This window comes from Vicia villosa, linkage group LG7, assembly GCF_029867415.1.
Source record: "Vicia villosa cultivar HV-30 ecotype Madison, WI linkage group LG7, Vvil1.0, whole genome shotgun sequence".
NCBI lineage: Eukaryota > Viridiplantae > Streptophyta > Magnoliopsida > Fabales > Fabaceae > Vicia > Vicia villosa.
In genome coordinates, this window is record NC_081186.1 from 118,873,459 (window position 1) to 119,008,816 (window position 135,358).

Here is a 135,358-nt window from a genome sequence, read left to right on the forward strand (position 1 = left end):
TGGAAGGAAGAGAAGGTATCAATCCTGGGGTAACAGTTATAGGTGCAGAAGCTCCATCAGCTTATCATGTAGCACCAAGGACTGAAGCTCCAAACCAGGTTCATAACCCTGAAGCAGTAACAGCAGTGGTCGCGCTAGGTGCTGCTGCTGCTGATGCTTCTGCTGTCGTTGTCTCACCGGTGAGTGTAGGTTTGGATGGATCAGTTAAGAAGAAGAGGGGTAGACCAAGGAAGTACGGGCCAGATGGGTCTGTCAACATGGCGTTGTCACCATTGCCTATCTCATCTTCGGCTCCCCCTACTACTAATGACTTCTCGTCCGTCAAGCGAGGGAAACCGCAGGGGATGGAGTACAAGAGGGCAAAAAAAGTTGTCATGGATCATCTTGGTAATTGTTAAATTTAATTTTCTTGTTGATAACTATTACTACTTGTTTATCATGTGACTTTCAGTTATTTTACTAAGCTTTAAATTTATAGATTGTTTATTGAGATTGAATGTATCTGTCAAACTGTGTGATAGATATTGTTGCTTTCTTTCTGAGTTTCAACTCAGTTCATTGATATAGATTGTTGGTACTTCTGTAGGTGAGATGAATGGACACGCTGACGGTACAAACTTTATGCCGCATTTCATCACTGTCAATGCTGGCGAGGTATGTTTGCAGGGTCTTAACTTCATCTAGCTCATATTAGTGTGCTTAGAATCGATCTCTTAATTATAGATATTGTTGCTACTTGAAAGTTCATATTATTTAAGGCTTTTTCTGCTATTACTTTATAAGATAGTGAATAATGTTGTTATATTGCTATATACTCTTTGGTTGTTACAGGACATTACGAATAAGGTGATATCGTTTTCGCAACAAGGGCCGCGGGCAATATGCGTCTTGTCGGCTAATGGTGTGATTTCTAATGTTACACTCCGTCACCCAGATTCTTCTGGTGGTACTTTGACTTACGAGGTACGGCAGTAAACCATTGCATTGACTAACATTTTATTTTTATATTCTATGCCTGATGCCTAAGTTCATTTGAAGCCTTTGTATGAAATTGATTATCGTATATATTTTTGTTGTTTTTATAGAAATATTATTGAGAAATTAATTTGTATCTAGTAAAATATATGCTGAACTTACATAGGATAAATTGTGGCTTCTTGAATGTGGAAATAGTCAGAAAACTGAGATTCCAAAGTTATGTTTTTAATTTCTTTTTTAAAGGGAAAATCAGCCTTGTGTGTATTTATATTTTATTCTTGATTTGCACTTCCGAACCACGAAAGATTCTTTTTTGTCTTAAAATGATAAACGCTCAGAATATTTCTTTCTTTGTTTAGGAAAATTTTGTTTGATTGTTGACATGCATGCTTCATTTGAAGTGACAGACACTAAAGCCTGCTTTTGTGGTAATCTGTGCTGATACATGTATTCATTCACAAGGTTTTCATTTTTTTTCTTCGAAATATGTTATTGCAGGGTCGTTTTGAAATACTTTCCTTGGCTGGATCATTCATGCCTACTGATAACCAAGGAACAAGAAGCAGGGCAGGTGGAATGAGTGTCTCGCTGGCAAGCCCTGATGGCCGTGTTGTAGGCGGTGGAGTTGCTGGTGTTCTTATCGCTGCCACTCCTGTGCAGGTAAGCATTCTTTCATTCTCTTACACTTCGAGACATGTTCATGCAAAAAGTTCTGGAGTACTCGTTAAAAGAGGATCCTCATGCTTTCCCTTTGGTTTGAGAAGTGAGAAGAAGCTATTGGCTATTTGGTTTGAGAAACATTTTCTATTTTCACTTTTAATCATGAAATTGCTATTTTGTTTTCAATTCATTTCATGTTTTCATAGATCGCAGGGTTTCCTATACGAATCTTTTAAAACCGGAAACAATCTGATACTTTTATAATTGGAAGTGTAAACATAAATTTTTTCAGATATTGAATAGGCGCTAAAAATGCAATTGCATGCCTCAATAATTGCACTGGAGTGCTGTGGTGTAGTAGGTCAACCGATACGACACTGACACTCACACTTCGATACCTGTAATAATTTGATAAAATATAATAATTGAATGTAACCATATGTGTCATTGTCAGACAACAGACACACCTTCAATTTAAGTGTTCATGTTTCTTTCTTAACAGAAGGATCACTTATATTTGACATGGTTTTTATCAGGTGGTGGTGGGAAGTTTTCTACCAAGCGGGCAAGAGCAGAAACTAAAGAAGCCAAAGTCTGCTGATTATACTGCAGCCACATTTACTCAAGCAAATGAAGTATCTGCAGAACCGCCACCAGCCCAAACTAATAATAATGCTGAAAAAGAGGATGTCATGAGTGGTGGTGGAGGACATGTGCTTCAAAATTCCGGAAACCTCAACTCAAATTTCACCTCTCCTCCGCAGCCCACTGCCTTCCGAAGAGAAAACTGGGTCAACATGCACGCCATGCCAGACACAAGAAAGTCCCCTACTGATATAAACATATCTTTGCCTGATAGTTAAGTTGATGATCAACTTGGAAACTGTTTGTCCTGACGGAACTTCCAACCGAGAGATGTTTTATTTAATGTTACAATGTTCTCTGTTATCTTAGATTTGGTTTAAACATGTTTGATATCTGTTACTATAGGGTGTAGTTGACAGTGTTGGTAGTTGCAGCTAGGTAGAGTATGAGTATCTCCCGATTTTTCGGCTGATTAGGTAGATACAGTACAATGGATTATGATGATGATGATGATGATGAGCAGGCTAATTCTGATGTAATGTTACCTTGTTTGCCTATTTACTTAGGACTGCATTTGTTGAAGCATTGTTATGTCCAATGATTTGGTCTCAAAATTATACATCTCCTTTTCAATTCAATCACATTTAATTTAGCAGATAATGTTCTATTAAATTACTCATTAAATAAACTGACATGGATATTTAGTGATTTGTCAAGTTGTAGATAGATAGTGTGCACTTTATTGAGTAAAACTCAATTTTAAAAACAAGTTGTTGTCTTTACAGGTGGGTTCAATAAGAGTTCACCCACTTTCGATAACTTTTAAAAAAAAACACATTATAGTTTGGATGAAAGAATTTAGAAGCAAGAGTAGAGATGGTTATGTTTCAGCTAGGGCTCTTCAGGTTTCAGTTCACTAACAAATTGTATCAAGTTGAACTATAATAAAAGTTCACCTCAACTGTATTGAGCTGTTTTAATTTATTCAAAATTTCAAATTTATTGATTTGGTATACCGGTTTAGAATTTTGAATTGTGTCAAACGATTATAAGATAGTTTTTTTGAATTGTGTCAAACTGTTACAAGGTTGTTTTTTAAAAACCGAACCATTTAATTGAATCATTATATACCTTTTCTTAATTTCTTTTGATAAAACATTTTAAACTTATCTTAGGCAATTTTTTTTTTAATTTTCAATTTGGTTCGGTTTTAGATTCATTTCAGATTATTGGACATTTCATTTGACTCTAAAATTGTTTGTGTAGCTTAAATTCAGTTCACTAATCAAAACTAATGATTAAGTTATTTTGATTTCGGTTCAGTTAAGTGGTTTTTGACCAGTTCTAATTGTAATAATGAGATAAACAAGAATAGTTTTTCATTATTGAAAATAACAAACTAGTAACAACTTAGAACAAACTAGGTCTAATTGTCTAAATTATTATAGCTATATAAGATTAATAAACTGTTAAACTAGTCCTACTATATATATATATATCTCCTCTTACGTATGTATGACTATGAATTTGAACATTGGCCCAATTTGGATACAATGGGGCAAAGTCATACAAAATTCTTCGTTTAATTCCTCACGAATAAAAGCATTGTTGACATCTAATTGTTCACATATTAATCTTAATGGAAGTTAAGGTCAACAAAATCCTAGTTATATGCATTTTGGTAACAAGAGAAAAGGTGTGTCAAAGTAATGTATCTGTTCTGGACTGGGCCAAGGTTAGGCCCAACGTAGTTTCGGCCCAGTAAACCTCAGAGGCCTAAGTTCCTCCATGGCCCACCCGTGTCTAGGGTGCCCACTTTAGACATGCTCGGCATTCCGCTCCCCGCGAGTCAGTCGACCCTCGACATCCCGCTCCCCGCGAGCTGGCTTGCGCCCGGCACATATGCTCCCCGCGAGTCCTTCATCGCCGGGGACCCTGCTCCTCGCAGAGCTCCTTCATATCCAACCCTCCGAATAATACGGAGCCAACGTGGCTCCTAAAAGAGCGCGTCTCCCTGGAACTTCGGAGCGGTTAACCAGGACAGAGGGCACTCACGCACCTCCGATATTTCCGCTCAGGAAACCTGGCAGTCTCCTAGTTGGGCTTGGAGGTCCAACCCAGTAGCGAGATCATGGCCCAGCACTGGGGGCTATAAATACCCTCTTTCACTAGAGGGTCAGGTATTCACTTCTTTCTAACCTTTAGCTAGTACTTGCACTCCTTTGCTCGTTTACTCACTTTGGCATCGGAGTACCTTGCAGGTACACCCCCCCTCCTCCTTCCTAAAAGATCCAGTCCGAGCAGCCAGCGACGATTCTTCTGATCAGGTACGATCAGTATCCTACCACTTATGTATTTCCTTTGGAAGAGATCTATTATAGATCAAGTTTGATTTTCATCAAAGTCTAATAACTCAATATTTATGGATTTTCTTCAAAGATCAAGTTGTGAGCCTTGGTTAAAGGTTCTTTGTCCACCGGAACTTGTTTTGAATTGATTTTAAATGTAGGCCCGAAAATGAAAGAGATATTTCATAATTCACTCTTTGGTTTTAAGAAAAATGACCTAAATTAACCTAGTGCAATCATCAACAATAGTAAAAACGTAATTATGCCCTAAGAGAGAGCGAGACAATAAAATACTATGCAAAATATCAAAAGGAGCCATAGATTTTGATACCTTATATGAAAAAGGTAATCTCTTTTGTTTTTTAAAATGGCAAGAATTACAAGGTGACATATTATATTTTTTTAGGTACAAAAGGAATTAGTCTAGATGTAGTTTGTAATCCAATATCAGAAATATGACCTAACTTAAGATGCTATAATAAAGTAGAGTTATTTGGAACAAAATTACAAAGATATTTAGCCAAACCAGTAGGATCTTCAATGTCTATGACATACAATTCTCTTTAAAGTTTAGCTATACCAGTCACTACTTTGGAATCTCTATGCAAGATATCACAGGATTGTAATGTGATGTTACAAGGTAGTTATTAATACTAGCTATTCTATTTACTTAAAGCAATTTTACATGAAAAGATGATCTAAAGAGAATATTATATAAAGTAAGGTGAGGTGAAATAGTGATAGGGCTAAAAATTGAAACAGAGATTTATGAACCATTTTGTAAAGAAATAGGTATAGAAATGATATTCTTATAGAGATTTATGTGCCATTATTGTAGGTTGATTGCAAATTTGGTTTTTGACTTGAAATTTTTAGAGATATTTTAGAATGTCACATATGCATAAGATATCCTTTGTGCAAGCCTAATCCGTAAATGTTTCCAAATATAAACAGTTGAATTGGTCCAAAGAATAAAGCGCATGGTTAATTCAGAAATTGGTCGATGGATCCATGCGAGCACCATAGTATTATTACAGTGAATCTAAGGAGCATTAAGAAGAACAATGATGGAATGTTGGGAAGATTTCCATCAATAAAATTCTCTTTGTTATTTGAGATTAAAGTCATGAATCAATTGCAAGAAAACTACACGAGAGAAAAGGGCAAGAAAAATGGCTTCTAAAACTACAAGAGAAAAACACAAGAAGAATGACTACCAGGACTATGTGGATTCTCATGACAATGTTGCAACTTTGTTTATCAAATATAAAAGATTAATAAACATAAAAGTGAGAGAGAAATTTGAGAGGAGATGATGGTGTTTCAAAAATTGAACTGTAACTACTAGTTGAATCGGAAATTAGAAGGGTAATTGATATGATTTTTTATTGGATCAAATAAGCTATTAAACCAATGAGAACCGGCCAGAATTGGCCAAAACTAGTAAAAATTGACGAATCGATGATTTTGGAAAATCGACGGATAGGCTATAAAATTAAAATATAAGTAGAGTTTTTTCAGAACTTATTTGAAACAACTTACTTCATTTATATTATTATTTAGTTTATGTTCCAGTTAAACTTGGTTCAAAATTGATATTAATTTGTATTTTGTATTATTTTATTATATCCGGTGATTATGTTTAGAATTTGAATTTAAAGACTGAATTTATAAAATTATGATATTTTTGAAATTGTGAAATTTGTTAGGTGTCGTGATTTTTTTAGATATTGAGTTATCTGATTTGACCAGTTTAATAACTATATTGTGAGGGCAAAGGTGTAGTTTTCATGATGTCAAAGCATTGTGAATCAACTACAACTTAAGTGGAATCATAGAAACCAAGCAAATGCAACAAAGACAAGTATTTTTGGCTACAAGACACTAATAGGTCGACTCATAGACACTATAGGTCGACCTACTACAAGCATTTTCTGAAAAATTCTATGTAAGGGCTGAATGCGTCGACGCATTACATGCATAGGCCGACGCATGGAACTTTGATGTAATCTCGGGTATTTGCACGCTGACTCTTCAGGTCGACGCATCAACTTTTGGGTGACTCAAGTGCAAGAGCAAAATGCGTCAACGCATTGAAGGAATAGGTCGACGCATGACACTTTGAGCAACTCACGGGAATGCGCACTCCGACCCTTCAGGTCGACGCAAGTATCACACTCTGCTTATTCTCAAGTGAAATGCCTTCCATAGGTCGACCTATGCAGGGAGCAGGTCGACCTGTCGCTTCTTAAACTAGTTTTTTTGCTGTTTTCAAATTAGCATATGCATTGTGTGTGGTATAAATACTCAAATGATCATTCTCAAGCAAAAATAACAAGAAACGTGAAAGATAGACTCAAGCTTCTTCTCATCTTCAACCTTTCGCTTATTGATCGAAAATCACACATAATCATCTTTTTCGATCGGAGTAAGGAACGTGTGTTGATAAGGTTCGACGGTAGACATTTGTCTTGTTCGAGATTCGACGGTAGACATTTATCTTGTTTGAGTGAAGATTGTTGAGGGTGTTTCTTGTATAAAACCTTAGGGTTTTTACTTCTTCATCAAAGTTTTGGTACGAAGGTTTTTTGACGATCGGTTCGCTTTGGAAATCAATTCAGCCGTGCATAAGGGATTGAGGGATTGAAGATCCGCTCAACAAACTTGCTACAACCGGAGGATTGAGAAAGGAACGATCGGGGTCTTGATCGGTGAAGATCATTGACATTGACTTGATTCAACTTGAATCAAGGGGAGGATCGAATTATATTCAATTTTACTGCATATGTGTAGTTGGTGATTGGTACATTCAATCCTTGTTAAACATTTTGCAATCAAATAAAACTTTCCTAATTTCATTTGAAATTAGGGGCAGACGTACTCCTGCGAGGACGATAGAGGAACTGCCTTAACAAATCTCGTGTTCCTTATCGCTTTTACTTTTATCTCGTTTCCATTTGTTTTCGTTTATTTCCATTGTTGAGCAAAAACTAAGATTTGGTAAATATCGATCACCAAGTGTTCGATAAAATTACTCAACCAACTTTTGTTCAAATTTTAGAGAAAACGTTCATTGTGAGTAATATACCATCTAGTGTGCTATTAATAAAATTGATATATTCGTTAAAACGTAATTCACTATTTGTCAATTTTCATCCGTAAGGTTTATCGCACATATCCGGTCCCCGATAACGTAATCGCTCTTAGACGATTAAATGATTCAGGGAAGTCACGTTTCAAAAACTAAAATTTTCTTAAGTCAGAAAAAGGTGGTCTATTCACCCTCCTCTAGACCATTCCTATCGTCTAACAAGTGGTATCACGAGCTCCGGTTCATTCTAGTGCTTGATATAACTTTTTAGAAAATGGATAGCGGTCAAAAAGGGGCGTATAATAAAGCGTCTGTTTTCACTGGAGAAAACTATAGTTATTGGAAAGACTGTATGTGCATTCATATCAACTCCGTTGATAGAAAAATATGGGATGTCATCGTCAATGGTCCTATGGCTATCACCATAACCAACGATGCAGGCATCACAAGACCTAAACCTCAAGCACAATGGGATGAAAAAGATGAAAAGAATTACGGGTATGATTGGAAAGCTAGAAACATGATTATAGCTTCCTTAGGGGTCGATGAGTACTTTCGTGTGTCGCATTGCCAAACGGCTAAGGCAATGTGGGATGCATTACAAGTCGTCCATGAAGGAACTAATGATGTTAAGCTAGCTAGAATCAATACCTTAACACAAGAGTTTGATCTCTTTCATATGAAGCAAGGTGAAACCATTGCGGATATGCAAAAGAGATTTTCTCACATTATCAATCGATTACACACTTTGGGACATATTACTCCCAATGCCGTAGCCACTAACAAAGTTTTGAGATGTCTTAGTAGGGAATGGCAACCTAAAGTCACGACAATCAAAGAAGCCAACGATCTCTCTACATTGGATCTCACGGCTCTATTTGGAAAGCTTGAAGAACATGAGCAAGATCTCATGAACTTAAACAAGCACGAAAAGAAAGAAAAGAAAGAAAAGTCAAAGGACACTGAAAAGAAGTCTATTGCTCTAAAGGCTTCAAGTTCTAAGTCATCCATCAAAGATACGTGTGATAGTGAGTCTAGTGACGAATATGATAGTCCGGATGAAGATATGGGATTATTCGTAAGAAGATACAATAAATATCTTCGAAAGAATTAAATTAAGCACTCGGACAACAATCTAGTTGACTATAGACGTCAATCAAAGCCTAACAAGCAAGATGAGTATAAGAAGACTAAACCTAGAGGGTCTTGTTACAATTGCGGTAAACCGGGTCACTACAAACCGGATTTCCCTTTGCTTAAGAAAGATAAGGCCAAGAGCAAACCTCAAAAGAAGCAGACAAAAGGAAGAAGAGCCTACATCGCTTGGGAAAGTGATAGTGACTCTTCTAACAAAGAAAGCTCAAGCGATGAAGAGGAAACCGTCAACCTATGTCTCATGGCACATCAAAAGAAGAAAAAGATTGTAAATCATGAGAAATATAATAATGTTGATGCTATGTCTTATTTTGAGTTAAAGCATGCCTTTGATATTTTGCATCATGAAGCTAAGGAAGCATTTCAACGCTTAGCTTCAAATAAAAGAATTTTCAAATATCTTGAGAAGAAAGTTTCCGATTTCGAAAAGGAATTAGAAACTCTCAAGGAATCTATGATCAAAAGTATCAAAGACACAAGCGTTGTTGACAAGAGTTCTTGGTTTAGACGGGGAGGATGTGAAACTTGTCACATTTGGCAAAAAGAAGTTAAAACCATCAAAGCCAAATTAGACAAGGATTCACAACCAAAAATCACATATGCTATTGATCGATCACATTTTAAAAATAGTATGATAAATCCATATCAACGATACACTTATGTGATAAAAGATCAATCTAGTAAATGTGATGACCACTCAAACTCAAGATGTCTATGTTGTTGCAAAATGGGGCATACCATTAAAAAATGTCGATTTAGGAGATTCTTGGTTCCCAAAGGCATTTTCAAATGGACTCCCAAGAGCAACCTTTGTTTCACTCACACACAAGGACCCAATGAAAATTGATTTGCTAAATAAAATCGTCTCAAAAGACTTAGTATCCGGCCTACCTAAAATAAAGTTTTCCAAAGATCACTTATGTGATGCGTGCCAAATGGGGAAGCAAACGAGGATCTCTTTTAAATCTAAAAACATTGTTTCAACTACAAGACCTCTTGAACTTCTTCATATGGACCTCTTTGGACCATCTAGAATAAAAAGTCTAGGTGTAAACTATTATGGGTTTGTCATAGTTGATGATTTCTCTAGGTATTGTTGGACGATTTTCTTAGCAAGCAAAAGTGACACCTTCTTCGCGTTTGAGAAATTTGCCAAGTTATTCCAAAATAAATTGAACACTAACATAGTATCCATCCGAAGTGATCATGGGGGTGAGTTTGAAAACCATCTCTTTGAAGAGTTTTGTGGCAATCATGGCATTAATCATAATTTCTCCGCACCACGAACTCCCCAACAAAATGGAGTAGTGGAACGTAAAAATCGTGTGTTGGAAGAACTTGGGAGAACTATGATTAATGAACACGGGCTTCCAAAATATTTTTGGGCCGATGCCATAAATACGGCTTGTTATGTTTTAAATAGGATCTTGATACGACCTATTCTAAACAAAACACCGTATGAACTCTTGAAAGGAAGAAAACCAAACATTTCTCACCTTCATGTATTTGGATGTAAGTGTTTTGTTCTAAATAATGGAAAGGAAAATCTTGGCAAGTTTGATGCAAAAGAGGATGAAGGTATCTTTCTAGGATACGCTCAATCTAGTAAAGCTTATAGAGTATACAACAAAAGGTTACATATTGTTGAAGAGTCCGTACATGTTGAAGGATAGAAAAACACTTAGAAAGGGGGGGTTTGAATAAGTGTAGCTTTTAATACTCTTAAGATAAAAACAATTTGCACAAATTTTTTTATCCTGGTTCGTTGTTAACTAAACTACTCCAGTCCACCCCCTTGGAGTGATTTACCTCACCTGAGGATTTAATCCACTAATCACACAAGATTACAATGGTTTTCCACTTAGATAACCTCTAAGTCTTCTAGAGTATTCTGATCACAACCTGATCACTCTAAGAACACAATGCTTAGATACCCTCTAAGACTTTCTAGAGAATCCGATCACAACTTGATCTCCTCTAGTTCTTTACAAATGAATGTAAACAAATTCTTACAAGAGTGTTACAATGCTTCTTAAAAGCTATAATCACAACTGTGATATTTCTCTTAAAGTTTAAGCTTAATCTCACTAAGATATTACAACAGTAATGAAGTGAGGTTGAAGATGAAGTTTGAGAGCTTTTTGAATTTGACAGCGTTTCTGTATGTTTGCGCAAAGTGTTGTGTTCAGCTTCTCATCAGAACTTCTATTTATAGGTGTTTGAGAAGATGACCGTTGGGAGCATTTAATGCGTTGCGTGATTTGTACAGCATTGCATTTAATGTTTCACTCTTTTGTCAACTACCTCGAGCCTTGCTTTTCCTGCTTTAACTGGCGTTGCCTTTAATAGCTTCTAACGTTCCTTTTGTCAGTCAGCGTAGCCTGCCATCTTGTACTTGCTTCTGATCTGATGTTTGTATAAACAACGCTCGAATATAATCAGAGTCAAACAGCTTGGTGCAGAGCATCTTCTTGTCTTATGACCTTGAAGTGCTTCTAGCGTGATACCATGAGAACTTCAGTGCTTCTGCTTCTGATCTCAAGTTCTTCTGATGCTTCAGTAGACCATGTTCTGATTCTGCTTGACCATCTTCTGATGTCTTGCGAGAGCATGTTCTGATGTTGCATACTTGAACCTTCTGAGTCAGTGCTTCTTGCGGTGCATACTCTTTATGTGATTCCTGAAATGGAAATTGCATAGGATTAGAGTACCACATTATCTCAAGCAAAATTCATATACATTGTTATCATCAAAACTAAGAATATTGATCAGAATAAATCTTGTTCTAACACATGTCTCTTTTGATGAGTCTTGTCCGAAAGTTGTCGGAAAAGGTAGTGTTCTTAATGGTGCAGGTGTCTCAACTGAGAGTTTACTTAATGATCCGGATGCCAAGCTTGAGAAAGATAAAGAATCCCTCTTACCCGAGAATAATGAAGAGGAAGTGGATCAAACACCTAAAGAGAAAGTGGAAGACCAACCAAGTGAGAAGAGTGATCTTCCTCTTGCATGGAAATCTTCTAAGGACCATCTTATGGAGAACATTTTAGGAGACATATCAAAAGGGGTGACAACACGGTCAAGGATAAGTAACTTTTGTTTTTATTATTCTTTCGTCTCTCAAATTGAGCCTAAAAACTCCAAAGATGAATTAGTCGATGAGCATTGGTATTTAGCTATGCAAGAAGAGCTAAACCAATTTAAGAGAAATGAGGTTTGGGACCTTGTCCCTCCTCCGTGAGACCATCGAGTAATTGGCACTAAATGGGTGTTTAGGAACAAACTAGACGAAAACGGTATCATCACCCGCAACCAGGCCTGTCTTGTTGCTCAAGGGTATAGCCAAGAGGAAGGGATCGACTATGAGGAGACCTATGCTCCGGTCGCCCGACTTGAGGCAATACGCTTGTTAATTGCATTCGCATGTTCACAAAACTTTAAGCTTTATCAATGGATGTTAAGAGTGCATTTCTAAATGGGTTCATTAATGAAGAGGTCTATGTATCTCAACCTCCCGGATTTGAAAACATTGATTATCCTGATTATGTTTATAAACTTAAGCGTGCCTTGTATGGTCTAAAACAAGCTCCTAGAGCTTGGTACGAGCGGCTTAGTAACTTTTTGAGTAATCAAGGTTTCTCAAGAGGGAAAGTTGATACCACCCTATTCATTAAGAGAGATGAAAAACATTCCATATTAGTTCAAGTGTATTTTGATGATATTATCTTTGGTTCTACTAATATGACTCTTGTAAAGGAGTTTTCTAAGCTTATGCAGGGAGAATTTGAAATGAGCATGATGGGTGAACTAAACTACTTCCTTGGACTCCAAATAAAGCAACTAAAAGAAGGAAAGTTTGTGAGTCAAACTAAGTATTGTCAAGAGCTCATCAAACGGTTTGATATGGCAAAGTCCAAGGCCATTGACACTCCTATGCCTACCGCGGTAAATCTTGATCGGGATGAACATGGTAAGCCGGTTGATGTAAAAAGGTATAGAGGTATGATCGGTTCCCTACTTTACCTTACCGCTTCCCGTCCCGATATTATGTTTAGTGTATTCATGTATGCAAGATATCAATCATGTCCTAAGGAGTCTCACTTAAAGGCCGTTAAGCGCATACTTAGGTATCTTATCGGTACAACTAAGCATGGCTTATGGTTCTCCAAAGGTAGTGATTGCTCTTTGGTTGGATATTCTGATTCCGACTTTGCCGGGTGCAAATTGGATAGGAAAAGTACTAGTGGAACATGTCACTTCTTTTCAAATTCCTTGGTTAGTTGGCATAGCAAGAAACAAGTGTCCGATGCCTTGTCAACCGCCGAGGCGGAATATGTGGCAGCCGGTAATTGTTGTGCTCAAATACTATGGCTCAAACAACAATTACTTGACTTCAATGTCAAGCTTGATCATATTCCTATCTTTTGTGATAACACAAGCGCTATAAATCTAACCAAAAATCCGGTCTTGCACTCTCGCACTAAACACATAGAAATTCGACACCATTTCCTTAGGGATCACGTTGAGAAGGGTGATGTAGTGTTTGAGCACGTTGATAGCAAAAATCAACTTGCCGACATCTTCACAAAACCACTAGCTACCGAGCCCTTCTTTCACATCTGTAGGGAACTTGGCGTCCTTGATATATCGGATAGGTTGCAACTATGAGTAGTTGCATATGCTTTATTTATTGTTATTATCTATGTTCTCACAATTTTTTAAGTGTTTATTAAAAGATATGTGAGGGCTTGTTTCTCATCTCCCATGTGTAAAGGTAATATCGTTTCAACCTTAGATTCGCTTCATGCAAATATATCACTATGGTAAAGTTGAAATTTGTTCATCAATATGGTTATTCTATGCATAATTTGGTTATGACATGCATACATTCATTGCATACAGCCAAACTTTGAAATTTGCAAGCCTTAGGTCGACCTACTCCTTATGTGAGTCGACCTACTCAAAAATAATTTTCAAAAATTTAAGGCTAATGCGTCGACGCATCCGTGCATAGGTCGACGCATCGTTCGCAGAATTTCAAAATTAGGTTATATTTAAAAAGGGGGCACAAGGCAAATTCACTCTCTTCTCTTCCTTGCGCCGACCTGCTCTCACCAAAAACCCTAAGACCACTCACTTCCTCCATCTCATTCATCCATGGCTTCCCATAAATCATTAAGAAAGAGAGCAAGCAGAGAGGAACCCTCTTCTCAACCACAGCCTAAATTAGAAGATGCTCTATCCCTTATTCCCGACACCCTTGTTGAATCCTACTCAGCCCATTTCAGAAACAGAAAGGTCATCAAACAATTCATGCTATTCACAGGAACTCTGCGAAGACTTCATCTTCAACAGGTAATAGAATTACTTGAAGTTCAAAATTTGGGTACTTTTCTTGAATTGAACCAAGATTACAATGAGGATTTGGTAAGGGTTTTCTACAATGGAATGGAAGGACACTTCCAAGGCAGTTCCTTCAATTTTCAGATGGGTACAACCATATACGCCATCACCGACAACACTTGAAGGCATGTAGGTCTATTTCCACTCCGTGAGAATGCTGTCACGGTAACTGATACCAACGTGTTGACCCAGTTTGACTATAATGTTGCATTGAACAACATGTTGAGGCGCCCTCATGCTGACCATATCGTTCAAAGCAATTTGTTCCCTCGGTCGGCTACTATAGGTCTCCTAAACATAGTTGATAGAATTCTACAATGGATTGTGGCACGAATCATCCGACCTAAGCAAGGTGGATACTCACGTGTTGACCAACAAGAAGTGTATTTGGTTTGGTTGATCAAGATCAGAATTCCGGTAAATTGGCCTCATTTTATAGTCAAGCGTATGTTTGAATTGAAGGAATCAGGAAGAGGCACTGCTATTGGATATGCCTCCTTCATCCAATGGGTGCTTAATAGAGTCAATATTCCATCTCAACGACTTCCCAAGAAGTCCATCTCAATTGACCAAGAATTCACCAAGAAGACACTGAACATGATGGGTTTCTTCTACAATCGAGCCACGAGTGCCTATGGAGATGTTCTACGAGGAAACAATCCGGACCTAAATAGAGATGATGAAGATGAAATGAATATTGATGAAGGGGAAGAAAATGAAGGTGAAGATGAAGATGAAAATGTGGGTGTTGAAATTGCCGGCTCAAATATTGCAAATTTGATGGAGGCTATGCATCTCCAACAAATTGAGAATCAAAATCTGATGAATGAGCGTCTCACCATTTTGACCACTCGTGTCACTGAGCAAGGTGCTCAATTTACTGCGTACTCCACACTTCAAGAGCAACGGTACAACACGCTCTATGGTACGATAGATGCTCAGAGCAACCAACTCTCTTCCTTCACAAACGCCTTCATGCAACACTATCCATTCCCTCCTGTTCATACAGCTCAACCACCACCACCGGCCCAAGAAGGAAATGATGATGCTGAAGCCTAGTGTTCTCTTTTTCATTGTTTTTTTCATGCATAGACCATTTCCAAAATTTCATGAACTTTTTATTGCTTTTGTGATCTTATTTTATGTCGTGCTGAACAAAATTCTACCATGCTTTGTGTTCGTGTATGGATTTGAATTGAGCTAAGTGCTCATTACGCGTTTAGCTATTTATGTTATGTTGCCGTCTTATTCATTTTATCATTAAGCGTTGTCTTATGTGAATGATTGCTTTATGATTATGATTGCAAAAGGGCTTAGTAATGATCAAAATAGAATAATGTTATCCCACCATGTATGTATAATATCGCTTGTCTCTTTTTGATGTTGTCAAAGGGGGAGAAAACTGAGTGAATCAGCAAGCTATGGAAAACACATGCACCAAGATAGGGGGAGCATATAGAAAGGGGGATCAAGCACTTCGTTTAAGCAACGCCTCGACAAAGATTCACAATTTTTGCCATCATCAAAAAGGGGGAGTATGTGAGGGCAAAGCTGTAGTTTTCATGATGTCAAAACATTGTGAATCAACTACAACTTAAGTGGAATCATAGAAACCAAGTAAATGCAACAAAGACAAGTATTTTTGGCTACAAGACACTAATAGGTCGACTCATAGACACTATAGGTCGACCTACTGCAAGAATTTTCTGAAAAATTCTATGTAAGGGCTGAATGCGTCGACGCATTACATGCATAGGTCGACGCATGGAACTTTGATGTAATCTCGGGTATGCGCACGCTGACTCTTCAGGTCGACGCATCAACTTTTGGGTGACTCAAGTGCAAGAGCAAAATGCGTCGACGCATTGAAGGAATAGGTCGACGCATGACACTTTGAGCAACTCACGGGAATGTGCACGCCGACCCTTCAGGTCGACGCAAGTATCACACTCTGCTTATTCTCAAGTGAAATGCCTTCCATAGGTCGACCTATGCAGGGAGCAGGTCGACCTGTCGCTTCTTAAACTAGTTTTTTTGCTGTTTTCAAATTAGCCTATGCATTGTGTGTGGTATAAATACTCAAATGATCATTCTCAAGCAAAAATAACAAGAAACGTGAAAGATAGACTCAAGCTTCTTCTCATCTTCAACCTTTCGCTTATTGATCGAAAATCACACATAATCATCTTTTTCGATCAGAGTAAGGAACGTGTGTTGATAAGGTTCGACGGTAGACATTTGTCTTGTTCGAGATTCGACGGTAGACATTTATCTTGTTCGAGTGAAGATTGTTGAGGGTGTTTCTTGTATAAAACCTTAGGGTTTTTCCTTCTTCATCAAAGTTTTGGTACGAAGGTTTTTTGACGATCGGTTCGCTTTGGAAATCAATTCAGCCGTGCATAAGGGATTGAGGGATTGAAGATCCGCTCAATAAACTTACTACAACCGGAGGATTGAGAAAGGAACGATCGGGGTCTTGATCGACAAAGATCATTGACATTGACTTGATTCAACTTGAATCAAGGGGAGGATCGAATTATATTCAATTTTACTGCATATGTGTAGTTGGTGATTGGTACATTCTATCCTTGTTAAACATTTTGCAATCAAATAAAACTTTCCTAATTTCATTTGAAATTAGGGGCAGACGTACTCCTGCGAGGACGATAGAGGAACTGCCTTAACAATTCTCGTGTTCCTTATCGCTTTTACTTTTATCTCGTTTCCATTTGTTTTCGTTTATTTCCATTGTTGAGCAAAAACTAAGGTTTGGTAAATATCGATCACCAAGTGTTCGATAAAATTACTCAACCAACTTTTGTTCAAATTTTAGAGAAAACGTTCATTGTGAGTAATATACCATCTAGTGTGCAATTAATAAAATTGATTTATTAGTTAAAACGTAATTCACTATTTGTCCATTTTCATCCGTAAGGTTTATCGCACATATCCGGTCCCCGATAACGTAATCGCTCTTAGACGATTAAGTGATTCAGGGAAGTCACGTTTCAAAAGCTAAAATTTTCTTAAGTCGGAAAAAGGTGGTCTATTCACCCCCCTCTAGACCATTCCTATCGTCTAACATATATAGTTTTACTATATAGACCGGTTTATTCGACTGTATTATCCAATTTGTTCAATTGAATTATTCGATTTAATATGGTTTAATCATGAGGTTTAACCACTAATCTAATAATTCGATCAATAAATCAGTAACTCGTCCTCATCAATTTAATGATCAGTCTAATTTTTAAAACATTAAAATAAAAGATGTAGGAGAGAGAAAAAAAGATTCACACATAATCTCCACAATTTATTTTAAAATCTAATGGTTCAGATTTAGTTTGAATTAGTTTTAAATTAAAAAAAATTCAAATCGTTGAAGTTTTTATTAGTCTGGTTTGATTCAGTTTTAAGTGTGTTTCAAAAATGAAATCAAAACAAACTAATCAGTTTAATTTGATTTGGTTAATCGATTTATAACACTTTTTTTTCCACAAAGATTTTTTTTATTTAAAAATTGATGAAAAAAACATAGCATGAAATAGTAAGAATTGTGGTCTTTTACACTATGGTGATAAGTATGATTCCCAAGGCCTATATCGAAGAGATTCATAGTTTACAACGTAGGGGCGATACAACCAATGATGGGAAGTATCATGTGGTCAGCTGGGATATAGTTACAACTCCAAAGGATGAAGGAGGGTTTGGGCTTCAAAAGCTTTGAAAAATGAACAAGGCTTGTATTATGCAGTTGGGGTGGAAGCTATACCATAATCCTAATTATATTTGGTATAAAGTTTTAAGAGGCAAACATGGGAATAACAATGAGCAAGAGCAGACTAGCTACAAGGTGCAAACTCTCAATTATGAAAAGGCATATAGAGGATGAATACTCATCTACATTCGGTTGGCATTTGGAGTATAAGCGATGGTAGGAAAATCGATCAGTGGAAAGATAAATGGCTGGTGGATAGTATGGCATTTAAGGATCTTAATATTCCGATACCTCCTAATTTGCTGGAAGCCAAACTTTGCGACATGGTGGACTCCAATGGAGATTGCCAATTTTAGTTCCTGCATGGGTGGCTTCCAACGGATATTCAAAGTAGAATCAAAGCTCATCTTCCTTCAAATGATTGTTATGGGGAGGATGAGTTTACAAGCTTTGGTGTCATTATAACATTGCTCTTAATTGATATATGTTGATACACAGCAAGTAAGTTTCGACTCTCAAACTAAAGTTACTAATTTTAATTCAGATTTTCAGTCTACCGATCTTTGCATGTTTGGTTTGACATTAGTTCTATTTTTATCACGTTCAAATGCGATTTCAATTAAGAAACTATAATTCTTAGCTCATGGGTAAGTCACACGTCTACTAGCTTTCCATCGTAAAACAAACATGCTATTTGTCGGTCTTTTTTTGAGTTTATTCATCTACTCCCTTCGTCCCACAATGAGTGACCTATTTAGAATAAAATAATGTCCCAAAATGAATGATCTATTTCAATTTCCAATACACTTTTTTCAATTCTATCCTCTAATTAATATAAATTTCACTATTTCCAATACATAATAAGGGTACTATTGTAAAAACAATATTTTCTCTCTTATTTTTATACCTTTTTATTAATTTGTGTGAACTAGTGTGTCGGGTCACTCATTGTAGGACGAGGGAGTAGTGATTTAGTCTTCCATCATTAGTTTTGAGTTTATTCATCTAGTGATTGATTCACACATCTCTTTCTTTGTACATCTTTGAGTTTATTCATCTAGTGATTGATTCACTCATCTCTTTCTTTGTAATATAAGTAGTCTTCCATCATTAGTTTTGATATTCTTCTGACATCCAGTGATTGATTCACAATTTTGGATCCTCTTCTTTCATTAATCTCTCCATTTCTTTCATTCCTCTCTATCTTTCTTAATTTCACTCTCTTTGAAGAAAAATGATTTTATAATAAAGAGAGTGAGATTAAGAAATATAGGAGAGGAATTTTCTTAATTTCACTCTCTTTGAAGTAAAAATGATTTTATAATAAAGAGAGTGAGATTAAGAAATATAGAAGGAGATGAATGGAGAGAAAAATAAAAGGAGATGCTCCCAGTCCTTGATTCACACATCTCTCCGTAATTTAAGTGTCTTCCATCAATGTAGCAATCATAGAATATATTAAAAAAAAAAAACAAATACTCAATTAAGATTTCGTTCGAACATATTTTTTGACCATTGACTTCTAAAGTCAAAAACATTCCTCTATGTTAGGGATGGCAATTTGGCCCATCCCTAGTGGGTACCCACAAAAAACCCCATATCGGGTAGGGTAAATACCCATAAAAATGGGTATGAGCACGGACACGGGTAATTACCCATTAAAATATGCGGGTATGGGTGCAGGCACGGGTACCTTACTACCCAACCCGCCCCATACCCACACTACATATTTCTATAATGTCATTTATATTGTTATATAAAAATGCATGATTCTAATTTTTTTTTTTTAAATATATCGCTATTAAATCATTACACATTTTAATAAAAGTATTTATTTGTTTCTTAACTCAACAATAACATACATAATTTTTTTAATATTGTTAAAAATACTTAAATTATATGATATTTTGTAATTAAACGATTTAATTTTACTATAAATGCGGGTAAACGGGTACGGGTATGGGCATTGAGGTACCCACAGGGTACGGGTACGGGCATGAATATTGATACCCACGCGGGTTTGGGCTCGGGTACGGAGATTTTTTTAAACTGCGGGTATGGGGACGGGTACTATAGTACCCTGCCCATTGCCATCCCTACTCTATGTTCAAAGCTGAGGCTAGAACACTGCAAATTTTTCTTGAGCAATTAGGGAATCACTTACGCCACTAGTATTCTTGACATTAGTATTCACATTTTCAAAAATTTCATGATTCCAAACCCTCAATTTAGATTTCGTTCAAAAATTCCATGATACCAAACCCTCAATTTAGATTTCAATAACTGAAGCTTCTTGCTTAAGATGGGGCAACCTATCATAGGAGTGTTCCAGCAAGCTTCTACAAAAATTACACTCAAACAGCAAAAAGAAAGTTGTAAAAGTCTTTATTGAAATGTGTCAGAAATTAGATTGTTGTAACATGCAGAAATTTGGCGTGTATTGACATAAAATGGAGTTCAGTTGGAAGCTCAAATTGCTTCATTTTTCTTGGAACAAACATGAAACCACAATTTTCAGTTTCTTGCCCCAGTAGTTTTTACTGCTATAGCTAGAAAATCTGTGTGATTCATCCAGTGAAATAAAAAAGTATGAACATTTTATTACAATTTTCACCATGAACAATCTCAATTCTTTCCTTTGAGATTGATTACAGAAAGCTCTTGCTCAACATATTCTCCTGCACATAGAGGCGGATATTTGCTTGCTAGTGGTGATTCGGCAAAATGTCCCAATGGCTTCAGAACTGCATCCGATGCTATGTGCGCAAATAACTACAGTGACAAAGGTTAACAGTAAATATAACAGCTGATAGAACTATGAGGTCAATTTTAATGAGAAACTTTTTCCAAGTACAAGAAACAAAAGGCTTGTTGTAGCCACTCACAGTTGAAGAAACTCTCCATAAGCTACGTTTTTCTTCTTTTGCTGCATTGATTGCATCAATGGTCCGTTTTGTAGCAACGACTTCATGCATGCCAGCAATGCAGTCCCCTCCAGTCAACCACTCTATCTGCAATTTAAGACAGACGGAAGATACAATTTCAGGTATATACATACACGTTTTGACTTTCAAACTGCAATGAATATTTCAAAATGCTTCAGACACAACATCTTCAATTAAAGATTATTTCAAATTACCTGCTTTCCGGTCTGAATAAGAAGACATCCTACCGGAACCTTCACTGCAACTTTTTGTCCATTTTTTAGCCAGATATTCAATCCAGGAAACCTACTTCTACCATGAATTGTTAAGAAGTTTAGGTCATAGTGATATCCTGCAAAAATAGTCCCTTCTTGATTATATTTCTCAAGGTCACTCCCTGTTGGAGCTAACAGATGCGGACCCTGACACAAAAAAACAACGATAATGCAATACAGTCATTAGAAAATAGGCAAAACATCAAGCAAAGTGAAACAATGTTAGTAAGAATATGATCAACCTTTCATTCAACTCAATTTTATAGTCATATATGCTATGCTTTATGACTATGAAAAAAAGAAATGGATGTCATTAAGATAATCAATGATGTGATATTGTTAAAGGTCAATGATGTCCAACATTATTTTGTTTCATATATCTCAAAGTGATCATTCAACAGAAGACGTAGGTTCTTTAATCAGCTAATTTTACGCCGTCACCATAAAGCAATTGATGTGCTCACTCACCAGCTTCATGAGAGACGTGAATGCATCCTTTGGAAGACCAAAACCAATAGCAGCCATTTCAGATACAACCTGTGACAAACATGCACAATCAGATAACACGTTACAAATAACATTATAAAAAAAAACAATCAATTCATTGACTGACTTCAATTGCTGCTATCATTTTGTATCCCCAGGAATCCATAGTTTCTTTCCATTCTGGAAAACCTTCAGGAATTACTGGCTCCGCATTGAGTTCCTACACAAAACAATTAACCAAAGTATTAGAACAAAACAATTAACTAAAGTTTTAGAACAAAACAATTAACTAAAGTTTTAGAACAAAACAATTACTATCAACAAATACAAGGACGGCTAGCAAATAACTCTATTTTGAACATTTTTAAAAACAATAAAAATGTTCAAAACTTGTTTTCTTTATAATCAACGAATACATATTTTAGAAAATTAAAATTGAAAACACTTTCAGCAAATTTAAATTTCCTACATTTTGGATATCTCATCTGTTTTTCTGGACAGGATATCTCATGTTTTAATAACTTTTGTAAAATAATTTTACTCCACTAGAGACAAACACAAATTAACTTCAACTTACATAAAAATTTCTAAAAATGATTAAATCATTTCAATTTTCAAGTACAAAAACACTTAATTTTCCATGCCATAATACCAAAAATTTGAAAACTAATTACAATAGTGAGACAATCTTGGAAAATAATGAATTTTAATTAATAATTAGCTCTAAAGAAAAAAAAAATAACAAAAAAAGAAAAAAGACCTGAAATCGTGTAAGAGAAGGACGAGGACCGATTCTCCAGAAATATCTCCATTTGAGATCAGCACCAACCGGAGTATGAGGCTGATGTTCTCGCGGCATTTCCTTCACTTTCTTCTGCATTTCTTCATCCACCAAACTCCTCGGAACTTCCACTTTTTCCGGCGTAACCCCAACCTACAGCAATTCATCACTCATTCTCATCAAAACATAACAATTTTTCAAACATTCATCTCAAAATCAACTCTAATTTCAATTTCAACGAGAGAATCGATCAGTAAACCTGGTAATGCAGGTGAGGTCTTTCTTGACGGACTTTGAACTCCTGAGAAGCGGAGAAGTACTTCTCCATCATGTCAATAAAGCGATCGTTGTCTTCGACGGTGCATCGCGGATCCTTGACGAGGAGTGCTCCGGTTTCGCTCAGGGTGCGGCTGACGTCGGCGCAGAGGGATTGGATTTGCGGATCGCGTTCGTTTGAGACGGAGAAGTAGGAGGAGAGATCTATGACTGGGAGTTCCATTGGTGATGACGATGGCGGGAGATTGAGTGAAGAAGGGTTTTAGAATTTGGGATTTGGAATTTGAGTGATGTGGTGATGGGTTTTGTAGTATGGGGAAAGAGTGAGAAGCGCACGTATAAATGCGTAAACGTAATGTATGATACGTGTGAGGATGGTTATTAAAGAATGACACTATAGGACCATTACGGAATCAATTTCTATCTATTTGAAAAAGGTAAGAACAACTGTTTCCAAAAAAAGGTGAAGGTAATAATTATTGTACCAAAAAAAAAAAGGTAAAGTACTGTCTTCTTTATTTATATACTTAATATAATTACTAATATAATAGAAGAGAAAAAATATTTTTATAAAGAAATTATTACTAATATATAAAAATGTAAAGAGAAAAGAATTATATTAAAAAAAATCAAATATAAAAAGTTAATCTTATGAGTCAGAGGAGAAATATTTGTATAGAAACACACTTAAATTTATATTTTTAAAAACATTTAATAAGAGGAGAAATATGTGTTATAGTTGTGTTTATGTAAAACAAATTGAGTTAGAGGTGATAAATAGTTGACATTTTTTCATCATATATTTCCATACTATTGCAACCAAACTTTGCATTTTTAAAATTTTTTTGTTCAAAAAAAAAACTTCGTATTTTTAAAAAAAAATTTAATGATTTAAATTTTGATTTCTAATATTTATTTTATTTTATTTTTGAAAAGACAAATTGATTATCTTTATTGAAAATCTACACGTTAGGATGTCAATGGGACGGAACGGAGGCGGGGATACATTCCTATCACAATCTCCGTCCTCAAATCTATTCCTCATCCCCACTTCCAATCCCTGTTACGGGGGAATTTTGTCCCCCATCCCCATCTCCACGGATCTCCACGGTTCATACAAAGATCTATAAACATGATTTTTTATTTATTATTATAAATCAAATTAATAGTAGAAGCTTCAAAAGCTAACCAAAAGAAATTTTAAAATTATATTGTTTTAACAATATTTATTATGATAAATATATTGTTTTAACAATATTTAATCTATAATATTGAGTGTCATGACCACTTTTAAACTAAAAAAATTGAAATAATCATTTAGATCTTACTATTTTACTAACAATATATATATATATATATATATATATATATATATATATATATATATATATATATATATATATATATATATATATTTTAAATTTGTATATAATATTAATTATATGAAATGACAAAAAAAACTTACATAATAAATTAAAATTATATATAAATTAGAACATTATACTATTTTAGGCGGGACGGGAACTCCACGAGGCGGGGATATTTACGCTAGGGGTGTGCAAAATATCCGGTTGTAATGCCCAAATCCATAACCAAACCTAAATCACTTTTAAATATCCGGATATAATTGAATGGTTAGTAACCGGTTTAGTTATTAATGGTTTAGTTATCCATTCATATAATCCGAATATAATTAAATGGTTATTAACCGGTTAAATTCTTTTGGATTTGGTTATAATCCGGTTATTATTCAAATCCAGATATTTTAATTTTCAAAATAAATTTTTTTTTTGAACAAAAATAATTTTCAAAACTGGATTTTTTTTAAAAACCGGTTATATAATCATAACCGAATTTATAACCAGTTTTGATTAAAATATGATTATGGTTATAAATCCAAACCATTCAAATGGTTTTAAAATGATTATGATTTGGTTTTTGAAAATAACCAACCATGCACACCCTTAATTTACGCCACCTCCGTCTCCGAAGTGCCTTTGGGGAGACTTTGTCTCTCATCTCCGTTCCAGCGGGGGAAATTTCTCGTCTTTAGAGTCCCAAACAGAGAATAAAATGTAGAAGGATAAAGTTAATATATATCTCAAAGGCAAATGTTAAGAAATCTAAATATAAAAAAATTGTATTGGAAAATATAATAAAACATTAATTATCAATTTTTGATAAAAACAGTGTATAATTTCTTTAAAAGAAATTCTTTTAAATCTTAACATGGCACTTGTTAGCATTAACCAATATAAAAACACATTTATTTCTAAAAATATTGTATAAGCCACATCACACTTGTGCATAGAGACAAAATTTCAACTAGTCTTAACCAATCAAACACGTAAATGACTATTCCACCCATTACTAAAATTGTCAATATTATTCTAATAATATAATATGTCAATATTTCTATATTTAGATATAGTATTAAAAATGATTACTCATAATTATTATGAATGATTATTCCTAATTTAACCTACACAAATTAAGGTTAGGTTAGATTTATAAAAATAATAAAATATTTAAACTTTTTATAAGTCTATTTATTTAAAAAGATTAGGTCTTAGAGCATAAAAAAAACATTTTAAATTTATCCGACCAATCGATTTAAATAAACATGAATATTATTATTATTATTATTATTATTATTATTATTATTATTATTATTATTATTATTATTATTATTATTATTATTATTATTATTATTATTATTATTATAATATTGTATTTTACACTTTGAATTAAATTAGAAAAATTAAATTAAATTATCTTGAAGAACTTATGAAAATAGGATAAAAACTCCTTATGAAGAATTTTATAAGTTGTTTTCATAAGTGTTTCTAAACAAATAGTCTCACAAAACTCATGCTACTAAGTTAAGATAATTCAATGTAAACAAATTTTTAGTATCATTGATCTTTTAGTTTTTTTGTCTATATAAACATTAATTGAATTGCTAATTTGTATATTTTCAAATGAAATAAGATTTTTAAGTAGACTAACAGGCTGATTAGGTCATCGAGAAGGTCAAGGCTCGAGCCTAAAAATAAATCAGACTACATATCAGACTTAGGCTTGGCAAAGTCTTGTTTGGCCCAGTCTATTCCGTTCGTTAATGGTGTCATTAAGTGGTTGATACTAATCCTTCTCCCAGAACAATGATGTGGCTCCCAACCTTAAATAGTGTATCCTCTCTTTTCTCATTCAATCCTCGTGGCCACAGGTGACTCTTCTCTAACCAATAACACTAGTGGTCAAGGTTGTCAAATTCGCGAGTCTACTCAAACTCGTAAAGGGACCTTAGACTCGACTGTAACACCCCATATTTTCTAATTTTAATTTAATCGGAAATTAAATTATTATTTGGAATTATTCGGTATTTTGTGGAATTATTTGGAAAGAATTATGAGATGGGCTATTGGGCCAAGTGTGATGTTAAGGAATGAGGGGGTGCTATGTTAGTAAAGGTCTTATTCCAATTAAAGTTTATTTTATAAAATAATAAGAATTGGGAATAAGGGAAAGGAACGTGAAAAGCAGAGCAGAAGAGTTGGAACACGAAGAGCGTGAAAGAGGAGCAATGGAGGGAGAGACCAATCAAGAACTCTTGGCTAAGGTAAGGGGGGACTCTCCGGTTATCATCTATTATCGTGTTCTTAGATAGTAATATTGATTAGGGATGTTGTTGAGTCAATTGGATTATATGATAGATTTAGGGATTTTAGTCAAATTGTATGATGTTGATCCCTATGTTTGAATCCATGATACCTATGTTGTGTTGGTCCAAATTGATGCGTGATTGATGTATTATGAGGTGTTTTTCGTGTTGTTTGTGCATTCGATTTCCCTAGGTTCGAACTGGTATGAATTGGGTGTGTTTGGAATGCATAGAATGCTGTTTTCTGCAGGTTGGGGTTCCTGAAATCGCCGGTTCGCGCCGCGTGCACAGAGTTGGCGCCGCGAACAGGTGGGTAGAATGCCAGGAAATTGTGATACGCACAGGTCGCGCCGCGTACCTGTGTTGGCGCCGCGAAGGCGTACTTGTTTTCTCGTTTCGCGCCGCGTGCATAGGTTGGCGCCGCGAACATGTTTTTGTGGTTCAGGTCGCGCCGCGAACCTTGGTTGCGCCGCGTGCTGTAGCGATAGTTATCTCTGGGGAAAGTTAAATGATGTGTAACTTTCGAATCGTAGGTCTGTTTTTAGTGCCGTTTCGAGTACGATGAATCTTATGAGATAGCCTACGTGTTTAAATGATGGAATGAGGTGTAAATCCAATTATTTTAAATATGATTTTATTTCTTGGTGAATGATGTATTGTACATATATGTGATGAGATGTGTTAAATACGTGCTACGTTGAAATATTAATCATGTGATGATTTGTTTAATTGGATGATATATGGTGGACATATATGATGAAATGTGACAATATAAGATGTCGTTTTGAGAAACATTATGATGTGATGAATTGCTGAGAATTGTATGATGTTGATTGATTTGTTTTGGAATGATGTGGATACATGTGTGTTATTCTTATTGATGATGATGATTGATGTGGACACATGTATGTTCTTTAATGATGATGATGATGATGATGATTGATTGTGAATGAATGATGTTGAAAAACATGTGCATACTTATTGGTGATGTGGTGTTGAGATGAGTTGTTCATCGTGATTCGATGATGTTTTTAAGTATGTTATGTGTTTTTCATTCATTCATATGCATTTGATGATGGATCCCGTTGATGAGTGGATCGTTGGTGGCTAATTCCCATTGTGCGGAGATTAGTAAGCAGTCATCGTGTGCCCATGGGGGTGTGAGCGATGAGGTTAATCGTGTGCCCATGTGGGGTGTGAGCGATTAAAGGGCAGTATCGTGGAGAGAAGTCCTGTGAATATGATTCACGAATTTTGGTACCACATGCATAGTGTCAGTTCATACATATGCATACTTTTATAACATGATTGGATGTATTCCAGTGTTATAAATATTGATGATGTGTTGTTTGTGTGTTTTGTTGGATTAATGTTGAGTATGATTGTCTGTTTGAAAGATGTGTTCTGTTGATGTTTGTGTAAATGATAGATGTTCCTGATAATCTGAATATGATGAAATTGGGTGAATGATATAACTATGATGTGTTGTTATTTAAGATGCAATAACATTTGTTAACTGTGATGAGACTCACCCTTACTGTTGATATTTTCAGATTGAGGATAGCTGCTTTCGACTTGGTGAGGATTAGCTCATAAGTCAGTGTTAGTGTAGCGTCAGGTGTCATGCTCTGATATTGTAACACTGGGGGAACGTTAGATTAGAGTTTATGATGATACTCTATCGTGTTGTTATTGTATTAAATTATGTGGGATATTGCATAGACGATGTTATGCTTATCCGTTGATGAATTTTCCGCTGTGTAAACATGAGATGTTTATGTATTATGACAGATTGTTCCTTAGTGAAAGCATGACAATGAATTTGTGATAATTTGTTTTAAATTGAATTGTGGCACCCTTGTTTTCATGTTTTACTCTGAAAATTATTTTATTAATTTCCGTGGGGTTTAGAAGGGTGTTACAATAGTGGTATCAGAGCAGGTCGGTCCGTCCGGCCAATTGTTGAGTCAGTTGAGTTGCACGACGGTTGAATACTGTCGGCATTTTTATTCCTTGGTATGCGACATGTGAGTGGATCACTGTCGGTACTTGGTTGTTTGTTGCAGGTGTGGGATTGAAACAAGTGGGGGAGAAGCTTCGCTTCTCGGTTATGTTTCAGTTGTAAGAAGATTGATTCGGTAGGTGGTTGTTGGCAACAGTGTGAGCGTTGTCAGAGTTTGTTGTTTCCAGAGTTGAAGGTGACTTGGAATTAAGACTTCACTGGGAATTGAGTTGGAACATCTTGAAGGAAGGTGATTAGAGGTAATTGACAGTTATTGTAAGAGAAGGAGATTGGAGAGTTGTGATGTGTCAGCTCTGCTGGTGTGCTGCGAAGTTGTCAGTTGAGTAGCCTTGCGTCTCGGAAGAGGTTCAGTTACGAGTTTGCAAGGAGGATTGTTGTCGTGATGTTGCAGAAAGCGGACTTCGGCGGGGGAATGTGTCGCTTAAGTTATAAGGATGTTTGGAAGTGAAGAGATACGATAAGGGGCTGTTTGGAATGTGATAGAGTTGAAGAGAATGAGTTTTGGAGAGAGATTTTCGTAAGCAAAACGCAGGAAAATTGCTGAATAGCTGCGGAACTTCGAAAATTCATATCTTGAGTTCCGAGTGTCGGATTGATGTGCCGTTTGAACCTACGAAGAGGAGGGATTGTGTTTTAATTTATGGGGGAGTTATAAATACAGTAGAGTGACCCTGTGAGGAGAGGTTCTGAAGTCGGTTATGGAAGCGTGAAACTTGTTGAATAAGAATGCTTACTACCGTGATGGTTGGAAACAAAATTGAGTGTAACATGTTGTTGATGAGATGTTCGGTAATAAGGGTGGTTTGAGGGCCGATGAATTTTAGTGAAGAGTGCATTAGTAGTAAAGATGGGATAAACTTTAGAGCCCGTGGAATCGTATTTGTGTTGACAAAATAACGATAAGTATAAAAGAAGAATTGTAGGGAATTTCTAACATTTGTTGACGTGAGGAAGACTTGTTGAGATTTCGAGTGGAATGATATTGGGATGTGAAAGACGTCACAGGATTGGGATTAAAACCACGAGTTATGAATGTTGTCTTGGTCTTGCAGGCTAATTGTATGGTTCAAAATTCGAAGTGTTTAGTGATCATAAGAGTTGAAGTACCTCTTTGATCAGAAAGGGCTTAATATGAGGCAGTAGAGATGATTAGAATATATTTTTGGATTAGGATTTTGGTTTGAATTACCATCCTAATGAGGAAAATGTTGTGCTATTGTGTTGCGTAAGAAGTCTTAAAAATGTCGGTGCCAATGATGAATGAGTTGGATTGAATTGGACAATTTTGAGACTTGAGTTGGTATGGGAAGGAACTTCTAATAGTGTTAGCTTGGGTATGCTAAAGATGACTAGTGGTATTCTTCACGAGATTAGAGAAGGTCAGAAAGATGAGGTTGAGTGATTGGATTTGTGTAACTGATGTTTTGAGCTTCGGAAGAATATTCTAGAAGAAGGACACCGTAGTGGATTATTGAACTATGACGATGTTAATGAGTTTGGGTGCAAACTCGGAAAGGACACTATTATGTAGTAACAACGGTTTATGCTTAAATATGAATTTTAACTATCTATTGACAAATTGAGGACTTGATCACCCTTAATCTCTTGTTGGTAGTAGACGGAAATCATATAAATGAGATGAACTTGTTTTGTTACCTTAATGGTATAAGATGTGATGAATACTAAGCCGTGAGAATAATCACTCACTATGTTGTGTGAACTTATGAAGAAGTGAATATGAAAGAGTGCAATATGGTGGATGATGACTTAAGACAGATAATCAGAGTCGCGCAGCGAAAGTGTGATGTGGAGTAGGGTTATGAGTACTGCTCGCGGGAAATAAGGAATTAATATGTCGGAAGCTTACATAGAGAATATGTATTGATTTGTATATTGGATTTTGAATCCCGTGGATGTAAGGATGTTGTGTCGAAGAATTATAACTCTTTTGAATAATTGCCGAGATGATGAATATGTTATTACGATTGTACGTAGTTAATGAGTATGTATTCGGCGAAATTAAAACGAAGAGTTGATGTTATATGATGTTGTAATAATTTTGTGCTGTTATTGAGGCGATATTGTAAATTACATATATAATGAGGAATTACACTCTATGAAGGACGAAGTTGATTTCATTCTTAGAAAAGAGCGAAACTCAAATTGAGTTGTTTTGTAAGAAATGTCGTATTGAGACTGATGAGCGTGGTTATAATTGCTTGTGTATACTCGTTCTGATGGTTAGAATGTTTTGATAGATGTAGTAATTCAAGAATTTGTTTTTGAGTACGAATAAGTATTGCTAAGTGGTAAATTGATACCATGAATGATGAAGAATGATTCTTGAACGAATTAGTAAAGGGAGAGTCGGAATCGGGTAAAACTCAGAAAATCTATTTGGTATAGATGATTGTGATGAGTAGTCAGAGTAGTGCGGAAAAAGCGGAATGTAACGTGTTGGATAATTACTGGTGTGACTTAAAAGGAGTCAGATAATTGGAATTCAATGGTATGAGAATACGAGTATTGAGTTTCTTGAAGGGAGTGGTTGATGAAAAATGTAAGTATTACATTATCACTTAGATGGAAAAGTGTGTCTAAGGTTGGTATGTTTGGTAGATGGTATGCATTACTGCAGTGTTGATCAGTGTGATCATACTATAGATTGTGTAATTGTATTACTCGGCTGTTGAGCGTATTGTATAGGTTATGCCTCAATGTTCTGTTGTTGTTAACCTTTTGGAGCTATAGCGAGTGGTATACTTTTGAATAGCCAAAAGCGACGTAAGAACTGGGATTTGAATGTATGAAACATGTTTCCTGTTGGTTATGTTAATTGGGATTGACTGATGGTACTGTTAATTGGGAGCTGGAGAGTCAGGTGAAGGACTCTTATACGAGCTGGTTACTTGAGGTATGTTTTCGAGGACGAAAACTCTTTTAGTGGGGGAGAGTTGTAACACCCCATATTTTCTAATTTTAATTTAATCGGAAATTAAATTATTATTTGGAATTATTCGGTATTTTGTGGAATTATTTGGAAAGAATTATGAGATGGGCTATTGGGCCAAGTGTGATGTTAAGGAATGAGGGGGTGCTATGTTAGTAAAGGTCTTATTCCAATTAAAGTTTATTTTATAAAATAATAAGAATTGGGAATAAGGGAAAGGAACGTGAAAAGCAGAGCAGAAGAGTTGGAACACGAAGAGCGTGAAAGAGGAGCAATGGAGGGAGAGACCAATCAAGAACTCTTGGCTAAGGTAAGGGGGGACTCTCCGGTTATCATCTATTATCGTGTTCTTAGATAGTAATATTGATTAGGGATGTTGTTGAGTCAATTGGATTATATGATAGATTTAGGGATTTTAGTCAAATTGTATGATGTTGATCCCTATGTTTGAATCCATGATACCTATGTTGTGTTGGTCCAAATTGATGCGTGATTGATGTATTATGAGGTGTTTTTCGTGTTGTTTGTGCATTCGATTTCCCTAGGTTCGAACTGGTATGAATTGGGTGTGTTTGGAATGCATAGAATGCTGTTTTCTGCAGGTTGGGGTTCCTGAAATCGCCGGTTCGCGCCGCGTGCACAGAGTTGGCGCCGCGAACAGGTGGGTAGAATGCCAGGAAATTGTGATACGCACAGGTCGCGCCGCGTACCTGTGTTGGCGCCGCGAAGGCGTACTTGTTTTCTCGTTTCGCGCCGCGTGCATAGGTTGGCGCCGCGAACATGTTTTTGTGGTTCAGGTCGCGCCGCGAACCTTGGTTGCGCCGCGTGCTGTAGCGATAGTTATCTCTGGGGAAAGTTAAATGATGTGTAACTTTCGAATCGTAGGTCTGTTTTTAGTGCCGTTTCGAGTACGATGAATCTTATGAGATAGCCTACGTGTTTAAATGATGGAATGAGGTGTAAATCCAATTATTTTAAATATGATTTTATTTCTTGGTGAATGATGTATTGTACATATATGTGATGAGATGTGTTAAATACGTGCTACGTTGAAATATTAATCATGTGATGATTTGTTTAATTGGATGATATATGGTGGACATATATGATGAAATGTGACAATATAAGATGTCGTTTTGAGAAACATTATGATGTGATGAATTGCTGAGAATTGTATGATGTTGATTGATTTGTTTTGGAATGATGTGGATACATGTGTGTTATTCTTATTGATGATGATGATTGATGTGGACACATGTATGTTCTTTAATGATGATGATGATGATGATGATTGATTGTGAATGAATGATGTTGAAAAACATGTGCATACTTATTGGTGATGTGGTGTTGAGATGAGTTGTTCATCGTGATTCGATGATGTTTTTAAGTATGTTATGTGTTTTTCATTCATTCATATGCATTTGATGATGGATCCCGTTGATGAGTGGATCGTTGGTGGCTAATTCCCATTGTGCGGAGATTAGTAAGCAGTCATCGTGTGCCCATGGGGGTGTGAGCGATGAGGTTAATCGTGTGCCCATGTGGGGTGTGAGCGATTAAAGGGCAGTATCGTGGAGAGAAGTCCTGTGAATATGATTCACGAATTTTGGTACCACATGCATAGTGTCAGTTCATACATATGCATACTTTTATAACATGATTGGATGTATTCCAGTGTTATAAATATTGATGATGTGTTGTTTGTGTGTTTTGTTGGATTAATGTTGAGTATGATTGTCTGTTTGAAAGATGTGTTCTGTTGATGTTTGTGTAAATGATAGATGTTCCTGATAATCTGAATATGATGAAATTGGGTGAATGATATAACTATGATGTGTTGTTATTTAAGATGCAATAACATTTGTTAACTGTGATGAGACTCACCCTTACTGTTGATATTTTCAGATTGAGGATAGCTGCTTTCGACTTGGTGAGGATTAGCTCATAAGTCAGTGTTAGTGTAGCGTCAGGTGTCATGCTCTGATATTGTAACACTGGGGGAACGTTAGATTAGAGTTTATGATGATACTCTATCGTGTTGTTATTGTATTAAATTATGTGGGATATTGCATAGACGATGTTATGCTTATCCGTTGATGAATTTTCCGCTGTGTAAACATGAGATGTTTATGTATTATGACAGATTGTTCCTTAGTGAAAGCATGACAATGAATTTGTGATAATTTGTTTTAAATTGAATTGTGGCACCCTTGTTTTCATGTTTTACTCTGAAAATTATTTTATTAATTTCCGTGGGGTTTAGAAGGGTGTTACATCGACTCGCAAACTCGTACGAGTCTAAGGAGAATTACAAATGACTTTTAAAAATTTGTAAGTGACACATACATATATTTTTATTCTTGTAAATGCCTCATATATGACACAAATATATATATATATATATATATATATATATATATATATATATATATATATATATATATATATATATATATATATAAAATAGAACACCAATTAAAATCAAAATTTTAATTTCATACTCCATAACAAATTTCTTAACAAAAAAACTCGATAATAAAACAAACAAAATAATAAAGTATGTAGATAAAGACTTAAAGTACTATTTTTTTTTAATTGGCTACTACATAAAACAAAATAAAAATCATAAAACAGATATGCTAATGGATTTTAAAATCCAAAGCTTTAGTAAATGCATCACCACCAATATCAATGTCTATCACAACAACCACAATGATTGCAATCACAATATTAACAACTCCATCTGCGACCATAATTTAAAACTATGGCTCTGCTCAAAGTGTTCTAACCTTATGTCAAAACTTACTCAAAATTGAGGAGCTTTCAGGTCTGTATCATCAAAGTCACCCACTCACCCTAGCTTTTTACAACACTTTGTACGTAGGTTCCTTATATTATCAATAATTAATTAATTAGTAAAAATTATAGCAAGTTTTCTTTATTTCAAAACTGTGAGTAATGCATTTTATCATAACTCGTAAATCAAAATTTTGTCAAAACTATATCAATATATTATTTCAAAACATAAAAAAAACATTTTTTTCTCATAAATCATAAATTTTCTAAACTATTTTGTTACGTCAAATTGATAGACGGGAATTAGGATCACTCGACCTGATTGAGCAATGACACATCACCTTTATTCAAGAGAACACACGAGAGAAACATCTAAGCAAAACCAAAAAGACAATACTTACACAATGAAGGATTGATTTACGACAACAAACACGAACAAAGCATGAGACCAAACAAATGCACACCGTCAATGAAGGGGGAAAGAAACTTTGTCGATATCAGAGACTAGGAGAAAGACTTTCTAATTCCCGTATGGACAAAATAAATAAGATTTTTTTAATAATATAAAATCTTTGGGGGAAATTGGGTCTTTTTGAGTTTTTTTGAAATAAAAATTATAGACTCCTAAACTCGCCATAGACTTGCGAGTCTATACGAGTTTGTGCGAGTCTACATGAATCTACTCGAGTCTATCAAAAAATGATTATATGCGTGAGTCTACTCGTTTTCGCTTCTTAGACTCATAAAATCGTACGAGTTTACGAGTCTACCCGCGAGTTTGACAACCATGCTAGTGGTAATATTACATCAAGTCTCACTCACACTCTATATATTCCAACTCCTCCTTTATCCATTCCCATTATCATTAATATTACCAACTTCGTCAAAGTAATGTTGAGTCATGAGTGTTGAAAATAATAATATAACATGATGTCGAAATTCTTCAAAATTCATGCAATTTTATAAAGACCTCCACCATATCTTCCACCCATCACAAAATGATACAGAATCAACACCCTTTTATCAAAGTAATCAATCCCAACCTTTGATGTTATTCAGCAGGAAGAGGTAGGAAGACAAGAAGAATGGGGGTTCATATGTGGAGGAAGAGAAAGTTCCTCATCTTTGGACTAAGAGGAATTGTGGAAGGCCTAAACACACCAATAATTATGTGGTCCCCAAGTGAAAGAAAGAGAGTAGATAATGAATTAAGGAATTCTAAATGATATTCCTTTAGTCTTGCAATGACTCTGAGGGATTTATTAGGTGGTGAGTCACTAAGAGTTTGCTAGAAATCTCTTGGATTCTAGCTAAGAAAGTATATTTATGTATTAGTTATGATATTAATGAAGGCAAGTAAAATTTGAATGAAAGTGGTATATACTCTTTAGATTCTTTCTATTGTTACTTTTATCTTCTAAGCTCATACATAACATTTGGATACGCCTCAATACTGTCATTTTAAACATCATCTTAAACAATCTCCTAAACACCATCATTGGTTGTGATTCAACCGCCGAATTGGCATGGAACATATTATTTGAAATTTTAGGGCTTTTTTCCTTGAACAATAATTTTTGCGAGTGCACGTGGAACAATTTCTTAATGCATCCTCATATTGCAACAATATAAGTCTCTCTCAGATCAACTCTCAAACGTCGGTGCTCTTATATCGAATGAAGAGTTGGTTCTATAATTCATTTTTGTCATAAATAATGCTTATTCCACAATGGGTTCATAAATTTGTCACACAAAATCAATTCTGCTTTTTTATAAGTCCTCTTCAATGATCGCTTTGGAATGAAAAGAAAGAAAAAGCCGGAAAACTCCATAAACAATTATGCATTCATCACTTTACTAGATGAAGCTTCGCTTGGGAATTCATCCACGGTAACAACCACGACAACATCAATTATGGTTGTAAACGACAAACGCTGATTCACAAGTTAGCTAGAAGTAGTTGGAGTTAGTTACATTTATTTTTTTTAATTAGTAAGTTAGCTTGTATCATAAGTAACTAGTGTAGAACTCATCCTCTTGTATATAAACAAACCTATCTCTTGATCAATGTAAGAAGAATTCATTCTCTTTCATAATTTTCTTCGTGCTCAAGATTATGAGTTTGCATGAACTTCTATATCATAATATGGTATTGGTCGTGTTCGATTATTGATTATTCTTTTTTTCTTCCTTTTTGTTTTCATCTACAAATTCTCTTTTGATCCAATACTATCATGCCATCGCGCGTTGCTCCTGTTTCAAATCGAATCACCAATGTTGATATTGATTATGTCTATTACGTTCATCCAAATGAAGGTATGAATTATGTTAGCATTAGACCTCAATTGCATGGTTCCAACTATATCTCATGGTCACTATCGATGCAATGTTCTCTTGGTGCCAAAAACAAAATAGATTTCATTTACGATTCATGTTCTGGACTGGCCAAAGGCCCAAATAAATAAGGCTTAATTCACTCCACTTGACCCAAAGTATAAAATCAATTCATAAGCTAAGAGCAAGGTACAATATTTGATCTGTGTTTTCACACGCTCGTCTTGAATCTTGAATTGGGAATTGGAGTGCAAACTATGAAGGTCCACTCCGCGCTATCATAAATGAGATTGGAGCCACCATTCAAGATCATCAATTCATTTCATTGTTTATTTGTAACAAATTCAATCCATTATTGGTATAAATATGTATATACATATATCCTATTTCTTTCTCTGTTGTATGCTTATTTGTCTCTCTTTCTGTTAGAATGCTCGAGATAGGAGAACGAATAGAAAATGTCTGATTGCGTATTCGATGCAGACTTAACAAATTTATGGGATTATGATATGACTTAAACACATTGCATGCATGAATGTGTATCCGATACAAACTTAATGCATTTCTGCTATTCTGATACGACTTAAACACATTTCATGCCCGATTATTTATTTGATACAGACTCAACGCAATTATTAGATTCTGATACGCCTCAAACGCATACCTTGCATGACTCATCATCCCATGCACATTAAACGCATTTCTACATAAGTAGTACCCCCTCTCAGGTCTAGCCAATTTAAGGGCAATCATGGTGGAACCTGGAGACGTCCACCTCGATCCAAGCCAAGCCTCAGGGGCAGGGACGAGAATCCTACCCTTGCCTAAGGAACGATCCTCTGTGACACGAAGCTCAGTATGAAAATGCAACCACATGACGTCGACTTCGCCAATCTCAAGCCTCATCCCGGGGAACGCAAGCAATTCGCCAAATGCGACATACAAATAAGTACACTACTACCAATAACACTAAATACAATGAACAACGAGAAATTATAACAACCTAAAATTATGGGTGGTAAAACAGGCAAAACAGGATGCCCGTCCCGCCTTATGCCTGCCAAAAAAAAGGGCGGACAAGCTCGCCAAGTCAAAGTGAGCCTAAAAATCAAGCTCGCCCCGCCAAGGTGGCGGGTTGGCGGGCGGAGGACTTGCCCGCCTAATTTTTTATTAATTTATTTTTATATTTTTTTAGTAGATTAATAGACTTCTTTACCTTTCAATTAAATTTTTCACTTATTTTTTAAAATAATTTTTTATAAAACATCTCTTTAACAAATTTTACTTTAAAAAATGTTGCATATATTTACAAATAAATGTATAAATTAAACCATCAAGAATTAGAATTACTAAGTAACTAAAGAAATGGCAGACTTAAGGTGGAATAAGCTGAACGAATAGTCGAGACGAGCTTTGGCAGACGGAGGATTTTGGCGGGACGGGTTTTGGTGGGCGGCGAGCCTAAAATCCCAACCCAACCCGCCATTTTATGGCGGATGCGCGGACATAGTGGAGGATGCGGGCCTAAAACCTAGGTCCACTCTGTTAAAAAGTGAGGGTGGGGAAAGCCCACGGAACACTATACCTTTTAAACCCAAAAACACAAAAATTTATGTAAATGACCATGCCTACTAAAGCCCGCGAAAAAAACGAGACGGGGCAGGACGAACACGTTAGAGGGTGAGGGACTAAATCATTGGCCCATTCCGCACTAAAGTGCGGCCAAAACAGACATGCCCAACAGGCCATGCCCGTTTTGCCACCCCTATCTCCCACTTCGTGATAATAAAATGCATTGATTCCTTAAAGCAAGTAATTAGGGTTCTTCCGCCCAAAACAAATTTCCCGCCATAAACAATGAACATCAGTTGTCTGGTCTAAACGCACACACGCACCCACATACAGGCTCACACACCCACACACACAATTTGTTAAATCTAAATCAAATATTAATTAATTTCAATTAAGGTTGAATCAATTGAGATTACATGTGTTTTCATCTGAGCCAAAATAACATTTAATCAAATTGTACTTCCATCTTAATTTCGAATTACTAGGGATTTCACCTAAAAATGCGAAGCTTAGGACAAAACATAACATCTACTTTTATTTGTTAATATAACACAGTCCCTTTGTTTGTAAGCAAGATGTTAGGAGGCAGACACAAGATAAAATCCTGCTGTGCAATTATGCATATGAAATCTAAGAATAATCGTATCTTTCAGAATAGGCAAGTGAAAAGATAAATTAAGTTAACATTGCCTTATCATCTAAGCATCTGAATTCACAATATATGAATGTTCAATACTTCATTTCAATCAGCAAATACAAAATGCAAGTTGTTTTCAACAAAAAGAAGTGTTAATACATAGGACTTAAAAACCAATCATATATGGTTGGGAACTAAAATGATGAAAAACATGGTTAGCAAACACAGAGATACAGTATTTTAAACACACATTTACACCTAGGCCCCATCTGCCTCAATAAAGGGGTTTGCAATCTCATCTGTACCATCAGTTGGGGACACAAGCATCACAGCAGTTCCTCTGCAAACCTGCATTGGGACAAAAACCAGTTCGGTTCCAAAAGTAAGGATATGCCCAAAATAAAAGCCGAACAAAATTCAGACCATATAATGCTCAAGAAATTTATGTTTTAGAACAGATTAGATAGGAAATAAAGAAGCATACAATTAAGCCAAGACTTCTTGTCTGGTCTGTAGTTTTCAGAGGATCATCAGCATCTGCATCACAAATAAAATAAATGAGTTTGATTACGATTTCAAATAGGAGATATTACAAGGGAGCAAATACAGAATTTACAAAATTGCAGGACAACTCTAATAACTTGACGCGCTATCAAATTACTACCATCTTACATTTTTATATTCAACCTTTTGTGAGTGTAAAAGGGTGCTTATAGAAAGGGGAGGAGGTGGTGTACATTGAGATGAACAAGCTCAATCCAATTGACATGAAAGGCTTAACAAGCATGTATACAAGCATGCAAACTATTTGTAGATTTATTCTGGCAGCGGTAAATTATTCCCGAAATCTATTTATTCAGAAAGGTGAGTCGTGTCTCCTAAAAACAATGTCAACTTTGGTAAAATGCGCATTACAACAGCTTTTACGTAGAAATAATTTTTCACGGTGTTGTTGATGGCGGACGGCGGTCCATCGCGGAGAGCCAAAATCCCGGCATACCGGCCGTTTGTAGCGGATTATGGCGGAAAAACCTGCAATATCGACCAGAGATGTCATTCCCGGCCGCTATGGCCGCTATAGTGGCGCTCCGGAGCGGAACGGCCCCCACCCACACGAGATACAGGGTGCGGTGGCGGAGATGCTGTAGCATCTGCTACAGCCAAGAAACCGGGTCGCGGATAGTTCCCGGGCGGAGCGGATCCGGATCCATTCTTCCTTTCTTTTTTTATTTTTTTGGGGGAAATTACTATATTGCCCCTCGTTTTAAAATTTCTAAAAGCAGAAAACATTGTTTTTGTTTTCGTCTCCATCCTCGTTCCCTCACTCTTGTTTTCCATCTCGTTGCCCTAATCTCACTCTCGTAAACGTTCACCGCCGCCATCGTTTTCCCAACCGCCGTCGTTCTCCCTAATCTCTCACTCTTTAATTCTATTTCCCATCCGCCGTCGTTCTCTCCTAATCTATATGTTTTGAATTTTGAATGATTAAGCATTGTTCTTTGGTTGACATTAGATTTTATAAATATTTTATGAGTGTTGTGAAATTAGTTTAGTATTACATGACATGTTTTATAGTTTTTATATAATTATTAGTATACAAAAATTTGTCCCGCTATCCGGGATACCGCTATTCCCACTATTCCCATTCCCGGAGGTCGGCCGCTCCGCTCCGCTATCCGGGATTAACAACTCTGATATCGACCAATATTTACCATTGCGGCGAGCCCAAAAACTGCCAACATCCATGACATGGCAAATTTTTGATAAAATTGTTTTTCAAGCTTTTGAGAAAAGAACTAAACCTGCTTTTTCAATTTTCCTTCTATTCTTTGAAAAGTGTGTCTAATTATGATATAATTTCTTAAAGCATTCTTTTAAAAGGAACCAGCATCTGGCCATGAAATAGATGGATTTTCCTTCAATTCCCCCTTAACCCTGAATCCCGGCAAACCATCTTATTTCAATGTGTTAAAGAAGATAATGTCACGGGTACGAGCGACCCAGAATTCAAAAAGGTCAAATATATACAATTTACATATTAAGTTACTAAATGTAAAACAAGATGGCGGTACTATGTAGTATTTACCTCTGAGAAACTCAACAGCTTCATCGAGGACAAGGTTAAGTAACTGGTCGTATCCTTTCAGAGTACCTGTCACTGCAATTCAACATATTGTGATAAGTTAGACCCCTCATCAAGGTGTGCTTAAAATCGAGATTTAACACAAAATCTGGAAGGAGAAATAAAATTTTAAATTGTGGAATTGTAACACTAATTGTAAGATTATACAAAATTCTAAAACTCATATATATAAAATCACTAAAAATTCTTGTGTGAATTTAAATTCAGAAGCATAGCTCACAAGCAAGATAGTTAAACTTAAAACCTTAACCACACTTCAAATACTTAAATAAATTTAAATTCATTCATAAGCTTAATCACAAACATTTCAAAGATTGTAGATTATACGATTCAACGATTAACAGGGGTGATTTCCCTAAAATAGGATTCTGGCATTCTGCATACATTTTTAATCACTGAGGGCACGCATAATCGCAAAACCGTGAAATTTTATGAACAAGTTAGGACTTTAACTACCACGCCCCTCATTACCCAAGTAAACGCTTTGAAGAAAAACATAAGCAAGAACAAGTATTAGGGGCTATGGGAGAATTTATAATAGTTAGTTTACAAGAGGTTAAATTGGCAAGAAGAGAGAATTAAAACAAACAAGTCTGCTATGGATGAGTGGCTTTAATGTAGCTGGAAGGATAAGAATGGGTTTGGGTATAATGTAATGAGAGTGATTTGAGTAGTAGGGAAGTTTTGAAACTTACAAGTCCTTAAAGTGCTGCTTTATTGGTCTATATTCTACTTTCAGTTCATAATTCCTAATTCCTTTCCAAATTTGAGTACTAGTTTCCTAACAAAATATAATGAGAAAATATATAAGACCTTACTAACTTTTTTATTTTGACATGAAACCAATGAAGGATGCGATATGTATCCGATACGGAGATACGTTTTGCTAGTAATTGGTAAAGAAATTATGAGAAAAAGAAAAGATAGTTAAAGTTGTGAAAAAAGTAATTAAAGTAAAAGTTTGATTCTTGTCATAGAAAAATGAAAGTGATGAGGTAATTAAAGTTGAGAAAAGAAAAATTAATATTGAGGAAGATTGATTCATGTTCTAGAACTATATGAATAGTCATGAGATTAACTAGTTGTATCCACAGCGTATCGGAGACATGTCGTCAGCCTATCGCGCGACGTATTGAAATCAAAACACTAAAAGCAAATCAAAACCTAAATAAACCACATTCCACACAAACATTTCAATATCATAGATTAAAAGACTAGAAATAAATTTTAAAAAAAAAACCACGAACACAAAATCAGACAATCATTTATCAACAAACTTCAACTCAAAAAGAGTAGATATACCTTGTCTACCACCAGTAAGCTTGACTTGAACTCCTTTATCAACAAATTTGGCCAAGTCCAGAACTGTTTCCTTCCTTCCAGACTGATAGAAAAAACAAATTAGGTTTTTTATTGTTCACATTTTTGTGGTGTGTATGTATGTGTGAAGTAAGATGCATATCGAAAGGTTATTAGAAAAGAAACTCACCATGGTTGATGTTCTACGAGTGTGGAACTCCTCAGCTGCTTGATTGTCGAGAGAGAAAGAGAGAGGGGGCGGTTTTGGGTACCCGAGGGTTTCAATAATTATATTCACGGTTATTATGCCATTAAATTCAATTCAATTATATAATTGATTTAATTGTAGTTTTGATTTTTTTATTTTTTTTTATAAAAGTTTAGATTTTAGTCTTCTTATTTTGTAGTTTTCTAGTTTTTTTTTTTATATAAATTTTAGAGTTTAGCTCTTTTATTTTTAAATCTATAATTTTTTTTTTGTCAAATATTCTACTAGCGTAAATTCACCCGTAAAAATAAATAAGTGGACCTCGAGATTTTTTATGATGTCTCTGCTTAATTATCAAGTGAGTTGAGTTAATGAGATTTAAATTTATAATTTTGATCCTTCCATTTTTTAATTAAATAAATTATTGACATGATAGATTAAACTTATATTTAAAATAATTTAATAATTAAATAAGGGCTAAATATGTGTTATCTATACAATGTGAACAAATGTTGGTTTAAAAACCCAATGAATAGAATCCTAGCGGCCGAAGTTTCCTCCTTTCTTATCCAAGTTGATTCTTCGCGGTTTGACCATGAATTTCACAGACCTATTCCTTGAAACTACTTCCTATATTCTCCATCCCACCAACAACCATGTTTCCAAGAAGCATATAGAAGTTGGTAAAAAAAAAGAAACATACTGAAGCGAGTGTTCCTCCATCGCACCCTTCAAGGTCATTTGCCTAAGCACTTAAGGGGGTTTTCAACATCCTTGTTTCTCAACTGCCACAACCGGTGATCAAAGGAGATTGTCCATCCATCACCATTCCTGAATATGAATACAAGGCAGGGCTTAATGAATGCAAAAACAATCTCCATGACATAATTTATGGCTCAAAGGCTCCACGCCTCTTACTGTGGCAGTGCTTCGTGGGAAGCTCTCTTAGATTTGGTCGGAGGTGAAAAACTGGGGTTGTTGTCTCTTAACAAAGGTTTTTATGAGTTCAACTTCTCAAGTTCTGGGGACAAGAGAAGGATAAGAGCTTTAGGTTCTATAAACCTTAGTATAGGGTCATTGAAGCTCTTTGCTTGGACTAAGGATTTCAATCCTTCAACGCAACATAACTCGTCTGCTCAAGTTTGGGTACGTTTCTTTATGATTTCCCAGGAGTACTGGAGGCCTCGCATTTTGTTCGCCATTGCAAGCTATGTTGGCAACCCAATTTGCATAGATGCAGCTTCCTCAAAATCTCGAGTTGATAGAATGTTCGGGCAATTTGTTCCTGTTCTCATTGAAATGGATTTAACTCAGCCTCTCAATGATAACATTCTTGTAGAACATGAAAATTTTGTTTTGTTTTTCCTAATATACAATATTAGAATATTCACGTTTATTATTCGCATTGTAAGAAAATCAGACATAATGTGCAAGCAAGTTCTTGAGGAAAAATACAACCGAGTCGAACCCCAAAATCAAACCAATATATGCTCCTAAAACTATTACGAAACCTTTGGAAGCTCCAATTATACATATTGAAGAAGAGGTTGCTGAATTTGATAATGATAATTAAAGAAGAGATGATACAATGCATAGAGCTATGGAACCTGTTGTTGAACCCATACTTGAGATGGTGGTTACGAATTTGGTAACACCTAATCTTAACAATTTAGTGTCACAAGTGCCCGAGGACTCTGTAACACAATTGTCGTCTTTTATCGATACTACACAAAATTTGGCACGTAAAAGCATACAAATTGAGGTGGCTGATGCTAATTTTCTCAATAAATCTTGGGAGAACTTTGCGGATCTCGGTAATAAAAATGATGGAGTTTTCACAACAACGGTTTCTAAGCTCAGTAAGAAGTAAGCAGTAAGGCAAAAACATCAGTATACTACTATATCCCAAGGAGGCCTTAAACCAAGGTTTTTATGAAAAGCCTCTATTGGAACATTAGAGGTGTGACTAAGGGTCTGTTTGGTTCAACGGAGGGGAGGGGAGGGAATTTAATAGAGGGGAGGGAAATGGAGGGGAAGGGAGGGGAGGAAATTTAACTAAATATATGTTTGGTTCAAAGAAGGGGAGGGGAGGGGAGGGGAGGGGTTTTTAGCAACATGTATGTTTGGTTCACAAGGGGAGAGGAAGGATTTTAACATCAAATTACCTTTTTATCCTTATAAATATTATTATTTGTACTTCGTAAAAATAATTCTAAATAACAATAGTATTGAGTAAATTTCCCCAAATAAAAACTTGTTCGTTTATAAATCATACTATAACAGTAAACAACAGCACACATTAGTTGAACTATAGATCTTCAACGCAAATCAAACCATTATCTAATCTTGATGATTCATCTAACCCAATAAAATAATTTCTATAATTTAAAATACATAACATAATGTTAGAATGTTAAAAAAATTGGACAAATAATATTAAACTTAAAAATTTTTATTTATAACATAAATATAATATATTTGCATATTGTTATTATTATTAATAGTATAACAAAAAAATCTTATTACTATTATATATTATAAATAAGAACTGATATAAGGATGTTATTATTATTAAAAAACAACATAATATCAAAAAAGAAAATTCAACAAAATAAAAAGGAAAAAATTCACTTGAGAGCAACAAGTCACAAATAGCAACCGCACAATAGAAGAAAAATGAAACGTGAAATAACACAGAAAAATCTAGTCTTTAATGATTCAGTAAGGGCAATCTTGGAATTAAAAAAATAATTAAGGATAAAATAGGGAAAATAATAAAATTTTGATTAATAAATCTTCCCTCCCCTCCAAATCCCCCCAATTTGGAGGGGAGCAAAAAGTGAGTTTAGGAGGGAATTTGCTCCCCTCCCCTCCCCTCCCCTCATAAAAAATGAACCAAACACATTTGTTTATAAATATTCCCTCCCCTCCCCTCCCCTCCATCTACTTCCAACCAAACGGACCCTAATGCTCCTTCTAGATTAGCATTGAAGAGATTGATTAATATTCACAAGCCTGGTTTCATCTTTATTGCTGAACTGAAATTGGGCTTTCAAAATTTTCCCAACAATTGGTTTTCCAGATTAGGTTACAAACCTTTTGCCTTTAATGTTAAAGATCAATTGTCTTTGTGGTGTTTTTGTCTTGAAGATGTCTTCTCTAATATTATATCTTCTTCTTACCAGTTTGTTGTGTTTTCCTTTGATTTGGATAATTCTCTGTTGGATTATGCGGCTATTTACGAATTTGGTTAAAAGAAGGGAGCTTTGGCAGGATCTCTCTAGTCTTTAGGATAAGCATATCCTCCATTGGCCTTTCTTTTGATACTTTAATGCTATTATTAGAGCTCATGAGGATATAAGTCATACTTATCCCGCTAGAAGTCTCGTGGCCGATTTCAAGCTTTGGACAGATGCCAAAAATCTCGTTCATCTTCTCACTTAGGGCGCCAAGTACAATTGGTCCAATAAGCATGATACTCCTTTCGCTATGAAAAGACGACTCGATATATGCATTGAGAACCAACTTTGGTTTGATTGCAACAATCAAATCTCGATGTCGACGCTCCATAAAGTATGTTCTAATCACTGCTTGTTTCTGTTAGATATACATATCAATCCTGTTAGGGTTGTCTCTCAATTTAAATTTCTTAAGGCTTGGACTCTTCACAAGGATTGCAGGAACTTTATTAAAGTTGTTTGGGATCAAAAGTTTGTTGGTTGCCACATGGTTGTGCTTACTAAAAAGCTCCAGATTTTGAAAAGAGAGTTGAGAGGTTGGAATAAGAATATCTTTGGAAATGTTTCTGTTAGTGTCAAAAATGCAGAGGATTCGCTTTGTGATATTCAACATCAAATGCATAATGGGGATGGTGATGATAGCTTAAAGAAGCAAGAATTTTTGGCGCAAAGCAATCTCTTGGCCTCTTTAGATATGGAAGAGTGCTTCTAGAGGGAGAAGTCTCTGGTCAATTGGCAATGGGAAGGAGATCGTAACGCTACTTATTTTTGTCGTGTCACCAAAATCAAGCATAAGTTAAAGCCAATATCTATGATTTCCCATGAGGATAGAGTGCTCACCAATCCTAGTGAGATTTGCTGACTGTACTGTGAAGTATTTCAAATCCTTGTTTCCTTCTAACTATGTTATTATGTAGGATTTGAAAATGGTGGATGAGACCATTCCTTCAATAATGGATGATAACATGAATCACATGATCACAACACTTCCTTTGTTGTCAACAGTTGTGTTTGCTCTTAACAAAAACAGTGCACTAGGTCCTGAAGGTTTTGGGGCTATCTTTTGTACCAAACATATTAGAATATAATTAAGGAGGATGTCTCAAATGCTATCATAGATTTCTTTCTTTCCGGTTGGATACTGCCAGGGTTCAACTCCAATATCATAGTCCACATTCCAAAGATTAAGGGTGCGGATTCTTTGGACCTTTTTCGTCCCAATGCCATTTCAAATTTCAAGTTTAAGGTGGTATCAAAGAATATAAATGTCAAGCTTGCAACGATTATGCCATTTTTGGTTTCCAAAGAACAACGCGGTTTTATCTAGGGAAGACACATTCATGACTGTATCGGTTTATCGTCTGAAGGTATCAACCTGTTGGATTCTAAAAGTTGGTGTGGTAACTTAGCTCTTAAAGCGGATATTAGGAAGTATTTTAACACTCTAAATTGGAAATTCCTTTTGGCGGTTTTTCAAAATTTCGGTTTTGTTAGCTCCTTGATTTTGGGTTGGCAGAATTTTGCTAAAACATGGTGCTTGAAAGATGTTAAGCAAGATGTCATGATACCTTGATCTCTTGTTACAACTGAGTATGTGCTTACATGAAAAACCAGATGTCTTGACTAGTATCGTGACATTCTGTATCAGAAGATCAACATAGGCTATTTTGAATCTTGACATATTTGATTTGTTTTAAATTAATTATGTGATATTTTCTTTGGATATATCTCAGTGATTTACGCATGTCAAGAAGATTTAACTTGGAATAAAGAAATCAAATCTCCATAAGAATTAAAGTTTCTAAATTTATATGATTGAGACAATATTTATTTTTAAGATTCAAAAAGATTTCTCTACAGATTTGTTGCTACTCTCAGTTTGTGGGTCAAGTAAGATGTTTTGAATCCCATGGACCGCTGAAGATTATTTAAAGAGATCACTAGACCTAATGTTATCAAGTTTTTCACTAATGTAAAATTAGGGGAAGGTTAGAAAGCTTAGGTTTTGAGAGTTTCTTGTGTTTCAAGTCTCCCACGTATCTCTTGATATTGTGTGGTAGATTGTATGTTGCTTGACTGTTAGTCAAGCTGTGTGTTCTCACTCATAAACCTTTAGGTAATGAGTTGAGTTCTTTTGTTCTCACTCTTAAAGCTTTTAAGCAAAAGAGTTAAGTTCTTGTATTGGAAGCGTGATCTTCTAAATTGGGTTGTTATTGATACATTCATTGGGATTGGAGCTGTTAGATATCACTGAGGTGATTTAGGTTGTGGGATGTCGACTTCCCAGGTCTAGATGTCGACTTCAAGGTAGAAGTTACACTAGGTAGTGAATAGGCGAAAACTTGTAAATTGAGATTGTTTAGCTTTGAACTAATACTGGTGATAATGGATTTCCTTCCTGGTTTGGTAGCCCTCAGATTAGGTGTTGTTTGCACTGAATTGAGTTAACATTTCGATGTGTTATTTATCATTATGCAATTTTATTTAAGTACTTTCTCCGTCCCAAAATAAGTGTCACATCTAGAAAAAAAATGTGTCCCAAAATACTTGTCACTATAGATTATCCATGCAATTTTATATTTAATCTTTCAATTATACCCTCTAATAAAGACTCTTAATTTATTATTATTTTCACTTAACGTTAATGCTAATTTGGATAGTTAATCAACATAATTTGGTAAAATCACTATTCTCTATCATTTATTACTATTTCTTAATTTGTGTAAAATGGTTAATTGCAACAAATAATATGGGACGAAGGAAGTATCAAATTCAGTCTGATGAATCTGGTTTGTTTCCAGATGTTGTAACATATGTCTTGACATCATGTAAGACAACTGTGTTAGCATGTGTAATGCTTGTACCAAAAAAATTAATTGGCATTAGAGCAGGAACCTTGTCTATTTATTGGGTGAGCTTCAGGGAGATATTTTTCTAGTAACATTTGTGTTTTCGAAAACTATGGTGATAGCATTAGGGAAATCAATGGTCAATAGAATTTTGAAGTTTTTCAGGTTGGAAGAATCATGATGTTAAGAAAACACAAGGGAAGAGTCTGAAAAGGGTCTCTCTACCCTTGAAGTTTTTTGTTCCAAATCCTTTATCAACTTGGATTGTGGCCAAAGATACTTGGGAATCTTTCAAGTACACTCATAAAGACACGTCTAAGTGCGTTTGGAAGAAAAATGTTCATATGTGAGGTTGATCAAAGAATAAGTACTCTGGTCTCTAATAAAAATATTTGACATGAAAGTGACAAGTCTTTGAGGAAAAACAAGAGAATTATTTTTGTTTTCAACTCTCAAGGAAATTGTATTCTGATCTATAGTGAAGGATTTCTTATAGCTATTATGTTTATTCGAAGGCAATTCTACTAGCTCTATTCTAACATCATTATGTATATGATACTCAAGATGAAGTTGGAGCTGGAGGTAAAATCCAATTAATGTCAAACATTCATTGAAGTGAGTGTGAAGACCTTGGATATTGAATTTTGAGTTTGAGATGAAAGATCTTAGCGAAGCTAAAATAATCGTGTGTATGGATATCATGATAAGCCATAAGAAGAGTGAATTATTCTTATCTCAATTTATTTACTTATAGAAAGTGGTGGAGCAGTTTACAATGTTAAAACCGCCAACACTTTTTTGGGTCATCACACAAAGCTTTCGGTTAATTGTTTTCTCAAATCGAGGAAGAGAATAAGATAATAGAAAATACTTCCTATGTAAGTGGAGTTGGAAGCATTATGTACGGTATGGTTTGTACTAGACCGAAATTAGCATATACAGTCGAGATAGTAAGTCGGTTTATGGAAAATCCTGGTCAGGTTCATTGGGAAGTTTTAAAGTGGGTGATAATGTATTTGAATGGTTCTCTAAAAGGTGGTTTAAAGTACATAAGGTCAACTCAAGATGAAAACGCTTTAGAGATTTTTGCAAATTCATATTATGCAGGTGTCAGCTGGAGTTTTTCGACACCATGTTATTATTAAAGAAGATGAAATATCTCTTAATTGGCATTAGGAGTTTTCAACAAATTTGACATGTTTGCTAATAGTCTGTCGAAGTCACCTCTGATAGGAAAAAAAATTTAAACATGGACTTAGAAATATTTTCTTAGTTTTGTATTTGATTCGACGGAGAGGAGCGTTCGACAAGGAAGTTGAGTTTGATCGAAGGCGTAACTGCCTTTTGTCCTTATCTGATTTACTAAAAGACGAGTGGAGCTCTAGAGCAAAAGGAAGGCATGCCGAGCGAAACTTGACATGCCCTGATCGAAAAACTGTTGAAAACGGTTATTTCGAATTAGTATATATAGAAGTCTTAGCATTTAGGAATAAGTGTGTTCATTTATGTACAAAATCTCACTAAAAACTCAAAGTATTTGCGTATTGAGAAAGAGTCTTCTGAGAATGTACGTGTAAACACCATTTTATCTTTTTTTACAGTTTTATAAAACTTATCATTTTTAGAATTTACATTCTTATTATTTCCAGAATTTACATTCTTGCAACTTACTTTTAATTGCCTTTACTTTACTTTCTTTGCAAGTTTATAGCATTACTTTAAAGAATTACGTAAATCAAAACAAACATTTCATTAAGAACATGAGCATATTTGAAGTGTTCTTCATTATCAAGAATAAAGTTTAAGATATAAAGCAGATGTCCTAGGATTAATCTAGTTGATCCTGTGAGTAACCAAAGATTCTTGTTTTTGGAAGACTAGCGCTTGTTTACCAATTTTCACGGTAAACAACATGTAATATGGATATTAGAAAATTCCTATTAGATTTTGTGTTTACGTTGTTTGGGACACCTATAAGTTGGAAGGCAAATCAATAATTAGTTTTTGCGTTACATACCATTCTAGCGGAATATGATGCCCTTGTTGAAGGGGTCAAGGATGCCATGTGGCTGAGAGACATGATTGTGAAGTTAAGGATTACTCAAGAAGTGTGAAGATAAACTATGATAGCCAAATTGTCATTCACTTTGCCAATCATCAAGTTTATCATGAGAGAACATAATACATAGACATCCGTTTACACTTCATAAGGGATAAAGTCTTCAGAAAGTATCCTCAAAAGATAATCCAACAAATATATTCATCAAATCATTGCCAAGTTCAAGGTTCAAGCATTGCTTGGACTTGATCAAATTTGTTGAAGACTGATTTAAACGTTGGATAGAACACCAAGGTGGTTAGTGGTTAAATTGACATCACCACCTGTTTAAAGTCAAGGTGGAGAATTGTTGTAATATGTCTTAAAACCTCAAATGAAAAAAATAAACATATTTTGGTACTAATATATATTTTTGGGCTTGGTTGGACCTATTAAGGTTTTGGTTGTTAAATATGGATTTCTCTCAGTTGTTGTAAGACAATTTGTAGAAGTTGTACAAGGTAGAAGTCCTAGTGAGAATCAAAGGATAAAAATTTCTTAGAATTATATTCTAGAGATTTGGCATCCCTTTGCGATTATCAAAGAGAATGATAAACACTTTAAACCCCATGGATTTGCGTAACTCTTATATTGAGAGTTTGAGAGATTGAGAAACACTTGGATAAAAAACAGGGTGGGTTTGTTCTTGGTAACTCCAAAGAATATTTTATCATAATGCATATTGTAATCTCTTGTAACAACTTTTGAAATATAGTGAATTAGAGAGTTGCTTTCTCTTTTAGACGTAGATCGATTCGATCGAACTGGGTAACCAAATTTCCCCTGTTCTCGCATATTATTATTTTATTGCTTGAGATCATTTGTCTAATTCTCATTGTTCTTTGTTCAACACATCAAATTTTTTGATGTGATTAAACTCAAAATAATTCCTCTATAGTGATTTTATTCGTTTTATCAATTTCACAACATATTTTATTTCTAAAAGCAAAAGACCGTTGAAAAAATTTAGTTGAAAAGAATTCAAAATATAAAAATTGGTTTATAAATACAAACTGATTATAAATCGATTTACAAATTAATTTTATATTAATTTTAAATTAAATTTAAACCGTTTATTGAAGTGATTACTGAAAAATTAAACTAAACTAATAATGTAGTTTGGTTTATTGCTTTTCACGAACTACAAACACCATCTACTTGAACTACCATTTCCTTCAACAATTAAAGAAAATGTGATTGAAGCTTTCTTTTATCACATTTCCTTTGAACATGATAGGGGAGTTACGATCTAAAATTCCAAGTCAGACTAAATTATCTTGAGAATTTCTTCACCCACCTCCTAACCTTCTTGCTCACCCCTGGTGAATTTACAACACTACCCCTTGTTTCGGAAGTTCATTTCCGAAAAGGTACTTTTTTTTGAAAAAAAGGTGTTTTCGGAAATGAACTTCTGAAAACGTGTTTTTTTAATATAAAATATTGATTTCGGAGATGCATCTCCGAAATAAAGTTACATTTTCAGAAAATGTGGTGTTTCGGAAGTTCATCTCCGAACTCACCCCCCTTGGAGGAATTCGGAAATGCACTTCCGAAAAAAGGTCTGGACAGAAGAAAAATAACAAACAAGAACGATTCGCTTTATTTAATCGGATGAAGACGATGGAGGAGACGCTGCAACAGGTTAGAAAGTCCTGATCCTCTAGAAATCCATACCACATTGTAACTTACCAACATAATAAACAACAACAAAAAACTTATGAGCAAACTATACTTACATCATAGTGGTGTAGATCCTTATCAGCCACTCCCAACTGAAAATGATTAGCACGAACTTGAATTTTCCTTCCCAATTTTCCTTCCCAATTTTCCTTCTGAGACGACGGAGCCGACTCTAGAGTAGCCTTCTGTTTAACTTCGGCAGTCAGGCTCTCGATGGAGATTAGAGCCGAACTCAAGGAAGCAATCGGCGCTGCGACAGATGGAACAAACGGCGCTGAAACAGATGGACGAACAACCGGAGCTGCAACAACAGACGGAGGAGAGGTAACCGGGGCCGGAGCATATGACGGAGGAGGTGGATGTCCGGAGGAAGAAGGATTGGAGGTACGTCCATCGCGAGAGCCACAGCCACCACCACCACGGCCTCATCCTGCAGCATTGATGGATGATTGTTGAGAATGTGCAGGAGATGGTTGACTCCGGCGATTTTCGGGATGATTTCCTCCACCGCGGCGAGACATTGTGATGAAAGCAGTAACAAGAGATAGAAAACGTTAAAGCAAAGAAGAAGACTTAGGATCGAAAATGATTTGGGATATTTTGAAAGAAAAATGGGTGAGAAGCTTTTAAATAGGAAAGTGTTTTAGAAGTTAACCGTCTGAGAGTGGTGGGGAGAAGGAAAAGGGAACTTCGAAATTTCAAAAGGTTTTTTATTCTTTTAAATAGGGCGTGGCTGTGGAGCTTCCCAATTTTTGTTACGTAGGCTTTTAAGTAGGAAAGTGTTACCACATTTCTTAGAAGGTAACCGTCTTAGAAGGCTTACGTAGGCACATGTGTCCATATTTCTTACCTGATTGTAAAAAATAAATGAATTTTGATGCATTTCGGAAATACATTTCCGAAACATAAAAAAATTTTTAAAAAAAAAACTTCGGAGATGAATCTCCGAAGCAGGGGTAAGTTGGGAATTTCGCTGGGGGTGACCCCCATAGGGAGGTGGGTAAAGAAATTTTCATTATCTTTAATCGAAAAATTATTATTAAACAATCTTCAAGTAAAGAGAGAAACTTTTAAAGAGACAACTAATAATGTAAAATATCAATAGATTTTCATAATAAACTAGTAGGAAATCTGTGCTGTCACACGAGTCTGGTCGGGATTTTACATTATATGTATTTAATTTTGACTTGCAAAATTCCTTTATATATAGTTGATATCTCATAGATATGTTCACATCTACCCGTGAATTCAGATGAATTAACAAACCCTAGTAGAATCCAAACGAGTTAATTCTAAAAATTTATTAAATCTGTTTTAGATATTATTCCATTTTTTCAAGGCTAAAATATATGACAACTCCGTCAAATTTCAAATTTAAAAATTTTACAAATATAAAATGTATGATAGTATCCGTCAAAAGATTCAAGAGCAAAAGATAAAATATATAAAAATTAAACAAATAATTAAAATATGAATATGTTAATAGAGTAATTAGATCTGAATATCTACCGTTATAAAACAAAATAGAAATTTAAAACCTATGATAAATAATATACATTTATTTTCATATATTTAAAATAATCACATTAAGTAATTTCCATTGGATAGTGTAATAAATATAATGATCTCAAATTTAAAATGCTTTGTTAAATTAATTCTAAAATAAAAAATTATGAAAATTTCATAATCTGCTTTTTATTCTCATTTATACAAATAATTGTTTAAATAGTTAAATTTCATAAAAATACATGATTTTTAATATTTTTTAGTAACAAAATGTTATTTAAACTATAATAATACTTACTTTCAATTTGAAACAAATAAAAAACTCATTTTTTAAATAAAATTTGTTTAAAAATGATAGTGAGTATTATTACATTAAGTTAAAAAGACAAATTTTAAATTATTTTTATAGTAAAAATATTTTAAATTGAAAAACTAAATTATTTGTATGTTTTCAAAATTTTGCAAGTACATTTCTCTTCTGACATATGGCCTGCTTTAGTAAAAAAAATTAACAAATAAAATTAATCAATAATTAAATTTTATATAGGAAAGAGAAAAAAGAAAAATCCTTTTATTCTAAGAATATGGAATAATTATAAATAGATAAATAAATGAAATAATAATTTAACATTTATTAGTGTAGATATCAGTAGGTAAATAAAAAATCAGATATAATAATATTGAAAAACCTATTACAATATTAATTAATAATTTTACATTTATTTTTATATTCAACTTAATACATATTTATTAATTTTTTTATGAAAATTCAAAAATTTAGGTATAAATTTACTAATTCAGAAAAACTAAAAGTTGATAAAACTCAACTTTGATATTGAAATAAAATTAAAAAATAAATAATAATTATGAGGAATTATTTAATTTTTAATATAGTAATAATTATTTCCTTGAATAATAAATTTCCTAAAATTTACATTAAAGGATAATTTGACCATTATTATTATAATTATCATTTAACTACTTTTAAAATTTAAAAAAATTAAAAATTTGAATGGAAAGCTAAATTGGGTTTCCACTACCTTTAAGATTTAAGAAAATTAAAAAATTAAATTGAAAGCTAAAAAAAATTGGGTTCCCACAACCTTTAAGATTTAAGAAAATTAAAATTAAGAAATTGGGTTCGCACTTTTCATCTACTGTATAAATTTTCAGATTAATTGCATTGGGCAGCAAAAAATGAATTTTAATAGTTATAATAGATTTGCATTTTTATTGTTTCAAAAATGTTATATAATTAATAAAGAAAAAATTAAAGTGAGAGAAAACTAATAATTTTGGGAAAAAAGTTTTAACATTTAAAAATAAGGATTTTAAAAAATATTGATGGTATATAATATATGTGCTAATATACACATCAATCAATGATGAGATCTAATTATAAACCTTTGATATTATAACAAAATTAAATAATTTGCTTATATAAATTATTATGAGTACTAATTTCAATACAAATTATATATTAATGTGCGATACTCCTCCATTTTATTAATACATACTATTTACTTTAATCCAAAGTGGGTACTAATTCATGGCCTACAAATGAAAGAATAGTTGGATAGATACATTAATACCAGAAAAAAAAACACATCAAAAACATATGTTGCTCCCAATCTGCTAAAATTCAACGTTTCACATATCATATTTATATACTATATATTTTTAACTAAATAGAAATGCTAGCAACACTCTCTTTTCAACAAAAAGTTTATAAGATAATTAAACTACATTATTATTTCCTCTAACGCATGAAAAAATGGAATAGAATTATTTTCCAAAAAGTCATTTTTACCCATACCACTTCCTCATTAGCTTAGAGTTTCTATTTGGATAGACATGAATAACTCCATCCTGCCAAAAGTCAATGTAATGTTATGACAACAAAAGATAATAGTTGTTTAATTACATAAAAACTAAAATAAAGATGTCCTTTTATTAGGTGGAAAATATAAAAAATAAATAAGATAACATACATCATACTTTTCTTCGGGTCTGTAAAAGAAGGGATATAGATTAGATTTTGGAGTAAAATATATATTTTTCTCATTTCAAAGCATTATTCACATAAGATTCAACTTCATTGGAAAAATTTAAAATAAGTGCTTGCAAAAAGATTTTCTAGAATGGCAACTTTCTCAGTAAAAAAATATTTGTTTGGAGGAAGTGATATTTGTTCGAAGAAATATATTTGCATTCAGAGAATGACCAATATCAGATAGTTCATACCTATAGGAGTAACTCTCGTTCTAAAATTTCTAACTCTGGCGGTTTCATGGCGGTTTCATCCCTTCTTCCAAGGTGCAACATCAGTTCCTGAATTAAAGAAGAAAAAAACACACCAAATTAATCAACAATGTAATCCAACAAAATACTGAGTAAGAATGTCAGTTATGCAAACAATATTGATATGAACCTTTTCTTTTTCCACGATGTCTTAACTTCAATACAGGAAAAAAACTAATAGGCAAATAGAACATCAATTTTGTATGAATCGAAATTGATTGATTGAATAAATAACGTCTCTAAGCCATGTGACCTTAATAATATACTAAAGTGTCGAATTGGTTGCGTCGAATATGTGGAGCAGAGCAAATCATTGATAGATCTGAAAGTGTGAGCCATGCCAATAACAAAACATATTTCACACGAACCACAAGTTAAGATCGAAACTTGCAACAACAAAAAGATGAAATGACAAAAAAAAACTCACATCTTAGAGAACTAATATGAAGAAGTGACATGGTTTAGTAGATATAATGGAATAAAGGGTTTAGAAAACTGAAAGACCAAGAATTTATTGCATTTCAATTTCGACTGACAATGAATGTATCGTTTCCATTAATCATGGGCGCTGCCAATGAATGTGTTGTCTCAAATTAATAATGGAATAAAAAAAATGCAACAAATTATTGGGTGCTGCAACATCACCCGTAATAAATGTTAAATCAATAATAAAGTTTTAGTAGTTTTATAAGAGGGCTTATAGTTTTTTTTCAGGTACTTTTGCTTTTATATATTAATAATAGATTTAAATATGTAAAAAAAAATGTAAGTTAATAAACTTCAATTATTAAAAATATTAAGAAATTAATAATTTAATACAAAAATAATTTATTTTCATATTTATATCTTTTTAGTTTCTTCACGAACGACGATGTGCGTTCTCCTCTGTGCCGAAACTCAAACCCCAACACTGAGTGCGTCAAAGGGCAATTGTTCCGGGTTAATTAAAATAGTTACACATTACTTGAGTATCGAGTTTAATGGTGGTTTATATAAAATATTTATACACTTCAATCCAACGGAATTTTTTTAAAGGAACAAAGTCGTGAGGATGCTCACATCCAAAATGGATAATACTTCGTAAACGCAGTGGTGCGAATTTGATGTCAACCGGATTATTGGTGGAACTCTAAGTTCACACCGTACTCCTTAGCCTCAACTGAGACAATTGTTTCAGACTGACCAAAATAGTCTCACGTTGCTTGAGGTTGAGGTTAAGAGTGATTTTATACAACACCCATATACCTAAATGCAACGAGACACCTTTACTAAAGGACAAAATCGTAAAAATTCTTACGCCAAAAACAGACCGTACCTCCAAACGAGACGTTTTTTCTAAAGTACAAAACAATGATAGTTGTTTCACCTAAAGCAAATAATACCTCGTAACTCTAGCGTCGCGGACTTGAGGTTGACCGGAATAATATAGTCTAAGTCGAAATATTATTCATATATTTATTTGTGTTAAATAAAGTTCTAAGAAAGTTTTTGGTTTTTCTATTAAAAAAAGATTTAATTTATATTGAGTTGATACTATCATGAACAAAACTGTAACTCCTTGTAGGTCGGGTAGAACTATTCTTCCTCATCCTGCCTCATTAAAATACTATGTATCTATCTGAGGCCTCATAAATTTGGTGAGCAGCCATATATAACTTCCCCCAGTTAGTTTCAAGCTAAAGGACTTATTCTCCCTTTCCTTCGATTTTGGTTGAGAAAACTCAGCACAATTTAACATCTAAATAAACATGAAAAATATTGCTAAATTATGTTTTGATTCTTTCAACATTAAAGGGTTACACTTGTCACTATTAGCAAGCAAATTTCAGTTTGTTCAACATTCTTTTAAGACTGTGTTTGTTGAACCTCTCATAATTTCCCTTATATGTCTCACCAATTTCATTCATTTCATAATCTTCAACAAAAACTACAAACTAATACTATCTCCTATGGCATTGAAGCACTTGTCCCTTATTTTCATGCTCTTCTACTCATTAGGAGTGGATGCAACTATTTTCACTCTGCAAAATAAATGTAGGAACACAATGTGGCCAGGGATCCTAACAGCAGCAGGAAAACCTCAACTCATTGATGGTGGAGTTAAGCTAAAACCAGGCCAAGCTATTAATGTTACTGCACCGAGAGGTTGGTCCGGCCGTGTCTGGGGCCGGCGTGGATGCACTTTCAACAGCTTTGGTATCGGAAAATGCATCACAGGAGACTGCGGAGGCAAACTCAGATGTGCTGGAGCCGGAGGCGTACCACCAGCTTCACTGGCAGAGTTTACACTAGACAGTCCAGTGGGAGATTTTTACGATGTTAGCCTTGTTGACGGTTACAACTTTCCGATCTCAATCATTCCCTTAGGAGGATCTGGAATGTGTAAAGCAGTTAAATGTATTTCGGATTTGAACAGAAACTGCCCTGCCGGATTGGAGTTGAGAAACATTAAAGGCCGCGTTGTTGGTTGTAAGAGCGCTTGTATGGCTTTTCACAAGCCGGAATTTTGTTGTACCGGTGTCTTCAATAGTCCGAAAATGTGTGCGCCAAGTATCTATTCAAAGGTGTTTAAGGCTTCATGTCCTATGGCTTATAGCTATGCCTATGATGATGCTACCAGCACTTTCACTTGCTATGGAGCAGATTACTTAATTAGGTTTTGTTAGATAGGGAAGGAGTTGATAGACATTGCGCAGAGTTGTCTCAAGTGTTTGGAGACCCTGTGTAGCTTAGGCGTAGTTACTCGTGCCAAAACAAATAAAGATCATATTTAACCACGATGTAACATGACAAAATTTTATGAGGTTCTTATTTAGCCACGGTTTAACTGTGACAAGTTTTGATACCTATGCGGTAGCCCACCTTACACGACTTTGAGTAGAAACTTATATTCATGACTCATTATTGAACTGCATTTGATTTCATATCAATTTTAATCAAAATAACAAAGTAACTTCATAGAGAAAAAAATTATGCAGAACAACAAAACTCTCGGTTTAAAATGAATCAAAAAATTGTAGGGAAGAAAGAACGGCGGAGTATATTGTACACATAATCAATACCTAAAGGTAGCTCAAGGTGAAAACATATTCTACAAAATATTGCAACAATTGAACTTCCTCTTAGATTTTTGACATTCAGGTTCTTGTGGCGAGACCAATAATTTCGTGCCCTCAAATTCAATATTTGCTTTATCCCAATTTGGTTCATGTCCATCAGCAGTGATGTGTTTCTTACCGACTTTTGTATATATTTGTGAAAGAAGACCAAGGAAAGCTGGTTCTACGTTGTTTGAGTCGAGCGCCGATGTCTCGATGAAGAAGAGACCTTTTTGCTTTGCTAAGTCTTCTGCTTCCTCAATAGATACTTGACGAATAGAACTCAGATCGGATTTGTTGCCAACAAGCATGACAACAATGTTTTTATCTGCATGATGTTGTAGTTCATCTAGCCACTTTTCGATATGGTTAAAGGAATGACGGTTGGATATGTCATATGCTAGCAATGCACCGGTTGCGCCTCTGTAATATGCAGTTGTAATTGCTTGATACCTGTCATGAACACCAACATTGTCACATGAAAATGTAATTTTCTAGAATAGATACTTCATGTTGAAGGTGTGTCAAGTATCTGATACGTGCCGGTGTTCGAAACCAATGCATGTGCTTACATTCAATTGTTTATTTATTTTTTCAAATTATTCCTGGTGTCGACATGTCAATGTAAATGTCATGCATGGTTTAAAATTGAAGTATGAAACTGGAATTGCGACTGCAGTATAAAGGATATTGAGGTCCTTGCAACAGAATCACAACTGCAATTTCAACCAGGTCGACAGTATTTTGCCACATTTTGTTGCAATTTAATTGTTCACAAGGTAACCACAACTGCGGCCACAATTACAAGGTTGTTCTGATTTTAAGCCCAATAAATCATCTTAACAAGAAAACTCGAAATCAGAGAGCCATCATATTCATATGCAATTGTTATGAGCTGCTAACTCCATGAATGTGACAAACGATTTCAAACTCTGCTATATTAGACACATTCCCGGTGTCAGCCGTTCCACATTGGATCAAGATCAGATACTTATGATTTTAATCATTGACAGCTAGGACTCCAAGTTAATCATAAAGTAAGAACATGCAATCAAGAAGTCATCAATTTCCAAACATTTTCATTATATTATATTAAAAAACAATGTTGGTTAAAGGATCAGAATCAGATCCTAACTATACGATCTTAGCTATGTTATAAATTATTCAACACACTCAGAGTCAGCCGTTTGAAATAGTTGGATCAAGATCAAATGGCTCCGATTTTGAGTTTGCTTATAAGGCTGTTCTAATTTTAAGCTTTGTAAATTAGATTAAGCAACAAATTCACTCGAAATTGGAGCCATCGAATTTTAATCCAATGACTCCTAGCTGATAATTCTACGAGTGCGTGGGATTTTTGACAATTTTGAATCCGAATTCAGCATAAAGTAACAACCGACAACCAAGATGCTTTCAATTTGCAAACATCATCAATATAATAACGTAGCGTTCTGGAGCACCGATGCCTCTGAACAAAGGTGTGTCAACGATGGTGTCTGAAACCAACATCGACACTTCTGATTACATTTAATTTATTCATTTTTTCAAATTATACCCGTGTTTACCTGTTAGTGTCGGTGTTTGTGCTTCATAGTGAAAAACTATAATTCACTGCTTACACATTTTGGTCTGAATACATCAAAAAGCTATGCTGGCTAAAGGATCAGATCTCAACTTCTGAACAGAATATTTTTTTTAGCACAACACAAGAAAAATCCAATTCAATAAAATAATTCACATTTGATAATATAAAAAAAATAAGGACAGAAGAAAAAAATTGGACCTTTCTTGACCAGCAGTATCCCAAATCTGAGCCTTGACAAGTTTATGATCCATGAGAACAGTCTTTGTGAGAAACTCAACACCAATTGTAGCCTTAGATTTCATATGAAAATCATTTCTAACAAACCGATTCAAAAGCTGAGATTTCCCAACACCAGAGTCACCAATCATGACAACCTTGAACATATAGTCAATACCCTCATGATCGAATCCACCTTGCCACTGAGCCATTCTCGAAATCTATGCAATTTTCAACAACCCTTTTGAAAACTGAATGTGATAAAGCAAAACCCACTTTGGATTTTATGTTCTGATGCATAAAAATTTGGTCTTTTTATTTATGTTAGTTTTTATGTTGAGGCGTTTTTTGTGTTCTATAGAAGGACATTTCGTAGGAGAAGCGGAAAAGTGTGGTTGAAGAGGCAATTTTGGTGTGTAAATGCTTTGCTTTTTTTCTGTGTTTTGTTGTGCTTTGCTTGTTGTCATTGGAAACGTTGTTTTTAGGAAAGTGAAAAAAAAAAAAAAAGCATAAGTAGGTAAGAATGACAGTTAGAGAGGGAGAAAAGAAACCTTGTTGGAGGATTAAAGGATATTGACTCTATTTTGACTATGTAGTGCTAACACCCTATAGTAGGGTCCTTAGATTGAAATTCGGACGGATTTATTTTATAATAAAAATTACTTTATTAGATTTTAATCTTGGGATATATTTCTATTAAAATTCAAATTTCAATCTCTAAATAAATTCCACGACATTTGGTTTGGATATGTGTTTCATTGCAATATGGTAAAAAATAGAGTGAATCAAGATTTCAAAATTCAGACAAATCCCACGACAATATTTTGCACTCTTTAATAATAATAACTTTGAAGAATTTTTTCCGATACTAGGTAATACATATGACTCATTCACTGATTAGATCAAATTGTCACATAAAATGTTGGTAAAATTACATCAATGTTCATAAAATGCAAAAAATCATACAAATTAAAAACCATGGTATCAAAATATCACTAATGTGTATATTCGACATCATTGTGTCCTCTTCTGTAACGCATGTCGTGCCTCTACTAAGAATGCCTGTAGAGTGACTATCTTAAGAGGGCCTTCCTGAAACTCACCCTTGGCTATTGACCTCTCTCCCAATAGCAACTCTACAATGACATATTGACAATACATTCACGACATGGTCCGCCCTCGTCTGTTCCTCCTCTAGTATCTCCTGATGAGCTGGTTTAAGGGAATCTTCTTCTGCCTCTGGTGTCATGTAAGGATGAGGCACTGTATAAAACTATTGGATGTAAGTGTATACCGTACTTCATGGACGAGGAGCTGACACACTACGTACATCCTCTAACACTCGATGATCATAGTAGTTCGCAAATATCACATCGACATCTTTCATATGACTGTAGCAAACGCAACAACTGTGGGGTCCTTGGGTATACCTCTCAAATACGCGAACCGCAACAGTACCCGATCAAGTAGATGTGGGTACATAAGTCAAGACCCACAAGCCAACCATCAAGAGTACCATGACATCATCTCTAAGGGCCATGTTTGACAGTCCTCACCGTACAATGTGAAATATATGTCATCTAACTCGATAAGGTCAAGTGCAGTCTGGAACAACACGATCACCCTGTCATACCCCAATTTTTGACCTAAGATACCACCTCATATCATCTGCATATGCATCATTTGCATCTCTAACAAATTGCATAGCTTGTGTTTGCTACTTGTGCTCAGCAGGGTTTAATCAAGAAATCACTCATCAGTACTGATAACAACCAATTAGGGTTTTGTTCTCCCTTCATTTCAAAAGAACTATCTTCATCAACAGTCACCATCTGGTCCTCAAAGTTTCATTTCAACAAGCTCAAAAGCTATGAATCAACCAGATTAGGGTTTTGACTGAAGACAGTATACTCCTGACTTTTGCTCAGGATTTGACCTAATGACTTGGGACATGACCTCAGGACCCCAAGTACATCATTTTGACCTAATCTACTGACTCAAGACATCTCCTACACAAGGATTGATCAACAGTGGAATTTCAAATCATCAGATTAGGGTTTTGAGCTATCAGGGACTAAAATCAGGGATCACATTTGGGAAACCCTAAAAAGCTCCAGGGAATCACTCAAAGGTTTCAATCATCTTCAAATAATCCCTATGACAATATCCAATGGAAATTGCATCTCAATTCAAGATCCACAGTCATCAATTTCATCAGGTCGACAATTAGGGTTTTTGACCTAATTCACCTGAACCACTGACTTTTTAATCAGAACATGGTACCACAACTCAAGCTATGATTAAATATCCTCTAATACCTCAATATTATCCATTCATACCATTCATTTGGTGAGGATAGCCTGGTTCATTTGAAATCTCCAGAAACGCGATTCGTCTGAAAAAGTCAACTGTACAAGATCACCATTGACTTTTGGGGAATTTTTGTCAACCATGACTTTTGGAGTTTCAAATCATCAATATATGATATATGAAGTCATTTGATCAAGAAAAATCAAGAAAATCAATCAAGAATCAAAAAGTCAAAAGTTTGACTTTCATACTTAGAAAAATTTCTAAGTGTTTTTCAATGATTTTTTCCAAACTTTGGAAGGGAATAACTCAAAATTTCACCTACAAACTGAAAAAAACTTCCAACATGAAAGTTGTAGATTTTGATCCAATGAACAACTTTGTCACATAAAATGATTTTCCAAAAGATCAACCATTTAAGAGATATGGAGCTTCAAAGTTGGTATCTTTTGAAAATTTCACTTAAAATCTCATTTTCTTCAAAGTTCATGGTTCTTTTTCACCCATTTCCTTAAAGGTATTGAAGAAACTTTCAACTAGGGTTTTGAAGTGTGTAACATGAGCTTTCCAAAATGTCCAAGAGCATGAAAAAATATGGAGTGTAGCCATGGTTTTGAATTTTGTCATTAGAGGTCATTATGCATGAAATTTCAAGCCATTTTCACAAAGTTCTTACACTACATGACCTATAAGACAAGTAATGATGCATCAATGCAATAATTGGGAGATATTTTCTGATTTGAAGATCAGAATGGAAGAGGATAAGAAGCTTGGAGATTTAACCATGGTTTAGTCACTTTTAACCATTTGCATTAAATGTAAAGATTCCATTTTATCTCCAAATGCCAAATCACCATTCTTTGATCAACTTGCAAAGCTTGGAGTTCAGAATCCTTGGCCTATAAATAGAGGTCCAAACTTCATTCAAAATCACACCAAAACCTCAAATTATAGGTTTTCTCTTTCTTTCTTAGAATGCAAGTTTCTTAAGTTTCAAAGAGGTAGAAATCTCAACCTCCAAATCCTTGAAGCTATGGCCAAAGTGATGGTTCTAACAACTTCTAAACATCATATGTGATGTGTTTGATCCACTCACACACCCCAAAAACACTTGAAACTCAGAATCATCATCTCACCTCCATATTTGCATATATTGAACCTTATCATGCCAAAATCCATACCAAGCCATATCTGTCCAAACCAACACTTCTAACACCATCCATATACTTCATATGAATGATCCAAACACTCACATATGACCTGTAACCTCTGAATCCTCAAATTCGATCCTTACTCCAAGCAACTGCAGATCGGGTCCCATGGCTATGCTCAGATGAATTCAGTTCACTCCAAGCATCCAGACATGTTCCATAATCATCATTGAAGCTATCCAGATCATTACAAAGCATCCGTAACACCTCTATTGAAGAATTCAATCTCCAGTTTTGCCGTTTTTGAAGGTAAGCCTCATGAACTTCAAACTCATACATACATGCATCATAAATGAAAAATTGAGTTGCCATCTTGTTTCTGCACTATCACTGATCAATAACCCTCAATCAATTTCATAATTCATCAATCATACACGATTTCAGATTGAATCATAGAATTAGGGTTCTTCATGATTTCCAGAAAATTGATGATCTTAGAGTGAAAATAAATGAAATTAAATGGTACCATCATGTTCCTTATGAAAAACCGAGTGAGATAGACTATCTACTTGATCAATTTGGTTCAGTTTCAAAGATTTTGAAAAATCAAATTGGGGTGTGTTCTTGGCGCCATTTTTCTTCAGAAAATTCAAACATTCATTTTTAAATATAATTAAATGGAAGCAAGCATATTACAAGCTGCGCGCGCAGCTCAGTTGGTCACTGTTTTGGCTGGTGAGAGTGAGGGCGTGGGTTCAAACCCTTGTGGAGACAAAAACCTTTTTTTAACACATATTTTCTTCATTTTTTCTTTAAAACTTTAACTAATTAATTAACCAATCAAATCAATTCATTTTTACTTCATTTTTTGAACATTATTCATTTAATATATATATTTTATGAATATATAAAAAAATCACAAAAATATTTATTATTTGGTATATTTTTATTAAGTTTAAAATGACTTGTTTTTTAAATGTTTTAATACTTTAAAAATAGTTTTTTTCACTTGATTTTCAAACTTAATCACTTGTAAATATTTTTTGTGATCAAACCCTAATCACTTAGGTCTCAATTAAGCATAAAATTTGTTTTTTACCTTAATTAAGTTAATTTCTTTCAAATTCAAAACTGTTTTAAAACAAGCGATCGCCGTTTTTCAAAACAATAAACCATTTCTTTTTGGTTTTCTTTTCAAAAAAAAAACTCTTGATCAAATCTTTTTGGATTAATCAATTGATTTTCAAAAACAATTGGGCCTCTCGAATATTAGAGAGTATAAGTCCCTTTCCTTTTTATTTGTACAGTTTTTCTTTGTACAGAAAACTTTTTTCAAAACAAAACTTTCAAACAGTTTTAAAACGACGAAACCTCTCGTTTTCAACAAAACAATCAACCATGTTTTATAAAATAAAACCATGGGCCTCCACACAGGTATAAGTCCCATTCCTGTACATGAAATTAGGTATTTCATTGTACACATACCTTTTTGTATATATCTCGTTCAATTTGTTTTTTTTAACTTCGAACAACAAATCAAAAAATGAAGGTTTTCTTTAAATCTTCCCAAAAATACCATGGGCCTCCATGTAGGTATAAGTCCCGAGCCCTCTTGTAAATACTTGTTTACATAACTTTTGAATAAACTCAATGGGCCTCTCCCCGAGTATAAGTCCCGAGCCCCGTGTATACAAATGGATCATGCTTACAGGTATATTTCCTTCATAAACTCCATTATATACACACACTTTGTCATATATATGTAATTGTTCATACTTGTTCATGTTTGTCCATGTTTGTTCATACTTGTTCATGTGTTTGTTCATGTTATATATGCTTGTTCAACTTAGTACAACACTAGGTTCCCCATAGCCTCCTATTGGGCTTCGTGCAAAGAATCTCCCTAGTTTAGGTTAGGACATAGAGTATGGTTTCCCGGTGAAATCGCTCTAAGAGCTCAAACCAACTATACCATGCCTCCTCTTGGGCTTCGTACAAACGACTTGTCCCTCCCATAGCCTCCTCTTAGGCTTACAATGCAAGGACCCTCGATAGTCCCTCCCATAGCCTCCTCTTGGGCTTACAATGCAAGGACCCTCGATAGTCCCTCCCATAGCCTCCTCTTGGGCTTACAATGCAAGGACCCTCGGATAGCCTCCTCTTGGGCTTCGTACAAGGACCCACAGGCTTCTTATAAGCATCCCCAATATCCAATACAAATACCCTAGGAGATTAGACATTTATCATCTCTATGATAGGAGTATCTCTTCTATATCATCACAAACAATCAATCAATCAATCAATCAACTTAACTCTTTTGCCACAAGGCTGGCTGATCAATCAAACCTTTTTGCCACCATACTGGCTGATTAATCAAAGTTTTTGTCACAAGGCTGACTTCATTGAAACTTTTGCCACAACCGGCTGATTAATCAAAACTTTTTGTCACAAGGCTGACTTCATTAAAAGTTTTTGCCACAAGGCTGGCTAAAAAAAACATCTTTATCATTCTAAGCACCATAAGTGGCATGGCTCAGGGCTTATAATGAAAAGATTTCAAGCAAAATCAAACAGATGTATGTGATGATATAGATTAGATACATCGAACATTGAGATGACATTTGTCTCTTATCCTTTGCTTCCACTAGCATAAGTGGGAACTACGATTGCTCTGACTTTCTCAACATCCCTTTGAGAATACGTAGGCACAAGGTCGTATCCTTGGCGAGCAAAACTTCTCCCTCAAACCACTCAAACCTTAGCACCCGTAGACCTCGAGCTACAGATGCTCTGATTCCCTCTAAGGGATATGTATGCAGAGGATCGCGATGATCTTTGCGAGCATAATCAAACAAACACCCTAGGTCCCACCTATCTCACAAGAACCTCTCCATAACATAGAATGAAACAAACATAACAAAGAAACCTATAGAGTACTATAGATACGTTGGGTGCTAATACCTTCCCTTCGTATAACCAACCCTCTTACCCGGAATCTCTCCCCCACTTTTTAGGTTATTGCAACTTTTTTCCTTTTCCTACTTTGGAAACAATAAAAAGTTTGGTCGAAACAAAAGAAAAATCATTTTTTTGAACACTCGAGCCCAAAGAAGGCATCAGGTGTCTCATCCCAAAAAAAGATACGATTTTTCCCCGCGACACACCCGATTGTCCCCTGAGTGGGAAAATGGAGCAAACATGTTGCAATTTCTCAGAGTAGTCTTCAACATACTACCAGCCAAGAGACGTGAAAAATACTAGTAGATTCATGCTTGAAAATGGTTAAGATAAAATATTAATAATGATCTAACACATGTATTATGAAATTAATATCAATAAAGTAGAATTTTTTTTACCGTATATAGACATACGTTTCTTGTCAACTGTCTCATCTTCCATTGATCACTTTCAGCTAACTTGGAGTATAAGTGCACCAAACAAGATGCCCCTACTGTTATACTTGTGAATCCTCTCAGAGCCAATGAAATATATAATGTAGACAATGTTGACATAGGTCGCACTTTTGACCACAAAAATGGTCGTGCCAAGCTAAATCATGAAATATGACCTTAACGCACATACTCTATGATATGCAACACATGCATAGTCACTCGAAATATCCACATTCTCATTTAGGTGGTCAATATAATTTTTCACGACGAAAGAAAATATGGTATGACACCCTCTGGTGTCATCCATCTCCTATTGGGCTTTACTTGGATAAGCTTCTAAATGGGTCACCAGTAGGTCTAGTGCCTCAAGAATACTGATTCTGGAGTGATCTAATAATCTTCTTGTGATCAAAAGATGTGGGAGGAATGATGCATCATTAAGTGTGATGGCCATCTAATTGTTTGGGAGATGAAATGACGATGTCTCTACATGCCATCTCTTAGCAAACACAAATAATAAACCACGATTAATATAACCATATCCAGTCTTGCCATGGTTGATACATTTCAACGTCTCTTGGTACTACAAAAATAAATACATTATCATCTGACAATTCAACTGTCCAAACATATGTGTTTAACACTAACCATTCAATTATTCATGTTACCTTTCCATCCCTCGTGTGCCTAGCAGCATATTGTGCATAAAGAGGTAGCCATAAAATGTATGAGGGGCCTCCTAAAAAACTACCAGGAACGGCGACATCAGGTTCAACATTGGGTACTTTATGTATTGGGGCAGTGTGGGCTTCATGATCGAAGATACATGACCCTGGGAAGACGATCCCTCAACAACAATAGACAATTCTCCATCTGCAGGTTGTGGGGGTCAAATTTTCTCCTTACATAATAAGGCATGCTAGAAAATCCCCCGCCTTCGCTTCTATTATAGCCTTGGTCTTATTCTGGTTGATTTAGATCCCCTTTTTGTGGACCAAAAAGCCTAGAAAATCCCCCGCCTGCACACAAAATGCACATTTAAGAGGATTCATCTTTAGGCCATGTTTTCCCATCCTTTCGAATGACTCTCGAAGATGGTCTATATGACTTTTCCCTGTTACAAACTTAACAAAAATGTCATCAATATAAATCTGTATAAAAATTTCAATAAAGTCATGGAAAATTGAAATCATTGCTATTTGATACGTTGCCCTAGCATTTTTCAAGCCAAAGGGCATAACCACCCATTCGTAGGTGCCCAAGGCTACTGGGCATTGAAATGTAGTTTTAGGGACATCTTCTTCAACAATGAAGATTTAATTGTAGCCAGAGTAACCATCTAGCATACTAAGATACTCATAGCCAGCGCCTGAATCGACAAGCATCTATGCCATTGGCATTGGGTATTTATCCTTTAGGGTTTTTGCATTTAGATATCTAAAATCAATGCAAGCCCTCAAAGTTTCATTCTTCTTGATAACTGGAACTATATTAGCAATCCATTCGACATACTTGGTTGTGCGTATGAACTTGCATCTGAGGAGCCTCTCGACCTCTTCTTTTTCGACAAAACTTATGGTGCAAAGTATCTTAGGGTCTGCTTTATTGGCTTCTTCCCAGGCTTTATAGGTAAATTGAGTTATACCATATTTCTGCTTAAACCAGGCATTTCGTCGTAGTCCCACGCGAAGCAGTCTTTGTACTCCTTCAGTAGTTGGATTACTTCGAATATGAGTTCTGGGCTGAGGTTGGTGCTGATATAAGTCGGCCTCTTACTCTGTCCATCTCCCACATCAATTTCCTCTAGAGGATCCTGTGCCAGCATTTTTATGTTTTGTGTTGCGGGATCCTTTTCAAAAGCTAAAAGCTCGTCATCATAGATGGCATTAAGCCTCTGGCCAATCGTATCGACATGCTCCTTATCAAGTGGCTTCGGTTTGAAGTCTTTTCCAGGCCCTTTAAGGTATACTTCATTTTCTTGTTCATTGGCTTCAACAACCATGTACTTAACTTTGGCTTCTAAAGCCACTTTTAGCCTATTTTCGGCCATGTAAGTCAAAATTCTTTGTATAGTCTTTGACTCAAACATCATTACCTTCCTCATCACCCCAACAATATGGTTGGAGTCCCTACACCCCTTCTACTTCTTCCTCTTCTCCCATTATTTCTCTATCCCATCGGAAGCCATGGGATGGGTGCAGGTTTAAGAAGTAGAGTGCCTTGTCGAAAGGCATATACTGGAATCCACCAGGGTTATAAGGTGCTATGTTTGCTAGATTCCTATAAAAGTGGCGTATGTAGATGTGATTGACTTCTGCCATGTAGTAGCTTTGGTCGGCTTCGACATTCTCAACAATGTCGTGCTCCCTCCATATCGAAACCCTCTGGTGGAGCGAGGAGGAAACTGCCCCAATACCGTGAATCCATTCAGGGCCCAAAATTAGGTTGTAGTTGTCCGTTGAAGTAATTACCATGAACATTGTTGGCCTAGTAATAAAACCAACAGTCAAGTCTACCTGAATTACCTTTAGGGTATGACCAATATTACCTTCATAGTTTTGATAAGACCATGTTGTGGGGTTTCAGATCTGTATCGAACATTCCAATTCTCTTCACCATGAACTGTGACCCCTGATAAACAAGGGTTTCAGATGGATCTTCATGCCTTCGCCCGACCTTTCGAAGAAAGCATTCTGCTCTTTGACATAGTCATTATTTATTAAGTAGTAATAAACTGGCTTGTGCTTGGCCATCTCTGCCTCATCTTCTGCATGTGTTTCTTCGACCTCGGTTATCTGATCGTACTCAATGGGTAAAACAGATACTACATTATAATTTATGCCTTAAGATGACTCAAAACTTGAGTCGAAGTCGTTCGTAAGCATATCATCTTCAGAAAGATGCTCCGACACCTTCTCTTTGGGCTTCTCACCTTTTGGAGAGAATAACTTCCTACCAAGAGGTTTCTTTCCGCCTCTTCAAACTCAGGCTGGTTAGTGCTTGATTCGACCTCACTTTTTCGGCCGCTTCCTTCTCCACCTTTTTCCTCCTTTGGTATTTTCTCCATTGGGAACGAGACATTGGATTATTCCCTTTGTAATTGCTCGACCCATAGACCTGTTGCTTGGTCACCTGAAACTCCTTTCGCTATTCCAAAGAGGATCCTCTGTCCACTTCGAAGTTCTTCCACTTCTGTTGGTCTTGATCCCCCATCTCAACAGGCCTCACCCACATATCTTTGGGTGCATCTGATGTAGGCTTGAAGGAAGCCTATTTTTTTGGTGGAGGCTTTGGCCTCCTTGTTGCTTCTTCATAGGAATTCCCTTCTTGTCGAAGATGTAGGGAGTCTTAGTGTCCCTCCAATTGCGCCTTCGACTAGAAATCTGAACCCTCTCAATGTTCTCCGTAACTTTCCTATTGTAGACACTACTGCACCTTGGGCACATCATGACTTCTGACTGTTTCTTCTAGCATTTGTACAAGAATTCTACCAGATTCTCCTCCTCTTTAGGATAAGAAATTTTCAATTAGTCTTTATCACGCTGATTCGCCTCTTCGACTTCCTTGCTCAGAGAGACCATGTTCACCTCCATGCTAGGACGGTCAGTGATCCTGATTTTTTCTAGTCGAACCCTAAGGCCCTCAGTGGCCTCAACCATGTTAACTTCAGTGGGCTCAGTATAATGAGCATCAACTATCTATAAAGGATTGGAATCGATCTTCATCTGTGCTTTCGCCTTTTCGCCAAACATTAGTCTTCCATCCTTATAGCGTTCTGGACAAGATCCCTGAAAAGAAAACATAGTGAGATCTTGTGGCCCAAAAATTATGATATTTACAAAACCCTCTTTTCTTTCTTTTTTCTAATGGGGGTATTTTAGTACCAGGTGGCACTATCATTTGGCCATCTTTGACTAGTAAGTCAAAGATCTCATCACACTTTGTTACGTCGAAGGTGTATGTTCTCTTAGGAAACTTATCACTTTTCTCTGATTCGACGAGATTTTTTCCATTCGAATGTGCAAGAATTTTGCAAGAGTAGGGAGGCCCTTGTTTCAACTCAGCCAAATCAATTTTTCCGTCGTCGAAACCTATGGGATCACTAAATATTTCTTGATCATCCTCGTCCATTTCGACATAGGCTACACTTTCTCTCCTATTGTTTTTATTTGCTCTGGCCTTTTAAGCTTTTAAACGTTCTACTTGTCGAACTCTATCTTCTAGTTGGGCCATGTCTATTAGGTATTGGGTGTCCAGTTTCTTCCTAATGGAGTAGTCTAAACCACCCGCTGCCATTTCGACTAACTCATGTTCAAGCACTTGTGTGAAACATATTGCCTTCAATAACCGGAACCTATTGAGGTAATCGTCTATTGGCTCACTAAACTTGCGCTTAATGCTAGCGAATTCCTCGAGACTAATTTTTGATTGTCCCGTGTAGAATTGTTAACGGAAAAGTCTTTCCAAGCGAGTCCAATCATGGATGGAACTCGTTGGGAGTGTGGTGAACCATGTGAAAGCGTTCTTATTCAGACTACTAGAAAAATATCTTATTCTTAGGTTTTCATTATTTTCTATATTCCTAGCCTCAGTTAGATACCTGGCTATATGTTCGGCGATTGATTCACTAGTATCACCCGAGAACTTTGTGAATTTTGGGAATTTACATCCCTTGGGAAGTTCAGCCTGCAAAATATACTCAGACAAAGGGGGCATATAATTTGGCCTACAAAGGCCTATATTTACCCCATTTCACGCCATAATCCTTTCGACCATGGCTGGGAAATTATTTTCCCTTGCGACTCCATAATGTCTACACGATGAATGACTTCGTCAGCGTCTTGGTTTCGATTGACCATCACTACCCTTGGGGCTTCTCTCTCCCAGGCTCCATGGGTACTTATTTTTTGACCCTACGGGGTTCGCCCTGATTGACTTTGCCCATGTTGGGTGCGAATTGTTTGACCTTATTAATTGTTGGATCTTCTAAAATAGCATCTTGGTTTTCTATCATTCATTCTCGACGAGGCTGTCGAATTGGCGCTTGTGGGGCGCCAAAGAAATCTGTAATTCGCGTCATCTGCGCTGCCAATTGCTGATTTGTTTAGGTAGTATTCTGGATCAGAGGGTTGAATATGGCACCCATATGTTGGGTGAGCATATTAACTATTTCATTGTTACTTTCATCCATTTGTTGTCTCAATACTGCCGAAGAGTTATTTATAAAAATAGGCAGTTGGGTAGAAAAACCTGCCCCTGGGGTTGGGTATTTCGACCAATATTATTAAAGGCTGATCACAACCCTTTTAATGGCGAAAAAGTAGTCTCTATTGGTTCACAAAATGTTGACACATTATTGTGCAAACTCTCGATCATAGAAGTTGGCATACCATATGATTGTTCGCGACCATTCATTGGAATTGTAACACCAGGCACAAACGGCCTAGAGACACTAGTTCCCACCGGTCTTGGGGTCACTGGTTGACCATGCGTTTCGAACAGGGGATAAAATAAGTCCACTTTAAGTATTCGACGGTATCATTGTCGTACTTGTTGTGGAAGGTATTGCTTCAGACACAGTTGCTGCGACCGTATTCTCCCCTGTCGAATGGGGAGGTTGTTCTACATTATTATTTAGTGGATTAACCATCTTTCTAACGTACTTCCTTTTTGGTATAGGTTCGTGATTTCTGGCTATCCTACCACTTCTCAATCTCAAACAACGAAGTTTGAGAGGAAGTTATTTGCAGAACTAACAAAATGAATTTGGAAATTTTAATTTTTTTACCCTAGACACAAGGGCTCATTGGGCGTGCCAATTTATTTACCCTTGATTTTGGTAAACAAGCGCTAGTCTTTCAAAATGAATATTTTTGGTTACTCGCAGGATCAACTAGATTGATCCTAGGACATATGTGTATAGTGGTAATGTGTTTATTTAGGTTTTCTAGATGTAAATGTAAAGACAATCTTATAGGTAAAGAAATATGACTGTAAAGGGTTTGCTTTTAAAGCTAAATGACAAAGGAAGATAAATTGAACAGAAAAGTAAAGGTTTTAGAGTTTCGACAGGAAAAGTAAAGGAAATGTAAATGGCTTTGAATATAAATAAACTGCTTTTAAATTGTGAATAAGAAAAGGTATTTCAAATGTAAATTTCTCAGAAAGACTTACTTCTAAATACGCTAGATACTTTGAGTGTTTTTTAAGTATAATACAATGTTGAACACACGGAAAATCTGTTTACTAAGACTCCTATATATACCAATTCGACTACGACGGTCTTCTACTACGAAGATGACACTTTTCCGTCTGCATGCGCTTCGTCTCTTGCAAGCCTCCACGCGTCCATCTCAAGGGACAAATAAGGCCAAAAGTCCCGCCATTGGCCTATTTCGAAATTCTATTCGTCAAACTCCAAGTCTAAATGACTTAAAATATTTCTAAGTCCCAAATAGAACAACCAACCTATCAGTGTGACTAACTTCTTGCCAAGCATTTTGCCAAATATTTTCATTTTTGTTGAAGCCAATCTTTCTTCATAAAATTCCAATCCTTTGTCTCCTAAATGTCTTTCTTTTAGAGAGCGTCAAATTTGCCGATAACAGTAGCATAAATAGCACTAGTTCTATAATATGAATTATTATGATTAATCTAAAAGGTGAATGTTAGTCAGACGCTTGTGTTGACCAATTGACTTTAAATATAAGAGAGGTGAATTGTAATTGATTTTTTCAAAAGCGTAAAGATTAAAAATGATTTTGAAGTTAATTTAAAAAAATAGTAGAAAAACAAGAAGATGCTAGATAAGTAAAAAAAGAAAGAAAGAGATAAGGAAGCAACACATCAAATTTATCATGGTTCAACCTAAAATCAGAGACTTATGTCTAGTCTCAAAGGATAACCACCTTGAGATTTTTCACAATGAACTTTTAACCCAAATTCAAATCACAATCTTTACACCAAACTTTTATCATGCGTTCAACATACAACCTTTTACACCAAGCTTTTATCACGTGATCAACTTGCAACCTTTATACTTTATAAATTTAAAAAAAACATTACATTGTTAGTTTTATAGCTGTAGCATCCTTTGGCCATATCACGCAGCCGTGAAAATTGTTCTTGCAAGATTCATAGCAAGCAAGATATTCATCTTTGGCTATGGTGATAGTAATTTGGTTTCCTTTCACACCAGGTTTGAGAAGTATATCACAAACATTGTTATAGAAAGTTTGGGAAAATGATTTGGTTGTGCCTTTTATTTCTTAGTGATTGATATTAACACGATTAGAAGAAAATTCTCTAAAAGAATATGAGAGAAAGAGAAAATTATAAAAGGCTTTTGGAAAGTGTTATTCAACTCAACTCATTATGGAGCACAATACATAGTTAATTCTTATTTAGGCATATATGAACAATGACACTAATTAATTATAATTGCTTTCTACCTTAAAATTTTCTAGCTAACTATAACTAATTGCAAATTGTTGCGATGACTTGCAACAGAAGCAACCACAAGTAACTCTTGTATTTCACTTCCAATGATTTTCCAGCTAATACTTGACCAATGAAGTATCAAAATCAAAATGATTTCTTTCATTCGAAATATCAATCATTCAATTGAATATGTTCGTCGGCAACTTAGAAATCCATCCTTCTTGATCAATAAAAGAGGGACTCAAGAATTTATTTAGTTCACCTCCACTCAAGCTCTTCATCCATTTCACACGTTGCGATTTGTTTGCTCCATCTCCAAAGCATTTCTCCTCCACAAAAGTAATCTTTGCTCTACCGTTTAATGTATTTCACATATTAATGTAAGAAAAACTAAAATTGTGAAGATCAAATAAATGAATAAAACTTACTCTTGGCCAACGCATAATCTAGGACTCCAACCCTCGGGTTTAACACCATTTGATATGAAAGAATTTGCTATGATCACTCTTGCATAAGGTTCCATAGATCTCCCAAGTTGGAACTTTCCTCCTGATGAACCACTTATTTTACATCTATTAAACACAAATCCACTTGGATCATTTGATGAATTTCTATAATGCGCTGTAATAACTCCCTCGCTTTTCGGACCATTTCTCCCCATCGAAAAATATATATTACTATCCTGCATATCACAACCAATTTAGCTACATAAAGAAGGAAAAAAGAATATGAAAATTTTTTTTACCTCAAAGATTGATTGACCATTTCCGTATATGAAATCGACACCACCTTGGATGAAACATTGTTTGAAGTAATGGCGACCAATGTCAGAATATAGAGTATCTTGCACTCCAAGAAAACCACAACTATAGAAAACACATTTATCTGCACGGATTCTAGCCGCCACGCCTTGTGTGATGCCATTCGCCTCTAATACCGGGCTGTTCAATGTATTCTATAAACATAAATAGAGAACAAGAAATGAATTAACTACGTAAAAGGACAAAATAACTATTAACCCTAATATTAATTATTTACCACGATAGTAATGCCCTTTAGAATTGTATTATTTGCTCTTGTATCGAAAGTAGCATTCTCATGTATACCCCATTCTATACTTGTGGTTTGCCTGCTAACTCCTTCAAGATAAATGCATGGTTTGTTTTGTGGAATATATATTTGCTCTCTGTAATATTTCACAAAGTAAGTTTATATATATAATGTTACATATTTATATATATTAATAGTTGATAATGAGAAATATACTTGTAAACACCAGAGGATATTTGGATGTGAACCCATTGAGAGTTTCCTTCATGGACAGAATCAATGGCACTTTGAATTGTTTTGAAATTTGCTTTACCTGATTGACTGACAGTAATAGTCTTCAAGGGATTGCTACAATCATTAGATTCACAAATATCAAAGAAAAGAATTACAAATATTAAAATTAAAGCAATGGGTTGAAAAGACTGCATTTTATTTCTTCTATTCTGTATGTAAATATGGCGCAAACTCAATAGAGTCATATAAGACTTTTATAAGTAAAAAAAGTTGGGAAAAATATCTTACTAGTGTTTATAGCATAGGAACATAATTTCTTGATTATGGAAATTTTATTGATAATAATTTATTTCTTATTTAAATTTGTCTTTGAAAGTTAATAAAATATTTTTATTTATTGGTAAATTATTTTTTGATTTTGTTTGAACTTAGAGCCTGTTATTAAATGGAAATAATTTTATTTCACATTATTTTTAATAAATACAATATTGGGTTATTGATCATCTATTTTTTTTTTTTTGTTTTATTCCCAACTTGAGAAGATTACATTTTTTAAGGGCTATGCTATGCTATTTGTGTAGAGAAAATTCACGGATGAATTACAACAGTTAGGCTTGTTGTTTTCCACCATAGATGAGTGAGCTAAAGTATAGAGTCCAACTACCTATACAAGTTTGTTCCCAAACTAGAATGAAAATGTATAGATGGAAAAAATTAAAAAAAGACAGCACTAGTCCCCATTTAAGAATAGTTAATCAAATATATAATATATTCTTTCTACTATGAGTTACTTGTATGTAAATATGTAGAGCATCTCATCTTTCACTCCATTAAAAATCAAATAAACTAGGCAAATACCCGTGAGCATGGGTTTGCTATAAATATATTTGATTAATTAAATAAATATAACATAAATAATAAAAGGTAGAATAAAAATATGAATAGTAAAAAAATAGGATTGTCATAAAAGATTATACATTTTAAAAATATAAATATTGTATATGTCAATCATGATTTTGTTTTGAAACATCCGCTAACTTTTGTAAATAATATATATTTTTTATATTCATGAAATAATTTGTTTCAATTTTTTTTGTATGTATTAATCAAAGACAAAAAGTTTGTATCATATATATTTTTTTTTTTTGACTTAAATGCACTTTTGATCTCTGTAAGTTAGCGAGTTTTTGATTTCCGTCCATGTAAATAATTTTTTTTTTGGTTTGAGTCCATGTAAATAAATATCACATATTTTTTTCGTAGATCAATAAAAAAATATATTCCATATTTTTATATATAATTAACTCATGTTTTTTTTATTAATCAATAACATATCTTTATATCATATTTTCTTTACGCTAACACCTCCCTCGAGAGATATTAATCAATAACAGATCTTTATATCATATTTTCCTTACTCTAAGACTCCCCCTCAAGAGAGACACTTTTAGTGAGAAGAAAAAGAGAAAAATAACGATTTATATTCACTTGAATTGTAATTGTGTATACAAATAATAATAATATAAATTATGACTATTTATATACATCCTGGATTGGGCTTGGACTTACACAACTTAGATTATATTTGATATTATTAGATTAGATTATATTTGATATTATATCTAATATCTCAATAATATATCAATCTTAATAATATCTCAACAAATAATATATTAATCTCAATAATATCTCAATAAGGACTACTCCCTTTGGGGTATTATGCTGGAACCTTCCTTGTAGTCCTTAAACCTTCAAACTACTCCCTTCAGGGTATTATGCTATAATCCTTTGCGTATATATGATACTCCCTTTGGGAAAGTAACTGTTGGAGTGACAATATGAACTCGAATGATCGAGAAGGGGGGGGGGGGGGGAGTTGAATAGTCTGTTCCCAAAAGTCCAGTTTTAAAAAAATGTTTGTTTCTCAAAATCAAAGATTTATGAAATTGCTCGGTGTAGCAGAATTTTCGTACGATAGATGTGATTGGAGTAATTGTGTCATATACACTTATATATAGTAACACAATGAACGAAAGGTGAATATACTAAAACAATCAACGTCCTCAATTAATATAACTTCATTATACACAAGATGTGCAAATCAAAGTTATTCATTTGATTAATAAATCTATTATTATATTTTTTAGTTTTAATCATAAGTAGGATTGTTTAGAATATTGATCTAACAAATACCTAATTTCACCCAAGAAATCTCTATGAAGCGAGTAAAATCTGACAACATGCAATTTCTAAGAAAACAATAAAACATAAACATATGATTCTAAACGAAATATAAAAAGATCGGGAGAGAGAGAGAGAGAGAAAGAGAGAGAGATAGAGAGATAGAGAGATAGAGAGAGAGAGAGAAAGAGAGAGAGATAGAGAGATAGAGAGAGAGAGAGTGTGTGTGTGTACAACATGTTTATAATGGTTGAGCATGTTTCTTCTTGCTTTGTACCTAATCCACTCTCTAATGGTTTCCCATTGAAAGTTTGCAGTCTTCTACTATGATTTGACATTTTTTTACAATCACAAGATTCAAGATAATGCTGAAAATTAAACAATATTCAATTTGAAACTTCTCTTCATATGTATAGAGCTTCAAATCAGAATTTTCTGTGATTCAAATTTGAAATACCAAAATCAATTTATGATTTTCACATTCAATTTTTGATTTGAGTGAGCCAATTCTATGATTTGAATCACATTTCAAAAAATTCAAATTTTATGAAAAATGAAGTGCTAATTTGAAACTTCACTTGGCACATTTGAATCATGCTTCCATATGTTTCTTAATCCAAAACTCAAAATAATATTGCATTGACTTTAAGAATATAGTTTGGTTTATGCTTGCATATAAATGATTTAACTCTCAACCGTAGAATGTGATACTATGTAAGGAGATTCAATCATGACAAAAAACAGAGAATAAATTATCAAGCAACAAAACATAAACCAAGAAAAGCTCTATGAGGCAGAGTAACTTCTGTCTCTCTATTTTTGATGCTTGGTAACTTGCAAACTTTGCAATTGGAATTTAGTTGACGTTGAACAGAAGAAAAGCATGATCAGTGCTTTCCTCCTTTTTTTCTTCTGCTCCCTTTGAAACATCGCACAACGCCATAAATAACATGAAACACATAAATTAATTCTTGAATCATATTACGACTTCTCCCCCTTTGACAAGATCAAAAAGAGACAATTGGTAATGAGCCTAAACAAAAACTTATCAGTAAATAAAGAAAATATTCCAAAGAAATAAATCTAAACATAGCTAAAGAAGGATATATATTAGATAATAAGAATATATCCTAATGAAGGGAAATCGCAATATAAAACACAATGGAAAACAATTATTTTCGATAAGTCTATCCTTACGAATAATGCATAATCAATAATAGAAACAATTATCTCTTATGGTAACTAACACCTTTGATGCATAATCAAAAGAACGATAACAAGTACTGAATAAAGAAAAATGCCTCTACTCAGCCACACAAATATAGTGCCTTCAATCTGAGTGCTAGCTGCTACGAATGAAGACCTTGAGAGAGAAAGAATACGAATAGGGTTCAAAATCGAATTTTATCAAGTGTGAAAACTTATGCACAAGGGTTCTATTTATAGAACTGCATGTGTTGTACGCAAGCTAAAAAGTCCACTTAAGTGCACTTTACCTTATGATGTAATATATTTCACTCAATTGCATGATAACTTACGGTATTTTGTATTCCATTTAAGTGAACCATATCTTATAGTGTTCTACAATTCATTTAAATGCATCATATCTTAGTGTTCCTTAATTATCTTAATTACAATGTATCTTGTGGTGTTATGTATTTCACTTATTCATTCTATATCTCATCAACCTGTCCTTATGTATGTGACTCTGTAGGTTCTCGCGACGTTGGTAATTATACTAAAACATATATTTAATATAATAAACAATACGTGGTATCTAGATACACATCACCATTAACCATCTCACAAAAATGTCTTGTGATATGATAAAAATTTTATGTAATAATGTTTATGTGTACAATTACCTTTTTTTTCCCTCATGTTTATATAGAACACAAGACATAGATCGTTTGACCCTTGCCCTATTCAATATTGGGCCTTAAATATATATCATATTACGCAAGATGAGAAAATTCTATCTATGTCATTTATGTCCCTTAACATGATTTGTGGAGTATCCATCAACCATCTTTATGGTAATCCTTTTAGGGACAATGTTTGATTGGTAACAAAATACTCGATTCCACATCTAGAATCAATTGTGGTTTTAGGTTAAAGGGTGGTATACACCGACACGTTATCACCTTGAGAATAAATTATGACCCATGAATTATATATATTCTATGTAGTATTCTCATGGTGTGTCAATCTAGTATACATATTATTCCTAATATTCATACTTATGTGAAGACTTGATAACTCTTTATCCATAATCCATGAGACGTAATCATCAACCTATACATATAATAGTCTCAATGCTTTAATGTTATCCAATTTCACAATAAATACTTATTATGGATACTTTAAGAATAATTACAAAATCATGTATATATATCCTAAAATAGGTTCCTACTATGGAAATCATTATTGACATCCATCTACCATATTACAAAATCATGATATACATTGATAGCAAGTGAAATCCAAACATATTTAAGCATTGATACTCGTGAAAAGGTTTCATCATTGTCTACATCATGAATTTTCTTATAGCTCTTAATAATTTCTCATGCCTTATAGGGATGTGCCTTACCATCCATACCAGTCTCCTTTTTTAAGATACACTTGCATCCTATAATATTTACTCCTACAAGCGGCTTAACCAAGGTCCAAACCATGTTTTCATGGCTTCTAGCCATTTCTTTGACTTAGGGCTACCCATGGCCTCTTATGAGATCACATTCTCATTTTAATCCATGCGTATTATTTACAAGATAACCATATTTCTTACGTTGTGACATATCCTGTTTGACCTACATTGGTCATGTTTTACATGACCATGTTGCTCTTTCACAAACTCTTATGTTTTCTGCACTTGTTCTTGCATACATATGTCCTTATTTTGTGATTCTTAAATTTCTATATGATCTACTTTCCTCCCATAGATTCCTTTGGAAATAAAATCCTTTTATAACAATACAGTAGTTCGAGCGAAAACATCTTACTTTTAAAAGAATTGTAGAAGTAATTTCCTCTTGTTTCCTTAGGGCACCCCATAAATAAGAATTTATCAGAGTTGGGCTGAAGCTTATTTAAAATTTTTCGTTTCACATAAACTTCACAACCCCAAAATTTCATAAAAGACATATGTTGTCCATTTGTGCTCCATAGGACCAGTTTTTTAAAATTTTAATTTTCAAGACTTAACACTCAAATGATTAAATAATATTAAATTTTCCTAATGGAATATATCATAAATTAAAAAAAAACAAAAAACATGCCAACTCAGTAAACGTTAGCCACCTAAGCATTTTTGTAACAAATTTTTAACGTTAGGGACTAACGCCAACGGGAAATGAACATATAGAGACTTGCAAAAAAAAAAAGATTCAGAGACCAAATTCAAAAACTCGCTAACTTACAAGGACCAAAACACTATTTAAGCCATTATTTAATTATTATTTGATGTATGAATCATGGTGAATTATCGATGAGATTAGTTGACATGTGATGTTTATGTTGATGTGTGTGGGGTAGCGGAATTAAGATGTTAGTTAGAATAATAATATAAAATAGTTCTAAAAAAAGAGAAGAGTTAGGGAAAGGAGAGGAGAAGAAGAACAAATGTAGAATTGAGGGGAGAATCAATCAAGCTAATAACCTAAGGTAAGGGGGTTATCCTAATTATTATGTTTGCCCTAAGAGATTGATAATTGTATGTTTGGTTTGGTGTTTGAGATTCTATGATGAAATTGATGATCTTGATGAACTACCATGATGATTGTTTGAATTGTGTTGTTTATACGTTGTGTGATGTTGTTAGTTGATGAATTGGTGAATGATAATGTGAACTAGAGTCAAATCCACCGTGTTTATGGATTTGAAGGTCTAGGGTTTGATGATGAAACTTGGAGGTATGATGAACATTGGTAATTTGATGATTAGAATAATTAATCCATGTTAGAACTAGGTTAATTAACCTTAAATCACATGAAAATAATGATTAAAACATATTTTTGAGCAAAAGTTTGGGACTGGTTTAGAGCAGGTCGCGTAGGGTTTTCTGCAGAGATCGCATACTCCGCCTAGCATGGTGGAACCCGCTTAGCGCACTTTTGTGAGGATAAGAAAGGTCAAGTCAGTAGGTATCACACTTAGCGCGACATTCTGGGATGAAAATTGATATTTTTGAAAAATGAGTTCAGAATAGGGAAGTCTATATTTTATCCTAATTTCTGAGATTTTTCTAGAATTTACTGTGCACGTTTGGGTAGGTTTAGAGGGCTATTTGTATGGAACTTGATCATGTAATTACATGTATTTTATGTGCTTGTTGTAATCCTATGATGTGGTGATGATTGAATAACAAGACAATTGTGAAGTATTCGTTGTGTTGATAAAGATGTTTGCGATGTTCGTATAAATGTGATGTTTGTGTGACTTGATGAATACATGAATGATGATGTCATTTTGATTAGACATGGTCATTGATTATTGTGAAGTTGTGCATCATATATTCATAGCATATTGGTAGGACGATAGTCCAGTGATGTTTGCAGAACAATTGGTCTAGTGATGGTCTCAATCCCATTGTGCGGATTGAGTTTGATATTGTGAAGCGCTCTGGTTCCAAGCGGTAATTGATCCTGTTGGTGGGGATCTTTGGAGAATAATGACTAAGTCATCATGAAGTGTTGGTACCACATGCATGAGTCTATTGGTGTTTCATAGCATTTGTGTGACATTGCATGATTGAGAGATGTTTGATTATTTATGATTTGAATGATTTAAGTTATGATTGTGATAGAATGGTATGACGATGTTATGAATAGATAATAATGTGCAGGTGTGAATAAGTATGTGAAGCATGAGGATACATTGTATTGGTATATGTGTAGTTGTTGATTATTTGTATACTACTACTATGTTTATCCCTTATGTCTTATATAATAATTACGAAATACTCACCCTTTCTGTTTGAATGTTGCCTCCACATGGGTAACGCGCAGGTAATCAGGAGTAGTCCACCGAAGTTAGAGGATAGCTTCGTGGAGTCTCTTTTCCGTTTGTTTAGAATAAAGGGAGTCTTGTTCTAATACGTAACATTGGGGTCGGGATCGTTGTGTTTGGAGCTATTATGTTCACTTTTAGCTATTTGAATTTGATTGGAATTCGATGAATTGCCTTTCATGGGATTATAATGTTTTGAGTTAAGACTCATGAACTACAAATTTCAATTGAGGTTTTATGAAGTTTATTAGATATGTTTTTAAATTATGAATTCTGTTGCGAGATATCATGTTTTGTTTTGTGATGATAATGGAGTATAGTTTTAAATAAATTTTGAGATCCCTTGTTACGGGGCAAGACGTTTAATTGTGAAGTTTTTATGAAGATTTGACACATTTGTTGATGGTTTTAATTTGACTCAATTCGTAATATATTGCGAATATTCCTCGTGAGTTAGAACGGTGTTACAACAAGAGTTAGTTATAATGCTCACTTGTGTCAATGATTAAGGAAGTTAGTCACAAGAGTTAGTTATAATGCTAACTTGCTCATATTATTTCAAAGCCATTTGGAAAAAATATTGGGTTAAGGAAATTAATGTGAAGCAGCTGTTTCCTCCTCCACCTATCATCGGAGGTTGAGATTTTTTTTTCCTGAAATGTATTGTTGTTTGCATCATATTTATAAGGAGATTGTGGTGATTTAAGCTTTCTGAAATCTACTTTTTTCGGGAATCAATTACTGCAAAAATTATGGTGATTTAGGATTTAGTTTCCATTAAGTAAATGTAATTAAGGAGATTAAAAATGATGAATATTTACTAGGAATGACAACGGGTCGGGTCGGATGCGTGTTTTGATTTATCCAAATCCGCACTCGAAATCGGCGCTCAAACTCGAACCCAAAGGCTATTCGGATGACTAAAATAACACCCACGCCCACACCTGTTGGGTTCGGGTTTGGGTGAAAATACATAAATATATTTTTTCTACAATTTTTCTACAACTTTCCACTGTGTGTGTGTGTGTGTGTCAACTCTGGTTTTCACTCGTTGACTCGAATTCGAGTGCAGGTGGACCTTGCGGATTTGAGTTTGCTTGTCATCCCTATTATTTACAATTTAAATAACTCTATCTCAACAATGCTTGGGAACTAAGAACCAACACAATTTGATACTCATTTTCATCTAAGAATTAAGAACTAACAATGAACTTTAATACGATTTAAATACTCACATCACATTATTTCACCTTGCACCTTTTATTTGCAAGTTGTTGTTTAGATATCTAATGTTGTTGTTTTGTATTTTCATGGTAAGAAGTTGAATAGGTGGATCAAGACCAAAGTGGCGTGAAAATAGTCTTAAATCATGGTAAGTATATTCAATACTTGGAATGCGTGTTGTGTTTATAATAGAACAACAGAAATGCTATTCTTACACTAAATCTTACACCTACACCGTATGTACGGATGACACTGTTCATGTACGGACGGTACTGTTCATGTACGAACGAGTACTATTCATGTACGGACGTATACTATTCATGTACGGACGCTTATTTTTAATACCTGAACGTGCATTAACCAACTTCATTACTGCATTAACCAAGTTTTTATACTGCATTAACCAAGTTTGATGACTGTTAAAAAATATTTTTAATACCTGTATGTTGCATTAACCAACTTTATTACTGAATTAACCAAGTTTTTACACTGCATTAACCAAGTTTGGTAACTGCTAAAAATTATTTTTAATACCTGGTTGTTGCATTAACCAACTTCATTACTGCATTAACCAAGTTTTTACACTGCATTAACCAAATTTAGTGACTACTGTAAAGTACAATTGGGTGTATGAATAGCATTACTCATAGAACAATCAAATATATGTTTTGTTTTGGTTTTGGAATGCATGTTCTGTTTGTAACCGAAGTGTGAAATTGATTTGCTTCATTAATAGAACTTAAATTTTAAATGCATGTTCTCTTTGAAATATTGTTTTCTATTTGATTTTGAAAAGGTTGTTGGTTTTCAAATGCATGTTTTCAAATTCATTTTTAACTTTCATTCCCGGGTAATACAAAACATGCATTTGAACTAGGCAAAATACCCTTTTTGGTCCCTTAAGTATACTCCAAGGTCCATTCTGGTCCCTTATCTCTAAAAAGTGTCAAAGTGATCCTTTAATTGTCCAAAAAGGACCACGTTTGTCCTTTCTGTCAGCTCCGTTAGTCAAAGTCAAAGGAAAGGCATGGGTGGCATACATGTGGCAGACACGTTTTTATCTTTATTGCCAGGTGGTTTATTTTAATTGCCAGATGTGTAAATTTGTCTTAGACATAAAATAGAAAGGAAAATGAAATAGAAACCTCATTTTCTCTTCGTTGGTTCTTGGAGGAAACCCTAGCGCAGCTGCCATTGACGAAACTCCAATCTCTAGTTGCTGCGAACGAGAACGAAGACGACATTCAAGGTGAAAGCAAAGACGAAGACGACATCAGAAGTAAGTTTCTGCATCTCTATGCCTGGTACTCTATTATGGTTTTAATTCCATGTTTCTGAAGTTTATATCCTGCGCTTCTATTTAGGGTTTCGTTTGAAATGGACGGGTATCTAATCATTACAATCCACCATAGTGGTGAATTTGCGAGTGAGGACTTGAGCATTTACGTAGGAGGTCAGATTGCTAAACTGAGGGTAGATGCTGATAAGTGGAGTTTTTTTGAGCTGTTAGGTAGTATCAAGGAACTAGGTTATCGAGCCATAGAAAACATATATTATAAGGATCCAACTGGTGGGATGAATATGTTGGTAGATGACAGAGGGGCATTAGAGATTGCTGATTTATATAGGGTTCATCTTAGTGTTGAGGTCTTTATTAAGCACGCATTGTCCCAGCCTGTTTTTGCTGAACAAGCTGAAGTTGTGTTAGATGATATTCCACTTAATGAGATGCCACCTAATGAGATAGTAGATGAGGTAGCAGTAGAGATTGAGGAAATATTGAAGGAATTTGATGAGAGGGCCAATGATGTAGCACAGGATGATGTGAGGACTAATGATGTAACACAAGATGGTGAGAGGGCCAATGATGTAGCACAGGATGATGTGAGGACTAATGATGTAACACAAGATGGTGAGAGGGCCAATGATGTAGCACAAGATGATGTGAGGACTAATGATGTAACACAAGATGATGAGAGGGCCAGAGATGTAGCACAAGATGATGTGAGTGCAGTTGGAGCTGATAATGGACCTGTGGGTGGTGAGGTTGATGATGATTTAAGACTGACTGATGATAGTTCTGATGATAGCAACTTCGAGTATGATAGTGCAATGGAGATAGTATTTGATGATGACTCTGATGAGTATAGTACTGAACTGGAAGAGGAGGATGGAAACCTATTGGACTGTGATATTGAAGATAATGAACAAATGAAAAGTAAAAAAGGAAAACAAATGTCTGATGAAAACAAAGAAGATAGTAAAGGGAGTGATAATGATAGTGAGGATCTTGGAAGTGATTGTGATAGTGATGATAGCAGTAGGGCTAGGAGAAAGAAGTATCCAATTTTTAAGCTTTTAAAGGATATGTCCAATTACAGATGGGAAGTGGGAACCTATTTTACTACAAAGGAAGATTTCAAGGAGGCAATTGTTACTTATGCAGTCCATTCTGGCAGAGATTTAAGGTTCACTAAGAATGACAAGATAAGGGTTAGGGTCAGGTGTAAGGATGGATGTGAATGGGAATCTTACTGTGCTAAGTTGCCTACTGAGGATTCATGGCAACTAAGGAAAGTAGTTGACACCCATAGCTGCAGTAGAGAGTATCATGTAAAGTTACTGAAGACAAAATGGTTGAGCAAGAGGTTACAGAATTCACTTAAAACAAACCCTAGAATGAAGCTGAAGGACATTAAGGAAAAGGTTCAGAAGAAGTGGAATGTTGGGGTCAACAAAACCAAGGCTATAAGGGTTAGGTTTGCAGCCAGAGACATGGTTGATGGGTCACTTCTAGGGGATTATACAAGGGTGTATGACTATGCACATGAGTTACTAAGATCTAACCCAGGTTCAACTGTTAAGGTTTGTGTCCAGCCTGCACAAGAAGGTTCAACTGTTGAGAATCTACATTTCAAGAGGTTGTACATATGTTTGGCAGCTTGTAAGGAGAGCTTCAAGTTGAGCAGACATTTCATAGGACTTGATGGATGTTTTTTGAAAGGCTTATGTGGAGGTCAAATACTTGCAGCTATTGGCAGAGATCCCAATGATCAAATGCTACCAATAGCATTTGCAGTGGTTGAAAGTGAAAACAAGGATAACTGGACATGGTTCTTGGAGCTGCTTATTGATGATCTTAGTGGGAGGGAAGAGTGCCTCACATACACTTTCATTTCTGATCAACAAAAGGTATGACATTTTCATTTTTCATGTATTAAATTTGATATGATATAGACAAAATGTATGACACTTTCATTTTTTATGACTTAGGGGTTATTGCCTGCAATGGAGGAACTTCTTCCAAGAGTTGAACAGAGATTTTGTGTTAGGCATCTATACAACAATTTTAGGAAGAAGTATGCTGGAAAAAAACTAAAGGAGATTATATGGAAAGCAGCCAAGTCAACTTACTACCAAGCTTGGGAGAGAGAGATGAAAGTAATGAAAGAGGTCAATGTAGAAGCATACAAGCACATGATGAGCACTCCTCCAAGATTTTGGAGCAGATCATACTTCAAAACTCATAACAAGTGTGATGTTGTACTGAACAATATGTCAGAAGCCTTTAATAGTGTCATATTGGAGTCAAGGGCAAAACCATTGATCACCATGGTGGAAGAGATTATGGTATACATGATGGAAAGGTGGGCAACAAACAGGATGAGGTTTCAGAAATTAGAAGATGTTGATGTGTTACCAAACATTAAGAAGAAGATTGAAAAAACAAGTTCATACACAAATATGTGGCTTGTAAGGTAAATTCTGATTTCATTCTGATTTAAATTTTGATTTAAATTCTGACTTCATTCTGATTTAAATTCTGACTTCAATCCTGTTTGTGGAGTTTATATTGAAATAAATTCTGAAGTAGTACTGAAATAAATTCTGACTTCATTCTGATATAAATTCTGATTTTTAGGATGTCTGATGAGTTTATATTTGAAGTGAGGAATTTGGAAAACAATGCTGAAAAATTTACAGTCAATCTAAAAGATAGGACTTGTTCATGTAGAAGGTGGGAGTTGACAGGCCTCCCCTGTGTTCATTCACTATCAGCAATCAAAAGCAGGAACCAGAAGATTGATGATTATGTTCCTGAGTATTACAAGAAATCAAGATATATGCAAGTGTACCAGCCAGTCATTTTTCCAGTCAATGGCTCAAACCTATGGGAGAGGACAGAGTACCCTGATGTTCTGCCACCCAAATTTAGGAAAATGCCAAGAAGACCCAAAAAAAGGAGGAATTTGGAACAAGGTGAACTGGATGGCACATATAGAAAGATGAGAAGAACTGGCTTCATTGTGAAGTTTAGTAGATGCAAGAAACAAGGACACAACAAACTTACTTGCAAGGTACCATCAACTACTGCACAAGCAACTCCATCACAAGCATCTCCATCTCAGACTACTTTTGTACAAGTATCCCAAGCAGCTCCTTCAGCTCCATCACAGTCATCTCAAGCAGCTCCTTCACAATCATCTCAAGCAGCTCCATCACAATCATCCCAAGCTCAGAAGACTACTCCAAAATCAGCCAAGAAGACTACTCCTAAAGCAAAGAAGTTGGCATTTAGAAGGCCAAATGCCCCTTTTATCCCACCTGGTCCAACCACAAGGCTGACTGCTGCAAAAACAGCTATAGGTCCAACAACAAGGAGAACAACACCTACTAAAAGGGCCACACCAAAATGGAAACCATAGTCTCTTTATTTTATGTAGTGTTTTGGAATTTTAGACATCAGTTTGAATATTTTGTAATGTGTTTGAATATTTTGTGTTTTAAGAACCTGGTATGCAGTATTTTGGCCAAGTAATTTTGTGCTTTTGAACATGTGATTTCTGATGGCAAGGTTAATGTTAAAGTTAATGCAATATTTTGGCCTATAATTTTTGCCTTTTTCTGTCATATGAATATTAGTGGTTTGTGACCTTTAGCAAAAGTCAATACATACTTAGTAGTGTGTAACAAATCATAACATTACAACACTAAACCATAACATAATTTTTGCCATTGATAACTTTAAAACATTACAACAATAAACCATAACATTACAAATACAGACTTTACCACTACAATTCAATACATGAATAAATATCAAATTCAGTACATACTAATTCATAACCTTACAGCATACTAATACAGACTTTTCCAAATGACCAACACTAAAATAACACAGAAAAGCCTTTTCCAATTTTTCTCAGAATTCATCATCTTCTTCAACTCTCTTGTCTTTTGTTTTAGTCTGTCATTTGTTGCCTTAAGAGTTACCAACTCCATTTTTGCTGCATCAAGTTCAATTTGAATCTTCTCCATCCTACTATTCTGCATCTTCATATACTGGTCTTTCTCATCCATCACATCATCAAAGAACCATTGAAAATAGCCACACCCTGTTTGGGTTGAACCCTGTGAAATTCAAAATACCAATCATTCATAAGGCAATACATGACATGAACAAACAAGTGAAGTTCGTTTTTACCTTATAATTACGACAGCCCCAGAATTGCTTCCCGAAATTCGTGCTTGTTGAAGCCCTACGAAGCAAAGCTATCTCTCCACACCCACATACGGGTCTCCATCTCAATTTTGCAGCAAAACCATCATTCTTCGTGTTAGATTCGTATGAACATGGCCCTGCGATTGATGATGATGTCTGCTTCATTGGAAACTGACTTGGGTGATCTGCAACAAAACCCTAGAATTTGGGGAAGAAAGGAGGCAAACGATGAACCCTAGAATTTGGGGAAGAAAGGAGGCAAACGATGAAGAAGAGAACATTGAATAACGAGTATATAATATTCCACGTCACCTGCCACGTATACAGACCTAACGTCCGTTTGTGCTATTTGGACAGAAAGGACAAACGTGGTCCTTTTTGGACAATTAAAGGATCACTTTGACACTTTTTAGAGATAAGGGACCAGAATGGACCTTGGGGTATACTTAAGGGACCAAAAAGGGTATTTTGCCTTTGAACTAAGAACTAGATAACAACTTTCAAACTAGATTAAATAACATAAGGAGTCCTTTTGGAAAAGGTAGTCCTCCTAGTAATGATGATTGAGACATTTGTTAGAGCCTTTATCTCTTTTTTAAAGTTATTCTATGATGCAACTAATTTTTTTCTACCTCTCAAAGTGTGAGTTTGCATAGTGATTTTCTACCTCTCAAAGTGTGAGTTTGCATAGTAATTTTCACCAAGTATTTGCGATCTATTGTGAGCTAAAGCAAGCTACTATGAACTTGAATGGTGTTTTTGAAAGTATGGGTTGAGATATGATGGAAAAGTACAATAGATATTTGGGGTGTGCTACTAAGATGAACAAGTTGATTTGTTTTAGAATTATTTTTTATCCAAGATACAAGTTGAGATATATTGAGTGGGCCTTTAAGGAAATGTACGGAGTTGGATATGAGTTTGCTACCGGGTTGATGGGTTCTATAAAAGAGAGCTTACAAAAATTGTATGATTGGTATAAGCACGCTTATGACCAAAAGCATAATAGCCAGCCTCTTGGTATTGGTGAAAACAATGTTTCAAATGATGAAACAGTTGCTAGCTGTCCTCAATAATGGATAGAGCCGATGCTTTTGAGAAACATTTAGAGGCACAAGACTCGATTGATCAACAAAATGAGCTTGAGGGTTTTTACTCTAGTAAGTGTATCAAAAGGGATCCTAATTTTGACATTCTTGAGTGGTGGAAACACAATTTAGCCTAATATCCTATTTTATTTACAATAGCTATGGATATTTTTGCCACACAGGTGTCTACAGTTGCATCAGAAATTGCTTTTAGCACGGGAGGGAGAGTCTTAGAAACTTATATGAGCTCCCTAAAATATGAAATGGCGGAGGCATTAATTTGCACCTAGAATTGGTTAAAGTCGTCTTTTATCTATTTCAAAGATATGAACCTCATGGAAGATTTTGAGCTTTCTGAAGATATTACCGCAGGTAAAATTATTACTTTATTTTGAATAAATTTGATGTTGTAATGTTATATCTTTGGAATAACTTATTTTTATTTCATTATTTTAAAGTTCGAAGAAATTTCTTCTGCAGCAAGAGGAAGATCTTCATAGTCTCAGCCACAACCTTCTGGTTGTGCTTGAAAAATATGAAGGTATATTTATTTTATTAGTTTGATTTACTTGTTACACTTATTTTTTAAAACTCAAACTTTTTCTTCTTTACTTTTTCAGTTCAACTGTTTTGAATTTTTGGAGTCGTATGAGCCTTATATTTTGTACCACTCAATGGCCAAATGAAGTCATTTGTTTTTTGAATTTTTGGAGTCATATGTGAAACTCTTGCAATCGATCCTGATGATCGTAGCACTGCCTCAACTGCTCTAAATCATGAAGTAAGTGATCCATGTGGGTTAACCTGCAATATGCTAACTCTTGTAAAATTTTGTAATATTTTTATTATGACAATTCTGTTAGTTTCATTTAGAGGAACAATTTTGATGCTTTTGATACTTTTAGAACTTGGAACAATTCTGATGAAAGTTACAAACTAAACAAGTCTGATGCTTCTGATGAATAAGTATGGTAAATCTCTAGTTAATTTAAGAATTTGTTGATATAGCAAATGTAGCTTGGACTATGGTAAATCTTTATGATTGATCAGTTTTTGTGTTTTTATGGTTTTGTGCTTTTACAATAGCTAGCTGTATCAAATTAATTTAAGGTTTTATGATTATCACTTTTTGTGTTTTTCTATGACGAGGCTTCAAATTCGTCATCAGTTATGTTGACCGCACGGTTAATTTCTTTATTCTAGGTGGTAGTAGCTTTGCTGTCCTGAAAATGCAAGGGTAGCCGAGACTATTTATGATGCAGTTCCTCGAAGCTTTATAGTCGATAACTATAACATGACAGTTGGTAAATTCGGTTCTGTTTGTTTCTTTTAGTTTCAACTTCAGTGCATATGCATATGCTAAATTCTTTTAGTTTCAATTTCTGTGCGTGTGCTAAATTCTGTTAGTTTCTTTTTAATGTTGGATTTTTTGAGGCCGTTGATAAAACATTGAATGATAGGCCATTGGCTTTATGTTGAATTTAAATTCTTGGTAATATGGATTTGTATTTTGGTGATTTATAGCTCAAAGTGTGTTGTTGGGCTCAACAAAAAAAGTCCATTATTAAACCGTTCGTATTAACCCACAACCCGTTCTAACGTAACCCGTCCAAACCGATAAAAAATGGACGGAAATAGGCCTATATGATTCAACCGCGAGTTGGGTTGGGCGAGCCTTTTGGGTCCGAAACAAATATCTCAGAAAAGGAAAGTAAACTAACATTTATTCAAAAGACCTCAAGATCAATCTTTAGCACTATTCATCCATCCATGACCACCTTGAAATAATCTATCTTGGCAAATTCATCCATGAACACCTTGAAATAATCGATCTCGGCAAAGTCCAGCTTGAGATATAAACACAATTTTTTTTCTCTTTTTCCTTTTCAAATCCTTACTTCTCAGAAAGAAAACATCCAGTACTAGCCTCCTCTAGCTCTGATTTAAGCGATTGAACAGTAGAAGCATGTGTTCATGTCGCATCCCTAAGGTTGGTTACTTTAGCCTCGAATTCAACAAGTGTGTTGCTCTCATTCTGGTACCTCACCTTCAAAGTTTTCTTTTCTCCCATAATTGTGTCTTTTCCCCTCCCGTCTTTTAAAGGGAAAACTGCACATCTTTTATAATCCTTCTCTTGTGCAGTTATGCTCTTGTTAGTGGACGTCTGCAGGGTTTTCTTAAGTTCGTAAGTCTCCTTCATCTTCTTATGGTCAGACTTCAATGCCATTTTCTGTTTCTCTGAAAAATATGACTCCTTAACCCTGCGAAATCCAACACAACACTCTTCATCAAATATGAGCCGAGGAAATCTTTTGTTTCACCTGCCAAAATTCCAGCACTCACTTTCCTTCGTGCTGCATTCAAATTAGATAGAACAATTTGCGACCAGCAATTCGATTTTTGCTTCGAAGACCACTTATTGTTGCACTTTTCTAAAAACCACTTTGATCATCAACCATCCTTATGTCCTTTGATATGAATATACAAATTGACTTTGTTAGGACCTTCAAGTTTCATAAGATGTAGATGATTTAAATAGAGTTCAAGTCCTCATCTATGACTATGGTTTCAATGACACTCTTGATATGATTTATTGACTAGAAGGCCTTTTCTTGATAAATGAACTCTTAGAGGAAATGAAAGAAAGAGAAGAAATTTCTGAAAAGCTTTTGGAAATTTTTAATCAAGTCACTTCAACTGAATAATAAAGCATAATACATTCTTTATCATTTACATATTACTGACATTGGCTCTAATTTCGATAACTGCTTTCTAAATGCATATAGTCACTTATTGCTTATACCTTATACCTTTCAACCTAACCATCTTCAAGAAACTAATTAACGGTAGATTGTTGCGATAACTTGCAACAGAAGCAATGTTTTGTACATTCAAAGTATCACTGGCAATTTGGAAATCCACCCTTCTTGATCAATAAAAGAGTTACTCAAGAATTTATCAAGTTCAGGTCGACTCAAATTCTTCATCCATTTTACACGTTTTGATTTGTCTGCTCCAGGTCCCGTGCATCCCTCCTCCACAAAAGTAAGGTTTGATCTGTATAGTTATGTTTATTTCACATATTAATGTAAGATAGCGTTAATTTGATGATTCACTAGTTAGAATAAAACTTACTCATGTCCAACATATGTTGTCTGACTCCAACCCTCAGGTCTAACACCATCTGATAGGTAAGAATTTGCTATGATCACTCTTGCGTAAGCGTCCATAGCCCTTCCAAGTTGAAACTTCCCTCCTGTCCCACTTATGTTACATTTATTAAACACAAATCCACTTGGATCATTTGGTGAATTTCTATATTGTGCTGTAATAACTCCATCCTCTTTTAGACCAGATTTCCCCGGTGAGAAATATATCGTACTTGCCTACATAACGATGAATAAGAAATCAATTTGATCCGGGCCAGGGTTCATTTTTTAAAGCTAAAACAAACGAACTCAGTATTTTACCTCAAAGAGTGATTGACCTTGCCCATATATGAAATCGACTGCACCTTGGATGTAACAATTTTTGTAGTAATGACGACCGTAGTCATCATTTAGAGTATCTTGCACTCCAAGAAAACTACAGCTGTAGAAAGCACATTTATCTCCGCGGAATTTAGCAGCTCTGGCTTGTGTGACCTTAGTGGCATCTAATAATACTGGGCTGTTCAGTGTATTCTATGAACATGTAGAGTACAAAAAATGAATTAATTGCGTAATATTCAATATTGATTATGCTTTAAATTAAGACAATTATTTTATATAAATGACTTACCGTAAAAGTAATGCCCTTTGCGACTGTATTATCTCCTTTTGATAAGAAAGTAGCAATGTCATGAGAGCCCCATTCTATACTTGTGGAATCACTACCAGCTCCTTCAAGATAAATGCATGGTTTGTTCTTTGGAATCAAGACTTGCTCTCTGCATATATTGCACAAAGAATTTAATTGCAATTTTGTAACATTCATAATTCAAATTCAATGTATAATAAAAATGAAAGATATAATTATAGTTGAAAAGGAAGAACATACTTGTAAACACCAGAGGAAATTTGAATGTGAATCCATTGAGAGTTCCCTCCCTGGACAGAATCAATTGCACTTTGAATTGTTTTGAAATTTGCGTTGCCGGATTGACTAACAGTAATGGTCTTCAAGGGGTTGCTACAATCTTTAGATTCACAAACATCAAAGAAAAGAATTACAGATATTAAAATGAAAGTGATGGATTGTAGAGACTGCATTTTTTCTCCTACACTGCATGTAAATGTGGTGCAAACTCAATAGAGTCATAGGACTTTTATAAGTAAAAGAAGTTGGGAAATACATTACTAGTGTTTATTGCTTAGGAACATAATTTCATGATTTTGGAAAGTTCATTGATATGAGTTACTTTATTTACAAGAATGATTACTATATCCAAATTATAGAATCCAACCACCAAAACTAGAATGAAAATGTATAAATGGCAAAAATAAGAAAAGACAACACTAGTCCTCATTTAAGAATATGTAATCAAATATATAATATCTTATTTCTACAAGTTATCACTCATTGTATGTAAATGTAAATGTAAATATGTTCTTTCACTCCATTAAAATTCCTATAAATAATGTTGTGGGTATTTTCAAGATTTAATTGATTACTATATTATTTGATATGTTCTTTTGTTTTTTTTGGTAAGATATTATTTTTTGTTTTTTGGTAACAGGTAAGATATTATTTGATATGTTCTACCCAAATTGTTTTAGGTTAATTGTTTTTTTTCTTAATTAAGGTCACTTATTATTCACAAGAGGAATCAGATAACATTACCAGTTCACAAGAGGAATCAGATAACATTGGGCCCGTTTGTTTTGGCTTTTTTTAAAAATGATTTTTATAGTGTTACAAAATTTTGTGAAAAAAATTTTTACAAAGAAACTTTTTATAAAAGCTTCAAATAAAATTTTTGTTAGAATAGTTATTCTTAAAATATGATTTTAGGTATTTCATCTATTTATGGATAAAAAATTTGGATATCAAAATTTCAAAAAATCACTTAATTTTGAAGCTATTTCAAATAGATTTTCATAAAAATCATTTTTGAAATACAATTTTTTGAAAAAATTGCGATTTTGACAAAGTTTTGGTCTTCAATAATCTATGTTTATGTTCTAGGATATCAAAATTAGTGTTTCATTTTAGAAAAAACGAATATAAAAAAACTTATACTATTTTGAAAAACGGTTTTGGAAAATCTATTTTCAAAAATACAAAGAAAAAATCCATTTTTTTAAAGCTGAAACAAACAGGCCCATTACCAGTAAGAGAAACTGGTGCAATTAAGCCAATCAGATCCCTTTGAAAAATTCACACCTCTCAACATAAGGAGAGAGCATATCCTGCAGGAGGTATATCTCACCAGATCCATTAATTAACAAATCTATTACTATAGTTTCTAGTTTTAATCTCAAGTAAGATTGTTTAGAATATTGATATTTCATACCAGAAATATCTATGGAGGAGGTAAAATCTAACAACATGCAATTTCTAAGAATACAGTAAAACATAAGCATATGAATCTAAAAGAAATTCAAAAGAGACAAGGAGAGCGAGTACAAAATATTTATAGTGGTTGAGCACGTTCGTCTTCGCTTTGTGCCTAATCCACTCTCCAATGATTTCCTATTGAAAGCTGGCAACAATCTTCAGAATCTTCTCTCCAAGTATATAAAGCTTTGAGTCATTTCATATTGTGATTTGAATTAGTATTATACGTAATTTAAATCAGAAATACACTATCAATTTATGATTTTAACATTCAATTTTTGATTCAAGTCAACCAATTCTCTGATTTGAATCACACTTCAAAAAGTTCAAATTTTAAGAAAAATGAAGTTCTAATTTGAATCTTTTATTGGCATGATTTGAATCATGTTTTCATGTGTTTCTTGATCCAAAACTCTGAATAATTGACTATAACCATATTTCATTGACTTTAAGCAAATAATTTGATTTATGCATGCATCAAAATGATTTAACTCTTAACCCTTGATTGAGAAACTATGTGAGGTAACTCAATTATGACAAACAAACTATAAGAATACATTTTCAAGCAACAAAGTATTGAGAAAACTCTAAAAGGAAGAACGACTTTAGTCTCTCTGTTTTTGATGCTTGTTAACTTGCAAACTTTTCAATTAGAATTGAGTTGACGTTGAGCAGAAGCAAAGCGTGATCAATGCTTTCCTCATTTCTCTTCTACTCTCCTTAAAATATTGCACAAACCACAAATGACATGTAACACATGAATTAAATCTAGACCCACATTATAAGTTCTCTCCAATTGACAAGATCAAAAAGAGATAACTGGTAACGAGCCTAAACAAAAAATTGACAAGTAAACACAAAAATATTTCAAAGAAATAAATGTAAACATAGCTAAAGAAGGATATACATCATATAATATGAATATATCACAATGAAGGGAAATCACGATATAAAATGCAGTAGAAAACAAAAATTTCCCATAAGTTGATCTCTATGAATGATGCATGATTAGTGATAGAAACAATTACCTCTTATGGTGTTTGACACCTTTGATGCAGAATCCGAAGACGATCACATGCACTAAACAAAGAACAATGAAGAACTCCACAAAAATATATTGCCTTCAATCTCAGTTCTAGCTGCTACAAATGAAGACCTTGAGAGAGAAAGAATACGACTAGGGTTTTATTTATATATCCGCTTGTATGGGATGCAAGCTAGCAATGCCCATTTGAGAGCATCATACCTTATGATATATGTATTTCACTCAATTGCAAGGTACCTTACAATATTCCGTAATCCATTTAAGTGCACCATACCTTACGATTTTCTACGATTCACTTAAATACACCGTAACTTATAATATTCCATAATTCTCTTAATTACTACATACCGTATGGTGTCCCATTTTTCAATTATTCATTCTATCTATCATTAATATGTCCTTATGTGTGTGACCCTATATAAGGCATAGATCGTGTCACCCTTGTATAGTTTAATATTGGGTCTTTGGACATATATCCTATTACGTAGGATAGGAAATTCTATCTAGGTCACTCATGTCCCTCGACATGATTTATGGAGTACTCGTCAACCATCTATATGGTCATCCTGTTAGGGGAAATGTTTAATTGTAAATAAAGTGCTTGAATCCACATCTAGGATCCATATTGGTTTTAGGTTAAAGGTTACTATACACTATTATCACCTTGAGAATACTTATGACACTTACATTGTTTTCTATGTAGTATTCTGATGATGGGTCAATCCAATACAAACATTATTTCTAATATTCGTACCTATGATAAGATTTGATAACTCTTTATCCATGATCCATGAGATGTGATCATCAACCTACCATATAATAGTCTCTATGCTTTAATGTTATACCACTTCACAATAAAGATTGAATATGGATACTTTACGAATATTATCCTTATGTTTAATGGGATGTCATTATTAAGCCACAAGTATCAAACATCAATGTAAACACCTGACTTATCCGCAAATAAACTACATGCCATCAGATGTAGCATGTACACCCTAGGGTAAACTTCATACCTCTCTTCCTCCACAACCTCCTGGTACCTGTCCCACAGCCAATACATTCGAAGGGACCTACATATCCTCTACAACCCAGAATAACTTTGTATTCTAGTTAATGGCAGAAACACTAAAGAATATACCGCCAATGGGGAGATGAAACAATGAGGAGACATTATCAAAAGTGATAGTCATCTCCCCAAATAGAAGATGAAAGGAAGATGTCTCCGAGTGCCATTGCTCAACAAAAGCATATATAAGAGAGGCATCGAGCATGGCCAATGAGCAAGCGGTAAACTCCAACAGACTGAAATCAGAAACAATGTGCCTAACCTGTGAAGGTATCAAACTCAGGGGGAAGTTCTTCAACTTTAACTTGTGGGATGCAACCTTCAGCGCAGACGCTCCTGTAGGAAACAAAGTTAAAATAATTAATAGTAAACTTTGAAAACATCATCTAACAATAGTAAATATTTTTCAAATAAAAAATATAACATATATACCTCTCTCTGCTATACTCTGTATGCGACATGGCCAACATACCCTGTGAGCACATATCATCCACTAGGTCCTCCTTGGAAGGCTCCATCTATGTGAACATATTCCTCCTTAGAAGCACGAGCCGTGGCCTCTATATCTGTATGAGTAGCATCCTCATCGATAATAAGAACCTGCTCAGCCGCAACATATACCTCTTCATCAACAATAAGAACTTGCTCAGTGTTTACAGGTACCTCCTCCATAGCAACATGAACTTGGTCAACTCCAGCAGGCACCTCCTATATGTCATCCAAGCATGCTTCTCTCCTATCCACTTCATCCTAAGGCTTATCTTCTGTGAGAGATCACCAAGCACCCTTGTGTTTCTTATCATCTAAATTTCACTAACCTTTATTCAAAATACAAAAACATGTTTGTTTGTTACTTTCCCTTTCTCTTATTGTGCAAGGTAGGGTTGGCAATTAAAATACAAAAAAGTGGCTAATACTCAAGAGGATCTTATTCCATGTTCAAAGATATCCAAATGCTCCTAGTAACATGGCTTGTGGTTGAATTTTTCCCAAAGATTAAAGCATTGTTTCCTAATTAGGGTTTTGTTGTTCAAAGTCAAAGTTGTGGTCAACTCTTGGTCAAATGGACTTTTCTTCAAGGCATGACCTATAATCTTAGGCCATTATCATGTCAAGTTTCATTCCACATCACTGGATCAAGAGAAGTTCAATTTTGATTCAAGAGGTTCCTGTGGAGTACCATACATGTAAGGGGTGCTAATACCTTCCCCTAGCATAACGAATCCCCGTTTATGATATTTTCTTGTTGGGTTTTATCGATATTTCCCCTTTCCTTTGGAAACAACAAAGTTCAGTGGAAAATCTTGCTTTTGCGAGTTAAGCTCAATTTTTCCGCCGCGACACTCTACTGCAAAAAATACATGTATATCCTCAATATCAACCGGAACTTGCTCAGCCTCCATATGAGCAAGATCCTCCAAAGTATTATAAACTATATCAGCTTGGCGACGAGGTGCAACACTGCCCTTGTGCCCACTCAAACATACGTTTTAAGTGAAAATTGGTCGGAGCATGTCTTCCAGTCCGTAGCTTGGAAGCCTCTGTCTTAGCAACTCTAGCGACAATTGCCTCTCTATCACCGGTCCTTTCAGCAATGGTGTTGTCCTTTCCTCGGATCCTCACAAAAAAATGAACTTCCAAAAATTTCTGGTAAGATTTATTGTATTTTTTTTCAATTTCCGTAAAATTCTTTTGAAAATTCTAAAATATTCGGCAAATTCTACCGAAAATTATGAATTTTCCGATAATTCACTAAATTCTTTCAAACAATTTCCGGTATGAATGTAAGATTTCTAGTATTCTACTTATTATTTTCAAAAATTTCCAGTATGCTATCCAAATTTTCGATATCGTCCAAGATTTTTGAAATTTGCTGTTTGGAAATGTGAATTTGTGAAAATGATGAAAATTTTGAGTAGGTTTATAATGATCTTTTTATTAGATTACGAGGGGTGTCAAATATAACTCTGGGGTGATTATAGTTTAAAGGAGTTTTCTTGTTTTGTTCTCCTTATCTCTGTTGGAAGATGTGGCAGTTACAAGTATGGGTGGTTGGGTCGACGGGGAATGGAAGTGGGCAGACCTTGGGATTTCGCTTTTTTGGTTATTTGTTGTCTATTCTTGAGGCGCTGGGAAATCTGCTGCTGCATGCCAATCCGGTTTAGGGCAGCAAAGACAACGTGTTTTGGGCGGTGATAGGGGCAGATGTTTTTTCAGTTAGCAACTTCTACGGTGTATCCAGTAGGCACCGTGTTCCGCAGGGACCTAAAAATAAGCATGGCAAAGCCATAGTTTGGTTTAGAAAATGCAGGCGCCTTTCAAAATCAAGGCTTTTGGGTGGAGATGTTTCATTAATAGATTACTGTCTAGAGACTTGTTAAAAATCAGAGGTATATTTTCCCCCACTAGTGATATTTCTTGTGTTATGTGTATGGATCTCGGGGAATCTTTGAACCACTCTTTACTGTTTTGTCAAGTTGCGGATTTGGTTGGGAAAGAGGTGGCAGATTGGATTATCTGAATATGCATCTTTGTGTTTTAAGGCTAGTTTTTTGAGTTGGTGTTCCTTTTGCAAGTCAAAGAAGGTGAAAGCGGGTAAAGAAGGTTGCATTTGGTTGGCTACTTGTTGGAATTTGTGGATTTTTAGAAAAGGATTTATTTTCAGGAATGATGATTGGATTGTTTTGGATGTGGTTTGGAACATTAAGGAGTTGGTTTGGAAGTGATCTTTCATCGGGAAAATTACTCATACCAATTGTAACTTTTACGATTTTAACAAAGAGACTTTGTTTTACTTATCTTAGGTTGCAATTGGTTTGTAGTCTTTCTGTTATCGAGCTTTGTTCTCGATTTTTTTGTTATCGAGGTTGAGAACCCTTAGTTCCCTATCAAAATATCTTACTTAAAAAAAAGTAGTACAAAATAAATTGGCATGAAATAAAAATTTTAAAACTGTAAAATAAAATAAAATAACACAAATTAAAATGCAACTAACCTAAAGTATAATTGCCTAATATTGCATAATTGAAATATTCTATATTCCCTATCAACGACGAAAAATTGTAGGACTAAAAATGCAGTATAGTATAATAGTACCAAGTGCTAAGTGAAAATTATCATCCACAAATTTTAATTATTTTATCAAGACTAAAGGAATTATATTTGCTATTAAGTAACATGTTAATTGAATTGGTTGTGCAATTAATGTAAAATTTGATTAAGTTACTAATATTTGAGAATTTTAATAAGAGAAGCAATTCAGTCTCATTTCGAATCCTATTCCTTTTTTCCATGCCTGAATCTATAATGTTTCGTCTAATATCATGATTATTTTACAAAATAGTTGCGCATGATATCTCATAACCTAACCGGTCTCGTTTGATTATAATCCCCCAATGTCTTGTCGATGTCGCAACCAATAAAAATTTGATTGAGCATAAAATACATATGCTAGAACTGCATTTACTTTATACACAATGATTATAATTATAATAGCGCGTTGTGACAATTTGTGATGTTGGTAACATGTCAGCCTTGAGATTGTAAAATTCACATTGCACTTTCTGTTTTGATGGCCGCGGTTAATTTTGATTTTCATGGTTCATATCGCACCGTGTTGCCTTCTTGAGCGACATGAATTTGCTCACTCTTGTGTGCAAGTCCTCCTCTTCCTTCATCATCATAATCTCTATAGTAAAATATCACATAGTACTTTGTATGGTTATGATTATTTTTGCATTGATCGGTCTCTTTCACAATTCTTCATAAAAAAAGTACTTCAAACTATTGTAAATTATATTAAAAAACATGCAATGACGAAATATTCACACCTTAACCTTATACAGAGGATCAAGTAGATCTTGCATAAGAGAAATACTATCTAGAAATCAGGGTTTGATGATCTTCACAATTAGCATATTCTTCATGTATCACAGCCAAGAATAATAATTCTTGCTATTCTTAGGAGGATTCAACAATACTTTTTTCGGATTTTCATTAAAATGAACATAGAAGGGGTTTTGCTAGGGGTCAGTTAGAGCTAAATCAACTGAGATCTTCCCAGGTCGAGGACAGCGATTGCAGCCACATCAAAGAAATCTCAAGATAGCTAACTTATTGAGCTCTAAGACCATATCAAATAAATGAACTCTAGGAAAAAATGAAAGAAAGAGAAGGAAAATCTGAAAAAAGTTTTTTGAGGTTATTTTTCAACTCAACTCAACAGATAACTAATGAATGACAATACTTTCTTATTCGTGTACATATTATTGAAAATGGCTGTAATTTTCATAACTGCTTTCTAACTGCACATACTCTTACTGCTTATAGCTCTCTAGCAAACCAACTTTAAGCTTATAACTAAACTAGATTGTTGCAATGACTTGCAACAGAAACAACCACAAGTAACTTTCTTCAGCATTTAATCGAATATTCTTGTTGGCAATTTGGAAATCCACCCATCATCAATAAAAGAGATATTCAAGAATTTATCAAGTTCAGGTCGACTCAAACTCTTCATCCATTTCACGCGTTTTGATTTGTCTGCACCAGGTCCTTTGCATCCCTCCTCCACAAAAGTAAGGTTTGATCTGTAGGCATGTTAAACTCACAGATTAATGTAAGATAGTGTTAATTATTTGATGATTCACTAGTAAGAATATAACTTACTCATGCCCAACATATGTTGTCTGACTCCAACCCTCAGGTTTAACACCATCTGATATGTAAGAATTTGCTACGATCACTCTTGCATAAGCGTCCATAGCCCTTCCAAGTAGAAACTTTCCTCCTGTCCCAGTTATGTTACATTTATTAAACACAAACCCACTTGGATCATTTGGTGAATCTCTATATTGTGCTGCAATAACTCCATTCTTTTTTACACCCGATTTTCCCGTCGAAAAGTATATTGTACTTTCCTACATAATTATAAAAAATGATTTTTGTTTTACATATAGTATAAGAAGTCAATTTGATCAAGGCCCCGGCCCAGGCCCGGGCGTGTTTCTTAAGCTAAAACGAACAGACCTAGAATTGTACCTCAAAGAGTGATTGACCTTGCCCATATATGAAATCGACTGCACCTTGGATGAAACAATTATTGTAGTAATGGCGACCGTAGTCATCATTTAGGGTATCTTGCACTCCTAGAAAACTGCAGCTATAGAAAGCACATTTATCTGCATGGATTTTAGCAGCTCTTGCTTGTGTGATGTTAGTGGCCTCTAATAATACTGGGCTGTTGAGTGTATTCTACAAACACATGGAGTACAAAAAGTGAATTAATTAGGCAATATTCAATAATGATTATGCTTTAAATAAATACAATTAATTTATGTAAATAATTAATTACCGTAAAAGTTATGCCCTTTGCAGCTGTATTATCTGCTTTTGATATGAAGGTGGCATTCTCATGAGAACCCCATTCTATACTTGTGGAGTGGCTTCCATCTCCTTCAAGATAAATGCATGGCTTGTTGATGGGAATTAAGACTTGCTCTCTGAACATAACAACAATTTTGTAACAATTATAATTCAATGTATAAATATAAATGTAACATATAAGTATAGTAGAAAAGGAAGAATATACTTGTAAACACCGGAGGATATTTGGATATGAATCCATTGAGAGTTTCCTGCAGGGACAGAATCAATGGCACTTTGAATTGTTTTGAAATCTGCTTTGCCTGATTGGCTGACAGTAATAATCTTCAAGGGATTACTACAATCATCAGATTTACAAACATCAAATGCAACAGCTACAAATATTAAAATGAAAGCAAATGATTGTAGAGACTGCATTTTTCTCCTATTTGGTATGTGTAGATGTGGTGGTGCAAACTCACACAATCATAAGATTTTATAGCAGTAAAAAAATCAGTTATGAAATTTTGGTAAAATAGAGTTGTGTTATTTTTCTTACCTCCATTTTAATTCTTAGTCTTTTGCACCTCTTATTTGACCCACTTAGTTTTGCATAGGTGGAAGTGATGTATAGTTGATGATTAAACTAAAAAATAAAATAAAAATAATATTAATTAATATTTAAAATATTATTTATTAATGTAAATTATTGCGTTAATAAAACTTAAATATAATCTAAATAAACTATAATAAATCTTAAAACATTTTTTACAGATTAAATATCTTGTTTCAACAATTTTTTTAAAGAAATTTATAATAATAGTATTAATCAATAATTTATAATATTATTTAACAATAATAATAATAATATAATTACTATATTAAAAATATTTAAAATGAATTTAAATATTTTTAAAGAATAAATATACCTTCTCAATTATGGATTTTTTAGAAATTATATTAAATTAACTAATCAAATTTTAAAAAAAAATATATCTTGGGACAAGTGAGTTTGCCAACTAAACCACTACCACTTTGTTAATTATTTATGCATGGAAAAAATTAATTGAATACTATTTGGTTATTTCTAACTAATTATTTTCTCAAATCTTTTCAAAAAGACATAATTTGAAAAAAAATATGTTTATTCTATAAAAATTAATTAATAAATATGTATAAATAGTAATTTATTACTGTTATTTTAATATTTTTAATAATTCATGTTTTGCTATTTAATAAGACCCAATAGGTAAGAATACTCTATTTAAAGAGAATAATGTTTGTCTATTCATTTTAATCAATAAGTCCAAGGACGTACTCGGGGAATACCGAGTTCGATTCCCAGGCGGAACAATCTTGCTTGGCCAGTGCGCATGCGTCTCCGCACGAGCCGGATTAGTGGCCCACCTGTGGTGGGTCGACACCGGTGCAAATAGCAAAAAAAAAAAAATCGCCCTAATTGCAATTCCTTTTTCAAAACTTTGGCCGCCTTAATTACGGTTCATTTTTCAAAATCCTAGCCGCCTTAATTGCAGTCTATTTGTCGTTGCCTTCATTGAAATTACCTTTAACAAATCCTAGTTACTATTCACCCATATTTGTAACACCCGTATATTTTAATTTTAATTTAATTTGGAAATTGAATTAATATTAGAATTATGGAAAATTAAATTAGAAAATAAAAGGTTAAGACATTGGGCTAATGTATGATGTTAGAAAGAAAGGAGGTGTGAGTTAGTAAAGCCTTTTAATAATTATAATATTATTTTTCATAAAACAAGAAGGAAGTTGAGAAAGAGGATAGAACGTTAAAGAACTGAAGGTTTTGAAATACGAAGAACGTGAAAGAGGAACAGTATAGGGATTGGGCAATCAAGAATTCTTGGCTAAGGTAAGGGGGGACTCTCCGATTAATGGCTCTTATTGTATTATAGGTGATGATGTTGATTAGGGATATTGTTTAGATCAATGGATTTTGTATTTTGACTGTGTTGTAGTGTTCATCTATGGATTGAATCTATGATTGTGAACTCCTAATTGATTGAGTAGAATTAAGTTTGTAATGAGTAAAATCGATACAGGGTGATAGACTATTGATGATAGTTGAACCCCATATGTTTAAGAGTGCAAAATTTCTGTTTTAGATCCAAAATCGCAGGCAGTAACATTGAAATCGCGAGGAAGACGAACTGGGTAAGCTGCAGGTTTTTGGAACTTCTGCCCATTTGCGTATGATACGCGTATGGTACACGCCCCATTACGCACCAAAATACACCCTTCTGTTGATACGCGTATGGTACGCGTATGATGAAGAGTTGGTACACGTATGGCCTTGAGGTACGCGTATGCTGTGTTTTGAGAAGAAATCAGCTCCTGCAGATACGCGTATGGTACGCGTATGATGTGTTTGTGTGGAAATATGGATCTGTTGGCACGCGGTACGCGTATAGCCAACGTGAAATGCAGAATTTTGCTATTTGTAATTTTTGAAAGTTTGATGTTGCATAACTTTTAAATCGTTGGCCTGTTTTGAGTTTCGTTTTGATCATGATGAATTGGATGAAATAATCTGTATGATTGATTGATGTTATGATTTAATTAAATGATGTTAATATATATATATACGCGTATGATGAAGAGTTGGTACACGTATGGCCTTGAGGTACGCATATGCTGTGTTCTGAGAAGAAATCAGCTCCTGCAGATACGCGTATGGTACGCGTATGATGTGTTTGTGTGGAAATATGGATCTGTTGGCACGCGGTACGCGTATAGCCAACGTGAAATGCAGAATTTTGCTATTTGTAATTTTTGAAAGTTTGATGTTGCATAACTTTTAAATCGTTGGCCTGTTTTGAGTTTCGTTTTGATCATGATGAATTGGATGAAATAATCTGTATGATTGATTGATGTTATGATTTAATTAAATGATGTTAATATATATATATATATATATATATATATATATATAAACATGCTTTGATGATGATGATGATGATGACTTGAGTATGAGATGATGTTACTCATAGATTGATGATGATATAAGTATGTTTTATGTATGTTGCATTCATTCATAATCATTTTTTGAGGGTTGTATCCATGATAATGTGTTGGATCAGTGAAAGGCATAATTCCCATTGTGTGAAATTGTGCTGGCAGGGCTGTATCCTGATGATGTTAGATCGGTCGGTGGGTTATTCCCATTGATGATGTTGGTACCACATGCATAGTGTCAGTTCATACATATGCATGACTTTTCATGACCTAAATAAATGTATTTTATGTTATGGTTGATGGTGTATGATTGTGTGATGATGAAATGTCTGGATATGAAACGATTGGGTGAATGATATAACTATGATATATTGTTGTTTGTAATGAAATAATATTTGTTAATTGTGATGAGACTCAACCTTACATGTTGTCATTTTCAGATTGAGGATAGCGGCTTTTTGACTTGGTGAGGATTAGCTCATGAGTCCGTGTGTTTAGTTTAGTGTCAGGTGTCATGCTCTGATATTGTAACACTGGGGACGCGAGTTTTGAGTTTAAATTTTATAACTCTAATTGTTTATTTTGATGTTTGAAGGATAAAGTTTTAAAGATGTTGAACTTATCCGTGTGATTTAATTTCCGCTGTGTTAGAATGAGATGTTATAATTTTATGATGAATTTTCCTCAGTAAATGCATGACATAGACGTATGATGTTTTATTAATTATTGAATTGTGGCACCCTTGTTTTCATGTACTATGAATAATTTATTTAATTTCCGCGGGGTTTAGAAGGGTGTTACAATAGTGGTATCAGAGCATAGTTGGTCGTTGTGACTAGAGTCTTGTGTCAGTCTTCCTGGTGTATGCGACTAGTACGAGTTAACTTGTCGATACTTTTGTTCTGACTAAATTGTTTGTGATTTAAGCAGAGCAATGGCTGGAAGAGGTGGAAGAAACGATGATGCAATTTCTGAGGCTTTAGGGATGATTGCTGGTGTGCCTCGAGGAAATCCCAATGGAGCTAGTATTGGTACTAACAGACAGTGGGAGATTTTCAGAGGAACAACCCTCCGTTGTTCAAAGGTACTCATGACCCTAAAGGTGCTCAGAAGTGGCTGAAGGAAATCGAGAGGATTTTCAGAGTGATTGACTGTGATGAGAACTTGAAGGTGTGGTATGGTACTCATATGTTATCTGAAGAAGCTGACGAATGGTGGATTACTACCAAGACAGAACTGGATACTGATGGAATAGCAATCACTTAGGCTGTGTTCAAAAGGGAATTTCTGAGGAAGTACTTTCCTGAGGATGTTCGGGGAAGGAAGGAGATTGAATTTCTGGAGCTGAGGAAAGCCAACTTGACAGTTCCAGACTATGCTGCCAAGTTTGTGGATTTGGCAAAGTATTACACTCCTTACAACAATGATGAGGCTGGTGAATTTTTGAAATGCATCAAATTTGAGAATGGCCTTCATGATGAAATCAAACAGAGTATCAGGTATTAGAGGATCCGACGGTTCGTTGATTTGGTTGACTGTAGCAGGATATTTGAAGAGGTAAAAAGCATATGGGTAGAGGAAAGCCATATGGTAAAGGTAAAGCTGTTGATGGGAAGAAGCCTATCGGGGGAGACTCCAGTGCTTTTGTCAGGTGCTACAACTGTGGCGAAATTGGGCACCGTAAGAATGAATGTAAGCTTGATCATAAGAAGTGTTTCAAGTGTGATAAAGTGGGCCATATTGCAGCTGATTGTAAGAAGAAGGTTGTGACTTGCTACAACTGCCGTGAAGAGGGTCACATTAGCCCACAATGTACTAAACCGAAGAAGATCCAATCGGGAGGAAAGGTTTTTACTTTAACCGGGTCAGAGACTACTCCAGAGGTAGATTGATTAAAGGTACGTGTTTCATTCATGGCACACCTTTAGTTGCGATTATTGATACTAGAGAAACTCACTCTTTTATTCCTTTGGATTGCGCTAAGAGATTGAATTTAGAAATATCTGACATAAATGGAAGTATGGTTATTGACACTCCTGCGTCGGGTTCAGTAACAACTTTGTCTGATTGTTTGAATTGTCCGGTCGATATTTTTGGTAGGGAAGTTGGAATGGACTTAGTGTGTCTTCCATTGAAAAAACTTGATGTAATCCTGGGAATGAACTGGTTGGAATTCAACCGTGTTCATATCAACTGTTTTTCGAAGACGGTGTTGTTTCCTGAAGTTGTTAGTGCTGATGATCCGAACATAACAGCTAGGCAAGTGAATGAGGCCATTGAAGACGGTGCAACAATATTTATGTTGTTTGTATTGATGAATTTGAAAGAGAAAGTAGTGAGTAGCGAACTACCAGTAGTATGTGCATTTCCAGAAGTTTTTCCAGAATATGTGAACGAGTTACCGCCGGAAAGAGAAGTAGAATTTGCTATTGAATTGGTTCCGGGAACTAGTCCAGTATCGATGGCACCGTATCATATGTCACCATCTGAGTTGGATGAACTGAAGAAACAATTGGAAGAATTGCTTGAAAAGAAATTCATTCGTCTGAGTGTTTCTTCGTGGGGTGCGCCAGTATTGTTGGTAAAGAAGAAAGAAGGCTCTATGAGACTGTGTGTAGATTACCGACAATTAAACAAGGTTATTATCAAGAATCGGTATCCATTGCCGAGGATTGATGATTTGATGGATCAGCTAGTTAGAGCATGTGTATTCAGTAAGATTGATCTGGGGTCTGGGTATCACCAAATTTGAGTAAAGGAGGACGATATTCAAAAGGCGGCATTTAGAATGAGGTATGGTCATTACGAATATTCGGTAATGCCATTTGGAGTTACGAACGCACCTGGCGTTTTTATGGAGTATATGAATAGGATCTTCCATCCTTATCTTGATAAATTCGTGGTGGTATTTATAGATGATATTCTGATATACTCTAAGAATGGAGAAGAGCACGCGAAACATCTCAGAGTTGTGTTAGAGCTGTTGAAAGAAAAGAAACTTTTCGCCAAATTATCAAAGTGTGACTTTTGGTTGGATGAAGTTAGCTTTCTTGGACACGTGATTTCTAAGAATGGTATTGTTATTGATCCTACGAAGATAGAAGCGGTATCTCAGTGGGAAGCTCCGAAATCAGTGTCAGAAATTCGTAGTTTCCTTGGTCTTGCGGGTTACTACAGGAAGTTTATAGAAGGATTTTCATTACTGTTAACTAAATTGACCAGGAAGGGTCAAGCTTTTATTTGGAACATCTCATAATTGGGTTAGAGCTGTTGAAAGAAAAGAAACTTTTTGCCAAATTATTAAAGTGTGACTTTTGGTTGGATGAAGTTAGCTTTCTTGGATACGTGATTTCTAAGAATGGTATTGTTGTTGATCCTACAAAGATAGAAGCAGTAATTTTCAAAACATAGGAAGCATTTCGACAAAGGCAGTTGGAATATGCAGCATGGCTAAATAACTACCTTTTGGCCTTATATAGGGCGTGTGTAGACAAGATCGAAGGTGAAAAGCATGCATCGGAGACGCATCAATAAGTGGAGAAATGACTGTTCTTAGCAGCTATTTAGATGTTAGTATAAATAGGAATCTTAGTGTTAGGATTCAGTGTGTTGAATTTACTACAAAAAGTCATTATACCCAAAATACCCAAGCAAAGCGAGAAACGAGTTGATTGAGTGCAATGTATGTATTCAAACACCATTTTCATTCAATGCAAAGGCTTTTACATTAATGTTACTTTTCGCATTCAAACTCATTTCCATTTAAATTCAAGTTCATTTACTTTAAGTTAATTATAATTTTGACCATTGTCAAAATCCTTTATAGTTTCTCCAACACTATTTTCACTTTATTTCTTTTATTTTACTATCAAGATTTTGCCTATATCGAAATCCTTACTTTTTCACACAAATTCATACCAATTCCAAAAAACTTAAAGCATTATGTCTTAGGATTCACTAGTCGATCTTGCAAGTAAACTTTAATAAGAGACTAGAGGTTCTTTACCGAATTTCACGACAAACAAAACATCACGTCTAGTGAGACCATGTGCTAAAAGTCTTAAAATAATTTATTTTTACAAAGTTATGTGTTTCCTTTCTGTGATCTGTTATTTTTGCATAGAATAAGTACAATGTTTGTTCATGCATCAATTTAAGAAGTGGAAGATTTCTACCCAAAATAATGCGTCCCAATATGGATGATAACAACACTTCTAACCCACCATAGAATAATGCACAACACATAGTAGAAACACTAGTATCGATGGTTGAGAATACCGTGGTTTTGTATCCTATAAAGACATCTACTACTGCACCGTCGACGACGGCAGTTTTTTCAATAGCGTCGTAGAGGGAAATGCCCCCACCATCACCTGGGAGTTCCCTTTTTAACCCAACAGTCACAAGACATGTCTCCCCCAGACTAAGCTATCATTGAATACAACATTCATGATGATTGTAACAACCCGATTTTTATTTCCATATTTATTTACTAGGTGTTTATTTTTATTAATTACTAATTATGTGATAATTAATTATTTGGTGTGTTTTGTTATTATTTGAATATGTGTGGTATTGAAAATAATTAAGTAGATGTGTGAAGATTAGTAAATACCTAGTAATGGGCCTAATTAATTAGAATGTAGAATTAAGTGGATTAAGCCAAACAAGAAAGATAGTAAGAAAGGTTATGTGAGAAAAACCTAAGTTAAAAAGAAAAGAAAGAAAATAGGCGAGAGAGAAAGAGAAGAGAAGAAAGAAGAGAAAGAAAGGATAAATTGAATGGAACTAGAAGAAGAGGGATTTTGAACCTAAGGTAAGGGGGAGAATCCTTATTATTGTGGGTTTATATATATGCTATGGGTAGTAGTATGCTAGGTTGTTTAATCTCTTCATTTCCTTGAACTTAATATGTTAGGGTTTGTGTAAATCTATAAGGTTTTGATGAATTTATCATGTTTAATGATGTTATAATGATAACCCATGGTTCGAGACATGATTAGGAACCTTAAATATGTGGTTAATTGCTGTTTGGATGGATTTTTGTCGGTTAGAAACGATTTTTTGAAGTGCTGTTAAAAATGGGTTTTTCTCAAAAATCGCATAGGACACGCCGCGTAAAACCTTTTGTGATGGTTCGCGCCGCGAGGAACAGGACGCGTCATGACCTGTTATGAAAATTTTTAATTTTTGATTTGTTTACTTGGGATCCTGTATACTTATGATTTGAGATGGATTTCCATGAATTTTATTAATTTATTCAATGGTGTTTGGATAGGTTTTGAATTGAAAATGAACTTATACATGAAACTTGTGTGTTGGTTATGTATAATGTGAATTTGTGAATTGGATGGATAACATGAATTGGCTTGTGTGCTATATGTTATATGTGATCATTTCATGTTATGTGAATGCTTGTTTAATGATAAATATGTGTTGTGCAACGTTTTGGTGGATAATTCAAATCTTGCGAATTATTGTGATATGCTTGGATAATTAAGGTTGTGTGATAATCTTAATTGCATATGTTGTGAATATTGTTTCATATGCATTCAAGGGGAGTTGGAACTCCGGTTGTCTTTGATTCTTGTGTGGAAATAAAGGAGTGGCTTTGTTCCTTTATGGATTCGGAAGCGGTGAACTATGTGTTCATATTTTGAGGGTTTTTGTCTTGTCCGGATCGGAAGCGTGGCTCTGGTTCTTGAGTATGGAATCGAGAGCGGTGAGATTGATACTCACATGGTACCACATGCATGAGTCGCATTAATTGAATTTTGAGTCACGTTATATGCTATGTGATTGTTTGGATTGATGCGTTTACTTGTGTAATAATTGGAAATTGTATTTTGGTGCAATACTTGTGGAACTTGTTCAAATTATGAAGTGTGATGAATGATTATGCTATGGTATACTATATTCATTGTCGTATTTTATTTACTCAGAATGATTTGAATTTTCACCTTTCTTTTTTAATGATGTTCATCGTGACATCGCGCAGGTTCCGACAAGTAGCGTGCTCGCACGAGGACTTAGCTAAGGAGCTTATCGATTATTTCATTTTGATTTAGGTAGTGAATCAATGCTCTGATCATGTAACACTGGGGGTATTTGAACTCATGTTTTGGGATGTTTGAATATTGTTATTTTATTGTATTTAAGATGATACTTTGGATATAGTATGTTGAAGGCTATGTTTCCTATTGTTGGATTCATGTAACATGTTTATGAGATGATTATGTTATTATGATTTGGTAGATGGTTATAGTATGGGATATAATCATTGAAATTGTTTGAGAAATTATTATTCTGTTGCGATATGCATATTGGTGAAACATGAAGTTTTCAAATTGTGTTATAAATATGATCAGGTGCATGTTTGTATGTTTTGCTTTGGTTTTCATTGCTATGGAAACAACATGTGACGCCCTTTTAATTATATGCATGTTATTACTCTGTGAATATATGTATTTATTTTGGGTTATAAAAGGGGTGTTACATTAGTGGTATCAGAGCATGGTCGGCCAGTTGGCCAGGTTATTAATAATTTTATTTCCTTTGGTATGTGACATTAGTGGTATCAGAGCATGGTCGGCCAGTGGGAGAGAAGTTGTTGCTACGTGCGACATTATGCTGAGATAACTTTGAGCATAAGATAGAGGATGCTATTGTTAGTGAGTGACGATGGTTTATGCTACCATTATGGTTGTCGGCTACCTATTGACAAATTGAGGAACTGATCACCCTTAATCTCTTGTTGATAGTAGACGAATAAGCTTGTCTTGCCAGCTCGATAGTATGTCAAGCGAATGAGTTTGTGCAGGATGGTGTTGTGTTGTTGGCTTCGATGGCAACATTGGAAATTTGTGAAAAGAGAGCGATTGGTGAGTTACCAATGTTTGTGATTTTCCTGAGGTATTTCCTGAAGATGTAAGTGAATTTTTGTCGAACGTGAGGTAGAGTTTGTGATTGATTGAGTTCTTGGAAATTGTCCTGTTTTAATGGCTCCATATCGGATGTCAGGTTTTGAGTTGAAAGAGTTGAAGAGTCAACTTGAGGATTTGCTTAAGAAGAAGTTTATTCGTTCGAATGTGTCACCGTGGGGTGCGTTTGTTTTGTTGGTTAAGAAAAAGGAAGGTTCAATGAGACTTTGTGTTGATTATAGATGTAGCAACCTGCCTAAAAAATTTATGTTTTAGAGTCGCCACCTATTCTGAAGGGCGAATAGGAAACCCTACGTAGATACGAGATTCGGGGTAAGATACTATATTCAGGCCGAGGGAAGTGTCATACCCTAATTTTTGACCCCCCTGAGATGACATATCTTCAGGATTTTTCATCAGGTCAAGACAAGTTCCCAGAGCAGTCATTTCTCCATCTGGTACCTAATCGAGGATGCTCAAAGACAAGAAAGCTCAGGCAAAAGATCAATCAATACAAGGATTAGTCCCTAATACAATCATGAGGCTCAAAGACTTCACTTTTCTCATCTATGATTGATTAGACATCCAGTCATATGAGTACAGGTTTACTCAGGTCGCCAGACTAAGGTTCTGAGCCTATCAAGGACTGAAATCAGGGATCACATTTGGGAAACCCTAAAAAACCTCAGAGGGTCATTCAAAGACATCAATCATCTTCAAATAACTCATATTACAAGGTCTACTGGACATCACACTTCAATTCAAAGTCTACAGTCATTACTTTCACATGGTCGACAAATTAGGGTTTTGACCTAATTCACCAAGATAGTTGACTTCTGAATCAGGGCATGAATCCAAAACTCAAGACATGATTCAAGGATCTCTCCTACCTCCATATAATCCATTTATATCATCCATTTGTGGAGAAGATCTTATTTCTACACAAAAGCCCAAAAATTCACTTTGTCAGGAAAAAGTCAACTGTGAAGGATCATCATTGACTTTTAAGGTTTTTGGTCAAAAAATGACTTTCAAAGATCAATATCATCAATATATGGATGTCAAAGTCATTTGGCCAAAGAAATTCAAAGAAATTCATCAAGGAGCGAAAAGTCGGGAATTAGGGTTTTTGAAGGCATGGTGAGATCTCAAAATTTCACCTACACAACTCAAAAAACTTCCAACATGAAAGTTGTAGATCTTGCAAAATAAAACAACATCTTACAAAGGAACTTTTTTCAAAAGATCAACCATTTATGAAGTTTTGGAAATTTTGAAGTTTAGGTCATAAACACTTAGAAATTTTTCTAAGTGTTTTAACCTAGTTTTCATCCAACTTTAGGCTCATTTTTCACAAATTTCCTAAATGATTCTGAAGAAGACATAAACTAATGATTTGAAGTAGATGTTTAGGGCTTTCCAAACTGTGTTCAACCTTCTCCAAATTCAATTTGAGCTAGGAGTTATGCTTGTTCAAAGTTGACCTCATGAAGTAAAATTATAGGTCATGGACACTTTTGGACTTTGCAAATTTTGTGCAAATAACCTCTCTTATGGATGCTACACGACCCATAACACATCTGAAACCATGCCATGCATTCATTTTCACCATGCCATAAGGATTGAAGAAGATTCTAAAAACAAGAACATGTGATTATGTAATGATTACATTTGTGAATTTATGGCAAATTGATGAATCACCCAAGGAATCTTCTCACCAACCAATTAGAGCTCATTTCTGGCTCAGAATTGTCCCCTAAGATCAAGCAAAATCGAGGGTTAGGGGATTGATCAAATGGAATCAAAATTCTCATCATTGCATAAGAGATATTTGCAAAATTCCTTCATGGCTAAGAAAGCAAATCAACTTCACTAAGGAAGCTCACTCCTCTGCAGTTATACTGATCCATTTGCCTATAAATACAGATGCATTCCTCATTCAAAAACACACCAAAGCAACCATATTACTTGCTTTATCCTTCTCTCCTCTTGTTCATTGTTTTTCAAAGTTCTTTGGCAAGAAGAATCGATTTCTTCAAACCAAAGCATATCTTTGGGAAGTGAGCATTCTAACATCTCAAGGGAGGTCATTTGAGGTGATCCAAGCACCTGGATCACTCCTGTAGGTGGAGGAACACCATTGTTGCTCTCACTTTGGAGCACTTGTAGTTGGAGGTCCATGGAGTGATTCAGAAGGTTTCAAGGCAAGCCAATCATCCAGACACACTCCTCAGGTCATAGTGAAGCTAACCAGATGGCTGCAGCTCATCTGTAACTCAGGATTCAACAACCTCCATGTCCACTTGAAGCTCAAATCGAGGGAGGTCCATAGAACAATTCAGAAGGATTCAGGCTACAATAAGCATCCAGTTAGCATCATTGAGTCTCAGGGAAGCTATTGAGATCATTCATTCAAACCCAGGTGCTCTCAATCATCCTCACGATCTCCATTTTCAGAGGTAAGTTTATGAACTTCACCTCTCTAATTTAAGTACCTTTTGTGAAATAGCTCGATTCTATCTTGTTCAGCATCATCAGAGGATTGAAAACCCTCTATCATCATCCATTTATCTTTCAGTATAGTCATTTAATTTGATTTTGAAATTTTAGGGTTCTTCACGATTTCTGATAAATTAGTTAGATGTAGTTAATGATAGTTCATGTTAGTTACATATTTAGAATCGTGAGAGAAATTAGAGCAAGTTTCGTGTTTACATCATGACAAATGGTTGAGAAACGAGTGAGTTCAGAAATCCAAAAATGGAGAGCTTGAGGTTGAAGACGAAGATGGTGGTGGCGCGCAAATTTGAAATCTCAGGGTAGGTTTTATTTTATTTTGAATGGTATGCGTTTTGTTAACGACTAAACAACTTGCCCTAGTGGCCACACATGCGCCCTTAGTATCATCATGCCACAAGTCTGGGGTTCGAATCCCCCTCGCCCCAGACTTTTTCATCCTTTTATTTTTTTAGATTTTTCTAACTTGTTTTAAAACAAAACCAAATGCGCGCGTGTTATAGTCACCAACTGGCGTTTGGCTCAGTGGTGTTGTTTTGAGTGTGTGGCTATAAGGGCGTGAGTTCAAGCCTTGCTAGGACCAAAACCTATTTTTTTATCACTTTTCTAACTTAATTCCTTCACAACTTTAACCAATTATTTAACTTATCAAATTAATTCATTTTGACTTCATTTTTTAAACACTTGTTGATTAATATATATATTTTATAAATAATCAAAAAAATCATAAAAATATTATTTATTTCATGTATTTTAATTAGGTTTAAAATAGTATGTTTTAAATGTTTTCTTAAATACTTTAAAATATATATATTCATTTTGTTTTAACCTAATTACTTTGTGAATAATGTTATGATAAAAACCCTATTTATTTAGGTCTTAATTAGGTATAGATTTCATCTTTGCCTTAATTAAGTTGACTTTTGTCAATCTACAAAATTGTTTTCAATCTCTGATTAAACAGATGATTAAGGTTTTCAAACAACAAAACCTTATATCATTTCAATCTTTTCTTCAACTGTTCTCATAAACAGTAAATCATTTTTAAGTGGGCCTCTAATAGAGTGTAAGTCCCAAAAACCTTCTCTTCTTAGCTTGTTTTCAAAACTGTATTTTCAAAATCTTCTTTCTGTTTTCAAAAACATTCTTCTGGTATTTGAAGGGCATTATTCCCGGTGAAACTCTTCAGATACCTATGTGACCTTTGTCCATCTTCACTTCTTCTGTTTTCAAAAACCTTTAACTGTTTATCATATACATTCAACTGTTATCAACAAAAACAACAAAAATTACTGTTGAGGCTCTGTACATACTTCTTCAATGGCCTCCACTCCATCCAGGTTAGGCTTTACAAGCTTTCAATTTACAGTCTTTATTTAAATTACTGTCAAATATAAACTGTGCATATATTAGTTTAGAACTACGTTTGAGTATAAACCTTAGGACAGTTAAACTATATATATATTATAGGAATATGACCTAGGATTGAGAATGTCTTCCCGGTGAAGGCTCTTTCCTAATTAGAGATCTGTAGTTCAAACCCCCAAGATGAATTATTCCCGGTGAAACATCTTGGCAAAAACCTTAGAATCCAAAAGTAATAGGACACATCCACCCAAAGAGGAATTATTCCCGGTGAAACCTCTTACCCATTTGCTTAGAGCCAAAATAAGTTCAAAACTACATAAGCTTTCTCTTGTGCTATAACAAGGACCCTCGATTAGCCTCCTCTTGGGCTTTGTACAAGGACCCACAGGCTTCTTAAAAGCATTTCCAGCTTCCTCTTGAGCTTGTATACAAGGACCCATCAGGTTTCTTATAAACATAGGAACATGTCTTTAGTCACCTTTTAGCCTACCCTGGTGAGTTTCTTCCAATTTAAACCAGACTTAAAACAAGCTAAGTTTGTCTCAATTTCACATTGAGTACATTTTTGGAATGAGAGACATGGACAGTCTCTGTCACCCTTATCTTCATCAATCCTCCTTAGTAGAGTCTAGGATCTATGTTTTGGTCATCCTCAGCATTGAGTCAGCCTTCATCTTGGGCTTTAAACAAAGAGTCTCCACTAGATAATCTTTCTGCCATCCACTTTTCATTTCAATAAATTTCCCTGGAAAGGGTTAGCTTCCACACATTCCTTCATTTTAATAAAAACCCCTGGAAAGGGTTAGCCTCCAAAGTCAATTAAAATCAGTCCATCATTTCAATAAAAACCCCTGGAAAGGGTTAGCCTCCAAAGTCAATTAATAAATGTCAAAAAAAAAAAATAGATTTCATTCTCTTAGGAGATAATTTCCCCAAAAGAGTCAAAACCCCTGGAAAGGGTCAGTCTCCAAAAAAAACATGATAAAGGTCAGTCTTTTAACAGACAAATTCACCAGCTGAGTCAAATCCCTGGAAAGGGTTAGCTTCCATCAAAAAACAGTCTTTTAATAGATAAAATCTCCTCAATAGAGTCAAAACCAACAAATACAGTTAGCCTCAACCTTGGGCTTCATACAAGGCACCCAAACAATAAAACTCCCCTGTCAAGAGTCAGCCTCAACCTTGGGCATTGTGCAAGGCAGATAATAGAGTCTCCCCAGTGAGTTCTTCATCATTCAGTAGCCACAACCTTGGGCTTTGTACCAGGCAGATAAACCATATCTTTCATGTGTCAAAGATTCCTAACACTTAGGATCTTTCCCCATATAGTCATCCATACCTAATTCATTTAAGAGTCAGCCACAACCTTGGGCTTTGTACAAGGCAGAAAATAATGTTTTCCCTAGCAACAGTCAGCCACAACCTTGGGCTTTGTACAAGGCACACAAATAGAGTCTCCCTAAGTAGAGTCAGCCTCAATTCTGGGCTTTGTACGGAACACAAAAATACCCTGTAATTAATCCCCAGTGGAGTCATCTCCCAGAGTCAATAATATCAATTAATCAATCAAAAAGCCTCAAGCTTGGGCCTCATACAAGCCAGCTAAAGTCAAATCTTTTATATAGTAGATAGACATAGCTTATCTCTATAAAGAGATATTTTTACTACTCTACCACATTCAAACAAACAAACATTTCAATTTCAATTTCAATCAAAGTCTCCCATTTAGGACTCTGAAAGACATGCTCTGGCACATCCCCAGACTTGTACACTTTCCCTAATTTGGACGAGCATCTTTCTTTCATTTAAGAGGCATCTGACTGGCATACTTGCACACACACAAGTAAGGTCCCCCTCTTGAATGAAATGAATTCAGTTATTCTGTCACTCCTTTAAATGTTTGTGGTAGAATAGTACAAATACCTCTCTGTAGAGATAATTTCATGTCTCTTTACTGTAAACAGAGATTTAATTCCAAGCTTCAACCTTGAGCTTCAAGCAAGGCACCAAAAAACATTAATTTCCCTAGTTAGTTCCCCGAACTACATTAAGCTCTGACTTCCACTAGGGATATGTAGGCATGAGGTTCACAAGGAATCTCAGCGAGCTAATAAAATACCAAAAATAGTCAGTTTGTCTGTCTGTCTGTCTTTTCAAATCAAATCAATTCCTTCTCCTAACACAAAGGAGAAACTTTCCCAATCATTAGCAGCAAACACAAACACAATGACACAGAGAAGGTTCCTGTAGAGTACTACAGATATGTAGGGTGTTTAAACACTTCCCTATGTATAACCGACCCCCCGGACTCCAGAATTTCTAGTCTAGGTGAAATCCCCACACTTAGCAAACTCCTAGGGTTTAGTTGAGATCTTTTTTCCCCTTTCCTACTCGTAGGACAAATAAGAAAGTTCGTGTGATATCGTAGGAAGAACTGAAATAAAATTCATCCCACCACGGGCGCATTCTCCTTCCAAATTTCGCGTGAAGGGTTTAGCGTGCCGTCCTCCCAAGTGAAACGGGGAGGTAAAGAAAACGACACCACAGGAAGGTGTTAGGCACCCTCAACCCTTTCCTAAAGGCTAACACTTAAAGATAAAGGTTTACGACAAAACATAAAGAAAGATGACAGACAGTAAAATAGGGTTAGAGGCTAATTATTAAAACATGATTAGGGTTTAAAGGAAGGGGGACTCGCCTTGTTGCCAAGTGCCTACGTATCTCCTTATGGAGAATCAGAGTCAACGTAGTTCGGGGGACGGGTTGTACGCCCTTAAGGTTTGAAATTTGATTTGAAGGTTTGAAGGCTTTGAATAGCCTGTCGTAGATAAAAATCTGTATTTGGAGTTTGAGGTTTGAAAAAATGTTTGAAAAGTGTTTTGAAGTTGTTTTAGATGTTCTGGGCGTACAACCCTGATTTGGCACAATTAACCGCAATGATCAATAGGTTTGATCACCATAGTTAAAAGATTGAGATTTTGCATCATTACCAATTCAAATCGATTGATTCGATTATCACTAATAATGAATTAATATGTTTTATTATTGATTTATTAATTTATCGTTACCCCTCATAATCGATAGATTCGATTACAAATAATAACAAATTGATAAGGTATGCTAATCATCATAACCAATAAGATGGTTAAAACAATTTAGCAAAATAGTTGTATTTTAATTTATAGGATTTGATTAATTAAATTAATCGATTATTAACCATCACGACCAATAGATTTAGTCGGAACGAATGATAAATTAAATCCTAATATCCTTGGCCACGTGGCCAATGGGATTGGGCGAACCCTAGTATCTTATGTCACCATTTCTAGGTTTTTGTGATTTATATTATTAAAATTAATTAATCAAGTAAGCCGAATAAACGACATAATCGAATAATCGAGATGACCCTACACAATTCTAAATCCTAACCTTTATTTTATCCTAATCCTAATTTACAAATTAAATTATATTCACATTAATCATGTTAAAAGAATAAAGAAATAATATGTAAACAATATATATAAAAATAAAAATAAAAGAAAACCTGGGGCGAGATCCCGTGTTGCTGGCCTTTGAAGGTCTATGATGTATCCTCAACCTCAGGTGCGTTGGATCTATCCTGTGTATGATCCAGTGGTGACGATTGAAGGGTCCGTGGTGAGCGTATCTAGATGACATACACTGGATCTGCAGGCTTGTTAATATGGGAAATAAAGAAAAAAAAACTGGGGAGCTCGCGGGGATCAAACCCTCATTTTACCACACACGCTTGCTCGCTTGAGACCATTGAAGCTGCATCCATTATTTGTTAAAATAACGCCTCAATATAAATATATTAAAATGAAGCCGAGAAATCTGAAAAAAACAAACATTGATGCGCCCAGGGTCGTCTTCCCCACATCAATTTTTTCTGAAAAAAAAAACACCCTATGGCAACGTTTTTCACATGTGGCATATGTCTCCCATATTCAAACCTGCAAACTATGGCCAATAAACACCAAGTAATAACTCAAATCAAATGTACACAACACCACGAAACCAATGGAAGCCTTCTCTTTGGTCAATTTTCACTTTAACTCGCTATCCCCAAATTAGAGCTTCCAAGCCCTAACAATGGTGGAACTGTGATTCTGCACCAAACCTCAAATTAAATGCATCAATAACGTTCCACACATTATCATGAACCAAAATATGCAATCAAAAACTATTAATTGTACGTGCATAAACGAAAACAAAATCGACATTTTTATGAGACAAAACGTGATGGATCCGTGGTGGTTCAGGGAGCTTTGGGCTTCGTTTACGATCGAGACACCATGAATAACACTCCAGGAGTGTGTTTAGACGTCCAAAGCATCTTGAAACAACCTCCAACTCCAAAACGACATTGGCCTTTACCTTGGATTTTGACTACGGTTATGACTCCTTGAGGCCGAGAAAAACCGACCCCCTGTGTCTGCAATTGTTCTTGGTTTATATATCATTGCATTAGGTCAACCAAAATGGCAAGAATTGATCTTTGAGTGTGATTGAAAATTGATTGGAAATCTCATATAAACTTTCTTGTTTTGGCCCAATGAGTCTCACGAATTCCTTTGGCAGAATGTGTTAGTGTCCCATGTTTTTTTTCTTTTTGGATTTCATTCACACTTTATTTGGTAATTAAAAAAAATAAAAACCTAAATAAACAAACAAAATATTATGTATTATTTATTTGGTAATTAACCTAAAATAAATAAACAAAAGATATTATGCATTATTTATTTGGTAATTAAATGAATAAAAACCTAAATAAACAAACAAAAATATTATGAAGCCATGGAATCGCAAGTATACTCGAATTTAAATCGTGGGTCATATGTCTTTTCAAAGCTTAAGCTTCACCACTTTGCTCTCTTTTGAACTTTTACCGAATTTATAAGAGAGCGGGTTTGACAATAGAAATGCCAAACCCCATGACTCTTAATTTTGGCGTTTGATGAATTGAAATACGTAAATTTGATCGGCCAAATTTTGGGGTATGACAGCTGCCCCTGTTCAATCTTCTTAAACCTGAAGAGTCAGATAGGCACGTCTGCCTATCGTGATCTAAAGGTAGAAGATGATTGGACACTGAAATGCCCTGAAATTTGCCTTTGTTGGGAAAGAATTCCGTGGGAGATGGGCTTACAGATGCCACCCAAGGTGAATACCATTCTTCTAAGTGTGAAGCACACGCCCTTTGGAGGGAACCAGATGATTGATTTTTTGTAGCATAGCCTAAAGAGGCAACCTGAATTTTATGCGATGGTATGATGCATGCGATGTATGATGCAGTAAGCTTCTCAAAATAAATGAGAGCCATGTATGTATATGCACTATGTATGAATGAAGTATGTTAGTTGAATGATGTATGATTATCAGTTAAGTTAGTTGAAGTTGTTAGTTATTCTGAAAAGAAAGATAAAACCTTTGATTGTTGTTGATGGAGAAGATCACTGCCGAGGGACTAACGTGATAAACTCAGTTGAGGAATCATTTGAAAAATTTTGCATGCCTGGAAAGGCTCCTAGAAAGGATGGAATACGTCTTGAAGAAGACTTCCTGGAAAGGTTCCTGAAAAGGAATAGCGAGGACCTTCTGTTGGTTGTGTAATTGGCTTGCTATGGTCAGCAAGCTTCCGCAGTTTGTGAACCCCCACTTACTATAGTTCTAGTAAGTTTCCGTAATTTGTGAACCCTTACTTACCATAGTTCTGGTAAGTTTTCGCAGTTTGTGGACCCCTACTTACCATAGTTCTGGTAAGTTTTCGCAGTTAGTGAACCCCTACTTACTATAGTGCTAGTAAGCTTTCGCAGTTTGTGGACCCCTACTTACCATAGTTCTGGTAAGTTTTCGCAGTTTGTGGCCTCTCACTTACCATAGTGCTGGCAAGCTACGTCGCAGTTTGTGAACTTCTCACTTACCATAGTGCTGGTAAGCTACTCGCGGTTTGGACCCCAATAGGATTGCTTGCTATAATTCTAGCAAGTTCACCTGCACCGACAGGGTTATCGGCGAATATCATCGCAGAATTTACCTGTTTCACCAGGGTTATCTGCGAGTGTTATCGCAGAATTTACCTGTACCACCAATAGGGTTATTCGCGAGTGTTGTCGCGAAATTTACCTATGTCACCAGGGTTATCTGCGAGTGTTATCGCAGAATTTACCTGTACCACCAATAGGGTTATTCGCGAGTGTTGTCGCGAAATTTACCTATGTTATCAGGGTTATCTGCGAGTGTTGTCGCAGAATTTACCTGTACCACCAATAGGGTTATTCGCGAGCGTTGTCGCGAAATTTACCTATGTTACCAGGGTTATCTGCGAGTGTTATCGCAGAATTTACCTGTACCACCAATAGGGTTATTCGCGAGTGTTGTCGCGAAATTTACCTATGTTATCAGGGTTATCTGCGAGTGTTGTCGCAGAATTTACCTGTACCACCAATAGGGTTATTCGCGAGTGTTATCGCGAAATTTACCTATGTTACCAGGGTTATCTGCGAGTGTTATCGCAGAATTTACCTGTACCACCAATAGGGTTATTCGCGAGTGTTGTCGCGAAATTTACCTATGTTATCAGGGTTATCTGCGAGTGTTATCGCAGAATTTACCTGTACCACCAATAGGGTTATTCGCGAGTGTTGTCGCGAAATTTACCTATGTTATCAGGGTTATCTGCGAGTGTTATCGCAGAATTTACCTGTACCACCAATAGGGTTATTCGCGAGTGTTGTCGCGAAATTTACCTATGTTATCAGGGTTATCTGCGAGTGTTATCGCAGAATTTACCTGTACCACCAATAGGGTTATTCGCGAGTGTTGTCGCGAAATTTACCTATGTAGAATTTTGTTTTGTAAATGCGTATGCATCATGCTTATGCGTTATGCACATGCCCCTGTTGTTTGTATAATGCGTATGTGTGAATGCTTACACATGTATATGTTGTATGTATACTGATGAAACAGTCAGACGAGGACTGACTACCAGACGGGAACTGGACTTTGTAATGGTTTGGATTGCCAATAAAAATTGGGCTTCTGTGATATGTATATGCTAATGCTAATGCGTATGCATGTATGCTAATGCTGATGCAATCTCATGGTTTTATCTCCTCAAACCCTTTGAACTTGTTTATTCCATGCTTGCACTTATACCCTGACTATGCTTATGCTGGCTTTGTAATGTTTATGTATGCTTATGCATATGCGTATGCTTGGTTGACGTAATGAGTGGAACGAAGTAATGTCTTCTGTAAGATTACCCGAAAAAGGTCTTTTGAATGGATGTGAATGTTTGTCTTGAAGAAGACCACATAAAGAGTTACGGTGTAATGTATCAACCAATGTATGTAATGCGTGATTTGTATGTATTTGTGTGATGCTCCAACGGTAGGTTGTTAATAACCAAAGCGTATATAGCTCGCTGGAGTTGTAGGTTTGTTTGATAAGGTGGGTGTGATGCTAGCGCGATTCCCCGGTACATGTTTTTGAACTTTGATGATCGTAGTTAGGAGAAATTTTTGTTCGAAGTTGTAAAGTGCGAGAACGCCTTTTCCTTTTGTTGTGTGTCTTGGGGATTTGATATCCATTGCCCCAGTATTTTCATGGAGAAAGATGCTTATGAAGGAAGTGCTCCAGGGAATAGCCTTGTCATATGCTTCGATGTTTAGATCGAAGGGTGTGCCCCTGATCTCCAGGTCATGGAAGGTTATCCATAGTGTTCTATCCTTTGAATTTGAATTCTTCCCATGTCTGACATGCCCCTGTTTGAGATTGCTTTGAGATGTGCCCCAGGTCGATTGAACCTTAGGAAGACTGCCCCTAGTTAATAGGATGTTCGATTGTATGCCCCTGTGCTCCTTGAAAATTTTTTTGCCCCTGTTTAGGAGAACCCCCTAGGTGTGGTTCCCCCGACTCCAGGGTCTTTATTAGAAATGATCACCTTTGATTAACCTATTTCGAGATTTCCTCGATGCTAAGTGTATAATCGTAGATGGTGCTGTACTTTTTGAGAAGTAGCTCCAATGGAATGCGTATGCAAGTTTTGAAATCGAAGTCCGTTATGAATTAGGATTGGATGGTTTTGAAAAGAATGCTTGAAGAAGCATAGTGATTAGAAGTAGTTTTAACAAACATAGGAGTCAGTATAACAAATCCTGCTTAATATGCTTTCATGGTTAACCTTGCCTCAATTAGGACTTTTAAATGTTGTAACTTGGCCTGGTTCATGTTTTAAGAAACAATGGATATAAGGCTCAAAATTTTATTTATCCCACCCCTTTCTCCTTGATGTTCTCCAGATCCTAAAAATTCGCCTAATCCAATGGATGTGCTTTGTTTGCAAGAGAATCGTTTCAGTTTCGAAGTTGAGCAGAAGCCTTAGTAGAGATCCAAACTTTGATGACATATGTTGTAAAGATCCAAGCATTGATGTGAAGCTTTGATGGTTTAGCAGTCACAAGATTATCCTTTGTATTTCGCCTTTGTTTTTTTATCCCTTATTTTTGCATGAACCAACTCTTTTGAGTTTGGTCCATCGGGATGCCCTCATTTTTGCCTAAGTCATTTTTGTTTTCTTTCATGGAATTTTTGTTTTGACTTAGCGGGCGTTTTTTATTCTTGAAAGCTCCTTTTGAGATTGATTCTTGGATATTGCATGTTGTGACTGCTATGTTGATTTTGATTTGTAAGCTTCGCCTTTGATACTTCCTCGATCTTGAATGATGTAATGAGGAAGAAGGTGTTGTAAATGTTACCTCCATTGCTTCCTCAATCTTGGGTGAATGCGAGGAAGAAGATATGCTTGAACCTTATGCTTGGATTGACTGATTCTCTTGACAACCAAAATACATCATTGAGTTAGTTGAAATCTACCCTGCCCCTGGTTAAAATCAAGGTTCTTTTGAAAAGTAGAAACAAACTCCAACTCCTGGCTCGAGGGGGTAACGAGGGATTAACATCCTTATATCTCCACTGTTTGGGAATTGAAGCAATGCCTGTACATCCTCGGCTCGGTCTTACCTTGAAAGCATATGTTTAGCTGGACTTAGTTATTTGTATTCGTCATTCTCCCTCAAGTTTGTTAATACTCTTAGATTTGAAATTTGAAATAGAATAGAAGTGTACGAGTGAAAACTCGTGGTAGTGGGTGAATGAATTGACTCCAAAACCTGCATGGTCATCCCATTAGAATTGCTAATCCGAAGGTACAGCTTTTTATCTTGAGTAACACTTAGCGGTTGTAAGGGTTGAGATAGTGAGCATGGTAAACACCTATTGATCCTAGGGATAATCTCCTTTGTAGATCCACTGACCTTGTTTCACTCCTTAGATTCTTAAACTTGTATAAGTGAGGGCAACCTCGAATTTTCTTTAGACATGTCAAACCTGGCGGGAATAAATCGTTAGTGGTGGGTTTTCGTCGTATCGGAACTTCATGAGTTTCCTTTGACTGAACCTCTTTTGCTTTTTCCTAAGGATAGTATCACCTATGACCCTTTTTTTCTTGGTGTGGGGCTGACATATGTCGCATTCCCTCCATTGTAGTCATGCATCTTTGCTTAGGGTATTGCCCAAGTTGGACTGACCCTTGCCCCAGGTTATCGTAGAGCGTCCTTGAAAGTTTGATATGTTCTAAGATGAACCCCTTTATGACTAGATACATCTTGAGTGTATCTATGAGGGAACTCTTTGTTGAACTGATCCTTGCTCGATGAAAACCTTTATCGTATTCATAATCCTGTTATGACAAGGCATGGACATGCGGTTGGCATGGTGACAGACATCCTCTTTTTTCTTAGTAAGACTAAGGTCATTCTCAATTTATCCTCCTTTCTCCATAGTCTACGATCCTTTGATTTTTTTTTGCGAGTCTCAGGAAATCGGCTAGCGCGGTAAGTGTGGATGCGGGTGAAGATGCAAATGTAAATGTAGATGCAAATGTATGTCAATGCAAATGCATGCGTATGCGAGAGACTCCTTGTATTATAACTCCATGTATGCAATGCAGACGTGTAACATATGATCCTAGGGATAGCCTTAGAGGCGACATTAGACCCTCTTGGAATCTTTGCAGGATAAATGTTATGACACGCTAAGGGAAATCCCTTGGATTCGAGAGTATGCAGAAGATAGCGGCTAGTGACCGTTCAAGACAGTCACTAAATCTCATGGCCATCGAGAGGCCAATCAACGTGTACCAATGAATTTGTCCCTCGTGGGAAGGTTCTCTATGCGGAACACAACCTATCTAAGGACGATATGGACGAAGAGCAATCCCTACAGGCTAGGGATGTGATGTGTAAATGGAGATCCAAACCCTACAAGTTAGAGGGTGCGCGGGAATAAGCATGGAGTGACCGTTCAGGACAGTCACTAGATTTCATAGCCATCGAGAGGCCAATCGAACGCATGCTAATGAAGTTATCCTTCGGGGAAGGACGCGTCGTTGTGAAAACGCACGAGTGTGAAAGAAACTCCCTATAGGCTAGGGAGTGCGTAGGTGTAGGCACGAGGTGACCGTTCGAGACAGTCACTAGATCGCATGGCCATCGAGGGGCCAATTGACGTGCGTTAATGGAAATGTCCTTCGTGGGAGGACACGCAGTTGTAGATACAAGGATATAAAAGTAAAATCCCTACAGGTTAGGGAGTGCGTAGGTGCGGGCGCGGAGTGACTGTTCATGACAGTCACTTAGTCTCATGGCTATCGAGAAGCCAATCGACGTGCGTAAGCGAAGATGTCCTTCGTGGGAAGGACACGTATTTGCAAGAATACGAGGATATAAAAATAAAATCCCTACAGGCTAAGGGATGCATAGATGGTGATGTCCTTCGTGGGAAAGACATGATCTTTGAAGTTAGAATCCCTACAGGCTAGGGACCACGTAGGGATACCTGTAAAAATTGAAACGTATAGACATTCGAAGTATATAAATTGCAAACATATAATGAGCACAAAAGCACAAAAGTCCTAAGTTCATAGGTTCGACGTAGGGGGCTCTAGGGAGCCAACCTTTTTATGGGGGGTTCTAGAAGGTCTCATGGGGTCGTTCGTAGCCTCCGAGACTTTTTGTCTCTTTGGGGTTTTAGAACAACTCATTTTATCCATGAGGTTCGAATTTTTGGGGTAGGTTCCCGGAGAGATCAGCCAAGTATCCAGTCCTGCCCTCAACAAAGTCAAGCCTCGTTTTGGACATTTCCGAATACTCAACCCACTCCGGGTGGAATTATCAATGAGACTCGTAGGAGATTCATACTCCCCTATTGGTTTCAAAGTTAACTCCCACACTTAGGGTTTAACACAACATAAAAAAAAACCAGCAAATATAATAGGAATAAATATTCACTTAAATAAATATTTAATTAAATTGCAGTAATGAAATTGAAAAGGAAAATAAATAAATAAATAAAATTTAAATATTTAAAACTAACCTTGAACTCCAGCCGCTTGCGATTTAAAAAAAATACAATACGCAGCAAGTATTTAAATAAACATATACTTTTTTTTTAAAATAAAATTGATGTAAAAGGTGAAATTTTAAATAAATAAATAAAATAAAATTTTAAATATTTACATATAAAGAAAAATAAACCCTAATTTTGGCTAATTAGCCAAACCCTGAATTTTTTTTTTGCCAAAAACCTAAATAGTTTGCCAAAACCCTAAACCCTGCTGAAACCTATAGGAGCATAGTATTCACCATTATAGTTATCCCCAGCAGAGTCGCCAGCTGTAGCAACCTGCCTAAAAAATTTATGTTTTAGAGTCGCCACCTATTCTGAAGGGCGAATAGGAAACCCTACGTAGATACGAGATTCGGGGTAAGATACTATATTCAGGCCGAGGGAAGGTGTTAGGCACCCTCAACCCTTTCCTAAAGGCTAACACTTAAAGATAAAGGTTTACGGCAAAACATAAAGAAAGATGACAGACAGTAAAATAGGGTTAGAGGCTAATTATTAAAACATGATTAGGGTTTAAAGGAAGGGGGACTCGCCTTGTTGCCAAGTGCCTACGTATCTCCTTATGGAGAATCAGAGTCAACGTAGTTCGGGGGACGGGTTGTACGCCCTTAAGGTTTGAAATTTGATTTGAAGGTTTGAAGGCTTTGAATAGCCTGTCGTAGATAAAAATCTGTATTTGGAGTTTGAGGTTTGAAAAAATGTTTGAAAAGTGTTTTGAAGTTGTTTTAGATGTTCTGGGCGTACAACCCTGATTTGGCACAATTAACCGCAATGATCAATAGGTTTGATCACCATAGTTAAAAGATTGAGGTTTTGCATCATTACCAATTCAAATCGATTGATTCGATTATCACTAATAATGAATTAATATGTTTTATTATTGATTTATTAATTTATCGTTACCCCTCATAATCGATAGATTCGATTACAAATAATAACAAATTGATAAGGTATGCTAATCATCATAACCAATAAGATGGTTAAAACCATTTAGCAAAATAGTTGTATTTTAATTTATAGGATTTGATTAATTAAATTAATCGATTATTAACCATCACGACCAATAGATTTAGTCGGAACGAATGATAAATTAAATCCTAATATCCTTGGCCACGTGGCCAATGGGATTGGGCGAACCCTAGTATCTTATGTCACCATTTCTAGGTTTTTGTGATTTATATTATTAAAATTAATTAATCAAGTAAGCCGAATAAACGACATAATCGAATAATCGAGATGACCCTACACAATTCTAAATCCTAACCTTTATTTTATCCTAATCCTAATTTACAAATTAAATTATATTCACATTAATCATGTTAAAAGAATAAAGAAATAATATGTAAACAATATATATAAAAATAAAAATAAAAGAAAACCTGGGGCGAGATCCCGTGTTGCTGGCCTTTGAAGGTCTATGATGTATCCTCAACCTCAGGTGCGTTGGATCTATCCTGTGTATGATCCAGTGGTGACGATTGAAGGGTCCGTGGTGAGCGTATCTAGATGACATACACTGGATCTGCAGGCTTGTTAATATGGGAAATAAAGAAAAAAAAACTGGGGAGCTCGCGGGGATCGAACCCTCATTTTACCACACACGCTTGCTCGCTTGAGACCATTGAAGCTGCATCCATTATTTGTTAAAATAACGCCTCAATATAAATATATTAAAACGAAGCCGAGAAATCTGAAAAAAACAAACATTGATGCGCCCAGGGTCGTCTTCCCCACATCAATTTTTTCTGAAAAAAAAAACACCCTATGGCAACGTTTTTCACATGTGGCATATGTCTCCCATATTCAAACCTGCAAACTATGGCCAATAAACACCAAGTAATAACTCAAATCAAATGTACACAACACCACGAAACCAATGGAAGCCTTCTCTTTGGTCAATTTTCACTTTAACTCGCTATCCCCAAATTAGAGCTTCCAAGCCCTAACAATGGTGGAACTGTGATTCTGCACCAAACCTCAAATTAAATGCATCAATAATGTTCCACACATTATCATGAACCAAAATATGCAATCAAAAACTATTAATTGTACGTGCATAAACGAAAACAAAATCGACATTTTTATGAGACAAAACGTGATGGATCCGTGGTGGTTCAGGGAGCTTTGGGCTTCGTTTACGATCGAGACACCATGAATAACACTCCAGGAGTGTGTTTAGACGTCCAAAGCATCTTGAAACAACCTCCAACTCCAAAACGACATTGGCCTTTACCTTGGATTTTGACTACGGTTATGACTCCTTGAGGCCGAGAAAAACCGACCCCCTGTGTCTGCAATTGTTCTTGGTTTATATATCATTGCATTAGGTCAACCAAAATGGCAATAATTGATCTTTGAGTGTGATTGAAAATTGATTGGAAATCTCATATAAACTTTCTTGTTTTGGCCCAATGAGTCTCACGAATTCCTTTGGCAGAATGTGTTAGTGTCCCATGTTTTTTTTCTTTTTGGATTTCATTCACACTTTATTTGGTAATTAAAAAAAATAAAAACCTAAATAAACAAACAAAATATTATGTATTATTTATTTGGTAATTAACCTAAAATAAATAAACAAAAGATATTATGCATTATTTATTTGGTAATTAAATGAATAAAAACCTAAATAAACAAACAAAAATATTATGAAGCCATGGAATCGCAAGTATACTCGAATTTAAATCGTGGGTCATATGTCTTTTCAAAGCTTAAGCTTCACCACTTTGCTCTCTTTTGAACTTTTACCGAATTTATAAGAGAGCGGGTTTGACAATAGAAATGCCAAACCCCATGACTCTTAATTTTGGCGTTTGATGAATTGAAATACGTAAATTTGATCGGGAAAATTTTGGGGTATGACAATAGACAACTGAACAAAGTGACGATCAAGAACAAATATCCACTTCAGAGGATTAATGATTTTATGGATCAGTTAGTGGGTGCACGTGTGTTTAGTAAGATTGATTTGAGATCTGGGTATCATCAGATTCGTGTGAAGGCGGAGGGTATTTAGAAAACTGCTTTTAGAACGAGGTATGGACATTATAAGTATTTTGTTATGCCTTTTGATGTCACCAATGCACTTGGTGTGTTTATGGAGTATATGAAAAGATTTTTTCATGAGTATTTGGATAAGTTTGTGGTTGTGTTCATCGATGATATTTTGATCTATTCTAAGAGTGAAGAGGATCATGCTGAGCATTTGAGATTGTGTTATCTGTGTTGAAAGAAAAGTAATTGTATGCGAAACTTTCTAAGTGTGAGTTTTGGTTGAATAAAGTGAGTTTCCTTGGGCATGTGATTTCGAGTGGAGTTATTTCTGTTGATTTGTCGAAGATTGAAGCTGTATCTCAAAGGGAAGCTCCGAAATCTGTTTCTAAGATTAGAAGTTTCCTTTGTTTGGCTGGTTACTATTGGAAGTTCATTGAGGGGTTTTCTAAGTTATCTTTGTCATTGACGCAATTGACTAGGAAAAGTCAAGGTTTTATCTAGACTTCGCAATGTGAATTTAATTTTTAAGAACTTAAGAGAAGGTTGACGGTTGCTCTTATTTTGATTTTTCCGGATCTGTTGGAACCGTTTGTTGTGTATTGTGATGCTTATTTGATGGGTTTATGAGGCATGTTAATGTAAAATCGACAAGTGGTAGCTTATGCTTCGAGGAAACTTAAATTTCATGAAAAGAATTACCCGACACATGATTTAGAGTTGGCCGCTGTTGTGTTTGTTTTGAAACTTTGGAGGCATTATTTGTTTGGATCGAGATTTGATGTGTATAGTGATCACAAGAGTTTGAAATATTTGTTTGATCAAAAAGAGTTGAATATGAGAAAAAGAAGATTGTGGAATTCTTGAAAGACTATGATTTTTGTTTGAATTACCATCCCAGAAAGGCAAATGTTGTAGCCGATGCATTGAGTAGGAGATCATTGCATATGTCGATGTTGATAATGCGAGAGTTGGAATTGTTGGAACAATTTTGAGATTTTAGTTTGGTTTGTGAAACGACTTCTTCATATGTTAATCTTGGTATGTTGAATCTTACTTGTGATATTCTTGATGAGATTCAAGAAGGTCAGCAATCATATTTGAAATTGGATGATAAGTCGACATTGATTAATCAAAGAAAAGGTGGTGATTTTTGGATTGATGAGAATGGTGTCATGAGGTGTCGTGATCGAGTTTGTATTCCGGATGTAGCAAATTTGAAGAAGAGGATTTTAGATGAAGGGAATCGAAGTAGTTTGAGCATTCATCCTGGAGCTACTAATATGTATCAAGATTTGAGAAAGTTATTTTGGTGGAAAGGTATGTGAAGCAACTGGAAAACTCATCGAAATAAAACAATGAAGTCGCCATCGAACATATATTTATCCTACGCTAAGGAATGGAAAATATCGAAGAAAAACAAACAAACAAGCACAGGTCTCAGAAAATGGGTAAAGGAGTCGGTTGTGCAAGGGGAAGGTACTAGCACCCCGCACGCCTGTGGTACTTCACAGTATCCATTTTAGCTAGTTTCTAATCTAAGGGTGTGTGTGTAATATGCGATGTGCTAAGTGAAACATGCAATGGAAGGATAGACAAATAACAAGAAACATGCAAATAGTAGGCAAACAAGATAAAGGAAAAAAAGTCGAACAAAACAACAAAAAAATGAAATGTCCGCTCGTTATGGCATTCGTACCCTGTGCATACGTACCTCTAACATGCAATGGAGAAATTAGAGAGCCGTAGTTCGGCTCAAATGTTTTTGTTTTTATCTCGATTCGGGTCTCCTAGAGAAACAGAACCGAGCATCCTAAGGGAGCATGCAAACAAGGAGCATCACAAAGATCCTAGAAAACATGACATGTGAACAGGCAACACAGATAAAAATAGGCGAACAGGCATCGCGGATAGAAAACAAACATGTAACAGGCATACACGAATGTGAGTGTGTGAACAGGAATCACAAGGATATCGTACGAACAGGCATCGCAGATAAGAAGATAGTGAACAAGCATCACAAAGATATCCTACTAATAGGCATAGCAGATACAAAGATAGTGAACAAACATCACAACCATATGGCATACAATCGAGCTCCGTGCGATAATCAAACAAACTATCGAAGTAGTAATCAAAGCAAATGCATAATAATGTCACACAAACAAGCTCGGCTCGTAGAGTAAATACCTACGGGGCGTAGGCCAAGTAGTAGAAAAGTGGTCCCGCCATAACCAAGGGGAGCGTATCACCCGAGTCAACCAAGCATTAGACCAATGAGATGTGAGTTTTTACTGAGACATTATATTACCGGGACAAAGAGGAGCAAAGGCAAATCAGTGCGTGCATACACCGAGCATCAACTTTGGTCAACGTGAGATAAGAAACGTGGGGGTCCGATTGCATGGACCCACATTACCCATTAGATTTTGACTCGATGATCTTGGGGACTTGTCTAGAGCTCTAAACTTGCAAAAAGTGAGCATAGGGACGACCTGGGGACTGAAATTTGCAGGGGTTAATTGCGAACCCTCTCCACTTGCCTTATCGAGGACTTACAATGGCCTTGGTTAGGACTTCCTGGAAGCACAAACGTAAACACAC

At 35.3% G+C, this 135,358-nt stretch overlaps 8 protein-coding genes across 8 annotated transcripts in view; 2 read left to right on the forward strand and 6 right to left on the reverse strand.

The window, feature by feature from the left end:
* Positions 1-2,861, forward strand: part of LOC131616719 (AT-hook motif nuclear-localized protein 7-like) — a 4,141-nt gene extending 1,280 nt beyond the window's left edge. Inside the window, exons 3-7 of the mRNA XM_058888142.1 lie at positions 1-387; positions 587-654; positions 832-963; positions 1,477-1,638; positions 2,175-2,861. The exon at positions 1-387 is cut by the window's left edge and continues 53 nt beyond it. Of these exons, the coding sequence (XP_058744125.1) occupies positions 1-387; positions 587-654; positions 832-963; positions 1,477-1,638; positions 2,175-2,501 (1,076 nt within the window). The 3' untranslated portion in view covers positions 2,502-2,861. The remainder of the gene's footprint in view (positions 388-586; positions 655-831; positions 964-1,476; positions 1,639-2,174) is intronic.
* Positions 2,862-20,359: 17,498 nt separating this feature from the next.
* LOC131618418 (uncharacterized) lies at positions 20,360-23,057 on the reverse strand. The gene is made up of 7 exons (XM_058889644.1): positions 22,664-23,057; positions 22,384-22,557; positions 21,751-21,843; positions 21,606-21,674; positions 21,078-21,284; positions 20,824-20,949; positions 20,360-20,710 (listed from the first exon to the last, which is right to left on the reverse strand). Exons 1-7 carry the CDS (start codon positions 22,901-22,903, stop codon positions 20,564-20,566), a joined length of 1,056 nt encoding a protein of 351 aa, XP_058745627.1. The 5' UTR covers positions 22,904-23,057; the 3' UTR covers positions 20,360-20,563.
* A 15,682-nt stretch (positions 23,058-38,739) lies between these two features.
* LOC131616722 (sm-like protein LSM7) lies at positions 38,740-42,419 on the reverse strand. The gene is made up of 5 exons (XM_058888143.1): positions 42,289-42,419; positions 42,102-42,183; positions 40,743-40,814; positions 39,141-39,193; positions 38,740-39,004 (listed from the first exon to the last, which is right to left on the reverse strand). Exons 1-5 carry the CDS (start codon positions 42,289-42,291, stop codon positions 38,915-38,917), a joined length of 300 nt encoding a protein of 99 aa, XP_058744126.1. The 5' UTR covers positions 42,292-42,419; the 3' UTR covers positions 38,740-38,914.
* Positions 42,420-57,909: 15,490 nt separating this feature from the next.
* Positions 57,910-58,781, forward strand: LOC131616723 (pathogenesis-related thaumatin-like protein 3.5). The gene has a single exon (XM_058888144.1). It carries the CDS (start codon positions 57,929-57,931, stop codon positions 58,643-58,645), a length of 717 nt encoding a protein of 238 aa, XP_058744127.1. The 5' UTR covers positions 57,910-57,928; the 3' UTR covers positions 58,646-58,781.
* Positions 58,782-58,974: 193 nt separating this feature from the next.
* Positions 58,975-61,358, reverse strand: LOC131616724 (ras-related protein RABA4c-like). The gene is made up of 2 exons (XM_058888145.1): positions 60,861-61,358; positions 58,975-59,530 (listed from the first exon to the last, which is right to left on the reverse strand). The coding sequence occupies exons 1-2, from the start codon at positions 61,088-61,090 to the stop codon at positions 59,071-59,073; spliced, it is 690 nt and encodes a 229-aa protein (XP_058744128.1). The 5' UTR covers positions 61,091-61,358; the 3' UTR covers positions 58,975-59,070.
* Positions 61,359-75,079: 13,721 nt separating this feature from the next.
* On the reverse strand, positions 75,080-76,671 carry LOC131618419 (probable pectinesterase 55). The gene is made up of 5 exons (XM_058889645.1): positions 76,438-76,671; positions 76,210-76,357; positions 75,917-76,126; positions 75,600-75,853; positions 75,080-75,522 (listed from the first exon to the last, which is right to left on the reverse strand). The coding sequence occupies exons 1-5, from the start codon at positions 76,647-76,649 to the stop codon at positions 75,351-75,353; spliced, it is 996 nt and encodes a 331-aa protein (XP_058745628.1). The 5' UTR covers positions 76,650-76,671; the 3' UTR covers positions 75,080-75,350.
* A 17,487-nt stretch (positions 76,672-94,158) lies between these two features.
* Positions 94,159-99,574, reverse strand: LOC131620079 (probable pectinesterase 66). Its single transcript, XM_058891100.1, has 7 exons — positions 99,546-99,574; positions 99,376-99,449; positions 95,500-95,638; positions 95,242-95,389; positions 94,932-95,144; positions 94,597-94,847; positions 94,159-94,518 (listed from the first exon to the last, which is right to left on the reverse strand). The coding sequence occupies exons 1-7, from the start codon at positions 99,572-99,574 to the stop codon at positions 94,353-94,355; spliced, it is 1,020 nt and encodes a 339-aa protein (XP_058747083.1). The 3' UTR covers positions 94,159-94,352.
* A 25-nt stretch (positions 99,575-99,599) lies between these two features.
* LOC131620080 (probable pectinesterase 55) lies at positions 99,600-104,915 on the reverse strand. Its single transcript, XM_058891101.1, has 7 exons — positions 104,704-104,915; positions 104,467-104,614; positions 104,154-104,366; positions 103,782-104,032; positions 103,571-103,702; positions 100,475-100,574; positions 99,600-99,821 (listed from the first exon to the last, which is right to left on the reverse strand). Exons 1-7 carry the CDS (start codon positions 104,913-104,915, stop codon positions 99,600-99,602), a joined length of 1,278 nt encoding a protein of 425 aa, XP_058747084.1.
* Between the last annotated feature and the right edge of the window lie 30,443 nt (positions 104,916-135,358).

What these genes read in the sequence shown, in the direction of transcription:
- LOC131618418 (XM_058889644.1), bottom strand. Translation starts at nt 22,903, where the DNA reads ATGGAACTCCCAGTCATAGATCTCTCCTCCTACTTCTCCGTCTCAAAC. An exon ending in AAATGATAGCAGCAATTGAA is followed by an intron (nt 21,675 to 21,750) that starts GTCAGTCAATGA and finishes TGTTTGTCACAG; the next exon opens with GTTGTATCTGAAATGGCTGC. An exon ending in TTATTCAGACCGGAAAGCAG is followed by an intron (nt 20,950 to 21,077) that starts GTAATTTGAAAT and finishes CTTAAATTGCAG; the next exon opens with ATAGAGTGGTTGACTGGAGG.
- LOC131616722 (XM_058888143.1), bottom strand. An exon ending in GCTTACTGGTGGTAGACAAG is followed by an intron (nt 40,815 to 42,101) that starts GTATATCTACTC and finishes GTTGAATTGCAG; the next exon opens with TGACAGGTACTCTGAAAGGA. An exon ending in CAAGAAGTCTTGGCTTAATT is followed by an intron (nt 39,005 to 39,140) that starts GTATGCTTCTTT and finishes GTCCCAATGCAG; the next exon opens with GTTTGCAGAGGAACTGCTGT.
- LOC131616723 (XM_058888144.1), top strand. Translation starts at nt 57,929, where the DNA reads ATGGCATTGAAGCACTTGTCCCTTATTTTCATGCTCTTCTACTCATTA.
- LOC131616724 (XM_058888145.1), bottom strand. Translation starts at nt 61,090, where the DNA reads ATGGCTCAGTGGCAAGGTGGATTCGATCATGAGGGTATTGACTATATG. An exon ending in GATACTGCTGGTCAAGAAAG is followed by an intron (nt 59,531 to 60,860) that starts GTCCAATTTTTT and finishes TGTTCATGACAG; the next exon opens with GTATCAAGCAATTACAACTG.
- LOC131618419 (XM_058889645.1), bottom strand. Translation starts at nt 76,649, where the DNA reads ATGCAGTCTTTTCAACCCATTGCTTTAATTTTAATATTTGTAATTCTT. An exon ending in ATGGTCAATCAATCTTTGAG is followed by an intron (nt 75,854 to 75,916) that starts GTAAAAAAAATT and finishes TGTGATATGCAG; the next exon opens with GATAGTAATATATATTTTTC. An exon ending in AGATTATGCGTTGGCCAAGA is followed by an intron (nt 75,523 to 75,599) that starts GTAAGTTTTATT and finishes ATTAAACGGTAG; the next exon opens with AGCAAAGATTACTTTTGTGG.
- LOC131620079 (XM_058891100.1), bottom strand. Translation starts at nt 99,574, where the DNA reads ATGTCGCATACAGAGTATAGCAGAGAGAG. An exon ending in TGAGTTTGATACCTTCACAG is followed by an intron (nt 95,639 to 99,375) that starts GTTAGGCACATT and finishes GTGAATCTAAAG; the next exon opens with ATTGTAGCAACCCCTTGAAG. An exon ending in CAAAGGGCATTACTTTTACG is followed by an intron (nt 95,145 to 95,241) that starts GTAAGTCATTTA and finishes ACATGTTCATAG; the next exon opens with AATACACTGAACAGCCCAGT.
- LOC131620080 (XM_058891101.1), bottom strand. Translation starts at nt 104,915, where the DNA reads ATGCAGTCTCTACAATCATTTGCTTTCATTTTAATATTTGTAGCTGTT. An exon ending in AAGGTCAATCACTCTTTGAG is followed by an intron (nt 104,033 to 104,153) that starts GTACAATTCTAG and finishes ATAATTATGTAG; the next exon opens with GAAAGTACAATATACTTTTC. An exon ending in TTGATATTGAGGATATACAT is followed by an intron (nt 99,822 to 100,474) that starts GTATTTTTTGCA and finishes GATGACATATAG; the next exon opens with GAGGTGCCTGCTGGAGTTGA.